Here is a 141186-nt window from a genome sequence, read left to right as displayed (position 1 = left end):
TTTCTTATTGTAATTTCTCCTTTGATTTTCATAATTTCTAATTTGGTATTTAATTGGGGATGTTTAATTTGTTCTTCTTTCTAGCTTTTTTAGTTGCATGCCCAATTCATTGATCTCCCCTTTCTCTATTTTATTTATATAGGCATTTAGAGATATAAAGTTTCCCCTCAAAACTGCCTTGGCTACATCCCATCATCCCATAAATTTTGGTATGATGTCTCATTAGTATCATTTTCTTGGATATAATTATTGATTATTTCTAGTATTTGCTGTTTGATCCATCCATTATCTAAAATTAAGTTATTTAGTTTCCAATTAGTTTATGGTATATCTTTCTATGACCTTTTATTACATCTAATTTTTATTGTATCATGGTCTGAGAAGTGTGTGGCTATTATTTCTGCCTTTCTGCATTTGATTATAAGGTTTTAATGCCCTAGTACATGATAAGTTTTGGTGAAGGTGCCATATACTGTAGAGAAAAAGATATATTCTTTTCTATGCCCATTAAGTTTTCTCCAGAGGTCTGTCTTATCTAAGTTTTTTTAAGATTTCATTCACCTTCTTAACTTCTTTCTTGTTTATTTTGTGATTAGATTTATCTAGTTCTGAGAGGGGGAGATTGAGTAATTCACTCAGTTTCTCCTCTAGGAATTTGTTTGATATACCACTATATGCATACATGCTTTTGGAATGATATAGTTTCATTAACAATTGTGACTTTTAAGAAGATGTAGTTTCCTTCCTTGTCCCTTTTAGATGAGATTGATTTTTGTTTTTCCTTTATCTGAGATCAGTATCACTACTCCTGATTTTTTACTTCATCTGAGGAATAATGTATTTTGCTCCAACCTTTTACCTTTATCCTGTGTGTATCTCTCTGTTTTAAATGTGTTTCTTGTAAACAACATATTGTAAGATTCATCACATTTACAGTTAAGATTTCTTTTCTTTTCTTTTTTTTATGTTTTTTTATTCTCATTTCCTACAAATGTTTTTTTTTTTACATTAATAAAATATACTTGTTTACAAGTAAACAAAATACCCTTCCCCCATGAATATAGATAGACTTGCTTGGGTGAAAAAGTAAAGGGGAGAGAAAAAAATTAAAATTTAAAAAAAAAAATTATAGTAATAATTGTAGGTATGGCCAGGTGGCGCAATGGACTAAGCACCAGGCCTGGAACCACGAGCACCCGAGTCCATATGCAGCCTCGTAACCCAATAATCACCCAGCCTTGTGACATGCAAGCCACCCAATCCCCACTGCCCTGCAAAAACCAAAAAGAAGAAAGAAAGAAAAAAGACCCAAAATAAAATAAAATAGTAATAATAGTAGGGGTGGCTGGGTGGCAGACAGAGCATTGGCCCTTGAGCCAGGAGCACCTGGGTCCAAATCTGGCCTCAGACACCCAAAGATCATTCTGCTATGTGGCTCCAGGCAGGCCACCCAGCCCCACTTGCCCTGCACCCTCTCCCAAATAATAATAACAAAAAATGTGCTTCAGTCTTTGTTCCAACACCATCAACTCTGTCGTGAGTGGATCACATTCTTTATGATAATTCCATCATAAAAGTTACTTCCATATTTTTCCAACATTGCCATGGCTGATTGCAACTCCCTCCTTTCTTATTTCTCCACTACCGTGTACTATATTTTCTCTCTCTTTTCACTCTGACTCTGCTGTAGGGTTGCTGAGTGGTGCAGCAGACAGATCCCTGGTCCTGGGGCCAAGAAGTCCTGAGCCCCCATACCACCCCTTAGGCCCAGAATCCACCCAGCCCTATGGTCCTGGGCAGGCCATCCAATCCCAGCCCCTTGCAAGAAGAAAAAAAGAAAATGTGTTATATCTGAACACTGTCGCCCCATGGTCCATCCTCTCCTCCTTTGTTCACATCCCCACCCCTTCCCCCTGCTCCCCCCTCCTTCTTACTCCAGATGTCTATACGCCATTGAGTATATTTGCTGTTTCCTCTCCTAGCCATCTCTGATGAGAGCAAAGGTTCCCTAATTCCCCCTTGCCTCCCCCCTTCCATATCATTGCAATAGCTCATTATAATAAAAAAATATCTTATTATGTGAAATATCTTGGACTATTCCCCCTCTCCATTTTCTTTCTCCCATTACATTTCCCTTTTTTTCCTATTGACTCCATTTTTACACCATATTTTATCTTCAAATTCAGCTTTCTCCTGTGCTTCAACTATAAAAGCTCCCTCTACCTGCTCTATTAACTGAGATGGTTCATATGAATATTATCAGTATCATTTTTCTATACATGCAGTTCATCCTCATTAAGTCCCTCATATTCCCCACCCCCTCCTCCAATCTCCATGCTTCACCTGAGTCCTGTATCTGAAGATCAAACCTTCTGTTCAGCTCTGGCAATTCCAAAAGGAACCTTTGAAATTCCCCTGCATCATTGAAAGTCCATCTTTTTCCCTGGAAGAGGACATTCAGCCTTGCTGGGTAGTTCATTCTTGGCTGCATTCTAAGCTCTTTTGCCTTCCAGTATATTGTATTCCAAGACCTACGAGCTTCCAATGTAGTTGCTGCTAAGTCCTGCGTGATCCTGACTGCAGCTCCACAATATTTGAACTGTGTCCTTCTGGCTGCGTATAATATTTTCTCTTTGACTTGGGAGTTCTGGAACTTGGCTATAATATTCCTAGGGGTTGTTTTTTTTGGATCTTTTTCTCGGGGGGATCGGTGGATTCTCTCCATTTCTATTTTGCCCTCTGCTTCTAGAATATCAGGGCAATTTTCCTGTAGTAATTCTTTGAAAATGATGTCAAGGCTCTTTTCCTGATCATGACTTTCAGGTATTCCAATAATTTTTAAATTATCTTTCCTAAGTCTGTTTTCCATATCAGTTGTTTTTTCAATGAGCTATTTCACATTTTCTTCTAATTTTTCATTTTTTTGGTTTTGAAGTATTGATTCCTGATTTCTGATAAATTCATCAATCTCCCTGAATTCTATTCTTTGTCTGAAGGATTTGTTCTCCTCAGAGAGTTTTCTTATCTCTTTTTCCATCTGGCCAATTTTGCTTTTTAAAGCATTCTTCTCCTCAATAACTTTTTGAACTGTTTTATCCATTTGACCTAAGCTATTTTTTAGCATGCTATTTTCTTCAGCATTTTTTTGGATTTCCTTGACTAAGCTGCTGACTTTATTTTCATGTTTTTCCTGCATCTATCTCCTTTCTTTTCCCAGTTTTCCTTGCAACTCCCTCATTTGATTTTCAAAGTCTTTTTTGAGCTCTGTCATAGCTTGAGCCCAATTTCTGTTTTTCTTGGAGTCTTCAGATGCAGAAGCTTGTGCTTCCTCATCTTCATACTGAGTATTTTGATCCTTCTTGGGCTCATTTGCAAAATATTTCTCAATGGTCTTCCTCTTGTTTCTATGCTTGCTCATTTTCCCAGCCTAAGCCTGTTTTTCTGGGGTGCTTCCTGAGCTTTGTGGACACTCCCTGGTCTGTGAATGAACATAAGCGCCCCCCTCTGCCACAGGCCGAGGTGGGGGGGCCCTGTTGTTCTATGGGGGGGCCTACACTGTGATCAGGATCTGAATGTGGTCAGAGCCCCAGAGTCCTGTTCCAGAGGCAGAGGACAGAGCTCTGCAGTCTCTCTCTCTCTTCACTCCCCTCCCTCAGCTCAAAGGGGTCATGCCCTGGGGGTTCCTGCTTACCGGCTCTGCCAGCTTCTGTTTCCTGGATTTGGGCTGCCGAAAGACCAAGCTGTTGGCTGTGTGCCCTGAGGCCTGCGCTCCACATGCTCGCTCTGGCAGAGGTCCCCTGCTGTTCCCCCACTTTGTGCAGGTGCTCCCCGGGGTGCAGCTCAGGAGACTCCCCCGCTGCTGTGAGCCTCGGCTCCCAGCGCCCTGGGGCTGCTTCTGGGAGGCTGAAGTTCTTTGGCTCTGGTGAGCCAGCCCTCTGGCGGGCCACCCCTCTGAGCCTGGGGAGCAGAGACTTTCTGCTCTTTTCCAGGTTACCTTGAGTAGGAGAACTGCCTCACTGGGTCCCTTTGTGGGTTCTGTCTCTTGAAAGTTTAGTTAGAGTCCTTAGTTTATGAGTTTTTATCAGAGAGCTCCTAAGACTCGATCCCTTCGTGTCGCCATCTTGGCTCTGCCCCCCATAGTTAAGATTACTAATTCTGTATTTCCCTCCATGCTATCTTTTCCCGTTAAATTTTTCTCTTTTCTTTCCTCTTATTCCTCCTCTCCAAAATTTTACTCCCTTTCTCCTTTGACTTTTAAAATTTAACTTTCAGTTTATTTTCACTTATAACTTTGCTTTCCCTTTATCGGTCCCTTTTCCCCTTTATCTTTTCCTTGTCCCAGTAGATTAGGATAGATTTTTAAACCCAATTGGGAATGTATCTTATTCCCTCTCTGGGTCAAATCTATTGAATAGAATTTACTCAGTGTTCACATTTGCTCTTCTTTCCCTCTAAAATTATAAATCTCTGTGCCACTTCCCCTGGTATTATTTATTGTTCTAGTACTATTAATCAGACATCATCAATCACAGTTTGACTATTTGCTTAAAAAGTTCATATTTTTATCAAGGTATCATCACAGATTGATTGCTTGATAAACAACATTGTCTCAACTTACATCAAATTTTAATTATAGGACTTCTGGGGCAGAGCCAAGATGGTGGGCCTGAAGCTAACATGCTCCTGCCTTTCCCTTATCAAAGATAAATGAAGTCTCTACTTTGACATTCACACTTCAGGCACAAAGAAAAAGAGAAGATTCAAAGAAGTTTTCAACTGCAGACATTGTGGAGCATCTTCAGTGAAGGTCTGTCTTTTGGGGGTGGGGAAGTAAAGTCCAGGAGGCAGGAGTTCCAGGAAAGCCAATAGGAGACCATTAGCCACAGTGCAATCCAGGTCCTGACAGCTTAACAATAGCAGAGGTCACAGCAGCTAGACAGCAAGCCAACAGGGAGGACTCCAGCCCCAAACAGTCTGAACCCTGAAAACACCCAGTAAAAGACAGGATAAACTTATGACCAAACAAGAATTAGAGTAGATTATAAATGCAAAATGAATGATTTTGACTATATTAAATTAAAATGTTTTTGCACTAATAAAATCAATGCTGCCAAAATTAAAAGGAAAGAGGAAATCTAGGAAACAATCTTCAAAGCAAAGAGTTCTAATAAAATCTCATTTCTTTTCTTTCTTTTTTTTTTTTTTTAGATTTTTGCAAGGCAAATGGGGTTAAGTGGCTTGCCCAAGGCCACACAGCTAGGTAATTATTAAGTGTCTGAGACTGGATTTGAACCCAGGTACTCCTGACTCCAAGGCTGGTGCTTTAGCCACCTAGCCGCCCCCTATTTCTAAAATATATCAAGAATTGCATCAAATTTATAAGGTTACAAGTCATTCCCCAATTAATAAGTGGTCAAAGGATATGAATAGACAGTTTACAAATGAAGAAATTAAAGCTATATATTATCATATGGAAAATGCTTCAAATCACTATTGATGAGCGAAACTCAAATTAAAGCAACAATGAGGTATCATCTCACACCTGTTAGATTAGTCAAGATGAGAAAAAGGGAAGATGACCAATGTTGGAGAGATTGTGGGAGGATTAGGACATTGATGCATTGCTGGTGAAGTCACGAACATATCCAGTCTTTCTGGTGAGCAATATGGAACTATGCCCAAAGAGCAATAAAATTGTTCATATGCTGTGACCCAGCAATTCTAAATTTAGTTCTTTACCCAGAAGAAATTATAAAAAATGGGAAAAGTCCTACATGTTCCAAAATATTCATAGCAGCTCTTTTTTAAAAATTTGTTTATTTTTATTTTGTACAAATAATGTTTTTTATACATTACTAAAATATTCATGTTTAAGAGTAAAAATAATAATCTCTCCACCCAAAATAATATAGACCCACATGAGCAATAATGTAAAGGAGAGAGAAAAAATTAAAACAAAAATAAAAAATAATAATAATAGTAGGTGTGGCCAGGTGGCGCAGTGGCCAGAACACTGGCCCTGGAGCCAAGAACACCTGAGTCCAAATCCAGCCCCAGATACCTAACAATCACCCAGCTGTGTGACCCTGGGCAAGCCACCCCAACCCCATTGCCCTGAAAAAATAAAAAAAGACCCAAAATAAAATAAAACAGTAATAATAATAATAATAATAATAATAATAATAATAATAATAATAATAATAATGATAGTAGTAGGGGCAGCAAGGTGGCAGACAGAGCACTGGCCCTGGAGCCAGGAACACCTGGGTCCAAATCTGGCCTCAGACACCCAACAATCACCCAGCTGTGCATCCCCAGGCAAGCCACTCAACCCCATTTGCCCTGCAATGCCCCCAAAATAATAATAATAAAAAATGTGCTTCAGTCTGTGTTCCAATACCTCCAGCTCTGTCACAGGTGGATCACATTCTTCATGATAAGTCCATCACAAGTTACTTCCATACTTTTCCACCCTTGCCAACTGCTGATTGCAACGCCCTCCATTCGCACTTCTTCACCACCATATGCTATATTTTCTCTCTCCTTTCACTCTGTCTCTGCTGTAGGGTAGCTGAGTGGCACAGCAGGCAGATTCCTGGCCCTGGGGCCAAGAGGCCCTGAGCCCACATACCACCCCTTATACCCAGCATCCACCCATCCTGGACAGGCCATCCAATCCCAGCCCCTTACAAGAAGTAAAAAAGAAAATGTGTTATATCTGACTACTCTCCTCCCATGGTCCATCCTCTCCTCCATCACTCACATCCCCTCTTCTTCCCCCTGCCCCTCTTCTCTCCTTAATCCAGATGTCTATTCCTCATTGAGTAAATATGCTGTTTCCTCTCCTAGACACCTCTGGTGAGAACAAAGATTCGCTCCTTCCCCCATTGCCTTCCCCCCTTCCATATCATTGCAATAGCTTTTAATAAAAAAATCTTATTATATGAAATATATTAGTCTATTCCACCTCTCCTTTTTCTTTCTCCCATTACATTTCCCTTTTATTGACTCCATTATTACACCACATTATATCTTCAAATTCAGCTCTCTTCTGTGCTTCTATAAAAGCTCCTTCTACCTGCTCTAACTAAATTATCAGTATCATTTTTCTATGCAGGAGTACATGTAGTTCATCATCATTGAGTCCCTCATATTTTCTCCTTTTCTTCCACTCTCTATGCTTCTCCTGAGTCCTGTATTTGAAGATCAAACCTTCTGTTCAGCTCTGACCATTCCAACAAGAACATTTGAAATTCCTTTGGTTCATTGAAAGTCCATCATTTTCCCCTGGAAGAGGATGTTCAGTTTTGTTGGGTAGTTGATTCTCGGTTGCATTCTGAGCTCTTTTGCCTTCCGGAATATTAAATTCCAAGCCCTATGAGCTTTGAATGTAGTTGCTGCTAAGTCCTGTATGATCCTGACCGCAGCTCCAACAATATTTGAATTGCGTCCTTCTGGCTGCTTGTAATATTTTCTCTTTGACTTGGGAGTTCTGGAACTTGGTTATAATATTCCTGGGAGTTGTTATTTTGGATCTCTTTCTCGGGGAGATTGGTGGACTCTCTCCATTTTTATTTTGCTCTCTGCTTTTAGGATATCAGGGCAATTCTTCTGTAATAATTCTTTGAAAATGATGTCAAGGCTCTTTTCCTGATCATGACTTTCAGTTATTCCAATAATTTTTAGATTATCTTTCCTAAATCTGTTTTCCAGATCAGTTGTTTTTTCAATGAGATGTTTCACATTTCTTTTAATTTTCATTCTTTTGGTTTTGAAGTATTGTGTCCTTATTTCTTTTAAAATCAGCAGCCTCCCTCGGTTCCATTCTACATCTGAAGGATTTGTTTTCCTCAGAGAGCATTCTTATCTCTTTTTCTATCTGGCCAGTTGTGCTTTTTAGAGCATTCTTCTCAATATCTTTTTGAACTGTTTTATCCATTTGACCTATGCTGGTTTTTAATAAGTTACTTTCTTCAGCATTTTTTTGGCTCTCCCTCACTAAGCTGCTGACTTCATTTTCATGTTTTTCCTGCATACTCTCTCATTTCTTTTCCCAGTTTTTCTTCTGTCTCCCTTACTTGATTTTCAGTCTTTTTTGAGCTCTGTCATAGCCTGAGCCCAATTTCTGTTTTTCTTGGAGTCTTTAGATGCAGGAGCTTGTGCTTCCTCATCTTCAGATTGAGTGTTTTGATCCTTCCTGGGATCATAGGCAAAGTATTTCTCAATGGTGTTCTCTTTTCTCTGTTTACTCATTTCTTTAGCCTGTGCCTGGGGTGCTTCCTGAGCTTTTGAGTATTATTGGGATGGCCCCACAAGGATTTCTGTGTGTGAGGCTCTGTTTTCCCTCCTGGTCTGTGAATGACCACAACCCCACCCCTCTACCATGGGGCTGAGGTGGGGGGGCCTGCTGTTCTGTGGGGGTCCTAGACTGCAATAAGGATCTGATTGTAGTCAGAGCCCCAGAGTCCTGTTCCAGGTACAGAGGACAGTCCTCAGCAGTCTCTCTCCACTCCCCTCCCTAGGCTCAGCACTCACACCCTGGAGCCTCCTGCTTACCAGCTTCTGCTTCTGCTCCCTGGATCTGGGCTATAGAAGCTCTTTGTGTAGTGGCAAAGAATTGGAACTTCTGGGGATGCCCATCAATTGGGGAATGGCTAAACAAGTTATGGTACACGAATACTATGGAATACTATTATTCCATAAGAAACATAAATGGTTGTATTCTAGAGAAGCATGGATTGACATGTAGGATTTGATGCTGAGCAAAGGGAATAGAACCAAGAGAACATACATCAACAACATCATGGGATGAACAACCTTGATGGAAGCAGCTCCTCTCAGAAATCCAGAGAGCTCAGGATAACTGTATTTCACTATTTATGGATTATATTATCCCCAACCAGAGGAAGAAAAACAGAACAAAACAAAACACACAGAAAGGGGGCGGAGCCAAGATGGCGACAAGAAAGGATAAAACTTGAAACTAAGGACTCTAACTAAATTTTTGAGAGACAGAACCCACAAAGGGACCCAGTGAGGCAGTTCTCCAACTCAAGGTAACCTGGAAAAGAGCAGAAAGGCTCTGCTCCCTGGGGTCAGAGGGGGGGCCCTCCAGGGGGTGGCCCACCAGAGTGAAAGAACTTCAGCCTCCCGGAGGCAACCCCAGGGTGCTGGGAGCCACGGCTCACAGCAGCAGGGGAGCCTCCTGAGCTGTACCCTGGGGAGCACCGGGCACAAAGTGGGGGAACAGCGGGGGACCTCTGCCAGAGTGAGCATGTGGAGCCCAGCCCTCAGGGCACACAGTGAACAGCCTGGTCTTTCTGCAGCCCAGATCCGAAAACAGAAGGAGGTGGAGCTGGTAAGCAGGAGCCTCCAGGGCATAAGCCCATTGAGCTGAGGGAGGGGAGTGAAGAGAAACTGCAGAGCTCTGTGCTCTGCCTCTGGAACAGGACTCTGGGGCTCTGACCACATTCAGATACTGATAGCAGTCTAGGCCCCCCCATAGAACAGCAGGGCCCTCCCACCACAGCCCGGTGGCAGAGGGGCGCGCTTATGGTCATTCACAGACCAGAAGGGAGGACAGAACCTCACACACTGAGACCCTTGTGGGAGTGTCCCAAAAGCTCAGGAAGCACCCCAAAACCAGGCCCAGGCTGGGAAAATGAGCAAGCAGAGAAACAAGAGGAAGACCATTGAGAAATATTTTGCATATGAGCCCAAGAAGGATCAAAATACTCAGTATGAAGATGAGGAAGCACAAGCTTCTGCATCTGAAGACTCCAAGAAAAACAGAAATTGGGCTCAGGCTATGACAGAGCTCAAAAAAGACTTTGAAAATCAAATGAGGGAGTTGGAAGAAAACTGGGAAAAGAAAGGAGATAGATGCAGGAAAAACATGAAACTGAAGTCAGCAGCTTAGTCAAGGAAAGCCAAAAAAGTGCTGAAGAAAATAGCATGCTAAAAACCAGCTTAGGTCAAATGGATAAAACAATTCAAAAAGTTATTGAGGGGAAGAATGCCTTAAAAAGCAAAATTGGCCAGATGGAAAAAGAGATAAGAAAACTCTCTGAGGAGAACAAATCCTTCAGACAAAGAATAGAATTCAGGGAGATTGATGAATTTAACAGAAATCAGGAATCAATACTTCAAAACCAAAAAAATGAAAAATTAGGAGAAAATGTGAAATATCTCACTGAAAAAACAACTGATATAGAAAACAGACTTAGTAAAGATAATTTAAAAATTATTGGAATACCTGAAAGTCATGATCAGGAAAAGAGCCTTGACATCATTTTCAAAGAATTACTACAGGAAAATTGCCCTGATATTCTAGAAGCAGAGGGCAAAATAGAAATGGAGAGAATCCACCAATCCCCCCGAGAAAGAGATTCCAAAAAACCAACCCCTAGGAATATTATAACCAAGTTCCAGAACTCCCAAGTCAAAGAGAAAATATTATACGCAGCCAGAAGGATATCAAATATCATGGAGCTGCAGTGAGGATCACGCAGGACTTAGCAGCAACTACATTGGAAGCTCGTAGGGCTTGGAATATAATATACTGGAAGGCAAAAGAGCTTAGAATGCAGCCAAGAATGAACTACCCAGCAAGGCTGAATGTCCTCTTCTTGGGAAAAAGATGGACTTTCAATGAAACAGAGGAATTTCAAATGTTCCTTTTGGAATGGCCAGAGCTGAACAGAAGGTTGGATCTCCAGATACAGGACTCAGGTGAAGCATGGAGATTGGAGGAGAGGGGGAAAATATGAGGGACTTAATGAGGATGAACTGCATGTATACCTGCATAGAAAAATGACACTGATAATACTCATATGAACCTTCTCAGTTAATAGAGCAGGTAGAGGGAGCTTTTATAGTTGAAGCATAGGAGAAAGCTGAATTTGAAGATAAAATATGGTGTACAAATGGAGTCAATAGAAAAAAAGGGAAATGTAATGGGAGAAAGAAAAAGGAGAGGGGGAATAGGCCAAGATATTTCATATAATAAGTTTTTTTCTTTATTACAATGAGCTATTGCAATGATATGGAAGGGGGGAGGCAAGGGGGAATGAGGGAAGCTTTGATCTCATCAGAGGTGACTAGGAGAGGAAACAGCATATATACTCAATGGGGTATAGGCATCTGGAGTAAGAAGGAGGGGGGAGCAGGGGGGAAGAGGTGGGGATGTGAATAAAGGAGGCTGGGATTGGAAGGAGTGACCAGTACCATAGGGCCAGGTGGATTTTGGGCCTAAGGGGTGGTATGGGGGCTCAGGGTTTCTTGGCCCCAGGACCAGGAATCTATCTGCTGCACCACTCAGCAATCCTACAGCAGAGTCAGAGTGAAAGTAGAGAGAAAATATAGTACATGGTAGTGGAGAAATAAGAAAGGAGGGAGCTGCGATCAGCAATGGCAACGTTGGAAAAATATGGAAGTACCTTTTGCGATGGACTTACCATAAAGAATGTGATCCACCTGCGACAGAGTTGTTGGTGTTGGAACAAAGACTCAAGCACATTTTTTATTATTATTATTATTTGGGGAGGGTGCAGGGCATATGAGGCTGGGTGGCCTGCCTGGGGCCACATTGCAGGGTGATCTTTGGGTGTCTGAGGCCAGATTTGGACCCGGGTGCTCCTGGCTCAAGGGCCAATGCTCTGTCTGCCACCCAGTCACCCCTACTATGATTACTATTTTATTTTATTTTGGGGTCTTTTTTTTTCTTCTTTTTGGTTTTTGCAGGGCAGTGGGGATCTGATGGCTTGCATGTCATACGACTGGGTGATTGTTGGGTCTACGGGGCTGATGTGGGCTTGGGTGCTCTTGGCTCTAGGGCTGGTGCTTCGTCCATTGCACCACCTGGCCATACCTACAATAAATACTATTATTTTTTTAATTTCAATTTTTTCTCTCCCCTTTACTTTTTCACCCAAGCAAGTCTATATTCATGGGGGAGGGGTATTTTGTTTACTCTTAAACAAGAATATTTTATTAATGTAAAAAAAATTTGTACAAAATAAGAATTAAAAAAATAAAATAAATAAATTAAAAAAAACAGAAAAAATCCTTCTGAATCTGATGAACACTTTATAAAAATTATCTCTTTTGTATCTCTTTCCCTTAATCCTAATTCCTTATGCCAAAAATTACTAATTTGTAAACATGTTTAACAAAATATGTATGTAAAATGATAACCTGACTGTTCCCTGCTAAGGGGAGGGAAGTGGGAAGGGAAGGTGGAGGAAAATTTTGTAATTTAGAAATATACATGTACATACGAATGAAAAGAAATTAATTTAAAAAATTATAATTATAATCATTTTATACCTTACTCCCTTTTCAAGTACCCTCCAAGTACGCATAAGCCCCCTTATTGGCCAGTATCACCCAAAGTCATATCATTTCTTCCAAAGCATATTTGCTCTCACACTTTACTCTCCCCCTCACTTAACTCCTTGTTAAGTGAAGCACAGTCTATTTTCTCCCACACTTTACCCCAGCCCCACACCCAGGTACTTAACCCCTTGTTAAGTGAAGCAAGGATTAAGTCAAACCCTGATCCAATTATCCTCAAGAATTTTAAAGATCTCCAAGTATTGGGAGGTTTTGAAGGTCTTACCAGAGAACTTTACAAAGGATTATAAGTTATGGGAGACACTGACTCAGGACCACCCAGTTTATGGTGTCCTCATTCGACAAGGTCCTCTTTAGACAAGGTGCTAAGCTTTTGTCAGCACAGCAGAATTAAAGTGGGATAATGTATAATGAGTCACTTTTGGTTGAAGTTAACAGCCCTGCTTTTTATTGGGGCTTGTTGCCTCAAACATAGTGATGTGATCTTAGACTTCAATACAGAGACCAACTATACCCATATCTTTTAAGTCCAATCTCTTCAATTATATTGGACCCTTTAATTATCCTAAGAGAAATAGTTATAGAGAAACAGAAATGTGCCATCTTCCCTTTTAGGGATGTATGCAATTTGATGGTCTTGAACATTTATTTTTTTTGTTTTGTTTTTTCTTCCCCTTTCATTTACCTTTTTATGCAACTCTTAAGTACTGTATTTGGCACTTGAATTTTCTATTCAGTTCTGGTCTTTGTGTCAGGAAATTCTGTAAGTCCTCTATTTCATTGAACATCCATCTTTTTCCCTGACTGTATATGTTGGATTTTGCAGGGTAGTACATTCTGGGTTGTAATCCCAGGTCCTTTTCTCTACAATAAATGGTATTCCAGATCTTCCAGTCCTTCAATGTTGAGGCTGATAAGTTCTGTGTGAGTCTGATTATGTTTTTTTTGTATTTGAATTGTTTTCTTTTTGCTGCTTGCAATATTCTCTCCTTTATTTGAGAGTTCTGGAATTTGGCTATAACAGCCCGTGGAGTTTTTATCCTGGGTTCTCTTTCTGGAGGGGTTCTGTGTATTCTTTCAATGGTTTTATTATTTTTCTTGTTCTAACAGATTTAGATAGTTTTCTCTTATGATTTCCTGCATGATATTTTCCAGGTTCTTTTTATGATCTAGGCTTTTTGGTTGTCCAATAGATTATCACTTCTGGATCAATTTTCCATGTCATTTTTTTCCCCTCTCAAAGGTTCTTTATAGTTTCTTCAATTTTTTTCACCCTTTTTTGTTTTGTTTGATGAAATCTTGTAGTCTTGTAGATTCATTCGTTTCTATTTGTTCAATTCTAGTTATTAGGGTTTTATTTTCTTCAATTACCTTTTGTGTTTTCTTTTTATGAGTATTGAATTCTCTGGTCAATTTTTCATAATTTTCCTGCATAACTTTCATTTCTTTTTCCCACTTTTTTCTTTCTCTCTTCTTTGTTTTATTCTTTTTTAAGCTCTTCAATAAGCTTTTGTATTTGAGTCCAATTTATAAACTGTTTTGATACTTGCCCTGTGATTTTTCACTAGTTTCTTCTTTAGACATGGCATTTTTATCTTTTCTGTCTGTAGTTTTCTATAGTGAGCACTCTTTTAGCTTTTTTTTCATCTTCATTGTTTTAGCTCTGCTCCCTGGATATAGGGAGTATAGATCCAAACGTTTTTTTCTTTTTGCTGGGGCTGGAGTCTGATCCCTTGCTTGTTGTTGGCCAAGATGTTGCCTATGCAGTCCAGGCATTGTCTTTGCAGTGGTTTATTTCCTCTTTTATGACCAGGTTTTGACTTAGCAGTGGTTTAATCCTGACCCAATTCTGTCTTTTGCCCTGGTATTGCCAAGGTTTAGACTTTATTTGGGGTTGGGATCCTCCCTGCTGGCTTGCTATCTAGATGCTGTATCCTCTGCTAGATTATTTTATGGCTAAGAGCTGGCTTTCACTCTCTCCTAACACCTGGACTTTATTTCCCCCTTTTCTCCTTAAGAGTCAGACCTTCACTGAAGATCCTCCACATTGTCTACTGTTGAAAATTTCTTTGAATTTTCTCTTTTTCTTGGTGGGTTCTATAGCTTGAATAACAGAATAGAGGCTTCATTTATCTTTGGTAGGGAAAAGCTTAGGGAGCATGTTAGCTTCATGCCGCCATCTTGGCTGCACCCCTGAGGACTTGCCAGTCTTGTTTCACTCAGTGCTGCTATTTGTATGTGATACCAGTTGAATTCTCTTCCAGAAGAGTTGTTCATCTTTCAGGCCTCCTGGATTTTCTGTTGTCTATTAATCTGCACACATTCCATGTACCAATAGTGAGTAAAATCATCTTTGCAGAAGCTTTTTGAACTTTGTGTTTTGACTGCAGGAGGTGGTCCCCAGCTGCTGTGGTAATCAGGTCAGGATTGGGTAAGCAGACAATTTTGTGGGCACCTTTTCTAGCCCCTTCCAATACCAGTAGATGAGCAGTCTGATCCTTAAAAAAGTGCTCAGATACCCAAGGGACTGCCAAATTTCACTGCTGTTTCCAGTGAGAAGATGCCTATGTGCTGGATTATGACCACATCTTCTAGTTTGTTTGCATCTGCTGTTCATCATTTAATTGTTGCCATGGGACTTTGAATAGGTACAAGTGATATGTTTTGAGTATCACACAAATTGGATGAAAGTGAGACAGAGTTGTACAGAAGCATTATCCTCTCTCTCTCTCTCTCTCTCTCTCTCTCTCTCTCTCTTTCAGAGTCATCAGAGTCCAGTAGCAGGATAAAGTCAAGATGATAAGCACCTGCTTCATGGCTTTTGGAACAAATTGTTTTCATCTGCCCATTCCACAAGGGGAAGTCTTCATATGCTTTGGGTAGAGTCCTCCCTAACTCACCAATGGGTATGAGACCCCTCAGTTACTTTCAACCTGGTTTACTCTTGTCTGCTGAAACAGATTATCTATAGCTTCTTGGAGTCACATGTGAGAATTAGGTAAATTGGGTGGACAGCAGAGGTAATAAGTAGCCCACACACCAGAGGTACTAGTCTTCCTGATCACATTCTACACCCCTATAAACCTAATAGTGGTATTGTTGGATCAAACAGTTTGGTTGCCCTTTGGACACAGTTCCAAACTGCTCTTCAGAGTGGTGGGATCAGATTACAATTCTATAACAATGCATTAATCTCCCAATTTTCACATTTATCATATTTCCTTTTTTGTCCTATTAGCCAATCTGATAGTTGTCATCAGAATTATTATAATTTGCATTTCTCTAATCAAAAGTAATTTGTAGCACTTCTTCAACATCTATAGGTAGGTATGATTTCTTCATCTGAAAACTGCTTATTCATATTATTTGGCCATTTATCAATTGGGGAAATGACTTGAATTCTTTTAAACTTGACTCAATTCTCTATATCTGAGGAAATGAGGCCTTTATTAGAGACACTTACTGCAAAGATTGTTTCCCAGTCTGCTTTTCTTCTTATTTTGGCTGCATTGATTAGCCTTTTATTTAACACTGTGCCTTTTTCTATTCCCAATGTGTTTTTTTTCTGTACAACCCATTGATGAATTCTACTTTCAAATCTATTTTGCTATTATCTTTCTGTTTTTATGGGTGGGTTTATCCCATTTCCATTTAGAGTCATGATTTTTAATTGTGTATTCCTTACATTCTATTCTCCTATGCTTTTCTTCTTTTTCAATTTTAAAATTTATTTTACTTAAGACTAACACCCCCTTTAATCTGTCATCTTTCTTATCTCCCCTTTCCCTCCCACTTCCCTATTAAGAGAAATATATTTCTGTATGCAACTGTGTGTGTGTATGTTTGTATATCATATCCTTTAATGAGTTCAGATTAAAATGATGTTCAAGAGTTGACAGTTTCCTTCTACCTTCCTCCTTGTGTGCATAGGTTTTTACTTGTACTTCAATCATATAATTTCCCCTCGTTTTCTTCTTTTCCCTTCTCCCTCCCTTTTCATTCTTCTTTTAAGATCATTTTCACGTAACAGAAGTACTCCCAGGCATTCTAATTACACTCCTTCCATGATTCTTAATGATTATAGAGGTCTGAGGGAACAAGTATCATTTTCTCAAATTAGAATGAAGTTTATTCTTGTTTAGTCCGATTGCTAGCTCATGTTTATCTTTTTAAAGAAATACTTGATTATTATATAATTTATCAAAGACCTATTTCCCTTATCCCCCCTCACCCTCTCACTTCCATGGTCTTATACAATTTTGCTAAGATGTTATTCTTGTATATAGGACTAGATCTTTTGGCTTCTGGAATACCTTATTTCAAATTATCTACATTTTTATAGTGGAGTTATAGTGTTAAATCTTGTAATATCCTGAAAATGGTTCCTCAAATACTTAAATACTTTCAGACTATTTTCAGTATTTTTTTTGAGTTGGGGTCTGGATTTTTGATTCCTTGGAGTTTTCATTTGGGGAGGGTCCCTAGGAGGTATTTGATAGTTTCTATTTCTACTTTGCTCTCTTGTAAAAGATGTATGAAGTTTTAAGATTTCATGAAATATATCTAGGCTCTTTTCTTTTTTATTGATTCTTTTTTATTAAAAAAATATTAATTTTCCCAATTATATATATGTATAGAGATTTCGATATTCATTTTTATAACATTTTCTTACTCCTACCCTTTGCTCCCCCTGCCTTAGATATCAAATGATCTGTTATAGTTTATACATGCACAATCATGTTACAAATATTTCCTTATTGGTCATGTTGTGAAAGAAGAATCAGAACAAAAAGGAAAAATCATGAAAAAGGAAAAGCAAAAAACAAATTTTAAAAAGTTACAATAATAAGTTGTGATCTGCCTTCAGACTCCATAGTTCTTTCTCTCTCTCTCTCTCTATATATATAGATGGCATTTTTTATCTCAGGTCTTTTAGAACTGTCCTTGCTGAAAGAAGCTAAATCCATTACAGTTGATCAGATTTAATGCTGCAGTTAAGATGTGTGATGTTCTCCTGGTTTTGCTCATTTCATTCAGCATCAGTTCAAGTTAGCCTTTGTAGGTTTTTTTTGAAATCTGTCACTTATTGACCTAAATCTGTTTCTTATTGAGCAATGGTATTCCATGGTATTCACATGCCACAGGCTGTTTGATCATTCCCTAGTTGATGGCCATTCTTTTAATTTCCAGCTATTTGCCATCACAAAAAAGAACATTCTTATTCCTCCCAGACCTCCATTTTGGGGAGGAGTCCAAGTTAGCCAAGCAACATTTCCCACCAGAAAGTGCTTTCAACTTTCTGAATTTCTTTCTTTTTTTTTTTTTTTTTTGCTTTTGCAAGGCAAATGGAGTTAAGTGGCTTGCCTAAGGCCACACAGCTAGGTAATTATGATTTGAATTCAGGTACTCCTGACTCCAGGGCCTGTGCCTTATCTACTGGGCCACCTAGCCACTCCCAACTTTCTGAATTTCAATGCCTTTCTCCTACCCCCATTTTCACCCACTCAATTTTTCTGCTTCCTTTTATGTATTTTCTTCCCCAATTAGAATGTGAGCTCCTTGAAGATGGAAATTCTTTTTTTGTTCATATTTGTATCTCTTCCTGGAAAACAGTACTTAATGTTTTTTATCTGCAAAAAAAAAATTCTTGAAATATTATCTCTAGATTCTCTTTTTTTTTTGTTCATGGCTTTCAGGCAGACCATTGATTCTTTTTATTAAAATATTTTTTCAAATTATATGTAGATTTCAACATTAATTTTTATAAGCTTTTCTAACTTTCACTTTGCCCCCCCATAGATAGCAAGTAATCATATAGGTTTACTTGCACAATCATGTTACACATATCTCCATAATGCTCATGTTGTAAAAGAAGAAGAATCAGAACAAAAGGGCAAAGCCATGAGAAAGGAAAAATAATAAAAAATTTTTTTTTTAGGTTTTTGGAAGGCAAATGGGGTTAAGTGGCTTGCCCAAGGCCACACAGCTAGGTAATTATTAAGTGTCCGAGACCGGATTTGAACCCAGGTACTACTGACTCTAGGGCCGGTGCTCTATCCACTGCACCACCTAGCTGCCTCTATAATAAATTTTTTAAAAAGAAAAAATAGTAGGCTGTGATCTACATTCAGACTCCATAATTCTCTAGATGACATTTTCCAACACAAATCTTTTAAAATTGTCTTTGATCACTATATATTGCTGAGAAGGGCTATCATATTGATCATCACAAAATGTTGCTGTTTATGTGTGCAATGTTTTCCTGCTTCTGTTCACTTCACTTAGCCTCAGTTCATGTAAATTTTTCCAGAAAACCATTGATTCTTAAATTATGGCTCTTTTAACAGTTTCCCAGGACAGCTATTTTTCCATAGGAAAGCATACATTTCCTTCTAATTTTTTTCCTCTGTTCTTTGAACTTTGCTTTTTAACATTTATCTCATGGAATCATTAGCTTCTATCTGGTTGATTCTATTTTTCAGGGAGTTTTTACTTGAATAAGTTTTTATACCTTTTGTATCAAAGTATTCTTTGTTTAAATCTTTCTTTTATAACTGTTTTTTTCTCTAAAACTCTCATTTGGCTTTAAAAAAATATATTTTTAGCTTAAAAAAACAAATTGTTTCTTCATCTCTTCTAGGAATTAGGGTTAGATTTGTGCCTAAGCTGTGTCTTCCTTTTGGAGACTTTGCTTTTATACATTTAGTAATTCTCTTCTAGGGTTGTGTCTCTGGCACTTTATGGTTGGGCTCTTTTTCGTTTGTTTGCTTATTCTTTCAGTTTACTTCTTGACTTTATAGTAAGGCACCCTTCAGGAGGGGTGGATGGCTCCAGGTGGTGGGGATGAGAGGGAAGATATCTAGCCCAAGTTTTTGTCCTACTGGATTCTTCTGTTTCTTTCTTGTGGGTATTGAATATTTGACTATTGTGTTATTTTGGTGTTTCATAAACAGTTCAAGCTAGGCATTGCAAGTTTCTAGTATTCCCAAAGTGGTCTGATCCAGGGCAAAGTCTCCTCATTGCTTTACTGGTCTGAGCTCTGCAAGTTACTGATCTAAGTTTGAGTCTGTGAAATACTTCTATTTAGTTGACCCTGCTTGGATATTTCAGTAGACTGATGTTGGATTCAGTACCATTAACCAGCTAGGAAGTTCTAAAGAATTAACATAATAAATTTGTTGTTTGCCCTTTGGTCCAGATTCCTACTCTTGATTATTCTATGTCAAGTTTCCAATTGGGCTGTTGAGTGGAGCAGAGATCCGTTTTACCTGCTGGTAGTAGAGTTCCTGATTATTTCTGAACTTCTTCCTAATTTAGTACATAGCTTAGGGTCTGCAACTGTTACTTACCCCAAATGCAACTCCTGAGCACCAATCCCATTCTAGTCTGCCTTGTATCTGTGACCTAGAAGAGGGTAGTAAGAGAACCACTAGTTGGCACCTGTTCCCTGGATGCTGCCTGAGGTCATGATGCCCTAACATTATCTTGGAACTTTCCCCCCCTGCTTTTGGCCTCAACCTGGGTCCTCTTTGCCTGGGTGGGACAATTCTCTGTTCCATAAACTCCTGGTCCCATAGCATACTTAATTTCCACAGAACTCTGATTCCCTATGCCAACCTAGATTAAAAAAATGACTTGTGACTTTTTTTTATGGATTTTCTGATCACAATTTCGTATGGTATGTTTTCTAGGTCTCTTCGGAAAAGATGTATTGGAGGATCTGGTCTGCATTTCATTCATATGTAGAAAGCTATTGTTTTCATAATGATTTTTAAAAGTGATGGTTTTCTCAATTTCTCATATACTTCCTTAATCTGAGTATTGGGTCTTCTTATCTATAGTAGCAAATCAGATTAATATATAGAACCCATGATTCTTTAAGAATAGTTTTGGTTCTTTTCCTGTAAGAAAAGTTTTGGTTTTTTACTTATAGGAAAAGCAACAGGATTCCTTCTGTCACTTTCAGCCCCTTTCAGGATTTTCTTGCAATTTTACCCTCATTTAGATTTGTCTCTCCAACATAACTATTGTTATCTGAATACTTGGAGAATCATTTTCATATTCTTTCTAAATCCTTTATATACATCTTAAATAAGACTGGTTATAAACCAGTGTTTTCATTTCTTTATTCAGATGTATATGTATTGATTACTACTTGTCTTTTCCTGTCTTTAAGACAGGAAACACTACTTCTAACCTTTCTGTAATACTTTTACTTTTGCCTGTTTCACATGTTTGTGTTTGGTCTTCCCAATCAGATTATAACTCCTTAAATTCAGGGACTATTAATCAATAGCTGGGAATCTTTAGGTAGATTTTTGAAAGAAGAAAAAAATGCCTTTCTTTTTGGAGAAATTTCATAGGTAGATTTTTTTTTTTTTTTGCAAGGCAAGTGGGGTTAAGTGGCTTGCCAAAGGCCACACAGCTAGGCAATTAAATGTCTGAGGCCAGATTTGAACCTCAGGTACTCCTGACTCCAGGGCTTGTGCTTTATCCACTGTGCCACCTAGCCACCCCTTATAGGTAGATTTTGAACTCATAAGTCTTCCTTGATCTCTTCATCTTGTTAGTGCTTTACTCAATTATCTTTGTATAAAAGAAAAAGCAAATTATTAAGGGTATTAAGCCAGTGTAGCTGAGTTCATGATCCTTCAGAAAGGACCAGCTTATGCCCTAGCCATGACTGGAAAAATCTTTTTTTTTTTAATTTACTTAAGGCAATGAATGGGGTTAAGTGATTTGTCCAAGGTCACACAGCTAGGCAATTATTAAGTGTCTGAGACCACATTTGAATTCAGGTACTCCTGACTCCAGGGGTCCATGCTCTATCTACTGTGCTACCTAGCTGCCCCTCATGCTTGGAAATCTTAATGGTTATATGTTCTCTCTTTTACTCAAGATGGAAGTTGAAAAAGCGGGTGTGTGTGTGTGTGTGTGTGTATAAGACAAAAGAAGAAAATGTGGGTAGCAAAGAAGCATAGAACCTTGCTCTGGTCCAAGGGATTGTAACTTATTCCCCCATTCAAAATGGGGAAAGGAGAGGACTTAGAAGTAAAAATTTAATACTTCTAACACCCAGAAAAGTAAGTTATTTTCCTGAAATAACCAGCTTGTTACTCATAACTAGACCTTGGATTATCACCATATTTCTCTGGATAGGACCTATCAGAAATTTGTCACTTTTTACCAAAGTTAGCCTTTTCGGTGTAAACTTTCAAATTATCTTACTGATATTTCAAGAAGATGAGTCAATAAATTTTATTAAATGGCTACTATGTGCTAAGTTCCATATTAAGTGCCAAGGATAAAAAGGCTAAAGATAGTCCCTTATCTCAAGGAACTCACATTCCAATGGGAGAGACAACGTGCAAATTGTATATAAACAAGATATATATATATATATATATATATATATATTACAGGATAAATTCAAGATAATCAGAGAGAGCCAGGAATAGAATTGAGAGATTAAAAAAGGTCTCTTGAAGAACATGGGATGTGTAAAGAAAGACACCAAGGAGAGATTTTCAAAAGAAAAAAAATATGAGATTAGAGAGTGGTGCAAGAGGCACACACTTATATGTTATATACACATACCCTACGTGTGTTTACATATTTCAAACAGTGTGTTCTCAGCTTCTGGTAGATATCAAGGACCTTCCTCAATTCTCTGGCTAACTGCATTCAATAGCCTCTCTCTCTCTCTGCAGTAGAGTTTATTTTCACAAGTTGATAGAACTCTTTAATATTTAGAATGGACAAAAAAAAAGTCATATGATGCCCACCTAGAAGACTGAAGAGATTATATACACTCTCAAGAGTGTATGAAAGGATCAAAGGACTATACATGAGTTGCCATGTTATACCAAAATTCCAGGTCTTTCAATACTGAGCCACTCCAGAGCTATGAGCAGCTGGGAAATTGATCATTCCCAAAGATCTCAAGTCCTGAGTCACCAAGTCCCTGGAAGTTTCGAGTAACTAACTAGTGCCTTGGGATGGCTCATAAATGCAGTCCAGTCTTCATTACATTTGTCCTACACTTGACTGGGTGTATGCTGTATCTTTATCCTTTCATTTCCCCAGTAGTTAGGAAACTCCTTAATATCTCCCTTAGTATACCCACCTAAAACAGTGACTGGTACATAGTAAGGAACTAAATGCTCACTGAATTAAGCTGAATTGAATTTGTTGAATTTGCATCTAAGACAACTGCTTCCCTACCCTCCCCCTTCAGTGTTTTCCAGGATTCCCAAAGAATAGTCAGCAGATATACCCCTTTGCCCTGTTCCTTGTTATTATTTTCCTTGATAAGCTTATATTTCCTCCCAATCTTGATTTCAAAGCTTTGGAATACAAGAAATAGCCCCTCTCCCCGCTACCCTCACCCCTCAAGATTAAGTTCATCTAGTAGGTGTTTGATGAAATTGACATGAAAAAGAAAGTTGGTCAAATATATAAAAATAGCTAATAAAGGGTCCCAGTATAGGGCTTTGCCTCCAAAGTTGGAGGAATCCTCTCCAAATTTATATTTGGCTCATTAAGAGTCCTGCCTCCATTTCTGGCTCAGCAGTTAGAAGGAAGACAATGTGAGAGTTGTAGAAGGTCTTCATCTATGAGAGCTCTTATAGCTCTAGGTCTTTCAGGGGCAAAGTCAGGGTCACCACTGAAACTCAGAGGTATAGTAAACAAACTTTGCACAGATCAATTTTTACTGTCAGATCTGTAAACAGGGCTCCTTTCAATAACACCCACCCCCACACAGAGATAGTAATCACCAGAGATAATAATCACTGTCATTTTAAAGTATGAATACAATGTCCACACAAGCTACAATACCTTTGACCTTAATCTTATCTCTTCTTCCAGGGGACCTCAGTGTCCTATGGATTTCTGTGCTTCCTCTGCAGGTTCTTAGTTCAGCATTAATTTTCACTAATTATATTCTAAGCTAGAAATATTAGTAAAGGTAATGCTGATGCTTATAGACGACAAAACAAAAATGAATGGATCACTGATTTAGGTTAAGTCAATCAACAAATATTTGTCAAGTGGTTCCTATGTGCCATTGGGCATAAACAGGGAAAACAGCCCAAGCTCTCAGGGAGCTCCCTTTGAATGGAGGGCACAATATGCACAGTACTATGTATGTACAAGATATACATAGGATAATTTGGAGGTAATCACAGAAAGAAAGCCTTAGCAGATAGAAGTGGAGGGAATGAGAAGAGAGATCCACCAACAAAACTGGGGAGACCAACAGGAAAGCCCTCTTGAAGGCAGAATTTGAACAATTAAAAGTCAGGGGAGAAAGCAAAAGCCTGGAGGTTGAAATCAGGAGGGAATATTCCAGGTGTATTCCAGGAACAGTCACTGAATAGACAAGGAGTTCACAGTCAGAAGTGTGTTCGAGGAATAGCAAGAAGGTTAGTACTGCAGCAGAGAGTTATAAAATAGATGAGCAACAGAAAGGTGATAAGGGTCTAAAAGTTGTGAAGAGATTTAAAAAATCCTTACTGGATTGTTCTTTCTTTGAGGGCAAAAAGTATGTCTTTTTAAGTAAGGTTTCTTGAATTATGATGTCTAGGTTCTTTTTTAAGTAAGATTTATTGAAATATGATGTCCAGGTTCTTTTTCTGTTCATGGTTCTCACACAGTCCAAGAAGTCTTAATTGTTTTTCTCCTAAATCTGTTTTCTAAGTCAGGTAATTTGGCTATGATTTTTTTTTTCAGTCTTTGTATTTTAATGTTTTCTATTATCTCATGGAGTCATTAAATTGGATGTGGTTAATTTTAATTCAGCAAGTTTTTTCCCCCCTTAGGCAAATTTTGTACCTTTTGTGCTAATCTCTTTCAAATTCTTTATTCCATAGCTCTTTTTCTTTCCAATTTTCTCATGTTCTCTTTTACTTACCAAAATATTTTGAACTTAAAAAAAATCTAGTTTTATTTCCCTCAAGAATTCTAGTTGAATTTGCACCCAAGCTCTGCTTTCCTTTGAAGTTTTTCTTGGAGATATTTTAGTCATTCTCTTTTTTTCTGGATTTTTGTTTTGAATGCCCCCTGCCATCATAATAGCTCTTTTTGTTGGATCTCTTTTTTTATTCTTTCAACCTACTTCCTCATTTAGGACTTGATATTAGGGTTAGATTTGCTTTACACTTCTGGAGAAAAATTTGGGCTGGTGATATTGTTGCTTTCTTGGGATACTGAGTATTATTATTCCAGGATCTTTGGGTTAGCTCAGGGGACCTCAAAACTTTCAGTGCTCCCAAAATTTTCTGATCTATTTCTAAGTTTGATTACTGCCTTCCTAGTCTGAGCTTTGAAGGTTTCTGACTTGGGTTTGGTAGTTGCTGGATTCAGCCACTGCAAAACAACTGGGAAGCTCTGTTGTTCAAGAGTGGCAGAACATCCTGGTTATTCTTCTGCAGACTAGGAGTTGGATCTTCTGGCATCTGAATCACTCTGTTGTTGCTTCTGATTTAATTCTTTCCATTGAAAGCCACCCTTGGCTCAGGTTTCCTAAATCAATTCAGGATCTGAACCTGGTAGTGAGTGAGCCAGATGGCATTTATCCCTGCAGTCTACACAAGGTTGATGCCCTTGAGTAGCTTTGTTGTTCATAGCACAGCCTGTCCCCTACTTAAGGTACCATAACATAGCACATTGTTCCTCAGACTTTTAGTGTTCACAGACTTCTCTGCTTGTCTCCCCATGCTAACCTGGGCTAGGAAAATGATTCACTGTGCTTTTTTTTTCTTTCAGATTTCCTTGATCCAGTTTCAGTCTGGTATATTTTTTCTAGATATTTTTGGAAAAGTTTTGAAGAGTGGAGATCACGGTATTCTTCCTGATACTCAGCCATCTTGGTTCTGCTTCTTAATGACAGTGTGAACAGGCGGCTTGCCGGAGCTCCTGTATAAAGACATACTGAAGCCACAATAATGGACTAATATGATGAATCTTGACTTGAATCTTTCTCAGGTAGAGTGAGAGGAGCATTGTAGATGTGAACTCACAAAGCTGGTAGGGCTCTGAAGACTCTGTTTTCCTTTACTTGTGGCCTCTTCTTGGTTGACCACTCTCTTGACAATATACCTCTGCTAGCGTTAAAGGCCTATTACAGGAACTGAGAATTCTGCAACAAAAATTCACTAATAATTAAAAGGAACTAGATCAAAGGAAAAAACACTTGGGAGGTCAGGCTGTAAATCTCAGTTCAGAATTTAGGCTGAACCAACCCTAAATCACCAAAGGTCTTCTTCTCCCCCCCCCCCCACATGCACCAAGTCTTAAACGTGCTCTTCAATCATCATTTATGCAGCAATCTCACTTGTCTCTCTAAAGAAGAAATAAATGTTTTCAAGGCCAAATGCACTTTAAAGCATGCAACATGTTACAGCCCTGCAAAGTTCCATGTTGATCCCTAACAAAGCATGACTGATAGCTTCACATCTTGCAGTTTGAAGAAAGCTCAGTGTCTTGAATAATTTTGGGAGCTCGGTGGAGAAGGCGCGGGAGGGTATGTTTGGGGAGAAGGCAAGGGGCGAGATGCAGGGGGTACGGGGCTGGAGTAGCAGACTTTGCAAGGCCCCGAGACCCAGGGGCAGCGAGGTCGGGGGAAGCACCTGGCCCACGCCGTCCGCGGCCCGGTGCCCGGCTCCGCTGCGCCCCGCCTCTCGGGACGCCACGTGGCTCCAACACTCAGTGGCCACACGTGCGGCTCGCGGACTGCCCCCCGGGGCCACGTCACCAGGGCAGCCGGCCGGGCTCGGCGAAGCCCCGGGGCTCCCGTCCTCCCCTCCCCGGGCGCCCCGAGGCGAACGGCCTCAGCGGCCGTAGAGCCTGCTGGGAACGGAACTAAACTGACCCACAGTCAACTTTGGCCTTTTCCCATTTCCCCACTTCCCGCCCCCTTTTCCTTTCCTCCAATCAAGCTTTTCCACAAATGAGGCGGCAGAGAGGACGCAGAGGGCGGGATTTTGCGTGGTCCGGTCTCCGCCGATTTGTCCTTCGGGGACGAGGAGGTCTGCGGCTGCAGGCGGGGCCGGCCGACGTCCGTTTGCGTGCTGACGTAGCACAGCCCGGGGCCGGCTGCGCCTGCGCCCCGGGGCCGGTGGCGCATGCGTGGGAGGGGAGTGGGGTCGGAGCGGGGTGGGGGGTGGGGGGTGGAGCTCGGAGCCTCCACATTCCCCGAGCTTCGGGCACTCACGTCGAGCCGGGGCTGGTGCCGGCTTCGCCCGCTCCTGAGGCAGCCGCGGCGGCCGTCGGTGCCGCTCCTCCTCCGCCCCGTCGTCATGGCCTTCAGTTACGAATACGTGACCGCCGAGCAGCTGGCCGGCTTCGACAAATACAAGGTAGCGGGGCTCCCGCCCTCCCTCCGCGCCGCCCCAGCTCGCCCCCTCCCCGCCACGGCGGACGCCTCCCTCCGTCTGTCAGAAGCGCGGGGCGCGCTCGGCCGGGCGCTTCCGCTCCGGGGCCTCAGTTTCCCCCGTCAGAGGAGAGACCCGGGACGGGGGGTCGCGAGAGGGGCCGTTCCTCCCCGGCTTGGGCCGGCGGAGGGGGCTGGGCTGGGGGGCGGTTGCTCCCTCCCTAACGAGCCCCCCGGGGCCGGCGGCTTCCGACGCGGCTCCGGGAACGCCCCAAGTCTTGCCCGCCGCTGCCGCCCCGCCGGGGCCGGGCTCGAGAGTCCCCGAGATTCCCCGAAAGGAGCGCAGCATCCGCGCCCGCAGCCTGCAGACAAAAAGGACCGGCGTGCGCTTGGCTTTGGCCGCACACCGCCCCCTTGCTCGGGAAATGGTTTTCTCTTCTATGAGGGGGCATTGAAAAACACAGACAGAGGCCGGGTTAGGATGGGAAGCACCGGGACACTTCTCCGTTTTAATCAGGCCTGAAATCCTGTGTTAGAAGCCTGAGAATCCGATCTGTTTTGAAGACACATCTGGGGAAACAAATTGCACAGTCTTTTTGGCAACTTGTGCCAATGTTTAAAAACTCTTATTGGCAGAAAATTCTTAATCCGGGTCTCTTGGTGTTTAGTTTAAAACTCTCCACTCTTCTTTGGCAGAAAATTCTTAATCCGGGTCTCTTGTGTTTAGCTTAATCTCCTTCTCTTGGCTGATCTCTGCCCTGGCACAAAATTTACATACCATGTGTATTGTTGATTGATAGGAAAATTCCTCCCTTCCCCCTCCTCATTTTTATTTTTTTAAATACAAATTTTAGCAAGATATACATACCCTTGCCATGGATGCAATATCTATTGAATATTTAAAAACTTCACTGGGTTTTTTGCATTCATCAGAAATTTAGATATCATTTTTCTGTTAACCTCCCCTTCTTTAGTTTTCTAATGGCTATCCAACCTGGCAAGCAAAGGTCAATTCAGCAGTAGGTCAATGTTCACCAAAGTGCATTTGATACAGTGAGTTCAATAAGGCAAAAGTATAAGAGTGTGTATAAAGTTGTTATAACCCTCAGATAGATTTCACATAGTAATTAATTTTGAGAAAAAATCAAACTTGCTATTTCAGTGATAAAGGGAACCACCTGATGAGGAAACTTTTTAACCATACTGATTTGCTAAGTATAGACTTCCTGAGAGTTGTTTGTGACTTTGAGAGATTAAGTGACTTTTCTTTTTTTAGGGTTTTTGCAAGGCAAATGGGGTTAAGTGGCTTGCCCAAGGCCTCATAGCTAGATAATTAAGTTATCTGAGTCAGAATTTGAACTCAGGCACTCCTAACTCCCGGGCCAGTGCTCTATCACCACCCAGCTGCATAAGATTAAGTGACTTCTTAAGAGTCACTTTGGCTTTGAGAGTGAAAATTCATTTAGTTAAGTGATAGAGAAGAGGAAAATAGCTGCAATTGTCTTAATTCTTAGAAATTATTCAGATAATGCTATATCAGAATATAGGGACCCTTATGGGGAATATATGTGCTATTAGAAATAGGAATTGTGTACTGGTTGCTGTGGTCTGACCTGTTACTAACTCACAAAAAAAGTTGAACTTCATAATTTTGATATTTTCTGTCAGGCACCAGCAATTGAAGCATAAACCATACAAAGTGACTAATAAAAAAAAGTTCACCTAAGAAATAGAGTCATGATTAGCTTTCTATTAGGAACTTTAACATAAATTAACTTTTCAAAACTAAAGGAATCATCTGGTAACTATACAAATATTTGTGCCTTTTATAAACTATAAATGAAAGTGGCCTTCACTAAAGTACTGACCCTAGTACTTTATCAGTGGTATTGGTCAAATGCTGGGTTCTCTAAGACTATTCCAGAGTGTTGAGAAGTACAGGCAGGGTGATGAACAGTATTGTTTACTGATTTATTCTTTGTAGCCAATATATGATCTTGACCATGGAACTCTGAAGCTTCACACCAAAGTCGCCCTCTAGGTGGTGAATGTTTTTCAGTCATAGCTATTCATGAAGACTGTTAATGTTAAAAAGAGTTGCTCTCAATGTTAGAGGATACTACTGTAATAATGTCATGAATCCTTGAAGTATTGAGGTACCAAAAAAATACAGAGAAAGAGAGGAGTTGAAGTTGTATATGAGATTTCAATGTAACTTCAAGGATTAGAATAGGAGATTCAGTTTTTCAAATCTTTTTTTTCTTCTGACTTTTTATGGTTAATTAGGCAGGTACAAGTTCAAAGACATTTTTTTTATCTGAATAGTTTAATAGCTTTCCTGCCTATTAAGAGCAACTTTTTTTTTGTTTATTCTTTAGCAGATTTAATTTAGGAATGACATAGTTTGAGTTTATGTGAACCATTTACACTTTGTATCATTCTGTTTTAAAGAGGAAGTATTCTATAGAGAGCAGTTGCATTTCTATAGTATGTTACTTTGTCTTCTGTAATTACTTAATACTTGATGATCAGCAATATTTTAACTCCCAAGATTATATATGACTTTCTAAGTATGTTTTTTTTGTGATTTTTGATTTTTGCAAGATAATGGAGTTAAGTGATTTGCCATGGTCACATAGCTAGGTAATTATTAAGTGTCTGAGGCCAGATTTGAACTCACGTACTCCTGACTCCAGGGCCAGTGCTCTATCCACTATCCATCTAGCTGCCCCAGGATGTTATTTAAAAGTCTAGCCAACATATTTGAATGCATCAAGAATCTATGATGCTGGATGCTCCCTCCCCTGATGCTGATCAGCATCAGTGCCTTTTTAACTTTGAAGACAGCCTTTGGATTGTATTGCAACCAGTTTCTCCTAAGTCTCTCAGAATTATTAGACTGGTCTTCATGTTAGAGAAGTAATTTGCAGTTTGGCAGGATTTTATGGAACTTCTATGCCATTGGTTAATGCTTTTGAGAATCAGGACCATCTTCACTTTGCCATGATGAGCCTTAGTAAAATAGGACTTAAGTAGATGGTAGGAGTTAAAAAGATGATGTCTTTCAACTGGTTAAGTTATCATTTCTTTGGTTTGTGTCTGGATAGAAGACTAGAAAATTAGTATCTTCAATTCTCAGTTGAATTCTGCAAATGAAGGAAGAAGACTAGATAATTCAGAATAGAAAATCAAAAGTCACTCCTTTGCCTTTGGAATATCTAAATTCATATCTTGATGACTCAACCTGCTCAGGGGTCTTGGACAATGAATTGGGAAGATAATACATTTATAGAAGATCTCAATATTCCCTAAGAAACAATATTCCCTCCTCAACTGATAGATTCCCTAGGACCAGGTGGAAGCAGGGAATAAATAAATGGTTGGAGTTATTAGCACTATTAATAAAGAGAAGGATGAGATAAACTTAGCATTGTGTGAGGGGAAAACTTCAAGCCTTTTGCCTACCCTTTAATAAGGAAACAGAGAAGATATATGATAGATTAAAGGAGTTCTTATGATCTTTTGCCAGTGGCACCACCTATAAACAATAGAATGGACAAGCTAGCATTTATTAATAACAATTTATTTGCCCCATTGGTAATCAGTAAATACTCATGGTTGTTGGGAGTACAGCCAAACAAAGGATAAAAGCTTTTGAATCAGGAGTAGCCTTATTGTATAGAATAGAGAAGATAGGGTCCATTGAATAAAGTGCTGGTTTTAGATCTAGGAAGAGTTTTGAATTCAAAGACTTGGCTCCCAAGATGAACATGGCTCAGATAATTCTTTAGGATAGGTGAATCCAATTTACAGCCTTCCCCTCAAAACCCATTCATGTGACCTACTTGGAATAATAGGAAAATGAAGGGGCCAGTTGAACAGGCTGCCTTTTTTACATAACTAATATTCACTAGAGTTTTCTTTTTATTTTACAAAAGATAGACATAAAGGATTTAGGAGCTTTATTTTAAAATGTTATATAAATCATTTTTTTTTTAGGTTTTTGTAAGACAATGAAGTGGCTTGCCCAAATATATAAATCACCTTAATTGCAACAGACAATTTTATTGTTTGCAGAATTAATTGTTATTTTTGTCACAGGACTTTGAGAATAGATTTCAAGATTTTAGAAAACATCAACTGCATTTCAGTAAATTTGCGGCTCCATTCTTAGTTGGCATCAGTATGTTGCCAGCAAATTTATAAATAAAACATAGCTATACTCAGATACGCAACTTAAAGAAAAATGTATTCAAGTGTTTTTATTGCACTTTTGTACCTGCCTAAAGAAATACATTCAGCATATCATGAACATATCCTGTTCATGACATCTCTTCTGGGGAGTATGAGTAACTTTTTCCCATATGAAGCACACAAAAAGTAAAAATAGAACAAAAATTTTAGATGAACATCATGAAAATATTCTTTACATTGCTATCAAAACTTCTATCAAACCAGATATAGATGCACTGGTATTGAAAAAGCAGGCTCAATGTTCACATTAAAAATGGCATGTTCTTATTTTTTGTTTGCAAAGTAGATGTTTTATTGTTGTACTCATTTTTATTATTGTACTTTATCATATTTTATTATGCCTTATATTATTATACATTGGTAATATGCATTACACTGTAGTCATAAACAAATAATTAAAATTCTACATATGACCCTTGACAAGTATTTTTGGGCAGTGTAGCCCAGGAAGAGCTAAAGGGTTGAACATCCCTGTTCTAAAAAAGTTTTTGTAACACTTACAGTGGTAACAAGGAAATAGAAACAAAGACTAATTTATGAAGTGCTAAACAAATTATAGTACATGAATATAAAAAAGTTATTGAACTGTAACTGTTCAAAGAGATAAGGGGTGGCTAGGTGGCGCAGTGTATAGAGCACCAGCCCTGGAGTCAGGAGTACCTGAGTTCAAATCTGGCCTTAGACACTTAATTGCCTAGCTGTGTGGCCTTGGGCAAGCCACTTAACCCCATTTGCCTTGCAAAACCTAAAAAAAAAAAGTCATTAACAAAGAGGTAACAAGCCAACAGGTATGTACAAATGAGATAGATAAAGGATACATTGGAGGTAATTTGGGAATGGGTTCTTCTGGGAACTAGTCAGATCTCAGTTCCTTCAGTTCCTGCTTTTCCTTCATTTTCATCTATAAATAATACATGCTATATAGAAGGATGATAAGATTAAGATAATTGTAAAAGCTTTAGGGGAGATACAGACCTCTCACTGGGGAGATAATGAACAGGGGTGAACTGAAACCCCAAGAATTGCTATCTATATGCTGCAGTTTTAGGGGATCTTTTTACCTATGTCTTGTTTTAAAGTGAAAGTTTCTATTCTTATGGAAAGGCAGGGAAATTAATCACATAGATAAGGTTTTATGGTTATAAAATGATTTCATAGACATAAGCCGTTCTCAGAATTGTGTCATGGAGTCTATAAGGTCTAAAGTTTTTTCATTACAACACTTAAGGCATTTTGACCCATATATAACTCATATAAAGAAGAACTTTTTTTGTGGGAGTCCTCAGTCATTTTTAAGTATGTAATAGTAACTCATGTTTATGTAATGTTTAAGATAGTATAAAATAGCATTTTATATTACTGTTCTTTGATTAAAAAAACTCGATCTGTGAAATAGGAAATATTTCTTCCTCTCTCATTTTATACATAGACTGAAAGTCACAGGGTTATATAGCTAATAAGTGACTGAGATAGGATTTGAAATCACATTTTTCTCTGTCCTCTGTGTCATATTGATATTTCCATTTTATAGATGAGAAAAATGTCTTAGAGAGACAAGTAACTGGATTCAAACCCACTTCTGACTTGTAATTTCATTATTCTATTATATCACAAAATTGTTTTCTAATATTCAGTGAGACTAGGATTATAATTTTACTAATTCTTTTGTTTTCTAGTCAGTAGTGTATTCTTTTTTTTTAAAGTTTTTGCAAGGCAATGGGGTTAAGCGGCTTGCCCAAGGCCACACAGCTAGGCAATTATTAAGTGTCTGAGGTCAGATTTGAACTCAGGTACTCCTGACTCCAGGGCCTGTGCTTTATCTACTGCACCACCTAGCCCCACCCCTCAAGTATCACATTCCAATTGTATATTGAACTCTTTGTTCCAACACCAACAACTTTTAATATTTAGCAGGACCCTTGAAAGCAGTGATGGTTTCTCTGTTATATATCTGTCTTATTTGACAATGTAAGTGGACTGGCTCTTTTTTGACTTGATGTACAGAAATTTTAAATGATGCCATTTCATGTACTGGAATATTAATGAAGAAATATTTATTGAATGCCTCTTAGAAAAGTATATGAATGGGGCTGCCAGATGGCGTAGTGGATAAAGCACCGGCCCTGGATGGGTTCAAATCCGGTCTTAATAATTACCTAGCTGTGTGGCCTTGGGCAAGCCGCTTAACCCGGTTTGTCTTGCAAAAACCTAAAAAAAAAAGTATATGAACATACACACATGCACGCATACGCACATGTGTGTACACAGAGCATTATGTGAGGTATAATGGGAAATATAAACAAAGTTAGATTTTAATGTATTTGCAACACCTTAAAATTTACATAACTACTTTATTATATTACATTTTTTTATATACAGTCAAGAGGGAGAAGGAAACAAACACTGCACAAATACTTATGTGTAGTTGTACATTTTGACAATCAATGGCAAGTATTTCCCAATGAATTTTTTTTTTAAAGAAAAGATCTGGTCACTTGAATGTTTAAATGACTTAAGAAAATCCTGAACTTTATAAACTTAAAGACATTCACAAACCTGCATAAAATGAAAAGCAGTTGACAAATGGAAAACCCCTCCACAAATTATTTAATATTTTTTCCTCAAAACTACACAAGATGTATTTTGTTTTTCTACTTATATTGTACCATTTTTTTAGAAAAATGAAAGCATTTCATTTACTTTCTATTTGTTAAGTATTTTTATTTATAATTATGGCTATTATGAAAATAGATTTCATATTTCATGTATGTTTTGTGACTAGTCATTCAGGTTTTTTTTTTTTTTTGCAAGGCAAATAGGGTTAAGCGGCTTGCCCAAGGCCACACAGCTAGGTAATTATTAAGTGTCTGAGACCGGATTTTAACCCAGGTACTCCTGACTCCAGGTGCTTTATCCACTACGCCACCTAGCTGCCCCAAGGTGCAGTCTTGATGAATAAAATAATGCTGTGATCAGTTAAAATCAGCTGATACATTTAACATTACAAATATAGACTGTACCTAAACAGTTTTAAATATATTCCTTTAATAAGTCTTAGGAAATAGTTGAGGAAAGCTATTGCATGAAAAAATGTTAAATTCTAAAGGCTAGTGGATATTTTAATTTTGAATAATTTTTGCATTTCATTTTAAGATAATGCAAAATAAAAAATAAAACTGGGGTGATGTCAAATGCATCATTATGTCACATCTTATTCTCAAAAGTTGAAAATGGCACATTCACTTAACAGACAATATTATGGTTCAGGGACTATAGTCACTTTAAAGTTTAAAGTGATTTTTTTTTTTTTTAGGTTTTTGCAAGGCAAACGGGGTTAAGTGGCTTGCCCAAGGCCACACAGCTAGGTAATTATTAAGTGTCTGAGGCCAGATTTGAACTCGGGTACTCCTGACTCCAGGGCTGGTGCTCTATCCACGGTGCCACCTAGCCGCCCCCTAAAGTGATCATCAAAAAAGTCAGTGATGTAACAATATTCAAGCTTTTAGGAAAAAAGTGAAACTACAAAGTAAATGCAATACTAAGATGAACTAGGGAACACTGGGCACAGAAGCTGTCACATATAGATTGCTTCTGGCTTCCAGGCTTCTATTATATAATGTTGACAAAATGGAAAAAATAAATGAAGCACGAAGGTAAAATATCTTTTTTTTATTAAATATTCTTCTCATGGCAAAGATCTATTACTGTCACTCCCCACTTCAAAACCTACAGATGCTTTCTATTGTTTTTAGGATAAAATTTTATATAATCTGAGTACAAGACTTTCTAGTCTTCTTTCATATTAGACATGTTACTTGTACCTTCTAGCCAAACTAGAAAATAAAGCCTCTCACTCCCTACTTGACAAAACAAAACAACAACCCCAAACCTGACCTTCCATAATAGACCATCTCTCAGTGCTTCCATGCATTTATTTATACTGGACTTTCCCCAGTGTTTGTAATGTACTCTTTCCTAAGCTGAACGTGTACTACTCTACTTTGAATTTTCCTAAAGCACTTTGGATTTCCTCTTGTGCTACCTTATTATACTTTTCCCTAGAAAGGTTTTTTGTTTTCTAACTGCTTAATATATGCTTAAGGAACCAAATAATTCTGTCCTAGTAGAAGCTTTTCCTAGTTGTTAGTGCTTTCTCCTTCTTCAAGAATATATTTTATTTATTTAAATGTTGTATTTCACATTATTGTCTTTGTGTCCCCAGAATCCATCACCAGTTTTTCAATATTTCCAAGACTGGTTTTTGTGGCAAAAGCCTGCATTGATTTTTTTCCCCCCACTAGATGGTTGGGGATGTGTCAGTATTGGAGAAATAGCTATTTTCTACTTGGACTTATTTGGCCCTTTGTAAAACCCCTGCAGTAGCAAAAGACCCAAGCAAAAAGTAACTGTTATTGAATGACATGTATTTTGAACGGAACTTCTGTGATTAGATTGAGATGTACTTTGATTTTAGCTAGGCCAGACTTTTCTCTGGGTATTGAATGAATGGTCCACTATTGAAAAGCAAATTAGTGAACATATGGGAGTAGTTACTTATAGAGAAGAAGTTGGTGAGTTTGTCTTCATAGGATAATATTTATTTCTAAACGTTGGGAAGGTGATATTCCAGGCAAGAAGAAACAATGTGAACAAAGTTTAAGGAGGTGAGCTTGAATAAGGCATATTCTTTGTTTCCTAAAATCCTCCTTATCTATCCTGATTTTGCCTTTTTTAAAATTTTAAAAAAATTTTCTTTTATTTGCACATTACTAGAGTAAACGTAATACTTCCTCCCCCACAAAAATATAAAACCTCATGAGAAATAAAGTAAAAGAAAGAGAAAAAAATGTCTTTCAGTCTGACCATCAGCTCTGATTGGGTGCATCATTTTTTAAGTCCATCATAGAAGTTATTTCCATATTTTTCCACAGTTGCTGTTGTTGATTGTAATTCCCTCTATTCGTTCCTCCTCACTACCATCTATTATATTTTCTCTGTCCTTTCACTCTGTCCCTCTTCAAAAATGGAACTGGGCAGTGGCACAGTGGACAGATTTGCCTTTTGTTTTAGTCAAGAACTTCGTTTTCCCATACAGTACACCCATTTCTTTCTTCAGGATGATGCTGTACAGTCATCTTACCTTCCCCTCTAGCTCTCCTCCTTTCACTTCTTTCCTTCTTTTCACTAGATGTGCGGGATTGACAGAAGAATCAGTTAAACTATTGCTTCTTTTTAATATTTATTGTCATTTTGTACAAATAATGTTTTTTTATACATTAATAAAATATTCTTGTTTAAGAGTAAACGAAATACCCAGTCCCCCATAAATATAGACTTGCTTGAGTGATAAAGTAAAGGGGAGAGAAAAAAATTTAATATTTAAAAAAATAATAGTAATAATTATAGGTATGGCCAGGTGGTGCAATGGATGGAGCACCAACCCTGGAGCCATGAGCACTGGAGCCCACATCCGGCCCTGTACACCCAACAATCACCCAGCCGTGTGACATGCAAGCCACCCAAACCCCAGTACCTTGCAAAAACCAAAATAAGAAAAAAAGAGACCCAAAATAAAATAAAATAGTAATAATAATAGGGGTGGCTGGGTGGCGGACAGAGCAATGGCTCTTGAGCCAGGAGCACCTGGGTCCAAATCTGGCCTCAAACACCCAACGATCACCCTGCTATGCGGCCCCAGGCAGGCCACGCAGCCCCATTTGCCCTGCACATAATAATAATAACAACAACAATAATAATATGCTTGAGTCTTAGTTCCAACATCAACAACTCTGTCGCGGGTGAATCACATTCTTTATGAAAAGTCCATCACAAAAGTTACTTTCATATTTTTCCACTGTTGCCATTGCTGATCGCAACTCCCTCCTTTCATATTTCTCCACTACCATGCACTATATTTTCTCTCTCTTTTTACTCTGACTCTGCTGTAGGGTAGCTGAGTGGCGCAGCAGACAGATCCCTGGCTCTAGGGCCAAGAAGCCCTGACCCCCCCATACCACCCCTTAGGCATAGCATCCACCTAGCCCTATGGTCCCAGCCAGGCCTTCCAATCCCAGCCCTTTGCAAGAAATAAAAAGAAAATGTGTTATATCTGACCACTCTCCCCCCATGGTCCATCCTCTCCTCCATCACTCACATCACCCCCCTTCCCCCTGTCCCCCCCTTCTTACTCCAGATGCCTATACCCCATTGAGTACATAAGGTGTTTCCTCTCCTAGCCACCTCTAATGAGAGCGAAGATTTCCCTCATTCCCCCTTGCCTTCCCCCCTTCCATATCATTATAATAGCTCATTGTAAGAAAGAAAAATCTTATTATATGAAATATCTTGGCCTATTTCCCCTCTCCTTTTTCTTTCTCCCATTACATCCCCTTTTTTTCTATTGACTCCATTATTACACCATATTTTATCCTCAAATTCAGCTTTTTCCTGTGCTTCAACTATAAAAGCTCCCTCTACCTGCTCTATTAATTGAGAAGGTTCATATGAGTATTATCAGTGTCATTTTTCTATGCAGGAATACATGCAGTTCATCATCAAGTCCCTCATATTTTCCCCCTCTCCTCCAATCTCTATGCTTCACCTGAGTACTGTATCTGAAGATCAAACCTTTTGTTCAGCTCTGGCCATTCCAACATGAACATTTGAAATTCCCCTGGTTCATTGAGAGTCCATCTTTTTCCCTGGAAGAGGACATTTAGCTTTGCTGGGTAGTTGATTCTCGGTTGCATTCCAAGCTCTTTTGCCTTCTGGCATATTATATTCCAAGCCCTACGAGCCTCCAATGTAGTTGCTGCTAAGTCCTGTGTGATCCTGACTGCAGCTCCATGATATTTGAATTGTGTCCTTCTGGCTGCTTGTAATATTTTCTCTTTGACTTAGGAGTAAACTATTGCTTCTTAACATAGTGGGGAAGGGTTATGTTTCTGAATTCAAGTAGTAACAATGGGTCTCAAAGAAATAAATTACTATTGCCTGACCCTGGGATGCATGTATATAAATAGGAAAAAAAAATCTGTTCCAATTTTTATTGAAATCCATCAAAAGGCCAGTTATCTCTCTAAAGCTGTCCAAATGTTTGTTCTAGCCCAGGGCTGTCCTCCCCCCCCCCCCCCCCCTTCAATGTGGAGGAACTCCCAATACAGAAACTCTTTTCTTTGGTACAGCTTTGTAGATTGGAGAGCTAACCTGGATAATTGGAAGTAGGAATTAAGCCCAGATCTTCCTGATTTTAAGACTGGGTCCTCTATCCTCTGTATTAGGGGTGTCATACTCAAATAAAAACTCTAAACATGAATTCCTGCTGACTTCAAGGTGGCTTAAGAGAGCCACTTATTATCATTATCTTGGTTTTATTTATATTTATTTTATTAAACATTTCCCAATTACATTTAAATCTGGTTCCTGCTGAATTCAGGTGTGCTGCTGCAGCCTTTGGATTGAATGTTTGGGACATCTTTACCATACCTTACTGCCTTTCATGTTCATGTAAACATGACTACATTAATAGACTAATAAATTGGGCTATTTTTCTAGTTGCATGTTGTCTGGACATTCACCTTTTCCATGTAACTGTTCTATCTTTTTTACATTACTATCATTTTCATTGAGGTGATTTAGAGTGCTCTTGAGTTTGATCAAACTAGTATACTGTCATTTATGACTAGGAGAATTTGGAGAAGACACTTAAGCCAATAAACATTTATTAACCAGCAGCTATGTGCTAGACTCTATGCTAAGCTCTGGGAATATAAAAGGCTAAAAGACTGAGCTCTTAAGATCAAAGTTTAATGGAAGAGATAAGATGCAAACTCTAGTCAATAGATTATATAAGGAAGGGTAATAAGCATTTATTTAGTGCCTTCTATTTGCTCTGCACTACAATATGTGCTTTTACAGATGTCTTGTTTGATCTTCACAATTCTATGAGATAGGTGCTATTATGAGAAAACTGAATCAATTAGAGGTTAAATGATTTGCCCAGGGTCACACATTGTCTGAGGCTGTAATTGAACTCAGGTCTTCCTGATTCTAGACCTTATAAGATAAATTGGAAATAATCAACAGGGTGAAGGAGAATTGGGAAAGGCTTCCTTATAGAAGATGGAATTTTAGGTGGGACTTGAAGGAATCAGGGAAGGTAGGATCCAGAGATGAGAAAGGAAAGCATTCTGGGAAACGAGTGAAAATATTCATATTTGGGAGATGGAATTTCTTGTTTGAGAAGCAGCAAGGAGACCCATGATGTCATTGGTAGTAATGTAAGAGATATTTAAGAGGACTGAAAAGGTATTGGAGATAGGCAGATTATGGATGACTTTGAAAGCCAAATAGATTTATATTTAAACCTCAAGGTGATAGAGAACCATTTGTTTGGAATAAAAATCCACGTAAAAAATTGTGAGATTCCTCTGAGCAAAAAAGAAAAAAAGTTTATTTACTTCTCGAGAGAAGGACACACTCCAAGTCTCACAAAAGTGGTAGTGAAGATCAAGGAGCTCCTCTGAATTGACAAGTCAAGCAATATTATATGGCCTAACTCAATCCCTCCTCCTCCCTATCCTCCCTCTTTGTTGATTCATTTGTTAGTCTTCAGAGATACATTCTACTTGTGCAAATCTATCCCAGCAACAAAGAAAAGAATGAAGGGTTTTCATTAAATATTACTTCACCATTCAGATGGTGAGAACATCAAAAATATTTTTAATGATCTTCTATGTCTATGTAAACAAAATAATGTCTGAGTATGTAAGGTCTTTTAAGAAAAGTCTGCTATCCTCCTAGTCAGTAAAAATAGTCTTATCAAACAAGAGGCTTATGAGCTTCTTTGGAATATAAGATTTTCTCATGGGAAAAGTCTACTCTCCTGTCAATAAAAGTAGTCTTATCAAATTAGGAAAATGAGAGTGTTTGGAATACAAGAGGCTTTTTTCTAGAAATAGTTTAAGAATAATAGTTTGTTCTTTAATATTTCTTAACCCTGAGAGGATTTCACTAGGAATATTAACTCTTAAATGGTTTTATTGGGAATATTCCACTTACACTGGTGTGTTATATATGTGTGTGTATATGTGATATGTGAGACAAGATGTGTGATGTGTGTGTGTGTGGGGGGGGTGTAAGACAAGGTTACACCTGCATGACAGGTGCAAGGTCAGATCAGTATGACAGTTTAGTGGAAAAATGAACTGGATTGGGGAAGAGGCTTGAGGTAGGAAGTCCAGTCAGCAGACTTTTGTAATAATTTATGCTTGAGAGAAGGGGTAGTATATAGGAGATGTTATGAAAGTAAACTTGATGGGACTTGGCAACAAATTAGATATAGGAGATGTGAGTGAAGTGTGGAGGATGACTAGGAAGTAGTGAGTAGGTGACTTGAGAGGGTGGTAGTACCTATTCCATAATAGGAAAATTAGGAAGAGGGTAAGGTTTTGGGAAAAAGATAATGAGTTCAATTTTGGGCATATTGACTCTAAGATATCTATGGGGGGGCAGCTAGGTGTCTCAGTGGATAGAACACCGACCTTGGAGTCAGGAGTGCCTGAGTTCAGATCCAGCTTCAGACACTTAATAATTACTTAGCTGTGTGAACTTGGGCAAGCCACTTAGCCCCATTTGCCTTGCAAAAACCTTAAAAAAAAGATATCTATGGGATATCAGTTTGGTCCAGTAGTCAGTTGGAGATGCAAAACTCAGGGTCAGAAGAGAGGTTAAGGTTGAATAAATAGAATTGATAATCATCAACATCAGGATAATTAAAGTCATAGGAGCTGGCGTAGGAATAAAGTTAGTAATAATCTCTTTAATTGCCAATTCCAAAATGCCTTTTCTCATTCTTCTTGATCTTTTCTTCTTTTGAGTTATTGAACTATTCTCTTGGTTGTTTTCCTGACTGCTTTTTCTTTCAGTTTTCTTTGCTAGGTCATCTTTATGGGACATCTGTTCCATAATACAGGTGTTTCTCAAGGCTCTGTCCTTTTACTACTACTACTACTACTACTATATTATTATTATTATTATTATTATTACTGTGCACAATGATCTCTCAGTTCTTCTCACTTTACTTTGCATTACTTCATATGTGTTTTGTCATGTTTTTCTGAAACCAACTCCCTCCATCATAATCATGCCGGAATGTGTTCAACTGTGCCCCAATTGATGAGCATCTCCTTGATTTCTACTTCTTTCCTACAAAAAGGACTGCAATTAGTATTTCTGTAAATATAGGTCATTTTCCCCTTTCTTTGATATTTTTGGGGGGATACAGACCTTGTAGTTGTATTGCTGGGTCAAAGTTTATAGCTCTTTGGGCACAGTTCCAATTGCTGGGTCAAAGTTTATAGCTCTTTGGGCACAGTTCCAAGTTTTTCTCCAGAATGTTTGGACCACTTCACTACCCTAACTAGTAGTTCATTAGTATACCTATTTTTCCCTCATCCCCTCCAGCATTTGTCATTTCTGATAGGTATGAAGTGGTACCTCATAGTTGTTTTAACTTGCATTCTCTAATCAATAGAGATTTAGAACATTTTGTCATGATTATATCATCTTTGAACTTTCCATCTCCCCCCTATCCAGGCAGTTGTCCAATCTTGTAGATTCTTTCATTCCAGCCTCTCTCATGTATGCTGCTTTTTTTCCCCTCTCTTACAGATACCATATTTTATCAACTCTCATCAAAATCATTGCACTAAATTTCCTACTACATTTCATTGTCTCAAGACTTTTCACTTTCTATGCACCCTTCACAAAGAGTGATGTGACTATGTCTCACTTCCTTGATCAGGAAGCTCTGCCTTCTTTTAGGCTATTTGCTCTTGACTGCCCTTCACTTAGTTCATCCTAGTTAAGTTGTACTGCTGCAATCCCTGTAACAGCATCTCCCACACCTTTGCATAGGGAGACCCTCCATGCTTGCTTGTACCTGACTTTCTTGTTCCTTTTAGAGCTCAGCTCAAGAGCCACTTCCTACTTGAGGCTTTCCCCTGATTCCTCCAATTATTTTATCCTTATATTTACTTAAATATGCATGTTTACTCTCAATAGACTAAAGTTAATGAGTGCAAGGGCCGTTACATTTTTATTTTTGAATTCCTTTATCCGCTTAATATATAATGTACTTTGAATACTGAACTGAAGAGGAAATTCATTTTAGGGGTGGAATCAAGGATAAGAAGTTAATTGGTTACAGGGGAAGAGAGAAAATTTCCTGTGTGGAGAATATTGTCTCCTGACTATGTTCGTCCTTTGACCCTGATATTCCTGGTTGGCAGAAGATTTGATTCAGTCTGTACTGATAAGAAATATTTTGTTCTCTGGCTCATGATTTCTTTGCTCTTCTTGGGTGCAGTCCATAAAGGTTTTTGATAAAAGATATTTTGAGGTCCAGTTCCTATTTCTAGTCTGTGATATGTCACCATTTTTCTGTACCTTTAGTTCAGAGACAGTGGATGGTTTTTGTTTTTGGTTTTATTTTGTGTTTTCAATTCACATAGCAGGTCTTCAAGGAATGTTGGTTGGAAACTCTTTTTACTTTTCCTCTCCACAGAAAATGAAAAACTAACTTGTAATCCTTCAAATAACACAACAAAGAGAATAGGTTAAATAATGATTATTTCATACATTTATTCTTTGTGTAAAAACCTGGAGCTTTTAAGACCTACAAAGAAAAATAAAATATATTTCCTGGTCTCAAGGAGCGTATAGTGTAGTAGGAGAGATGAAATCCACAAATCATAATAATACTTATTATTATGTAAAATGTGAGGTGTTGTGACTTTTTCAGAAGAGGGAGAGTTTTCTTTTGAGAGACTTACGGAAAGGTTTTATCATAGAGTCGACTTTTAAGATGGACTTTGAAGATAGAAATTGAGTAAGTAGAACTGGAACTGAAAGCATATTTTAGTTAGAAGTAATAATAATATGAATGAAGGTTAGAATGAGTGCTGAAAATAATCACGTTGAGTATTGGTTTGTAGGATTTGAAAACATAGTAGTGGGGAAGGGAGCACAATAAAAGGAAGGGAACAAGTATTTAAGCATGTTCTCTGGGCTAAGTGCATTTTATAAATATTATCTTACTTGATGCTCAACACCCCTGTGAGGTATTTTCTATTATTATCCCTATTTTACAATTGAGGATACTGAGTTAGATGGGAGTTAAGTGACTTACCGAATAAGTAATTGTCTGAGGTAGAATTGGAACTTATATCTTCCAGATTCCATTCTCAATACTCAATCCACTGAACTCCTTAGCTGTCTTTCAACTCACCTAATGAGCTTACATTCTTTGAGGACAGCAATATATGTCCCTAAAATCTTATTGCAGTTTTAGATTTTAATGACTTAAGATTTTGAGGATATATTTGTATATTTCATATGATAAAGATGTGATATGTACATTAAAACACATGACATATAGCATGAATATATCTTTAGATTATATATCAATGAATGAAAAAAGGATTTAATAAGTGCTCTTTCTATGCTAGACTTATTAAATGCCTATCATGTGAGAAGTGGCATAGTGAAGTGGTTAACCAGCTTTGAAAAAGGAAGGACTTCTATTTGAGTTTTTACTTTGTCTCTTCTTGATTGTGATCTTGGGCAAGCTATTTAACTTCATTGCTGAAGACAGCAGTTGTTAGGAGGAGTTTCCTCTTTTGGGAGTTCTTTTTACTAATGAAATCACAGACTTAGTTCTTTACCCTATCTCTACTAGAAGGTCAACCTGCAAGTAAAAATACTTAGAAAGAAGGTGTAACATTGTTTGAGGATAATAAAGAGGTCAGTGTCATTATATCACAGAGTATGTGGGGAAGAGTAAGATGTCAAAAAGTAGGAAGGAGACTAGGTGATGAATGACTTTGAATATCAAACAAAAGATTTTCTGTATTATCGTAGAGGGAAAGAAGGAGCCACTGGAACTGATGGAGGAAGGGGAGGGTAGGTGGGTATTAAGGTCCGATCTGTACTTTGGGAAGATCAGTTTAGCAGCTGAGTGCAAAGATGTACTAGAGTGGAGAGAGACTTGAGGCAGTGAGACTTTTGAAGCAATTCAACCATGAGTTGATTAGAGCCTGCCTGCACCAAGATGATTGTAGCATCAGAGGAGAGAGAAGTGGGAGTATGCAAGCAATTTAATGAAGCTACCATCAATAGGACTTGACCAGTGCCTGGATGTGAAGAATGAGAGTGAAGAATGGAGAATGATTGCCAGGTATGAGTGACCTTGTGTGACTTAAGAGGATTACATCTCTCTGGTAATAAGGAAGTTAGAAAAAGGAGAGAGTTTTGGGGGTACTGGATGGAGTTTTGAAGGACCCTGAAAGTTAGTAGATAAGAAGTGGATGAAGGTCAGCAAAGGAGACAGAGAAGGAGCAAACAGACAGATTTGAGAAGAACTAGGAGTAGTGTTAGAAAAAACGTCGAAGGGGAGGAAAAAAAAGATGATTGACAGAATTGGAGGCTGCAAAGAGGTAGAGGAGAATGGGGATTGAGGAAAAAGTCATTGGATTTGGTTGTTAATAGATCATTTAGTAACTTGGAAGAGAGCAGTGGGGATCCACTGAAGGTTTTTCTGTTTGTTTTAATTTTTATTTATTTAAGGCAATGGGGTTAAGTGACTTGCCCAAGGTCACAGAGCTAGGCAATTATTAAGTGTCTGAGATCACATTTGAACTCAGGTCCTCCTGATTCCAGGGCCAGTACTTTCTCCATGGGGCCACCTATCTGCCCCACCATTGAAAGTTTATGAAGAATAGAATAGCAGCTCTTTTTTTTCCTTTTTTAAAAATCTTAATAGTATTTTTTCAATTACATGTAGAGATAGTTTTCAGCATTCATTTTTGTAAAATTTTCTCCCTCCTTCCCTTCCTCCTCTTCCTGAGACTGTAAGCTTTCTAATATAGATTATACATACCATGTAATTATTTTCTTGACCAGTGTCACTGATACTGGATAAAATCTGACTTTGATAGGATTCAGAGGTTCTTCATACCTTTTATAAGCTGATGACATTTTGAACAGTGAGGTGGGAGTAGTAATGTTTTTATTGGAGGAAAAAAAGTTGACTTCAAGCAAGTTAATTAACAGCTTCGTTCCTTAGGCAGCTCACTAAGCTTTAAGTTGTGTAACAATTATAAGTTTTTAGGGGTAGTGAAAGTTTCCTTTTTTTGTGTCTTCACATAAAAAAAATGTTTAGACCAAATAATAATGATAATTATAATAATAATGAACACATATACACTCAAGATTATCTCAACTTCATGATGAATCATTAGAACTCATATCTTAAAGTAGTATTGCAGTTTCCCCTAAACTTATCAGATTTTCATTGGTAGTATGAGTATAGCTGAAAGACTGTCACATTTATAGAATGTGTGAACAATATCACACATATATCTAAAGCTTTGCAATTCAGTTCATTTCATTGTTCACTATTTCCTTTACTTTCTGTCTCTGATGAAGAGACCTGCCAACCGCTTTTTGTATTCTATGTGTCATTCTTGTCCTTAGAGATTGCCTTAACTTATTTCTATTTACTTTTGTTTTTAACCTATCTCTATGTAATGATTCCTTTCTTGTCTCCTATGTCTACCCCATCCTTTAAAAACAAAAACAAAACCCAGAAACTCACAACATCCTGCTCTGCCCTCTGGCTATTTTCTTAGACCAACCTTGCCTTTCCTTCTCAGAAAAACTTAAAAATGGTCTTTACTTGGTACCTCCATACACCCTACCTTTTTTTCCCCCTCTTCCTTTGCCCTCCCTTCCTCTCTATTCCTTCCCTCTCCTTTTCCTAAATTCTTGGTACTCTGGCTTCTAACCTTGTCATTCAATTGAAACTGCCCACTTCAAAGTTAGTAGCAATATCTTAATTGCTAGATCTAAGTTTCTCAATTTTTTCTCAACCTTCATCCTTCTTGACTTGTAGCATTTGACTCTTGATTACCTCCTTCTATGTACTTTTGGTTTTCATGACTGAGGAATGAAGGAGTGAATATGCTTGCCTTGATACTTCTTTAAAAGTGGAAGTTAAAAGAACCTTCCATTCAGAAGAAGGGGTCACAGGGACAGGCAAATGAATCTTCCAGGGTAAGAAGGCTTTTGGGGAATGGTGATGAAAGCATCGTCCAGATTGAGAATGTTTAAAAATGAATCATCATTTTAATACATTATATTAATGGCAGTATACCACTTCACTCAGCTTTCTAACTCATATACTCAATAAATTGCAGTGCCTTCCTATTATCTCTAGGATTGCTCATCCATCCATCCATCCATCCATCCATCCATCCATCCATCCATCCATCTCTTTAAGTGCCAAAATTCAGAGTCAGTGTGTAGTATTCTCTCTCTGTCCCCTCTCTTTGTTTTCTCTCCCTCCCTCCCTCCCTTTGCAAAGCAGTTTTACACATTATTTCCTTCTATATACTCAATCATACTGGTCTACTTCCCTATTTGTATGTCATTGTATAGACTGCTACCCACAACTAGAATGGTCTCCTTCCTCACCTCTGATTCTTAGAATCATGACTTTTAAAAACTTAGAAAAGGGCAAACTTTTGTGGTAGATCTTTTCCAATCCCCTTATCTGATACTGGACTTTGCTGCCATACTTTCAGTTAACTTCTCTCCAGCCTTGAGACTCCTGTCTTCCATTGCTTTGTTCCTCCAAAAGGCTAAGACTAGACCAGCCATGCTTCATTCTCCGTACTTTGATACCATGCTGCAACTGCCCTCTTCCTATACTTCTGTGTCCGCTTTCCCCCATTGCTGAGTTTCTTTTGGAACCTCTTCTGACTCTGGACTTTACCATGCTGTTAGGCATTTAAAGTACTTATTTTGACTTCGAACTACCACTCTAGATTTATTTCATAGAACTTACCTGCTCACTAGCTATTCAATGAAGTTCCCTCTGCTGTGCCTTTTAAAATCTCTTGCTTCCCACTCTCCTACATATGTGCCTACTTCTAAGCATTTTCTGATTAACTCAAATGGTTAGTGTTTTCTCCCTCTTCAAATTAGTTTTATATGTAAACGTATGCCTAATACCCTACACTTTTCCCATTTCCACCCCCCTTCCCCCATCCCTGCCCCTGAAACCTTTGTAATTTTGGTCATTGTATTCCTGGGGGTCTAGTACTAATGGCTTGCTCTTGGTGGACAGTTAATAAATATTTTTTATCACAATATTCCTGTAAGAGATGAATAGTTTGTTTTGTATATCTTCATTTTTTAGATAAGGAAACTTGGGTCTCCAAGAAGTTTAGTGATTTACTCCTGTTTATACTACTAGTAAGGAGAGGAAGAGAGAAAGAACCAATCTCTCCTGACTGAATCTTTCTCTACTATATTAGGCTATAATCCTCAGTTACTTTTCCCCCACATATTTGATTGATCTACTAGGGATTAGGTGACAAGGTGGAATAGTTTCATATACAAAATAGAAAAGAAAAAGGATACTATGTAAAAATAAATTTCTATTACATACCGATTACTTTTTGAAAAAGCATATAATGAATTTAATGTTACTTTTTGACCTCTTTGTTCTTTGATGTGCATTTAAAAAATGTTAGTGTCCTTGCTTTCTATTTTTTTCCTAATCCTGTTGCTAACTCCTCTTTTCCCTGGAAACTCGAGGAAATGGCTCATTTACTCGTAACCTCCTTAATTCCTCTTGAGTTATTGATTATATCGATCAGAGTTCTTAAGTCTTTCAAAGTTGTTTTTCTTTACAGTATTGCTGTTAGTATATATGTTGTTCTTCTGGTTTTACTTACTTAACTTGCATTGTACAAACCTGTCCAGATTTTTCTCAGATGGTTCTTTTCCACATTTCTTATAGCAGTACAGAAAGTTCTCACTTTACATAAATTTGCATTTTACAAATTTGACTATACATAAAGAATTATGAAAAAATCTGCATTCCAAAAACCCTCTAACTCTGATAACTTTACTATACAATATTGTGCTCTTTTTCTCTGCTTCTAATCCCTACCCTCAATCCTTATGTGTCACCTGTCCTCTCCATTCTTTGTCTGTGTCCATGTATCTGGGCTGTGTGTTCTTTGTTTTGGTTCTTGCCAAGGCCCCCTGGCCCTGGCCCCTGCATGTTACTCCTCCTGTTCTTTCTTCTCTTTCTCCAACCCCCACGTGTCCTTGAACTGTGTGCTAATTCCCTCTATGGATTAGTGGAAATAAATGGTTTTCTGCTTCTTTCTCCATCTGGTGTACCCTTCCTCCAATTCTAACCCAGGTTGAAATGGAGGATTATAAGCCAAGACTTATGGTTAAGGTCTGGGATGTCGTGGAAGATTATAGAAAGCAGAAGTATTGACCAGATGATTCTGGTAGAATTGTATTGCTCTATCCTGGTTGGACATTTTCCTTGTTGTAACCTTAATGCCTTTCTCTACCAGTCTTTTTCAGGTAGAGAATCATTTGAATTAAATATAAAGTCATTGTCTTGCTTATTTTGCTCTTTTTATTTTTAAAATGCTACTCAATTTTGGAGTGATATTAGAGTTGAATAATATTCAAGTCAATATTCAGAAGATATAGAGGGATAATTTGAAAATTTTAATCATTTTTTTTCTCACAGTACAGGGCTGTGGATACCAATCCGCTCTCTTTGTATGTTATGCACCCGTTTTGGAATACTATAGTAAAGGTAAGAGTCTTTTATTTCTAATCTATGCTATATCTTTTACTAAGTTATTTCTGTTAAAGCAAAAAAGATGATTTGGGAGATTTAAAAGTTTGATTACTTGCAAGATGATAGAAAATATATATATTGCTATATCTCAACTGCATTTATTTTTCTTATTAAATTTGTTATGAACTTTAATATTTAGTCTCTCTTTTTTAAACTGAGCATTGAGTTTCCTAGGGATCCTGGAAACAAACTACAAAATTCTGAGTTTATTGGCTCTTTTGAATGGATTATGGAATGAGTTGATCTCTACACCCTAATTTTTCTTGCTATATTCTCTTCTTTTGGGCTTCTAGGTAGTTCAGTGGATAGAGCACCCTCCTGGAGTTGGGAAGACTTGGGTGCAGATCTACCCTCAGATACTTACTAACTTTGTGATCCTGGGCAAGTCATTTAACTCTGTCTGAGTTTCTCATTTATAAAATGAACTGGAGAAGAACTAGTCTAATATCTTTGCCAAGAAAATCCCAAATGTAGTTAGGAAGAGTTGGACATGACTGAAAAATGACTTTAAAACATAAATTCTATCATAATCAGTTTTTTAAGAATTTCTGTAATGCTGCTTCAGGTGTCAGTGACTGCACAATGAATGACAGGGGGTTTGGGTATTAGGTTTTTTCCTTTTTTTGTCTGTTTTCTAAAATGGGATGATGAGTCTCATACTGTAAAAACTTAAAGGCTTCTGGAAGCTTATTTGCATATTCATTCCTAAATATTAAAGAAAGATTATCATTGATAGCATTTATATAATCAGTAATTTTAATGCTCATTATCAAGGACTAACATCATTTGCCAAGCTAGTTTGAAGTGACAGTGGGGAGCAAGGAGTTTTGTGACTCCTAATGTGATTAGTGATTCATGGGGTAGGAGTGAAAGTGTAACTGATGCTGGGAAATGGTGACTGAAAACAGTGTCATTCTTGTATACTTTACATGACTTTATTTTTCATTTATTTTACAAATTACATTGTCTTTCATTTCCACCATTTCAGTTTTCTCCTTATGAATAACATTGGTATTTCTGCCTTTAAAACCCCTTCTGCCTAACTTTAAGGGTCTTTAGATATCTCAGCTCTCTGAGGATACAGATAGTCTCATAAACTGTTATCAACCACTGCCATTCTTAACACCAATTTTAGAATCAAAGTATGACTAAAAATACTAGCCTTTGTGTAGATACACAAATTAGTTCTGTCCTTCCTTATGCCTACTTGATATTAATAGTGTGGATTCTTTGTTTCTTCACTTCAGAATTTCTTTTCAATATTAATTTGAATTATTAACTTCCATTTCTAATTGGAATCTTAACTGGAGTTAATTTTTTTTATAAGTAACAATCTTTAGAATTGTGCTTTGTTATATAATTTTTTGAGATTTGTACTTGAGGGGTGAGGTGACTTTGTAAGATTGTGTTTCCATAGAGAGAAATTTCATATGCAGTTAAGAAAACAAATATACTTTTCATAATTGTGGGTCATGTTTTTTGTGCTTCATTATAGAACTTGCAAATGTTTCTTCTATTGAAAGGAAAAATATTTTGTCTATCTCTGTAGGTATTCATTAGAAGAGTGGTCATCTTTATCAAAGTACTTTAAGTCCAATGGAAAGTTTTATATAAATGTTGCCCTTTTTTGTGCTCTACCTCTTAACCATACCTTTTGGAGTCATAATCTCATAAGTGAGTGAAAACTTACTGAGAAAAGAGTTAGGAAAGGAAGACTGAAATAATAGTATTATTAATAATTAAACTTAATTGTATTGAAGCATAGAAAGTAAACAAATTGAAGAAAATTCATAAATTACATTTTAAATTAGTAGTAATTATAATCTTAAATTAGCACATTATGTATATACAAAGCACAACTTTTATGATCACTTTTTTTTTAATTTAAATAGATTTTCCCTACCTGGCTGGCTCCGAATTTGATAACCCTATCAGGCTTTCTATTGATTATATTCAATTTCTTACTTATGGCCTACTTTGATCCTGACTTTTTAGCATCAGGTAAGACTGTCTTGGTGTCTTTAAAAAAGAAACTAGTAAGAATTCCTACCTAAAAAATCTTTCATATCCCCATTTATCTCCAAATCTAAGATGTAGCTTTTTATTTTTTATGATAAATTATGTGTCAGAATTTAATTAGACATTATGTTATTATGAGTTAATTCTGTAATAACTTCTTTAAGATGTAGAATCATGAGGCACAAGCACTAAATAGTTTAATTGACTTGCAGAGATTCAGAACTAAGAACATTTAAAATTTTTGGTTAATGTTTGGAACTCTACTAGTAATCACTTTTGTAGTTTGTAATAGAGTGAAAATTTATATCAGTAATATGACCTTGAGGTACTACTATTATATCTCAACCATGCCTAAATAATCAGAAAAAATAAGTGTTCAATATAGTTACAGTATTGATTGTATTTTATTCTCAATTCTTTGTAAAATTGATAATTCATTGCTATCTCTCTAGAAACCAGAATGTTTTAATAACTAGAATTATTCTTTAAACCATATTCTATGTAATTTATGTTTAAGAAAGAATTTTAGCTTTTTGTATTTCATAGAATCTCAAAGCTAAGAGGACCATTAGAGATCATTGAGGTAGGCCTCTTGACATAGTGGAATGATTGCTGGTTTTAGAATATAGTACCTAGAGTCTTATTCTGTGACCTTGGGCAGGTCATTAGCACTTTATGAAACAGTTTGCACATTAGTAAATTGGAGAAATTAATACTAGTCTTGAATAATTCATAGTAGTTGTGAAGTTGAAATATGATGATATATATATACTTTGAAAAAAGTTCAAACTTTTGTACAAATATAAGGTGGTATCATCAGGTCCCCAATGCCCTTATTGAATTTTTAAATTAAAATTTTTAAAATTAGTTCCTTTGGGTTTGTATTGCTTACATTTTGGGAAATTTCCATGCCTTCTTTTCATCAAGCTTTGAACTTTATTGTATCAAAAACCAGCTAAGCAAATAGTAATATTTGTAATAGAGACTGAATGTAGTAGTTGGTCACACTCTGCTTTTTTGTCAAGAGTATAGAGATGTACCTCATTTCTGAAATGCTTTGCTTGTATCAATGGGAAAATTGAGACCTAGTAGATTTAATTTATCTTCCACAAGTCACATAGTAAGAGATATAGTATTAGAACTAAATCCAGTGCTCTTTCCATTATACTTAAAAAAATATCAAGCATTTCTATTTGCATAAATTTGGGAAGGTTCTCTATGTGTTTATTTTTATTAGCAAAGTAGTGTGATTGAAAAGAGGATGGTCAGTAAAGATTTGCCATTTTCATGTAATGATAAGGCCCATTCCCAAAAAGAGTTGGATTTATGATGAACTTTTAAGAATTTTTATATTCTAAGAGGATATTGGGGTTTTTTTTAATCTCAAGATAAATAGTTTTTAGGGCAAAATGAAACTAGTGGTTTTATATATAATAAATTCATTGTGACAAGGAGAGTAGAAAATGGTCGAGTCATTTCAAATTCTGCCTTTGATATATTCTGCTTGGATAGGTTACTTAACCTTTCAGTACCTCAGAAGTTCTAAGTACAAATATTTTTTAGTATTTGTTTTGTTGGATCATTTTGGCATTTGCAATAGATAGATATTCATTATATGATCTTGACATTATTTTTACTTTAATTCATTAATGAAAGCAATTCTTATTGAAAGTGTTTGCTATGGAAAGAATTACTATGTCTTAAATAACATGTCTTTTGCTTTTCAGCACCAGGTCAGAAGCATGTACCTGGCTGGGTTTGGATTGTAGTGGGCATTCTTAACTTTGTTGCTTATACTCTAGGTAAGATTGTGGATCTTTTTATTTTAATCATACTCTCTTTCATTAAGGGAGGCCACATTTTTTTCTTACATTTTCTTTCCCACATTAATAATCATACTTAATTCGTCTTTTGTGCCCACCCTCTGACATTTTAATATTAGTAATAAGCAGGGCCCCAGATTTTGGCCAAATAACTTACTAACTAGAATGCAGATCATTAATGAATAAGGAAAATAACTGTGACTCAAACTCCCTGTAGTAATGACATTTATTTAATGCTAATTTAGGAATCTTGATGCCTCTTGAGATGTCTATCTATCTACCTGTTGATAGTCAATTGGATGTATCCAGAAAGTATAGAAAATTTTGTTAATGCTTGCCTCACTAGTTATGCATATTAATAATTTAGAAAAGGATTGGACTGAAAATAAATTACTAAACCAGTAAATGGGGGAAATGATTGACAAAAGATTTGTCATAGGAGAATAAAATACCTTTTTAATATTGTAAGAACATTCATTTACAGATTAAAAAAATGTTAAGGCACAGTTGTAACGTAGTCCTTCAAAATTCCCCTGCTATTTGGACTGGTACTTTGACAGGCCAATGAGAAATAAGTTTTCTCTCTTCATTAAAACTAAAATTCTGGTGGGCATTTATTAAGTGCCTTCTGTGTATCATCCAGTGGGGATCCAAAGAAAATAAAACAGTTCTTGTACCCAAGAAATTTATTGTTTAGGTGTGTTTATACAAAATGTGCTCAAGGTGATTTTTGGAGGCTAGAGGCCTTTAGCTTGTGCTGAACTTTGAAAGAAACTAGAGATTTTGAGATAAGGAGGAGAGAGTTCATTGTAAGCTGTAAGCATAGGAGATAACTCCTAGTGCATGGAGATGTGTCAAGGATGAGAAGCAGTAAGAAGGTCACACTTAGCCTAGCCACAAAGAAATAAAGTTAAAAATTGAAGACAAATTCATCATTTTCACATCTGCATGGAGGTCTAAATGATATATTCTACAGTTTAGTTCAATTTGGTGGTACAGTGGATAGAACACTGGCCTTCTAGTAAAGAGGACAGGAGTTTGAATCCAGCTTTGGACCCTTGACACCCACTAGTTTGTAACATTGGGCAAGTCATGTAACCTTAATTGCCTTGCATCCAGGACCATCTCTAGTAATCCTGATTTATATTTGGCCAGTGGACCGAGATAGTTGTGGAGGAGAAAATGAGACTAAAGACTTAGCTCAGCACCCAATCCAGTCAAATCCAATTCAAGTGCTTGTCATGGGATCACCTCCCTAATGTCATAGTCCTCTTTGAGAACTATGAGGACAAACTATGAGGACAAACATCATATGTACCTGTTACCTTTGTGAAAATTGCGGGTATCTGAGTACTAGGCAACATTTTTTTTGTGAAAGATTGTTTTTTTATTCAAATTTAGTTGTTAATGTTTGGGTAATTTTAGATTAAACTTTTTAATCATAGGAAAGAAATTTCATATTTGGGTTAATAAATGTTTTAATTCTAAACATTAGTGGATAGATTTTTATCCTAAATGGAAATATGCTCTAAATTATTAATCTTAGTAATGTGTGATTTTTTTTTTTAGTGACTCATAATGAAAAATTTCTGTTTATGAAAATTCTGATTTATTTCTGTTTCTGTTACAGATGGCGTTGATGGAAAGCAAGCTCGTAGAACCAACTCTAGCACCCCATTAGGAGAATTATTTGATCATGGACTAGATAGTTGGGCATGTGTTTACTTTGTAGTGACTGTATATTCTATCTTTGGACGGGGAACAACGGGTGTCAGTGTTGTTGTTTTATATATCCTATTATGGATAGTCTTGTTTTCTTTCATCCTGTCCCATTGGGAAAAGTATAATACAGGAATTCTCTTCTTGCCATGGGGATATGACATTAGTCAGGTGGTAAGTTGATGTTTTGCCTTAATTTCTTTAGTGTTGCTGCTAAGCAATTTTTAGAAATAACAATTTATTCCCTTACTAGTTACATGTAAATACAATTTTAATATTAATTTTTAAAGAATTTGAGTTTCAAATTTTTTCCCTCCCTCAACTTCCTAAGACAGTAAGCAATTTGAAATAGGTTGTACATGTTCAGTCATGCAAAATATATTTGCAGCTAAACATTTTTAAACCTTTTTCATTCTTTTTACTTTATGAATGATGTGATTCAGGTTTTTGCCTATCCTATTACAAATGTGTCTATCTTGTCTTTTTTATTCTATCCCTGACCCCTTCATTAAGCAGAAAGCTTTTTCCTCTTCCTTTCAATAAGCTTTCTTTGAATTCACTCTGCATTTTGAATTTTTGATCTATCACTGTCTGTCCCCACCTAAAATTTCATTAAGAAAGTAGGAGTATGTTTTAGGGGAGATTTGGTTGGAAATTCATGATTTTATAAAAATTTCATTTATAGCTGTCAGTTGTTGCATTCTTTGGAGATTAAAGACTTTATGCTAAATACTTTGTATTTAAGAATGGTTTCCATTTTTAAAAGAAAAAAATTGGAACATTTTAAGTTTTATAGTTTTATTAGATTTATAGTACTGAAAACAATACTGACTTCTATATAGTACTGAAAACAATACTGATTTGTAAGCTTCCTAGCTGTTAATTTTTCTCTCTTTTTTGTGTGCATTTCCTTTTAGACTATCTCTATTGTCTACATAGTGACTGCAGTTGTGGGAGTTGAGGCCTGGTATGAACCTTTCCTGTTTAATTTCTTATATAGAGACCTATTCACTGCAATGATTATTGGTAAGAAGCTCCATGTCTTAACCACCACCTCTTTGTCAAAAGCCAAATTTCCGTGTTATACAATTGTTGTTATTAATATCTTAGAAAAATGTATCATATAGATTTGAACACACAGTTTTCATGGAATCTTAACCTCATTATTTAAAACAATCATGAACAACACAAAAACAACAGAATCTTTGTATTTAAAGTACAAAAACTGATTATTCTAAATCCTTGACTAAAACTAGATTAGTTTGAAAGTAGTTAATCTCTTATTTTTTGTCCTAGTTTTTTAATTGTTGGAAGATTTAGGTAGAGGTTAGATTTGTACCACTGTTGAATTTCAAGGCCACACTTTGTATTACCAACTGTGAAGATATTTTAGAAATTTTTATTGTAGATCTCTTCCAAAATTCATTTACTTTTTTCGTAATTATCCCACCCATGTATTTTTAGTTTTTTCTTCTTTTCCCTCCAGAATCTTAAGTGTTTCTTGTGCTACCTAAGACTGTGCTTGGAAAACTTAAGAGGCAGAAAGACATACTTTTTGAGTATTTTCTTGGTTCCCATAACCAAAACACATTTTTAAAAAACTACTTTTTTTGTAAACTACGACTGACTACCCTGAAAGCATATGACTATTTCCATAATCTTCTCTTTGACAAAACATTTTTGGGTGCTTGTGATTGGATAATCCTGACTGGACACTGTTCCAATTGTTTGCCATTTTTTCCGTGAACTAAATTGGTATGAGATAAGCATGATTAAAATTTAAAGTATAGGTATAAACAGTATAAGAATCTTTATCCTGTAAACCACATTTCAGAATATTAGCCGTAGTTTAGGTATCATCTTAGGAGAGGCCTGTACTTTGCCTTTTAGGAGTGATTTTTTTTTTTTTTTTTTGCAAGGCAATAGGGCTAAGTGGTTCACCCAAGGCCACACAGCTAGGTAATTATTAAGTGTCTGAGGCCTGATTTGAACTCAGATACTCCTGAATCCAGGGCTGGTACTCTATCCACTGTGCAAACTAGCCACCCCAGTCATGTTAATTTTAAGCATTGCCTCCACTCTTAACCAACACATTCCTGAGAATGAGCATGTGCAATAGGGAAGGATATTGATTCAAAGATAGGTAAACTGACAAGTTGTAGAACTGTGACTTGATGGGTGGTCAGCATGCCCTAAAATAACATTTTTCCATTTGAATGGTGCATCTTGCCAACTTAAGTGTTATATAAGACTGGAAATGTTTGAAGAAGTATTGGAGGTAAGTGGGCAAACTCTATATACTTTTTTCAAGACAGGTGACATTCAGCACACTTAGAAGTAAGGAAGAATCCTATTTAGAAAACTTTTTCCATTTCTTAACTACTGTTGAGAAGTATTTTTTCATAATGTCATGGATAGGACTCTTGAGTTTTTGAGGATTATTGTTATAGAGTGCAAACTCTCACAGATCCTACCAAGGTGAAAAGACTGGGTGAAGGAATGATGTCCATGAAGGAGTCAGGCTACCCAAATTTAGAGGTTAATCACTGAGCAATGAATTTATTTTTGTCAAAGTAATTCATTAAGTAGTGTGCTAAGACCTAGAGATGGGTGCATCCTTTATCAGTGGATGGAACTCACAAATGAAATCAAAACTTCTTGAAGTTTACTTAACTGTAAACACGAATCATGTTCTATTTAACTTTTTATCTTTCTCAGTATCTGGCATAGTGCTTTGTACATAATAGTAATGTAAAAAGATTTGTTTATTTGAAATCATTGATGTAAAACTTGTTCAGCTACTGCCATTGTTAGACTTAAATGAAAATTTATCATTTAAAATATCTTTCCCTTTTAGGATGTGCAGCATGTGTGACTCTGCCAATGAGTTTATATAACTTTTTCAAGTAAGTTTTTAAAAATATATATAAATTGAGGGGAAAGAAATTTTAAGATTATTGGTATGGATCTAGTTAAATTCTTATTTATCATCCTTTTCTTTTTGAGAAGAGGAAGCTTGACCTTGGATTCAGAAAGATCTAGGTTCAAGTCTTGATTCTGATACCTACTTCCTGTAAGATCCAGAACAAGTCATTTAATCTCTCAAAGTCTCAACTCTTTTGATGTAGGAGATTAGTGTGATATTGTAAGATGTAGAGAGAAGGTGCAGATCTCTATTGGTAAAATAAGTTTTTCATTAGGAAAACCTTCTAACAGTTAAATCAGATTCAATTGTCCCAAAACCTTTTTTTCTTCATGGGACTTAATGACAGTTTTGAAAAGCATATGAGAACTTGATTGAAGCCCTAAAGATATCCTTAGAAAAAAGACCCCCACTCCTTTTTTTGCCTAACCATTATAAATCTTGCCCTAGTGCTTTTTAAGAGACCTAAGGCAGAGTGGCTAATTATTTCACAATATCCTACAACTGAAATGAACCTTAGAGATCATTTATTGAATCCCACTTTAGCATTTGATAGATGGAGAGTAGCACTGTGTCCTAGAGAGCTTATGTGACTTGCCTAGAGTCAATATTGAACTTTTTTAATTCTTTTGCGTTTTGTTCAAAATTGGTTTTTATTTGTCAGTATTCTCCTTTTTTAGCTTTTGATTAAAGTAAAACTTTAGAGAAGAATCATTTACGACACCACTCAGACCTGTTTTGATTTTTCTTGACAAATTTGGGCATCCTTGGAATTGGTGGTATGTTTAATAAAGCAAATTTGAGAAATATCTATTACCATGATAAATTGAAGATGGGTAACTGCCAGCCTTGGGGTACTCCAACAGAACTTTTTTTCTGTAGATAAAGGAGAGGCATGTGGAGCTTTGGAATATAATCTGGATCCAAATTTTCTCTGATTCTCACTATTTTTGTGACCTTGGCAAGTGATTTAATTTTTCTGGACTTTAAAGGGTGTCCTTATCTGTAAAATGAAGAAGTCTGGACTAGTTGATTTCTCCCAACCCTAAATCCTTTAATTCTGGGGGAAAGGTGATATAGAGGTAAGGAAAGGAAAAGTGGAAAAGAATAAAGGGTACCAAGTTTGTTTTGTCTCACCATTTAAGTTTTTGTGAGGCCTTGATTTCTTCCTACAGATTGGGAGATGTTGAGGGTATAGACCTCAAAGAAGATTCAAGACACAGATTACCTTATAATGCTTACTTTTTTAGTTTAGATAGTTTAGTGCCTCATAAACATCTTAGAGCTTGATGCAACTTTAGAAATCATTTAGTCCTGCTTTTCCAGATGAATTCCCAAGATCCAGAAGGATTTCAAGACATCCTCAAGGATGTTGCATTCCCCAAGATTGTTACCTAAGCTTGTTAGTGCTACAGGCACTAAGCAGATCTTCTGCTTCTCAATTCAGTGCTTTTTCTGCTCCATATTTGTATTATTATAACAAATTTTATAACTTTAAGACTAAGAGCTGAAGAAATATTCTCAAATTCCTTCGTATCAGATGTTGACACTTCTGTGGAACCAGTTCTCTTTGATGTAAGAAACAATTTTTTCCCCGCTATTTTTAACTTCACACAATGTTACCTCTGAATGTCTTTAGAGGGTCACTTATAAAAATGCATTACCATCTTTGGTAGCAGTCTATTTACCAACTTTGGAGATTTTTTTTCGCGTGGGGAGGGAGTTGAATATATCTCTGAATTGGGATGTTCATTATCTTTCCAGGCTTTTGAAGGATCTAACCTTGGAGGCATGGCTTTAAACAAAACTATCCATGCTAAATGTTTGCTGATACCATTAGTAGCTGTAGTTTAAGGAGAAACTTCTTTTTTTAAAAAAATTGAAAAGTAAGATAAGTGTTTAGTGCCATTAATAATTGAAAGGATAGTTTTTCTTTGTTGTGTTGTTTTAATTATTTGATAAGGGAGCATAGGATCATAGCTTTAGAACTGGAAGGGATTGGACCACCCATTCCAAATTACACTCACTACGTTTTGCTCTAAAGTGTCTTAGGTGATAAAGGGGCAGCTAGGTGGCGCAGTGAATAGAGCACTGATCTTGGAGTCAAGGAGGACAGGAGTTCAAATGTGGCCTCAGACACTTAACACTAACACTAACCTGCTTTGTGACCCTGGGCTAGTCACTTAACACTGATTGCCCCTCACATCCAGGGCCATCTCCAGTTGTCTTGATTTATATCTGACCACTGGATTCAGATGACTCTGGAGGAGAAAGTGAGGCTGGTGACTTAGTACCCCCCCCCCCCCCAATCCAGTTCATGTGCTTGTCATGGTGTCATGGTCTTCATTGAGAATGAAGAACAAAATCATCATTATCAATCTCATCATCATCAAAGAGCAGAGGGCAAAATTTGAACCCAGATCCTCAGATTTCAAATCTATTTCCATTCCTATTGTATTGTGACGCCCCTTGACCAAGAGTTTCTGATGAAAGGAATGCCCATTTAGTCTCTTTATTAGTTTGCTCTTTGGTGTATTTTTTCAACTCTTGGGTGAAAAGGGTACTCCTGATTTAAACAGTTGATTAGTTGGAAGAAAATTTGATCTTTAATTTGGCCATAAAGATCTTTGTTTCCTCTATGATTCAATAGATTTGTAGAATGGAATACTTTTTGAATTCCATTTCCTCAAATTTGGTTGACTATAACCATTATTTCTTATTTTTCATAAAATTGCCTATTTATAATACAATTTAAAGTTTGCAAAACTATACATATATATGCATACACACATGGACACATACACACACACATACACACTTATGATCCTTAGAGCAAATCTGTGAGATAGGTGTGCTATTTATTATACTACTTTTCCCATTTTATAAAAATAAAACAAAATAAAACTGAGGCTCTCAGAGAAGCTAAAAAAACTTGTCCAAAGTCTCATAGCAAATATTTCTCTAAGAGAGAACTTGGTCTTCCAGCACTGTAGCCACTATATATTGTGCCTTCTTTAAGTAGCATTTAGTATGTGTGAAATTAACATCTTCTAAAACTCCTTAAAGTTTTGAGAATTGTATTTCCTTTGCATCAATCAGTGGAATTATTAGCCATTGACTCATATCTATGTTTTTGAGTTGTATCCAATAAGTGATATCCTTTAGTGAAAATTCACAAGGAATTCGTGGACTTTTTTTTTCATAGCAGATATTTCTTCAAAGGGATAAAAGACTATAAAGGCCTGCTGTATTTATTTAATATTTTAAAATCATTTGGTCTAGTAGAACAAGATGAATACTTTATTTGAAAAAGTTGCTTCTCATGAAAACATTAAAATTACACAAGACTTTATGACAGTTTTGGCCAAGGGAAAAACTTTGCTCAAAATCTTTTGAATATTAACATCAAAGAAGTCTAAAATAGAGATACTTATTTACTAATTGGTATTTTCTAGTGTCTTAGAGGATGATCTTTGCAAAATCTAAAATAAAGATTCTCTACCAATAGTGAAAATTTTCTGTGTGTTCCTGATTGTCTCTTACCCTGGAATACTGTAGTTGTCTTAGTGAAATCTATAGCAGTATAAGAGTGATTAGTCTAATACATACATATTAGAAAAGTAATGAATAAAAACCACATTGCTTATACCAACAATTCTCATACTTTTTGATCTAATATCTATCCCTTTATACTCTTAAAATTTATTGAGGACCCCTTCCTCCCAAAAGAGATTTTGTTTGTGTGAGCCAAATCTATTGACATTTATCTTATTATAAACTAAAACATCTTAGTAGTATTATGAAACTAGTTTAACTTCACAGACTCTTAAAAGGGTCTCAGGAAATCCCTCAGAGATCTCACTTTGAGAACTGTTGGCCTAGACTATTCATGCAACTTAACAGGCAGTCTATTATGACTATATATTCACCTTTCGGATAAGTCCTACAGGTAGACAAAGGCCCAGAATTTGGAATATATTTGAGAAACTTCATAATGATCTTTAGTTATTCCAGGCAGCTTTATTGCAAAAATCCATCTTTTTAACATCAATATTTCCTCTGAAGTGTTATAATTGCAATTCATGGGACAATTCAATGTTAACCATCAAAAGATAAGTCATGAAAAGATGTTTAGAGGGTTGGAGTGATTTTAGTTTTACAGTTGCTGCCAGACATGATTTGTACAAGAAAAGTGGCATGAGACTTTATTGAACCATATATGTGACTGAAAAGGGAAGTAGACTAGGCAGAGAAAGCAATGACAGAAAACATATGGACAGGCCTGAATGTGATTATTGATGATATTATGAAAATTGGAGAAAGGCTTCCATTCCAGTGTCTTTAGTTTCTCTAGAGAAAAAATTAGGAAAAGACATGGACAAAAATTGCATAGGATGAGGTTATGGAGGAAATGCCTACTCTGATCTGTTAGAGATCTGCTGAAGTCAAACAAGTGCCCAGCTTATTCACCAGCTCTTACCTGACTGAGGGACTTTTCCAGGTATAGTAGAAATCTGGAGTTCTTAGGGGAGGCATATAAAGGTGGAGATTAATTTACTTGGAAGTTCAGATCTTCATGTTTTATGAATTCCTTAACCTGTACTGTTTGGTACAGCTTTATTCTTACTGAATGTTTGAATGAAAATAATTTAAAATTACTACTTAATTCAGGGTCATTTTTCTGTTTTTACATCACTGTTACCCTAACACTTTCATTCCCATGATTTTAGTTCTTATGTCTCTTAGATGATTTCAGAAGACCCTAGTGGCATGCTAACTGATCTGGTTTCCTTAGTTTCAGACTTCAGTCTAATCTTCCTCTCCCCAATTAGTCATCTTTCCAACTATAAGGTGACTAATCTTTCTAAAGTGGTTTTGACTATCCTGTTTTAAAAAACTTCTAGTAGTTCACTATTACCTGTCAAAATTCAGACTCTGTAATATGGCATTCAAAGTCCTCCCCAATATTGTCCAGATCTTTTCTTCTAACTTTATTTCTCAATATAGTCAAACTGATAGCTTATATCTCTATGTCATTCTCCCTCTGTGTCTCATATTTTTTGGTTCCCTTTGACTGAAAAGCTCTTGCCCTAACTTCCTTTCAAGATTCAGGATGATCATAAGAAATAGAACTGGAAGGGAATTTATAGATTGTCTGGTTCAAACTTCTACCTATTCCTTTAGCTCAAATTCTGCTACCTTCACCAAGTCATTCCTTATTATTTTAATTTATATTTCTTTCCTTTATGTCCTAGAAATATTTTATAGCTCTTTACTTAAAAAAAAAGCTGGACTATTTTCATCAGTGTAAGAAACTTATTTTAGAAACTTCTTTCACAGATACAAAGAAGCAACTTGCTTATAAATTCAATAGGCATGGAGAATTGCATGGGGAATCTGAGTTGCCCATAGTTACCCAGCTATTAGGTATCAAAGGCAAAACTTGAAACAATATTTTCATGATTGAGGGTCATTTCTCTGTTCTCTATACCATACTGCCATCTCTTTAACAGTACTTGTTCAATTTCTTTATATATGTCTCTTACTTTCTCTAATAAATTATAAGGTTAATTGAATTCAGAGATTACCTTTATCTTTGCATCTTCACATCTCCTGTAATAGGCATTTCATAGATTATTGAACTAGGAGTCAGAAGCCTTACATGTTTGTCCTGGGCCACTACTCTCTAGGCAAAGCACTTGAAACTTTCTGCCTCTCTTTTCATTTGATAAATTGGAAATAAGTGTTGTGAATGAAATAAGATGTTCATGAAAGCATTTGGAAAACTGTCAAGTGTTAAAACAGAAGGTAATGAGTGGTATTTGCTGAATAGATAAGTTAATTTATAATAATTTTTTTTTTTATTTCTAGGGCCTACAGAAATAACACCTTGAAGCATAGTTCTGTTTATGAAACAATGCTGCCTTTTGTTTCTCCATGTCTTCTTTTCATTCTGAGTACAAGTTGGGTCCTCTGCTCACCATCAGATGTTTTAGAGACACATCCTAGACTCTTCTACTATACAGTTGGAACAGCTTTCGCCAACATCACAGTGAGAATTTGTTTTTCATTTAAATCATGACAATCAGTAATATTAAGATTTGATATCTACTATAGAAAGTAGCTGGTACAAGAGTAAATAGATCTTTAAGGAAAAACTTTGGATTTTAGAATTTCTCTGTCAGCCAGAACAAAATGAGAATTTACCCATTTTACCAAATGGGAACTGGAACAAAAATTTGAGGTTTTTTCTTTTGATATATCTAACCATTTGTAGAAGAATATTTTAAGTCCTGCTTTCTAGGTTAACATTATTAATAACTGTGATTCAACATTCCATAGGCACCTAGGTGAAATAAAGGAAAGTGCTGACTTGGAGTCAGAAAGACCCTAATTAAAATTCTGTTCCAGACCCTTAGTGTTTGTGTGACTTGCCAGACAAATCACTATTTATGAAAAGGGGATAATAGCCCCCATCTTATAGGGGCATCAAATGAGATAATGCATAAAATATTTTTATAGACCTTGAGATGATAATAAATATTTGCTACTAGTTAATGCTATTGAATGTTAACTAACATGTTCATGCTTAATTATGAAAGTTTTGGTGTGAAAAAGGAAGTAGACTAGGCAGAGAAAGAATGTCAGAAAACATATGGACAGGCCTGAATGTGATTTTTGATGATACTATGAAAATTGGAGAAATCAATGATTGTTATAGTAGAATTCTCTTTGAATTCATGTTTATATCCTATTCTAGCTATAGGTTAAAAACTCACTTTAATATATATGATTGCAGACAAGTATTTCAGTTTATATATTAATTTATTGATCTAGTTGGAACAAATACTTTCTCTGTTTGCTCTGTATATTAACAGATAAGTCCTAAAATAAAGTACATGATGATATACTGTTTGAATGGTATTTGGTGAGGAAGAGAAAAGGGAAGTGAGTTTTGTTACTTATCTTCTTGAAGATATATTTCCCCTGGACTCACAGGTCTGTTTCCCCTTTCCTGCCAGAAACCCCCCCGACCCCAACTTAATGGAAAAGAACAGGGAACATTCATGTTGAACAGTCAGAAAAATTTAGCATGTACTTGGTTACAAAGAAACCTTGATAAAATTTTATAAGACATTTTATATTATTAGATAATAATGCAATATATTTATAAGCAATGAAATTTATTTGAAGTAATTAATTGTATGTAAACTAAAAATTATTTGTTCAGAAGAAATTATAAAAAAACCATTATTTAGTAGAGAGTAAAACATAACATAGTACTGCAAAAAGATTTGAGATGTAGCCAAAGTAGTTTTCATAGGTACATCTAGATCCCTAAATTTTATTAATGAGAGAAAAAAATCAGCATTTAAATTGATTAGAAAAGGAACAAAGTAGCATGCTGAAGAAAAAATGAAAAAAGGAAATAATCACAACCAAATCAGAAATTAACAAATTAAAAACAAAAATAATAAAGTGATAAATAAAAGGGGTCTGTTTTTTTTTTAAAGGACAATAAAACTGGTAAACCATTAACAAGTCAAACTCGTTTTTAAAGCTTCTGGGAAAATCAGTACTACAGTTAAGAATGAGAAAGGGCAGTTCACAATGAATGACAAAGAATTTAATAAGATTGCTATAAATGTGTTTGTTGAAATATAAAAATTAAAGTAAGTATCTACAGGAAAATTATTTTTTATTTGGAACTGAAATCTGTCTCCTTATAGATGCTACTTAGTTCACCTTCTAGAGCAACACAAACCAAGCCATAACATGTTAGAACTAGAAAGAAGTTAGAGATCATTTAAAAGACTCATTCATTTTTTTATCAGTAAGTTAACATAGGTTGAGTTTACTGGCCTGAGGTCATACAGCTATTAAGTGGCACTCTCTTCTGTAGTTCTTCCTCCATTGTCTTCTCTCTCATAGGAGAAACCTCCTTGTATTATATGATTACTTGTATTATATGATTACTAAATTTAATAAGTATATCAATATATCATTTTCTTCTTGGTCTTTTTTCAGTCACAATAGAGGAACTCAGTTTCTAGATTAGAGTTCTGGTATTTAGCAAAAAGAACTGCATGATCTGTGGAATTCTCTGCTTATAGTAATAGTGATATTTAGAATATAAAACAATGGCTCTTTGGGAATGTAATTCATGGTTATTTAAAACTTCTAAGTCCTGTATTAATAATAGTAGACTAGAATCTTCAGGCTATACAGTTAATTATATATCTTCATTAGTAATGATTTGAAGTATACCACATAACTGGATGTAAGAGAATGAAAGCAATTCTCTGCCATTTAACTTGTGTGTCCTTGAACAAATTATTTAACCCCTCTGGTCATTAGTTTCCTCTTCCCCAAAAACTGAAAGAATTAAACTAAATGATATCTGAGGTCCTCTCTAACTCACCCCATGGTCCTCTGGAAAAGGTTGGCTTGATATAATCTTCATTTCCCCAAACTATTTGGAATATGCATCACCTATAGAATTCATCCATTGTATCTCCTTCCTTTCAGGAGAGAAGTGAGAATTATGGATAGTAAATGAAATGATATTGTTGCTGTTGATACAGCAGGGAGTTGGTTTGGTGGTTTTCTTTGGTTTGTTTCAAGAAAAGTTTCAGTGGTGAAGGACTGTATAAGGAAATAACAAAATAAAGCAATCAAAAAACTAGTGAAAAATCAGGGCTATATTCTGGGGAAATACATTTTTCCTTTATAGATCCTAGATAAATAAGGAAGTGCATGTCTAATTGAATTTTCTCCTCTCTTATAAGTGTCGCCTTATTGTGTGTCAGATGAGCAACACAAGATGCCAAACTTTGAATTTGTTGCTTGTGCCACTGGCCCTCGTTGTTCTTTTGGTGTACTTAGAATTACCTCCTCATGTGGAACCCATTCTTCTGTATTTACTAAGCATTATTATTACTTTGGCACATGTCCATTATGGAATACAAGTGGTAAGTAATCTTTTGGAAAATTTGTTATTTATTATACTTTTTAAAAGTTATTTAGAAAAAGAGAAGACTAACATAGAGGTGATGAGTAATAGAGGTACAGTAATGCCTTTTCTGAAATAACTTTAAATGTCTTTAGGTCATTTAGTTCTATCTTCCATTAACACTCCACTTTGTCATATGGAAATAATTGTTGAAAGAGCCTGCCTTTAGTTCACATGCAACCTTGCCATCCTGAGTTAACTTTGAGAATGGTCTTGATGATATCAGAATATTTATCTGACATTGACTTTCTCAGCTCAGTGAAGGCTAGAGTGACTTATCATTGATGGCAGGATGATAGATGTTTAAGCCTAAGTCACTTTCAGAAGCCATCTGCTAAGTCATTAAAGAGTTAACATTTGCAGTTGTTGACCTGGACTCTGATACAGATAAAATATCAGTCCTTGACATATTTAGTTGTCATAGGAACTGGAATTGATTTTTTAGCTGGATCACAAATTCTTATGAGGAAATAGTACTTATGATTTTCAGTAAAAACATTGCTGGAAGGGGCAGCTGGGTGGCATAGTGGATAAAGCACTGGCCCTGGAGTCAGGAGTACCTGGGTTCAAATCCGGTCTCAGACACTTAATAATTACCTAGCTGTGTGGCCTTGGGCAAGCCACTTAACCCCATTTGCCTTGCAAAAACCTTAAAAAAAATATTGCTGGAAAATGTAGAGGCATTTCTCTTTTTTCCCTTAACTTTTTGTTTTTAAGCTGTATTATAAGCAAGCATTAGGGAAAAAAAATGTTACCTGCCTTTCTACGCCTTGAGGAGCAGCTAGTCTCTTCCCTCATGAATCTTCTCTCCTTATCAAATTTTCCCTTCCCCACAATTCAGGGACCCTGGCTCTTAAGGCTCTTTTTTGCCTTTATTTGGATGTGTAACATAGTCATGTGGATCTGATACCTAGACTGGCACCAGTTTATTTATTAAGTCGTCCAACATTCTTACTCTGATTTTATGCTTTCACTTTATAATTCAATCATCCCTTTTTCTGAGGAAGCAGTTTCCTCTGTTTATTGTGTCAAGTATCCCTTAGTTTTGAACAAGTCTAACTCTTTTCTGTAGCAACAGTTTCCTCTTTTACTGCTTTCTGTGTTCCCTGTGGAAATTAAAAACTAATCATTTCTTAACATTTTATAAGCATTAGCTATTATTATTATTACTGCACAAATAAAATCAGCAATGCTCGAGTTTTTTTATAAACAATATGTCATCAGGAATCATACATTCTCAATTTATTTTTAACATATCTTAATTTTCAAGTGCATTTTTTTTTTCTTTTTGCAAGGCAGTGGGGTTAAGCGGCTTGCCGAAGGCCACACAGCTAGGTAATTATTAAGTGTCTGAGGCTGGATTTGAACTCAGGTACTCCTGACTCCAAGGCCAGTGCTCTATCCACTGCTTCACCTAGCTGCACTGCCCCTCAAGTGCATTTTCACTGTTGCTTCTGCTACTACTAGTAATTTTAGCCATAAGAATCATTCTTCATTTAAAAACCTTTTGTTTTTTTTGTGGCCTTTGATTTTAGCTGTGTAGGTAAGATTCAGGATATATAATTATTTAAAGTTTCATTCCCGTTATTTAATGATTGGCTTAGAAATAGTTTGTTGACTACTTATCATTGGTTCCTAAAGTAATATGGTCTGTTTGTCTTAGAGCTAACTCCCGATCAAATTTTAAGGATCCAAGTATATTAACCTAGATGTATTATAAGAAAATAGAGTATTTTCTACTTAAATCAGCCTAGTCTTCTAATGTGGGTCAGAGGGCTTTAGTTATTGAAATTTAGCCTGAGATCTTTTCTGATCTTGTGGATTTTGGAGCAAACTAGATTACTAATTGTCCAAATTTAGAATACAGTGATGAGGTTGATAAGGTGTTTCTATGGAATTATAATAGTAAACACAGATACCCTTTATGGAGTCCTAGTATTTTTTCCTTAGAGATGCCTCAACAATCCCATCATTGTATTCCCACTTGGCCAATTGGTAAATTTTGCTCTTATCACCTAAAAACTCATTTCAAGTTTCTAATTGATAGACTAGGTTTCTTTCAAAAACTTTGATGATTAATGAAATTTTTTAGAAATAAAGGATTTATTTGTCACTCTCATTATCATGATGTTTGTTCACAGGTAAACCAGTTGAGCAACCACTTTAAGATTCTGCCCTTTTCATTAAGAAAACCAAGCTCAGATTGACTAGAAGTGGAAGAAGAGAAAATTGGCCTGCAGTCTACAGAAGTACTGTAAATAAGATGCTTGTAAATACTCCAACCATCACCATAGAACTAAACTTATCTACTTAACAGAAATGGGGGCTAAATGTATGTGGTACATGGATGACAGGGTTCTGAAGCATATATAATCTGGACTCCTATCCTGTCCATCTCACTCCCCTTCATCATTATATATATATATGTATGTATGTATATACATATACATGTATATGTATGTATTGTATTTTGTGGGAGAGGGAAAACCAGGTGATATTTTTGGTTAAACAGTGTACATTAGGCCAGCACATTATTCCTAGGGATTTCAACTTCATAAGTCCATGCTTTTTTGGTTCCTACAGGTTATGGTTTTGGTTTGATTTTAAAATAGAAAAGCTGGTTTAGGGACACTGACAACATTCCTAAGAACACAATGTGTTTTCATTTATGGTGATTTGTTAATAGGTCTTACCTATCTGTGGAAACTCTCAGTATCTAATTTTTACCTACCCAGGGAGAGATAAGCCACAAAAGCAATTCACCTTCAGCAGGAGATGCCAAATTACCACAGAAGAATTTAACCCATATATATCACTTTTGTAACTGCCAAATACTGGCTTCTTTTTCCATGGAAATGCCTTTATCTTCAAATGCTAAGAGATGTGACATGAATATGATTGCCTGATATCCCAGCACTCTATTCTGAAATAGATCTTGGCAAATGATTTTACTGTTTGTTTTATATTAAAGTATTCTGTGGGGTCTCAGAAGTAAATGGGGTTTTAGTTATAAATCATTAGTTTGGCTTATTTTGAATTCCTCCTCTCCTCCAATTATAAGTTGTTCAAATAGTTTTTTAGGATGAATTCTTGTCAGCCACAATGATAAGAACACATTTGACATTCTCAGTCTGGTGGCACAATTATTTTTTGTGAGGAATTTAGATAAAATATTTTTTAAGAAAAAATCCCTTCGAGATTGGGAAGTATCAATTTTGGGACGTGATTCTTCTGAGACTTGTTATGTAAATTTTAGGCCTTTTTTGAATTTTTCCCCCCTTTTTTTTAGGGTATGGGGTTGGGGAAGAGACCGGAATGGTTGACAGTGAATACAATTTTTTTGTTTTTCCCACTACCCCAAATTAGAAAAAAAAAATGACACATTTGCCTTATTGAAATTACATTTTCCTTGCAGTAAAGTTTTCTTTTAAAAATAAAAAAAAATCCTTCACCTTTCTCATAAATGTTTCATAAGTCACACCTTTTTCACAGGTGTGATTATTTTTTACTTTTTTATCCTTTAATTTTATCATATTTTAGTTTGGTGGTGGTGAGTTACATGCTAATTTTCTTTGATTTTTCTACTGAATGCAATTTGTGCTTGAATGAAGAGTGTATCTTAAACCCTTTTTATGGACAGGCTGCACTTGGAGAGAATAAGCACAACCATGTTCATATGTATTTAAACTTGAGAAACCATTATTTATCAGTGAATGTTTGACCATAAGCTTAGTTGCAGAGTCTTCCTTTTGAGGTTTAAAATCTGCTGCTTTGAAAAAATAACTGTAATATTTAATTTTTTAAACTTGTAAATTCTAATCATTGTCACACAGGTTATTAGAAATGTGAAGTCTCTAGGAACCAGCTGATGAGGTTCCTCTAAATTAAAAAAAAACGTGTTTGTGGGATTTATGTATTGTGTATTCTGTGACTTCCTCTGAGTCAAAAAGAAGTAAATGTACAATACAAAAAGAAAAATCGATGCAGGAAAATGTTGCTACTGAGTCTGTGGTTTTTAAAAGGCTATCATGGGAATTGAGGAAGTGCCAATTAAGTGAATGTAACTTCTAACATGTTTTGTTTTATTTTGTTCTGTGTTGTCTTTGAAATTTAACTGGATATGGTGTCAATTTGTAGGGAGGGAAAGAAGGAACACCATTCTTCATTTATTATTTTAGTAATTTTATTTTGTTGGAAATAGAAAATTTAAGCTTGTTAGTTTCATATATCAGCACTGTTGGGGGAAATGTTATTTGAAGTTAAAATAATACATTTACTACAAGAAGCAGAGCAGTGTATTTTTTCTTAAAAATGTGATAATTCGGACTAGAAGTCCTTTCCTTTTTTCATTTAAGGGTCGTGGGATGTTTTGAATGTGTTATACATTTCTCTTGTACTAAGTGTGAAAATTCTTTTGTGTATTTACTTTAATGTTTTCTCCCAAAGTGGTAAAGGAGTTATTTCACAAGTGGTTTCATTGGAATTTGTGAGGTGAAAGAAAGGTTACAAGATGAAAGAGAGACTGGGGTAATTTGACTTTTGGGGGAATAGAACGAATTTACAGGACGCTGATACCTTTCCTTTTATTTGTATGACTCAGATATTCCCTTTGGTAGGAATTGCATCTCAAAAGTCCTATTTATTAAGACAGAATTTAATTATAAATAGAATCTTGTCCTCATATTTCAGATCAACCATCTGAATACTCCCCATGTGTAAGAAACATTTTCAGGTTTGTGGGTGATATTGGGTAAGCTCAGACTTTCTTTTCCCAAATTTTAAACTGAGGTACCTTTTATGGAACCTAAGCTTTATTCATGTTTTTGGTCACTTCAGAATAGAGTGCCTTAGCTTAATCAGAAATTTTGAGTGAGACAGAATTTATTTCAATTCTGCTAACTAAGGTTATGTTGACCTTGGAAATTTCTTTTCAGACTTGTGGAAAACAATGTTATGGGAAAAAAACAGTTCCCTGTACTTGAAATTTTACTTATGTATATCAAGTGGAGTATAGAAGATGAGGAAAAAATTAGATTACTTTGATTCCATATCTGTTTTGCTCAGTATGTTACTCTGTGTGACTTTTTATTTATTTTCCCTTTACCGTAATATGAGGCATAATGTTTATAACACTTTTTTTTGTCTTCTTAAACTGTACTAAAAGAAATAGATGCTAGGACAAATGTGTTAGTGGATACAAAATATTAATGTATTAAGGATAATTGAATAGAAAGTTTCCAAATAAAAATATTTTTTTCATTGGCATAGAATTAAAATTATATTGTGCAATAGCCTATTTAAACCCACCATGTTTCTTTTCCTTTGCATTGTAAATTTCCTGCAATTTTGATTCTTTGGAAATTATAGTGTTCCATGATTTGCAGATATTTGGTATCACAGAGAGAAAGAATATTCTTGAAAAGTTTGGGATAAATTAAAATGCTGCAAAATATTGGATACAATCCATTTTATCTTCCTTTTTCTGTTCAACTCTAGAGTCAATAATGCATTGTTTCTTCTAAGAATTTTGTGATGGACTAACTCAACAAGCTAGCTGTTTTAACTGCATGTTATAATTTGGGCAAAATAGTTTTCTTCATTTAGTTTTTCCTATAAGGATTGGTGGGTTGATCTGTTTTGAATCATTGTGGATCTCATTAGAGGAGGACTTAATTTTCTTTTTTGTGGTTAGTTTAAATTATTTTTTTTGTGAACTATATTTTCTAGTTTCAATAAATAATGGAAATTTTCTTTCTTAACTGTCAATATTTGAGTTTGCCATATACAGAAAGCCCTATGTTATCATTTAATGAGGTGAAATGAAGAAGAAATAATAGTCATGTTACCTCTTAGAAAGTGAAGGTGAGATAGTACCATTTCATTGTCATCTACTTCTGAAAGTTCCTTTGGTTCCTTATGTAACATAAGGACCCCTATCTCTTGCTTTCAAAACAGACATAGAGTTAAATGTGTTGGAAGAAAGTCAGAAAAGCAGCTTAGGTTTTGTGAGCCAAAGACCCTTCTGAGTATTTTAATTAGAAGCATCATCATCATTACTTTTTCTGTTAACTAACCTGTGTTTTGTCTTACTGAGGCAACACCTATTAATATTAATGGCATTGCTTTGCCACCTATTGGACCAATTGGTGGCAGCAGGACTGTTTTTAGTCCTTTATGATGACTGACATAATAGTTATAGGGGCAATGGAGGAAGTCTTGATAAGCTGGAATTTGTCTGGGCTTTGGATATACAATTTAAAAAAACCCAAAAAACTTATGCAGAAGTCTTAAACCACTCTTGAGATAGGGCTGTAGAACAACTTTTAACTTGATTTTGGTTCTAGGCTCCAGCACTGTAAGGGGAAGCTGGGTGGTTTAGTGAAATCGTGCCTGAGGTGCTGACTAAACTATAGGATCTTAGGTAAGTCTCTTGACCTCTAAGTCTCAGTTTCCTCATCTGCAAAATGGGGGTAATAATAGCACCTACCTCATAATGTTGTGCAAGGATCAAATGTGATGACATATAAAGTGCTCTGCCTATCTTTAAGCATTATATAAATGCTACCTATTATTTTTGTTGTTGTTACTATCATTATGTGGGAAATTTCTAAATATGAGTAAGTAGGTTACTTCCATCATGTATTGCAGTTGACCTTTAACTAAACATCCTGCAAATTAATAGTTTCACTTTATTGATTAGTAGAGAAGACCGTGGAACCTATAGGATGAATTTTGATCTGGGTGCTGCATTTGAAACACTATCATATGCACTTAACAAAAAATGGACCCTTATAAAAATAAAAAGTGTTGATCAATGTGTCAAAATCAAATGCGAGTAATTCTCAATTTAAAAAAAAGTTTTTGATTTCTCCTTTTAAATGATATAAACCTATGTGATTTCTCCCTATTCTTTAGTATTCGACTTTGTTTAGCCTGCCAGTTAATAAGAGGGAGATAAAAGTAGGCTCACATTTAAGTCAAATTGAATACAAGTGAAAGATGTATTTCTAACTAGGGCTCCCATTCATGATTCTGTCACAGAATTGTTTTTAATGCAATATGATGAACAAGATTATTTTTCAGGCATAAATTTAATTATGTCTACATAGTTACAAAATGCTGAATTAAAATTAGGAAGTATTAAAGCCATTTCAGTGGTGTGACTAGCAGGCAAAGATGTCCTGTGTACCTGGGCTTTAGTTTTTGAATCCTGGTAGCTAATCTGAGTGGTGGTTGTTATATCAAGTTTTAGCTATCAGTTAAGGAAAAGAGCCGACTTTGCTCTAGGCCCATGATTATGTTTTCTAATTTTTTTTGCCAAGCACTTTTAAATAAATAATAATGCTTGACTTAGAACTGGTTTAATTGATACTTGATACCACTGAACAGTTTTTTATAGTATAAATCTGTTTCATTTGTTCTATCTAATCAATATAATAATCTATGACTTTTAATAATGTAATTTGACACACTGACGTTTTATGCTTATTTAAAGTTATTATTTGGGCAATATGCCCTTCAAAGGTGGCATTTCATGAGACAATGACTTTATTCATTTAGAAATGTGCCAAGAAATTGGGATTTGGTGGTAGATTCCCAGTTTCAAACCTGTATTTTAAACTTCGTGTATTCACTTGTTTAGCCAAAGACTTAAATGATTGCCAAGAAGTAAACTTTCCTTCAGTTTGCAGGAATAAAGAACAAATGTACTAGGCATCTATGTAAGGAATATTGGATATATTTTTAGTGAAGGTTTTGTGCTGTGGAAACAAAAATGGGCTGGAATGAGGGTCAAATAGATTAACCTTTTTGAAACTGATTCAGGTACCAGGGACTTTGTGAAGCAGTCCCAATTCATAAATTTTTCTGTCCATTTTTATTTTGTTTTGTTTTACTATGCCTGGAAAAATATATTCTGTAAAAAAAATCAATAGGTTTAAAATAACTGGAATTATACATGGAAATGAAATTTAAATAGATGAAAATGGATGTTTTCTCCCTCCAAAATAAAAATTTTTGGAAGCATGTTATATAATTGACCTTGAATAAGACCTATTATATCCTGAGTAAATATTGTAACATTTAAAAACATCTAGTTTTTGTGAATTGTGTGTATTTAACAAATATATGTATATGCAGACATTTAAATATATATATACACTGTACATATGTAATATACATACACATGTGTGTATATGTATATATGTATATGCACATAGAGTCAACTCTTGTTTGTAATAGCTTAAGCCCATATTAGAATTTTTCTCCTTTTTTTCATAATATGCTTGTAACACTAAGAAAACTTGTGATCTGGAGCCATAGTCTCAATCACCTTCAACTTAGTTCATCTCAATTGCTTTTTTTTAAAAAGAAGATAGAATTCTCTGTTCATTTTTATGTGTGTGGGTATGATAGCTAATCAAGAGATAGTTACTTTGTCAAGGCATAGCTTGGACCTGAATCAGAATGTTGATGGAATCCATTATGACATAAGGAATTAGTCAGAGAAAGGATGGATATAGCTTGCTCTGAGTCAGGGCTTCTCAGTTTAACTAATTATATAGTTTGAAATGGATTTTTAAAAATGCCTGACAATTATATTTGAAAATATGTCCTAAAACAAAACATAAAATAATTTTTGAATTATCTCTGTCACTGCTCTTAATTAGTTCAGATAATCAGGAATTGATTGTATCTATGCTCTCTGTCATTCGATTATGAGATTCCCGCCATTGCATCAGAATTCATGTTAATTTTTGTTGCTGTGTTGGATTTGATAGGTTTTAATTCAAAACCATTGAGTGCTATTTCTGGCAAATATTTATTGTAAAAAGAAGTGAAGAATAATAAATTTTTGAATCCTTTTAATTGGTTTCAGACTGTCTTTTTGGTTTGGGGGGGGGAGAAAAGGTTGATGGAGGAGAATAAGGCTAAAAACTCAGCTGTTTCATCAGAACAATTATTACCATTCAAGAGTAAAAGTTCATAATCCTATAGCTATTTAAAGAGGACATTCGGGGTGCTTAACAGAATTTTCAAGTCTCATCACTAGTTCTACCAATACTATATGTATTGTAGAAGAGGCCCTTATTTTACAAAAGAAACTAAAAAAAAAATCACAGTGAATAGAGCATTGGACCTGGTATCAGAAAGATCTGGTCAAATCACTTAACCTCTTCCTGTCTCAGTTCTCTAAACTGTAAAATGGAGATATCATTTACCTCCCCAGCAGTTGTAAGTATCAAATGAGATATTTATAATGTACTTAATACATTATCTGGCTTCTAGTAGGAACTTGAATGCTTATTTCCTGCTTTCCTATAAATGCTTCTTTAATCCATAATGTGGGTAAACTAACATACTATAAAAACTAACCAGTCTTTCAACACTTTATATGGTCAGTTGTGTTTAGAATTTCCACTTTGGATGCCAGTATATTTCCCCATCTTTTCTCACTTATTTCAGGGCATCAGTGGTCAGGAGTTGGAAGACATGGGGAAGTTCCAACATTGAAGAGCTAAGGGGCCCCAGCCTACATGCTGTGTAGAATATTTTAAACTCAACATGTCCAAAATTGAATTCATGAGCTTTCCTTCTGAATGCTCCCCTCTTTCTACCTTCCCCATTACTGTTTTTTTTTTTGTAGGTTTTGCAAGGCAATGGGATTAAGTGGCTTTCTCAAGGCCACACAGCTAGGTAATTATTAAGTGTCTGAGGCTGGATTTGAACTTGGGTACTCCTGACTTCAGGGCCGGCACTCTATCCACTGTACCACCTAGCTGCCCTGTTCCCCATTATTGTTGAGGGTCCCACCGACCTCCCACTCACTGAGGTTTGAAACCTAGGGACTCTCCACTCCTCGTACTCCCTTTATCTAATCTGTTACCAGGGTTTGCCCATTATACCATTATAACATTTCATTTACTCCCCCTTCTTGTTTCTGACTCTAGTATAGGCCCTCAACATTTCATGCCTGAACCATTGCCACAGAGTCTTAGCTAGTCTCCCTGCCTCAAGTCTTTCCTCATTCTAATTAATCCTTTGTTCATCTGCCCAAGATCTGACCATATTACCTACCTCCTTTCCTATTCTCTCTTAACTCTTATGCAGTAAACTCCATTGTCTCTTTATCCACTCAAGATGAAATATAAAATCCTCTGGTATTTTAAGCCCTTTATGACCTGGTCTCCCTACTTTTCTAGCCACCTAATATGCTATATATTCTGCACTTGAGTGATGACTTCTTTGCTGTCTGCCAGCTCTGGGCATTTTTTTGACTGGTCCCCCCCCCCCTTTTTTTAGATTTTTTAAGGCAATGGGGTTAAGTGGCTTGCCCAAGGCTACAGGGCTACGTAATTTTTAAGTGTCTGAGGTCAGATTTGAATCCAGGTACTCCTGACTCCAAGACTGGTGCTCTATCCACTGCACCACCTGGCGCCCCCCCCCCCCCCAAGGGATTCCCTTCTTTCTCAGCTCTGCCTCCTGGCTTCCCTGAAGTTTCCTGCAAGTCCATACTAAAATTCCACATTTCACAGGAAGTTTTTTCCTATTAATTCTAGTTCCTTCCCTTTGTTTTCTCTAATTTATCCTGTATGTAGTGTGCTTGTACAGAGTTGTTTGCTTTTTCCTGTACAAATAGTTTTTTTTTTTTTTTTTAAGGTTTTTGCAAGGTGAATGGGGTTAAGTGGCTTGCCCAAGGCCACACAGCTAGGTAATTATTATTATTAAGTGTCTGAGGTCAGATTTGAACCCAGGTACTCCTGACTCCAAGGCTGGTGCTCTATCCACTCACTGCACCATCTAGCTGACCCAATTGTTTGCTTTTTGTCTATGAAATCTTAGAGAACAGACACCATCCTTTGTCTGTTTTTGGATCCCCAGATTTTAACACAGGCACTGTGCTATCCCCATACAGTAAATGCTTACTAAATATTTATTGACAGAATAATGGCTGTGGGGTGAAAGGGGTTCAAGACACTGGGTAAAAATGGCAAGCTTTGCCCAACCATCAACAGGGCCTTCTAGCCATAGGTGGACTGGCAATAACAATTTTTAAATACAAGGTTATTCATAGGTTGGGTATTAATGTTAAGTAAACTGATACACTCATTCCCAGAATCTTGGAATTGTATCCTACAGATCATCTCGTATAGCCCATATTTGGATAAGACTCCTTTGCAACATATCTGACAAGTGATCTTAGACTTCCCCTTTTCAAGTAAAAGAGAACCCCCTATCTTGCATGGTAACCCATTTCACTTTTAGATAGGTATTAAGAAATTTTTCTTCATGTTAAGTCAAATTTACTTCTTGACCATTTTTACAGATTGCTTATTCTGTTCCTATTGTCAGTTAATAAATAGTCCTTTATAGGGGTTTAGGCAGCCCTCTGTTTAGTATGCTTTTCAATACTATACTCTTGGGGGCAGCTAGGTGGTGCAGTGGGTAGTGTACTGGCCTTGGAGTCAGGAGTGCCTGAGTTAAAATCCAGCCTCAGACACTTAATAATTAAGCCGTGTGGCCTTGGGCAAGCCACTTAAACTCCATTTGCCTTGCACAAAAAACCCAAAACAAACCTAAAAAAAGCTACTATACTCCTGAAGACTATTTTTCCTATCTCTTACTCCCTGGTCTTTCTATCTTTCCCTTTTTTTCCAAAGTCCAGAGGTGCTGATTAAGAGGTAAAATGGGTGCATTGCTTTGATTGCTTTGAATCATAAGACTGGAAGGAACCTTAAGGGTTCAACTGGGTCAACATCATTTTAAAATGAGGAAAACAGGCAATTAAAAAAACAAGTGTTAAGTATATAACCTATGTACTATTGTTTGGTGTACTGTGTGTACTATGATAGGTACTATCATTTGGTGTTGGTCATACAAGGGAAATAGTAGTTCCTGCCCTTAAGGAACTTCCAATCTAGCCAGGGGAAGCAACATTTATAGAATAGGTACTATATAGATGTATATGTGTGTATGTGGTTTATGAGCACATATGTCCACATGTATATGTTTGTATACTAATATATATATTTATTGTTCAGTCATGTTGTAACTGACCCCATTTGAAGTTTTCTTGGCTAAGTTCCTAGAGTGGTTTGCCCTTTCCTTCTCTAGCTTATTTGATGCATGAGGAACTGAAGCAAGCAGGGTGTATGACTCACCTACCCAGAAAGTGTCTGATGGGCAGCTAAGTGGCACAATGAATGGATGGAGCAGTGAACTTGGAATTAGGGAGACTTATCTTTATGAGTTCAAATCTGGCCTTAGAGATCTGTCTAATGCTAAATGGAGAAATATACATTTAATTCTGAAGGCAATGAGGATAGCTCAGAATTTATTCAGTAGGGGAGATACAAGTGTAAACTTGACACTTTAGGAAAATCAGTTTGCTGGCTGTGTGAATACTGGATTAGAGAGAGGTGAGGCAGGGAAAGTAATTGGGAGGAAAATATGACCTGGTGAGAGGTGCTGAGGACCTGAACTAGGGTGGTAGTTGTGTGAAGGGAGAAGCATGAGAGGTGTTAGGGAGGTAGAAATAAGATTTGTCAACTAAGAGCTTGTGTAAGGTGAATAAGACTGAGTTGGAAGATGACTTAGTTTGTGGACCTGGGTGATTGGAAAGATGGTGGTACTCTTGACAGAAAGGAAATTCAGAAGAGTGGTGAGTTTCTAGAGAAAGGGAACTGGTTGATATTTTGATAGTTTGAGATTGAGGTATCTACCGGACATCCAGTTGGAAATTAGCAGTATGCCTTTGGTGATTCAGGAAGAGTTTAGGAGAGGTTAGGTCTGGAATGTATTGATCTGAGGGTAATCAGCATAGCGATAATTATAGCCAGGTGAACTAATTCAATCAGAGGGAGACAGATAAAACAGACTAGAGAGAAGAGACTCCAGAATGGTTTTGGGATTCCCCTCTAGTAAAGGAAATGCTGTGGCTAATGATCCGGCAAGTGAGACTGAGAAGGAATAATCAGAAGAGAGAAAAAGATAGTCAAGAGTATAAAATGCTGTAGAAAGGTCGGAGGGTAAGAATTGCTATGCTTCATAAGGAACCTATTGAGACGTCTTGATCTCTACCCTGTCTCCCGTTTTTGAATCCTCACTTTGGAGAGGATGGCACAGCAAATCGGCCTATGCCTCCACAGTGGAAGCTCCCGACTTCCCAGCTTATTCTTTTCCCTGGCAGCCAGTCCACCGTGGCACGCCTGCCCCTTCGGGGAGCTCGACGGGGCAGTGACTGATCTGGTTCCGGAGCGCCCTGTCCTCGGTCCGGGGTGGCGTGACGCCCGGCCCTGGCCCGCGCGCCTGCGCGCCTGCGTCCGCGTCCCCCGTGGCTTCCCAAGCCTCCAAGCCCTGTCAGGCAGGCGGCGTGGGCGCGGAGCAGAGGGCCCTGGAGACCCGGAAGCTGATCAATTGTATCCTTCCTAGGATTCCCAGGCCCGGACTGGGGGCGGGCGCTCCGGCCGGCTGAGGGGGTGGGGCCTGGCCGCGAGCTGCGCGCGCAGCCGGGCCATCCCCCTGGAGACGCGTGCCTAGCAACGGGGCTAAGGAGGCCGGCGGGTGGGCGGCGGAGCCATGGAGCTGCTCACGGAGGAGGAGGAGGAGGAGGAGGAGAACCTGGCCCCTCCGGTGAACGTGCCCTCCGTGAACTCGGATGACCCCCAAGAGCGGATCCAGGCTCGGCGGCTGCGCATCGCCGCCCGGCAGGAGAAGCGGAGGCGGTGAGAGGGCGCGGACGCGGGGGGGGGGGCTCCCGCTGCCGCTCAGCCCCCGCCTGCAGAGGGAGCCCTCGAGCCCTGCCGGGTGGGGGGGCGCGGGGCCGCCTGGGAGGCCGCGTCCGGCCGCGCCCCTCCTGCGCCCGAGGCCGAGCCGGGCAGCGCCACGAAACCAGGGCGGCTCCCCGCACTCATGCCCCGAGGCCCTCCAGCAGTTGTATTTCCAGGCCTCTCCTCGGGCGCATTTCCTAATTTGTACTGCCCGTGTTTCCACGTGGGTCATTCTCTCCAGGGTCCAAGACTCCCCCTTTTATTTTTATTTCCCCTTTACAGCACACCGCAGCCCGCAGCGAGCACTTAGCAGCTGCGGACTGCAGAGGCGGCAGGATGCGCGCAGAGGCGGCAGGTGGCTTCCGGGCCCAAGCGCCTCCAGTCCGCCGCGAGGCCGCGCGTTCCGGTGCCCGCTGCGGTCCAGGCGGGCTCGTGCCTTCCCGCCGCTGCCTGGGGCGGCACCGAGGGCCCCAGGGCCTGGGCTTGCGGAGCGCTGGGCTCCCAGGGCTGCGGTCCAGATCGGGCCTGCACTCTGCCCCTTGCGCCTCGACGTATTGCTGATGGGGAGATTGCAGCGTGTGGGAGAATTCAAGAGGCGTGTGATGAGATGGTATAGTCAGTGGCACACACGATTGGGGGCAGGGGATTCTGGAATCGAATTCTACCTCATGCACTCAGGTAGCTACGTAAGCCTCTCAGTTTCAGGCGGGGAGAAGAATCAACCTTCACTACCAATTCACAACATGACTGTGAGGTTCGGCAAACAGAAACATAGAATCATCTGGCTGTTATGATGATTCACTTAACTTCTATTAAATGGGCTTACTTGTAGGGCAAGTTCACTATGACTTCCTTTTGTGTATTAGTAACTGAGAAAGTGAATTCTAATCCTTGGTTGCACTGGGAGAACATTAGGAGAGACTAGGATAATCCCCACGGTCCTTTGTCATGTCAACATCACATTTTGAGTATACTGTTTAGTTCAAGGAGATAATTTGAAAAAAGAAATTGATAAGATGCAGAGAATCCCCAGAGAAGCAACCTAGATACAGATCCTGAAGACAATGTAGGAACCAAGGATGCTTAAGCCTAGAGGAGAGATTGACTTTGGAGGAGGCGGGTACTTAATAGCTATCTTCAAGTATTTCCAAGTCTGTCTATCATGGAAAACAAATGGTCTCCTTATCTTTAAGCAGTACAGGACAATGCTAGGAGAAATGGATGGAAGAGGCAAAGAGTAGGATAGCTTTCCTCACATGGAATCCAAAACTAAGGGTGAAGCTGGCTATTGTAGAAAATAGCTGGTTTCAGCTCACTGGAGGCTTTCAGGGAAGACTGGATGACCAGGTTAGCCCCTGTGTATTCCAGTCCAATCTACTAACCAAGAATGACATCTATAAAAATATCTGATATTGGAGACTAACAGTTTCTTCTTGAAGACCATAAGTTCTTCCCAGAGCAACCTATGCCATTTTTTCACTGTTGCCCCTCAGTAGGCAATGGCTCAGATGTTGTGATCCTGCAAAATTCTGTACAACTTTATAAGAAAAAAATTTATGATATTCCTTGGAGGGGAATAAAACGTATATTCATTTTTAAGATGTTTTTGTCCTTCTTTGTCAAAGAAGACCAAAATGACATCATTATGTCCAACTGTGGCTGATTAGACCAATACAAGCTCAGAATGCTCTACCATAGGTTGGGCAGAGATAGTCCATATGAACACCTGGGGTGGGTATTCTAAATTTACAGGTGTCACGTTTCCTTCCAGGCTTAAAAATTAGTCATAAAACCCTCACAGTTGCTCTTCATCTTGAGAAGATGGAGAAGCTTTTTGCATTCTCTACTGAATCTAGAACCACTAAATTTCAGATGTAAGAGTCTTCAGAGATAGTCTAGGCCAACATCCTACTAAAGGAAATTGACTATTCAACAATATCAGAGAATTGCCTGGGGATGCTGAGAGGATAAGTAACTTGTTCATGATCACATAACTAATGTATATGTTAAAAATGGAATTTGAACCCCAATTTTTTGACTCTATAGCCAGCTCATTAATTATTATACCATATTACCTCTTGCTATCAAATTAGTTTTCCTAAAATACTACTTTTTAGGAAATCTCTACCACTCTCTTTAAAAGAATACTCACACAGAGCAAGCACTCATAAGGGGGCCAGAAGAAGTGATACTGAGGATGATGATATTCAGTTGTGTCCTACTCTTCGTGACTCCATTTGAATTTTTCTTGGCAAAGCTATTGGAATGGTTTGCCTTTTCTTTCCTCAGTTCATTTTTGTGAGGTCCAAAATTGTTCAATTTAGAAAAACTACTAAAGAGCTTTGATACTTTACCCATTTATTAAAGGGACCAGACCCCTTTCAATGAATGGTACTTCAGGTCTTCCTCATGAGCTATTTTCTTCCTCTTAGTTTTATAGTGCTTAATACCCACATAATTCAAATGAAGCAAACTAATAATACAGAATCTTATGGGTTTACCCTTCAAGATCTAAACAAAATCCCATTGGTTGATAAACAAGCCAAAAAGTAGATCTTGACAGACCTGTCTAAATCTTTCAGGAGGTCCTAGAAAGCTGATGAACAGATCCATGACTGGGCAGATAACCAGATGTCACAACACCTCCACATTTCGGCAAACAGTCTCTTGGTCAAGTGCTCATGGTCATCTCCCCATGTTGGGCAATAGAGGGATGACAGGGAGGGGTAACAAAAATAGCTGAGGGACTTGTCTGTCATTGAGTTACCTCCACTAAGCTGGGCTTGGTCACCATGACAAGACAAAAACAAGGGAAGCTTCCTATGATTAAGCAAGTGAATTTACAATTCTCAATTTATAGCTTTGAGGCCTAATATCAGTACTTATAATTACTGCCTGATCAGTACTGATTAGAATAGAACATGAGTCCAGTTCATCATCTGTCATATTTTACAGATGATGAAACTGAGTTTCACAAGGTTAAATAACTTGCTCAGGGTCACACAACTAAAAGTGCCTGAGGCTAGATTTGAACTTAAGAAAATTAATCTTTTTGATTTTAGACTCACTACTTTATCTTCTGGGTCATCTAACTGCTCAAAAGAAGTATGTAGGTTTTATTATTTTTTCTCTAGCACTTTCATTGATTTTTCTGTTACTCAGGGTTCAGCTATCTTGTATTGAGTTTTTCAAAACTGTTCTTTTTTATGCTGTTCTTTTTTATTTTTTAATTTTATTTATTTTGTTAAATATTTCTCAGTTACGTGTAAAATCTTTTTAAAATTTTGAATTCCAAATCCTCTCCCTTCTCCCACCACTTCCTCTATTTTGAGGAGGCAAGTAGTTTGATATCAATTTTTATACAGTTTTTATTTGATTTTTCTCCACAATCCTGGGAGATGGCTAATTCAAATTTTGTTTGCCAGGAAGAGCCCATTTACTCTTGGGTATTCTGTTGTCTATACTACTAATCTGTATAACAATGGATTTCTGTTCCATAGATGAGGAAACTAAGAGATTAACTCACTTGTTCCAAGCCACATTGCCAGGTCTATAGATTCTAAACCTAGTGCTGTTTTCACTATGTCATGATTGAGAAAATCTAAGTACACTGTGATATCCACCTTTGGGCAGAGCAGGAAAAGGACTGTGACTGGATGCTCACTGGGCTAGAATTATATCTCTTACACATCAGATAGTTAGCTGCAGTCTGAGATTATGATCTTTCTTTAGAAGTTCAGGATAAAAACCGATTTCCTTGATCACTTCAAAAGGTAGGGAGACAGCTTACTCTTAACCGGTTTAGCTTTCTCTCACACCCAAACCCTTGCTATAGAGAAGACAATCATGAATAATGAGAAAGCAGATTTAATCAAACAAGCAATAAAACAAACTGAGGAAAATTATATTTATTAGTATAGATAATAGATAACAGAAGAGTAAATAAATATACTTTTCAACCCGAGCAAAATGAAATCTCAGTTCGTCCAAGAAGAGAATTTCACCCAAGAAATCTTTTCTTAATTTCTGGGATCCAAAGGACTTGTTCTGGGTAGGGCAGCTTCTCTCACTTGGAGCTTCCAGAAAATTTCCTGTCCATCCCTCACAATTTACTCCATGCTGCTTCTATTCATTTCATCTTCAAATATGCCATACACCATGCATCAGAGGATCTTTATCAATAAGGAATCAAATTTCCTTTATGACTACTATTTACAATACCACTTCTTAAAGATCTGTCCTTTAATCAGTAATCATGTCTCAGAGTCCTGTGGCTATCCAGGGATCTGCCTGAACATTCTGGGTCAGGGTTCCTTATACTTTTTTTTCCTAGTAACTTGGGTATCTTTGCTATTTCTCTCAAGTGACATTTCAGATCTCAACTTCATACATTTTTTCCCAGAATGCTCAATTCTGTTCCTTTCCCCCCCCACTCCTCAATACCTTTAATGCTCTCCTTGCTCATCTCTGCCTTCTTGCTCCCTCGACTTTGTTCAAGTCTCAGCTAAAATCTCACTTTTTTTTCAAGAAACCTTTCTCAGTCCTCTTTAATGCTAATATTTTACCCCTGTGATTATTTCCAATGTATCCTGTGTATACCTAAGTGTATGTTGTTTCCTATGTGAGATTGTAAACTTCTTAGATCAGAAGCTGTTTTTGACCTTTTTTTGAATCCCTAGCACCTTACATAAAGTCTGATACAAAGTTAGTCTTTAATATATACTTACTGACTTGATGTTCACTGAGTTTACTCACTAAGTATAGGAAATCAAAAAATAAGATGATTCTAATTTAGCTCTTTAAGTGATATGTTGAATTAGATGATTTTGCCACTGAGAGAACTGAGTTAGGACATTGGAAGGAAAATCATTTGAGGTAAATGTAGTTTTAGACATGCTGGGTGGAACAGGACGTGTTCAAATGAAAATATTGCTGGAGGATTGGTGTCACCAATTAAGATTTTGAGGGTTCTTGGAAATGAAGGAATTTACATTTGAGCCCTGGAGTTGAAAGTTTAAGATTATTTTCACAAACCTGCAAAGATTACAGATTAAAACCTTTTCTCCTCCTGGAGCGTCAGTAAGCAGCTTGAGAACAGGTCAAATAGCAAAGGACCAGGCCAGGTGCCTGAAGGAAAAGAAAGTGAAATGGAAAATAGCCAGGAGATCTGGCTGAACTGAGTGTGAGAAGGAAAAGGAGAGCCAGCTTTAAGGGCTGGCTTAATCCTGCCACATGGCATAGAGGCCCATAGTTCTCCAGCAGGCCTAGGTTGGGAGCACATGGCACTAGCTTAGGAGGGGAAAGAGCGCTAGATCACCATCCTTGCAAGGTGAAGGTAGGGTGAAGAAGACTGGGACTTGATTCTTTTCTGTAATGGATTGGACAAGACTGGAGCTTAAGGAGTAGTTTAGCACCTGGCTTTCAGGTATTCTTTCTTCAATAGGCCAGTTACGTGCTGTTCTTTCCTGTTCCAAGGTGTGTGTCCAACGTGTCATTTCCTGTGGAAGATGATTGTCATGCCAGCGTAAGCTTGACCCATCAATGATCAAGCTCAGGTAGACTGGAAACCAGAAGCTGGAGGTGGGGAAATGAGCTGAGGCCGCTTCCATCTTGGGAATTCACATTTAATAATGGAGTCACTTTGAACAACATGAAATTTGCAGACAGGCACAGATAATATTTTTCACAAAATTTTTTTCTAATCACAACATCTCCTATGTCCATTAACTCCCTGCATCAAAAATGTCTAGTGCACAGTTAAATACTTGAGAGTGGAGTGATTTAAGTCATAGATTCAGAAGTGACAATTGAAGCCATGAGAATATTTTTAAGTTCTCCTTGGGTCAGAGTTCAGATAGAGAAGAAGAGAGAATGGGAATGCTCATAGTTGGGGAGGCAGAAGGAAGAGGAGGAAACTGAGGTAAAGCAACGAGAAAAAAAGATATTGGACTTGAAAATGATATCATTCAAGAGAGTAAATTTAGAAGTTCTGGAGATAGATGTACCTCCAGATATAATCTGGAGCCATATTATAGTGGATTAAGATTGCAAGAGAAGATCTGGAAATGGAAGCTAAAAGTTTGGAGCCACCCAGTAGTTGAAGAAAGAATAGGATGGTAGTTGCAGGGTGAATTGGGTGAGAAAAAGATTTTTCCATGGAGACTTGAGTTTATTTGTAAGGAGAAGAGAAAGAAAGAGTCAAGGAACAATGACATCCAAGTTCAATATGATGAATATATGGAGATCCAGTCTTTTTATTTCTCTGTTTTTGGTAAATCATGCACTTTACAGAGAGGGGGTTTAAGAATTTAAATAAACGTTAGTTAAGATTCAAAGGTTTAAAATAGTGACAGGAAAACTGACCCTAGAATGAAGATGAAATGTTCTCAAGTTCTGATGAAGAATAAAGTAGGGAATAGTATTTAAGGGACTGCTATAAATATATGGAAACTAATTTAGATGTTAAGAAAATTGATTTTAAAAAAGGCAAGTAATTTAGAATGAATAAATCCGGAATGAACTGAGACTGACAATAAACATGAAGGAAAATACAAGGGGCAATTTTATCTACAGTGGGGGCTAGAGAAAAATCAAAGATAGGGATAGGACCTCTGCTAGGGTGAATGGGGTAAGGGAAAATAGAAGACAGAATTTCCCCAGCTCTTATTTTGCTTTTTCTTTTGACATATTTAATGTTTTATTTTTCTAATTACATGCAAAGATAGCTTTTTTTCCAGACTGATTAAAAAGTTATTTTTTTAATTAAGGCACACCTTAATAAATGGCACACCTCTCTCAAGGGGAGAAGGACAAGGAATCCCAGAAATGTTAGGTCTTATATGCAGTTTGAAAGTCTGTTCCTGACCCTTTGTGCCAATTGTTGGCTGGGGTCACAATTTTTTTTTAAAGATTTTATTTGAGTTTTACAATTTTTCTCCTAATATTACTCCCCCCCCCCCCCCCCGGAAAGCAATCTGTCAGTCTTTATTTTGTTTCCATGTTGTACATTGATCCAAATTGAGTGTGATGAGAGAGAAATCATATCCTTAATGAAGAAACAAAAAATATAAGAGATAACAAGCTCAGACAATAAGATATCTTTTTTTTTTCTAAATTAAGGGAATAGTCCTTGAACTTTGTTCAAACTCCACAGCTCTTTATCTGGATACAGGTGGTATTCTCCATTGCAGACAGCCCAAAATTGTCCCTGGTTGTTGTACTGATGGAATGAGCAAGTCTATCAAGGTTGAACGTCACCCACATGTTGCTATTAGGGTGTACAGTGTTTTTCTAGTTCTGCTTATCTCACTCAGCACCAGTCCATGCAAATTCCTCCAGGCTTCCCTGAATTTCCGTCCCTCCTGGCTTCTAATAGAAAAAAAGTGTTCCATGACATATATAAACCACAGTTTGCTAAGCCATTGCCCAATTGAAGGACATTTACTTTTTTTCCAGTTCTTTGCCACCACAAACAGGGCTGCTATGAATATTTTTGTACAAGTGATGGTTTTACCCTTTTTCATCATCTCTTCAGGCTATAGACCCAGTAGTGGTATTGCGGGATCAAAGGGTATGCTCATTTTTGTTGCTCTTTGGGCGTGGTTCCAAATTGCTCTCCAGAAAGGCTGGATGAGTTCACAGCTCCACCAACAGTGTAATAGTGTCCCAGATTTCCCACAACCCTTCCAGCAATGATCATTATCCTTTCTGGTCATATTGGCCAGTCTGAGAGGTGCAAGGTGGTACCTCAGAGAAGCTTTAATTTGCATTTCTCTAATCAGTAATGATTTAGAGCAATTTTTCATATGGCTATGGATTGCTTTGATCTCCTCATCTGTAAATTGCCTTTGCATATCCTTTGACCATTTGTCAATTGGGGAATGGCTTTTTTTTTAAAAATAGGACTCAGTTCTCTATATTTTAGAAATGAGTCCTTTGTCAGAATCATTAGTTTACTACATCCAAGTTTACTACATTTCTTTTGATCCTGGTAACAGTGGTTTTTTTCTGTGCAAAAGTTTTTTAGTGTAATCGAAATCATCTAGTTTGTTTTCAGTGCTGTTCTCCATCTCTTCCTTAGTCATAACCTGCTTCCCTTTCCATAGATCTGATAGGTAAACTAGTCCTTGATCTTCTAATTTGCTTATAGTATTGTTTTTTATGTCTAAATCCTGTAACCATTTGGATCTTATCTTGGTAAAATGTGTGAGGTGTTGGTCTAATCTAAATTTCTTTTATACTAACTTCCAATTTTCCCATCAGTTTTTATCAAGGAGAGAGTTTTTATCCCAATAGCTGGACTCTTTGGGTTTATCAAACAGCAGATTACTATAATCCTTTCCTGCTGCTGCTCCTAGTCTATTCCACTGGTCCACCACTCTTATTTCTTAGCCAATATCAAATAGTTTTGATGACTGATGCTTTATAATATAATTTTAGATCAGGTAGGGCTAAGCCCCTTCTTTTGCACTTTTTTTTCATTAAATTACTGGAAATTCTTGACTTCTTATTTCTCCATATGAATTTACTTACCACTTTTTCTAATTCATTAAAGTAATTTTTTGGAATTTTGATTGGTAGGGTACTAAACAGGTAGTTTAGTTTTGGTAGAATTGTCATTTTTATATTAGCTCTACCTATCCACAAGCAGTTGATATTTGCCCAGTTATTTAAATCTGATTTAATTTATGTGAGAAGTGTTTTATAATTGTTTTCAAAAAGTTTCTGAGTCTGCCTTGGCAAATAGACTCCCAAGTATTTTATATTGTCTGAGGTTACTTTGAATGGGATTTCTCTTTCTAGCTCTTCCTGCTGTATCTTGCTAGACGTATATAGAAAAGCTGAGGATTTATGAGGGTTTATTTTATAACCTGCAACTTTGCTAAAATTGCTAATTGTTTCCAGTAGTTTTTTGGATGATTTCTTGGGATTCTCTAGGTAGACCATCATGTCATCTGCAAAGAGTGAGAGTTTTGTCTCTTCCTTCCCAATTCTAATTCCTTCAATTTCTTTTTCTTCTTTAATTGCCAATGCTAACATTTCTAATACAATATTGAATAATAGTGGTGATAATAGGCACCCTTGTTTCACCCCTGATCTTATTGGGAATGCCTCTAGCCTCTCCCCATTGAGTATAGTGCTTGTTGATGATTTCAGATAGATATTGCTAATTATTCTAAGGAACAGTCCATTTATTCCTACACACTCTAGTGTTTTTAGTAGGAATGGGTGCTGTATTTGGTCAAAAGCTTTTTCAGCATCTATTGGTATGATCATATAATTTCTGATATGTTTGTTGTTGATATAATTGAGTATACTAGCAGTTTTCCTAATATTGAACCAACCCTGAGATAAATCCTACTTGATCATAATGTATTCTCCCAGTGATAACTTGTTGTAATCGTTTTGCTAAGATTTTATTTAAGATTTTTGCATCTATATTCATTAGTGAGATAGGTCTATAATTTTCTTTCTCTGTTTTAACTCTTCCTGGTTTAGGTATCAGCACCATATTGGTTTCATAGAAAGAGTTAAGCAGAGTTCCATCTTCCCCTATTTTCCCAAAGAGTTTGTATAGAATTGGAACCAATTGTTCCTTAAATGTTTGGTAGAATTCACTTGTGAATCCATCAGGCCCTGGAGATATTTTCTTAGGGAGTTCAATGATGGCTTGTTGATTCTGAGCTAGGGTTGCTTAGGTATTTAATCTCTTCTTCATTTAACCTGGGCAACTTATATTTTTGTAAATATTCATCCATTTCACTTAGATTATCAAATTTATTGGCATAGAGTTGGGCAAAATAATTTCAAATTGTTACTTTAATTTCCTCCTCATTGGTGGTGAATTCACCTTTTTCATTTATGATACTAGCAATTTGGTTTGCTTTTTTCTTTTTTTTTAAATCAAATTGACCAGAGGTTTATCAATCTTATTGTTTTTTTCATAAAACCAACTTTTGGTTTTATTTATTAATTCAGTAGTTTTTTTGCTTTTGATTTTATTAACTTCTGCTTTAATTTTTAGAATTTCTAATTTGGTATTTAATTGGGGATTTTTGATTTGTTCTTTAATTTTTTTAGTTGCATGTTTAGTTCATTGATTTCCTCTTTCTCCAATTTATTCATGTAAGCATTTAGAGCTATAATATATCCCCTGAGAGTCACTTTGAATGAATCCCATAGGTTTTGTTATGTTGTTTCATTATTATCATTATCTAGGATAAAATGGTTCATTTTTTCTATAATTTGTTTTTTTGGTCCACTCATTTTTTAAAATGAGGTTATTCATTTTCCAATTTATTCTGGGTCTATATCTCCTTGGTCCAGTATTGCATATGACTTTTATTGCATTGTGATCTGAGAAAGATATGTTTATTATTTCTGCCTTTCTGCAGTTGATCATTAGGTTTTTATGTCCTAGTACATGGTCAGTTTTTGTATAAGTTCTATGTATTGCAGAGAAAAAGGTATATTCCTTTTCATCCCCATTCAGTTTCCTCCATCAGCCTACCATATTTAGTTTTTCTAACAATCTATTTATCTCCTTAACTTCTTTCTTGTTTTTTTTTATGATTCGATTTATCTAGAGTTTTGCTGTCTATGTCTTCCTGTAGTTCTTTGAGCTTCTCCTCTAAGAATTTGGATGCTGTTCCACTGGGTGCATACATATTCAGTATTGAAATAACTTTATTGTCTATGGTACCTTTGAGGAGGATAAAGTTTCCTTTATCTCTTTCCTTATCTCTTTTAATGCTGTCTATTTTTGCAGCTGCTTTGTCTGAGATAAGGATTGCTAGCCCCTGTTTTTTTTCACTTCAACTAAAGCAAAATATATTTTGCTCCAACCTTTTACCTTTACTCTATATATATCTCTCTGCTTCAAATGACTTTCTTGTAAGCAGCATATTGTAGGATTCTGGTTTTTAATCCACTCTGCTATTCTCTTATATTTTAAGGGAGAGTTCATCCCATTAACATTCAAAGTTACAATTATTAATTCTTTATTGCCCTCCTTGCTATCTTCCCTCTGTTTGTATTTTCCCCTTCCCCCCTTATCTGTATTCCCCAGTATTTTCTTTCTGAATACCACTCCCTTCAGTGTGTTTGCCCTCTTATATCACACCCTCCCCTTTCTTTCCCCTTCCCTTTTTTTCCCTTTTCCCTTCCATTCCTTTTGTAAGTTCCCCCTTTTCCCCTCCCTCTTCCTTACTCCATCCCCCCTTCCCTTTTCCCCTTTTACTTGAAAGGTTAGATGTTTTTTAAGTTAACTGAGTATGTGTAAGTTGACTTTAAGCCAAGTCTGATGAGAAGATGATTCAGGTATTTCTCATCTCCTCCTTCTTCCCCTCTATTACCATAGGCATTCTGTACCTCTTAGTGTAATGAGATTTACCCCCTTCAATCCCCTCCTTCCTCCCATCTCCTTCCTGTCCCCCTTTTTAAGGAGGTAGTGTTTTAAAAATCTTTCTATCTGAGTCATAGAATATTCTGAGTATCTATCACTTCTAGCTAAGTGTATTCCATCTAATAAGAGTTTAAATTCTTGAGAGTTATTAGAGTCTGGGTTTATATTGGGGTTATAGCCAGTTACATCCCATTGGATAGCAGTCTCATGGATAGGTCATGAATGTTCATCACTTCTGGCTAGGTATAATCTCTCTGTTAGAGGTACAAATCTCAAGATTTATGAGAATCTTTTCCTCCATGCTGGGATATAGTCAGTTTCAACTTATTTGATAGCAGTTTTTTTTTTCTTTTGCAGCCCCCCCCCCCCTTAACCTTTTCATGTGTCTCTTGAATCTCCTGTTTGATGTCCAGATTTTCTATTTAGCTCTGGTCTTTTCATCAGGAATTTTTGGAATTTTTCCATTTTGTTAAATGTTCAGCTTTTTCCCTGGAAGAGAAGGCTCAGCTTTGCAGGATAGTGGATTCTTGGCTGCATTCCAAGCTCCCTTGTTCTTTGAAATATCTCATTCCAGGCCCTTCGATCCCTTAATGTTGATGCAGCCAGGTCCTGTGTAATCCTTACTGTGGCTCCTTGATATTTAAATTGTTTCTTTCTGGCTGCTTGCAGGATTTTCTCTTTTATCTGATAGTTCTGGAATTTGATCACAACATTCCTTGGTGTTTTCATTTTAGGATCTTTTTCTGGAGAGGATCAATGTATTTTTTCAATAACTACTTTGCCCTCTGGTTCATGATATCAGGGCAATTTTCCATAACTAGATCTTGTAATATTAAGTCCAGGCTTTTTTTTCTCTTCAATGTTTTCAGGAAGTCCAATAATTCTCAGGTTGTCCCTCCTTGACCTTATTCTTGAGGTCACTGGTTTTGCTGATGAGGTATTTTACATTTTCTTTTCTTTTCTTTCTATCTTTTGATTTTGTTGAACAGGCTCTTGCTGTCCCATGAAGTCATTATTTTCTGCAGATTCCATTCTTTTTTTTTTTTTTAGGGAGGAGTTTTCTTCATTAACATTTTGCAACTCCTTTTCCAGTTGGTCAATTCTACTTTTGAAAGAGCTTTCAATTTGCCCAATTGAGGATCCAAGAGAATTATTCTCATTTTTTATTTGTCCAATTGAGGATCTGAGAGATTTAGTCTCATTTTGTATTTGACCAATTGTATTTTCTAAGGATTTGTTTTCTTGTTGCAAGGTATTAATTATCTCTCCCAAATTTTCCAGTTGATTTTAAACTCCTTCCTTATTTCTTCAAGGAAGTCTTTCTGTGCTGGAGACCAGATCATATTCTCTTAAGAGGTTCTAGGTCCTTTCTCCATTTTGCTAAGACCTTTGTTGGGGAGGGGCTGGCTCACAGGGAGTTTGGTGTTGGGATTGCTAGAGGCTTTACTCACTGAGTGAATTTCTCTGGCTGGCTAGTAGGAGGTGCTGGTTGCTTTCTCTGGAGTGTCTGTGACCTTGATTGAGGCCTTCTCCCTTAGCTTGAAGGGAGGGGTAGAAACTATTGAATCCTTTTGCCTTCAGTCAGTGGTGAGCTTTACCCTGGGGCGAGGTCATCCCTATCCCTATTGTCAGCTGGACTGGTTCTTCTGCTCACACACCTGTGCCTGAGGCAGAAGTAGTCTGTAATTGTTTGTTCTGGGAAGAGGCCTCAGCTGCAATGGAGGTGTGGACTCATAGTTCCTCAGACCGAGAAGCCCAAGGATGGTGTCCAAAGCTCTCCTGCACTTTAACTCTTCCCCCCAGCCCTGTTGGCAACCTCTAGAGGGTGAGCCCTGACACCAGTGCCTCTGCTCCCTAGTTGACTCAAGTCCCCATGGTCTAGCCCTGCCGCTGATTAAGCAGGTCCAGCCCTCGGGCCCTTAGTTTCCCTGGCTGCAATTCAGCTGCTAATCTGTCTGATCCAGGGCTGATCCGCCTTCTGTGTCCAGACTCACCAGCCTGGACTTGCACCCTGTGCAAGAAAAATCCCAAGGTAGATGTTCTTTCTCCTGGCTTTTATTTCTGGGTTTTGTGGGTCAGATTTCTCTTAAGAGGTTTGTTTCATATCATAGATGGGGAAAGATCAGGAGACTTTAGTACTGTGCCCGTCTTCTCTCTGCTATCTTGGGCAGAAGTCCCAAATATAGCTTTCAATTTTGATCTTTTTGTAAACTTTGTAGTTCCCTATTTTACTACCATCCTTTCTTCCCTCCCCTTAGTTGCTGTCTTTTTTTGCGTGTGTATGTGTGTGGGGTGCAAGCAATGTTAAATGACTTGCCCAGGATCACACAGTTAGTCAGTATCTTAGGTCAAACTTGAACTTAGGTCCTCCTGACTCTTAAGGTATGTGCTCTATCTACTATGCCATCTTTTGCCAGATTTTTGATTAAGGAGAATGACTTTTGGACTAGGAAACAAATAATAAAAGAATTAATAAGCATTTGAAATTCAAGGTTAATATTAAGATTTTGAGAGCATTTTCCTACTTTCATTGAGTTCAAGTGACCAGGATCAGATGAACCACATCCCCAGGAAGGTGTATGATTAAATAAAAAGAGTGACCAATTTAAGGTTAGATGACTTGGGCTCAAATCTCAACTTTTTCATTATTTACCTTTGCTTGTGGCCTTTGGGAATCAAGCAATCAACCAGCAAGCATTTGTTGAGAATTATGGGTCAGACACTGCTAGAACCTGGAGATAAATGAAGAGACAAAAGTGAAGTCATTCCTTACTTAAAGAGCTTGTATTATAATGCAGAAAAGAAAAAGGTGCTTAGGTGGATGATTATAACCTAGATAACAAGATGATTTGGTGGGGGCCACAGAGAAAGGGCTCATGTAGAAACTATGTTTGAACTAAATTTTGAAAGGAATATCTATTGATTTTTGGAGAGGAGAAGAATATTATGAAATGCAAAATGGATAATTTCTATTGTATTAAGTTAAAAAGTTTTCCATAAATAAAACCAATGCAGCTAAGATTAGAAGGAAAGCAGAAAACTGAGAGACAGTTGTTACAACCAGTGTTCCTGATAAAGGCTTCATTTCTAAAATATATAGAGAATTGATTCAAATTTATATGTGTACAAGTCATTTCCCAATTGTTAAATGGTCAAAGCTATGAACAGGTACTTTCCAGATGAAGACATTAAAGCTATATATCATCATGAAAAAATGCTCTGAATCACTATTAATTAGAGAAGTGCAAATCAAAACAACTCTGAGGTAGCACCTGACATCTCTCAGATTGGTCAATATAACAGAGAAGGGAAATGATAAATGTTGGAGGAGATATGGGGAAACTAGGACACTAATTTTGGTAGAGTAGTGAACTGATCCAATCTTTTAGGAGAACAATTTGGAACTACTAAAGGGCAATAAAACTATATATACCCTTTGATCTAGCAATACCACTCTTAGGTCTGTATCCCAAAGAAATCACAAAAAAGGGAAAAATACCAACGTGTAGAAGAATATTCATAACAGCTTTTTGTGGCAGCAAAGAATTTGACATTGAAGGAATGACCATCAATTGGGGATTGACTGAACAGCTGAACTATATGAATGTTATGGAATGTGGTTGTTCTATAAGAAATAATGAGCAGGTGGATTTCAGAAAAACCTGAAAAGACTTAAATGAACTGATGCTGAGTGATCAGAACCCCAGAAGAACATTGGACACAGTTACAGCAACATTGTGTTGATCAACTGTGATACACTTAGCTTTTCTTAGCAACACAGTGATCAAAGATAATTCTAAAAGACTTGTGATGGAAAATGCCATCCACATCTAGAGAAATAACTATGGAATCTGAATGTAGATCAAAGCATACTTTTTTCATTTTAAAAAAATTTAATTTACTTTTTTCATTTTTAATTATTATTTTTTTTAGGTATTTGTAAGGCAAATGGGGTTAAGTGGCTTGCCCAAGGCCACACAGCTAGATAATTATTAAGTGTCTGAGACCGGATTTGAACCCAGGTATGCCTGACTCCAGGGCCGGTGCTTTATCCACTGCGCCACCTAGCCTCCCCTTACTTTTTTTTCATTTTTTAAAATTTATTTTTACCTTCTTGTGTTTTTCCTCTTTTATTCTGATTCTTTTTTCACAGCATAACTAGTTTGGAAGTATGTATAACATGATTGTGCATTTATAACCTGTATCAGATTACTTGCCATTTTAGCAAGGGGAGAAAAAAAAGAATGCTGAAAATTGCCTTTACATAAAATTGGGAAAATTAATTAATTAATTGATTAGAAACAAACTAACCCCCTCCCCCCCAAAAAAAGAAAAGAAATTGGGGATTCCAAGAGGCAGAGGTAAGAAGAGAATACCTTTTTTAGAATATTTTTTCAAATATATGTAAAACTTTTTAACATTCAATTAACAAATTTTGAGTTCCAGATTCTCTTCTTCCTTCCCTCCCTTTGACATTCATGGAAAGGCAGCAATTTTATGTAAGATACTTGAGCAGTCATATAAAACATTTTCATAGTAATCTGACTTTAAAAGAAAACATAAAAGATTTAAAACTTAGATCTGCATTCAGTCCCATCAGTTTGTTCTCTGGAGGTGGATAGCATTTTTCAACACAAAGCATTTTAGAATTGTCTTTGACCATGATATTATTGTTGATCAGTGCACAATATTACTGTTACTGTGTATTGTTCTCCTGGTTCTGCTTATTTCATTTTGCATCAGTTCATGTTAAGTTTTTCTGAAATAATCCTACTTGTTATTTCTTATAGCACAGTAGTATTCCATCATAATCAAATGCCATAAATTGTTTAGTGGTTCTCTTAATTGATGACATGCCCTCAATTTGGAGAGAATGTATTCCTTGCATATAGGAGAGCAAATACAAAGATTTGTTGATGGGAAATAGGATGTGGACCAGATTGATGGGACCATAGAGTTCATGAAAGGAAAATGGCAGCTAAGAGGGCTGAAAAGATAATTGGGACCAGGCTGCAAAGGAATTTAAATGACATGATAGTTTATCTTTGATAGAGGGGTAATGGGTAGTCATTGAAGGTTATTGAGTAGGACAGTGACATTGGCAGACTTATGCTTTAGGAAATTCACTCTGACAGACATAATGGAGGATGAATTTGGGTGAAGAAAAACCTGAGGCAAGGAGCCCAGTTAGGAGGATGTTATTATAGTCCAAGTGAGAAGTGATGAGGGTCAGAACCAGAACAGTTGCTATGTGAGTAGAGAGAATGGGATAAATATGAGATATGTAGTAGGGATAGCTATGGTAAGATTTGGCAGCAGTTTGGCTATGTGGGATCTAGGAGAGTAAGAGGTTTAAGATGAAATGAATAATGAACCTGAATGACTGAAGGGGTAGTGGTGCCCTTGACAGTAAAAGGGAAGTTGGGTAAAAGGACGGATTTGGGGAGAAGATTTAGTTCTGTTTTCGACATGTTTAGTTTAGATGCTTTGGGGACAAGTGTCCGACAAAACTATCTCTTTTATCTATCTATCTATCTATCTATCTATCTATCTATCTATCTATCTATCTGCCTATCTATCTAATTTTTGTCTGCCATTGCAAAGAAAGAAAATTGGAAAATGGAGGTAGACAAGTGTAGCCAGTAGTAGAGGTGTAAAGTATAAGAAGACAATAAAGGTAAGGAGATTCCTTGCAAAAAGTAAAATGAAGTGGACTACCTCAGGAGACAGTCCCTTCCCATCCCTGTCTCTTCTTCCCCATCAGAAGTCCTTAATAAAATGTTTGTAAGGTTATTTGTCAGTGATGATGCAGGGGATTTATTAAGGTATGGACTGAACTAGAAGATCTCTGAGATTTCCCCCTCCCTTCCTCCATCCAACTCTGAAATTCAGCAATACATTTCACTTACAGAGTTTAAATGTGAATATTTGTGCAGTGAGATAGTTCAGTAGGTAGAATACTGAACATGGAGTCAGGAAGACTAGAGTTCAAATCCTAAATATATGTCCTGGGCAAATCATGTAATTTCTTTGAGCCTTAGTTTTCCTTATTATAAAATGGAAATTATGAGAATGTCTATCTCTAGGATCAAATAAGATATATATATATATATTATATAAAATAAAGCATAAATAAAGCACTGTATAAATGCTATCAATCATCATCATCATCATCATTAATGAAGTAGACCAACTAAAGATTATCTTTTGTCATCTTTTTTCCTTTATTGCTCACTTCTTTGAGATTTTTTTAGTCTTCTGGAATGTCATTCCTGAGATTAGCATTCCTGAGATACTTTTTTTAATTTGGTTACAGTTTGATAATGGCAATGGTAGCTAATTTACATACCTTATCATACTCCATCTTCACATCAATCCTGTAAAGTAGGTACTAGATATATTATTATCCTCATTTTACAGTTGAAGAAATAAAGTTATTATTCTCCCAGTAAGTGTCAGAGGGGAGACTTAAACCTAGTTCTTTTTCAAAGGAAGTAGAAAAGACTAGCATGTGAGATAAGTTCAATTTACCCCAAATTTAGAAGGCAAGTTCATTTCCTTGCATCTGTCAAGGATTGTAGAATATTCAGTTTCTCCTTTGAAATAAGAATCCTTTGTTATTGCAGAATAATGATTTTGTTTCTCCCTCTTCATTTTTTTCCACTCTAGGGAAGCACTTGGAGATGATCTAGATCGAAAGAAGGAAAGTGAGGAAGACCAGTCCAAGAGCTTCAAACAGAAAGAAGAAAGCAGACTGGTGAGGACTAGGTAGCAAAGCATATAATGTAGGATAGTTTTGTAAAGGTCACCAAGTCTTAATAGCTCTTTTTCTTTTAAATAAATCTATAAGACTGAAAAGGTCCTCTGTAGACAAACTAGTCCATTTCTGTGTCTTCTGACAGAACTACACTTAATACTAGACTAGAACTTTCCTAGTTTGAGGCCTCCTAAGTGAAAGAATTTCCTTCATCTCTCAATACAGTTCTTTATTATTCCTATGCTCAAAAAGATTTTTTTTAAAATTTTTTCTTGTCCCTCAAATAAGACCAAAATCTCTAACCTGATATTCAGGGTTCCTCATGATACTGCCTTCAATTTCTTGTCTTTCTTTGTTTTCTACCAGTTTCTCAAATATGGTCAGTTTCCATATATTTCTGAATCTTTGCTCATGTTTATCAAGCTTTCCTGGGATGTTCTTTTCCTTCTTCTTTGTCCTTCCAAATTCTGTCCATTATATTGGATCCTTTTTCAAACTTTAGCTTCCCATTCATTTTCCTTCCTCTGAACTTTACCACTTGTATCATTGATTTAGGATTACATAATGCTTTTCATCTCACTTTTTAATGGTAGGTATATCTTATCTCTCAATAAGAGTGTAAGACCTTTGAGAACATATTGTTGTCAGGTATTCAGGTGAGTAGGGGATTAAGTTCTATTTTGAGTATTTTGAGTGTGTGTTTGGATGTTGGTATGCAGAATTGGAGCTCAGACTGGTATTTGATATATAGATATGGATATATAGATCTCAAGAGTCACTAGTGCATAAATGATAATTAATCCCATAAGAACTGAAGGAAATGAGAAAGATTATAGAGAGAAAATAAAAGACCTAAGGAGAGTCTGAGAGGATACCTAGATTTAGGCGACTGAAATACAGATGAAAATCCAGCAGAGAAAATTGAGGAGTAGTTAAGTGCTTAAAGAGATCAAAAAGGATGAAGACTGAGAAAAACCTACATATTTGGCACTTAGAGAACACTGCAACTTCACCTTGGACAGTTTCTATTGAATGAGTTTGGAAGCTTCATTGTAGAGAGTTTAGAATACAGTGAAAGGAGAGAAAGTGAAGTCATCAAATGTAGATGACTTTGTCAAGGCAATTTAGCTACAAAAGGGAAGGGAGATACAAGGAGACAGATAATACAGATGGATGGATTGAGTGAGGGTTTAAGGATGGGAGAGACATAGGAGTGTTTGTAGGCAGCATGGAAAGAACCAGTAGATAGGGAGAGATTAAAAATTGGGAGTAGAGAAGACAATGTGGGTAATCTGCTAGAAAAACCTAATTTTTTTTTCCTTTTGAAGAAAACCACAACGTCAGGGAAGTGATGCCATGACAAGCTTATGAATTTGGTTTGAGTGAGGGGTGCTGTGCTAAGTCACCAGCCTCAATTCCTCCTCCAAAGCCATCTGGGTCCAGTAGCCAGATGTGGGTCAGGATGACTGGAGATGGTCCTGGATGTGAGGCAGTCAGGATTAAGTGACTTGCCCAGGGTCACACAGCTTGTAAGAGTCAAGGGTCTGAGACTGGATTCAAACTCCTGTCCTCCTGACTCCATGTCCAGTGGTCTATCAACTGCACCACCTAGCTGCTATAGAAAAGCCTCAGAAGATGTTGTCAAGAATACATGTAGATGAGTTGATTTCCCTTGACAACCTGTCATATCAAGAAGAGGACAGAGGTGGATGTAAAATATTCCAGTTGTAGTATGGGATAAAAGGTTTGTCAGAGAGGTGTAAAATAGAATTGAAAACAAATGCTGATATTACTAATTTATCTAAGACTGGTAATTGCCCCCTGCCTGAGTCTGTGGTCCATAGAATAGGGTCCTTTTCACTGGTAGCTCTTTTTCATTTAGTTCATAATTCTAATCATACAAAATTTTTAGCAATGTAGGGAAGTGTCCTAAGAATGCTTAATGGTGAGCTGTTGGTACCTAGAGGCTTTTTTTTTTTTTTAATTTTGCTTTGCATTTAACTTTGACCTGGTCCTTGTTTTAGGAACTGTGGGGTTGAAATCATTTTAGTGAGAGAGGACATTCACCAATAAAAAAAAAAGAAAAGAAAAACCATGGAATTTAACAAAGATTTAATAAATGACTACTATGTACATAAAAGGCTAGGTTACTTCTTTTTCATATCTGTGAAACTAGTTTGTCAGGAGGTAAAAAATCTTGTTATAGAATTCCTTGATTGAAGAGTTTAGAAGTATAATGTTGTTGCCTTTCCTTCTTTTTTCTATAGTGAAAACTATATTGGATTCAGAGTTAAGAGATGTGAGTTCAAGTCTTCCCTCTAACTCACCAGAGGGTATATGAACCTGGGCAAATCACTTAATAGCTTTGATTTTTATCTATAAAATAAGGAGTTTTCATTCAATGGGATCTCTGACACCACCCAACTCTAAATCTATGATCCTTTGGTCTCTTTCTAAAGCTTTTAAAATCTTTACACTAAGGGAATATGGACTAGATCTGTGATTTCTTTGGCACAAGGTCTCCTGGATAAGAAAATACCCTTTACCATGTCAGATCAGCACTTTTATGTAATCTTTTAATATCTTAGAGACAGTGGTGGGATTGAGCCAGTTAGCACCTGTTTGGCAGAACCAGTACCTAATTTTATGTTGAGTTTGGTGAACCAGTTGTTAAAATGGCACTTTTAATCTAAGGTAGGTGCCTGGGCAGCCACCCAATGTGGAAATGCCAAATTTATATTCCTTACTCTCTTTTAATGTTCATTTAGCATTTTCTAGGTACCTATAGTAATGTTCAATGAAAAAAAGTTTATGCTTGTTGTAGTATTTATTCATTTCTTAAAACTCATTATTCCTTTGATGAAATACTACATTTTAATCCCTTCTTTTTTGTTATTCCAATGAAAAAAGTGCCAAACAACTGGGGGTAAACAGGCTGTCATTTATTTCTGCTTTGTTTTATGGCCAACCCCCCCCCCCCCCCCCCCCGAGATTATAAACTGGTATTCCCTGGATGGTGAAACCAGCAGGAAGCTGAGGAACCAATAGAAATATAGATTTCAAGGGTTGTCTTATCATCCATTTTGGAAACCATGAAAATAGAAGGAAAAAAAAAGTAGGAATAGGTAGAATGAGTTTTAGTTCTGCATGTGTTCCAACATTAGTTGCTGTGGTCACATGGCTGCTTTTGCTTCATAAAGATACATTTGCTTACTGGGAGTAATATAACAATCTAGTTTTGTGTGCTTTTTTATTTTTCTTATTTTAGTATTAAATACATGAAATATTAAACTCCTTTTTGTTATATCTTTTTCTATACTTAAAACACTCATTAGGGCAGAGTTGTTAACTTATTTGAATCATACTACTGTTTAGAGAGTTGCCTAAAGCATTGACTTACCCAAGGTCACTTAGATAGTATGTGTCAATGGCAATTCTTGAACCTAGCTCTTCTGAGTTTTTAAGGATGGCTCTCTATCCACTATATCCTGCTGCTTCTACTAAGTAAAGATTAATCATAAAAGCCTGACAGTTGTCCTTCATCTTTTGAGGAAATGGAGAAGGAATTTTTCCCATTCTCATATGAATCTCGAACCACAAAATTGTCAGAGCTGAGAAAATCCTTGAAGATTTTCTAAGCCAGCTCCTACCAGAAGTATCCAGTCCTCCTCAGACAGCTGGCAGATATTCATTATAGAGATTGGAGGAAAGGGACTTTCTTACTTTTGAGAGTAGCTCATTCCATTTTGGGATAGCATCTTTTCTTAGTAATTCAAACTGAAATATGTCCTCTTGAAGCATCTGTGGCTTGCATGTAAATTGTATTGTGATTGTATCACTTCTATTTTCTATTTCCAGAGGTTGTCTAAGCTGTTGCTCTGTGGCACTGAGCTGGTGACCAATGTTCAAGTTGCTGCCGATATTAGAGAGACTCACAGGAGGGTAGATGAAGATGAAGCAAAGCGTCAGAGGTAAGGAACTCCACTGTCCTGGGACCTTGTGGGCACGATATATTTCTCTTTTTTCCAGGTCACTCAATTCTTTAAAATATATTAATCAGGGGCGGCTAGGTGGCGCAGTGGATAGAGCACTGGCCCTGGAGTCAGGAGTACCTGAGTTCAAATCCAGCCTCAGACACTTAATAATTACCTAGCTGTGTGGCCTTGGGCAAGCCACTTAACCCCATTGCCCTGCATAAACCTTTAAAAAAATAAAATAAAATATATTAATCTCCCAATTCCTGCCTGATGTTAATTTTTTAGGAATTATGAGTAGGTCTGGAAGTAACTTCATATTTTTAGAAGAAAACAAGTTTAAAAGGTATTTATTAGGTACATGTTATGTATTTTCCCAAGGGGTAGCATGGTATAGTGGATAGAGGACTGATATTGGAATTAGGAAGATTTTAGCTGTTCTTTACTGATTCAACAAGTTCAAACAATTCCAACTAGTCTCCCAATATATCTAGCCAGTGTCTTCAATGTATGGTTTGTGTTTGCAGAGTGGAGAAGCTGGAGAATGAAATCAAGACCAGTCAGGACAAGTTTTATGATATCACTTCAAAGTGGAAAGAGAGTAGGATGAAGAGGATTCCTCAAGAACTGTGGGACTTACTCAATGAGCAACAACAGCAGTGCGCCATGCTGATAGAGGAGAAGAATAAACTTATTAGTGATTTACAACAGGCAAGAAATTAACATTGTAAAACTGGGGTGGGATTAGAGTGGGACCTGGTGCTGACTTGGAAAGGGAAAATTATTACTCTTTTAAAAATATATTTCATTAAGCATTTTCCATTGACATATAAAATGATTTTTAACAATCATTAACTTTTTTTGAGTTTCAAATCCTTTACCACATTCCCTCTTTGAAAAGTCAAATTATTAGATATAGATTTTATATGAAAAGTCATACAAAATATAACCATAATAGCCATATTTGTTTTTTCTTTTTTAGTTATATATGCAATTCGATGATCCTCTTTCTCTCTTTTATGATATACATATTTTGGAGATATAAATCCCCCCTCCAATATTGTTTTGTCTACATCCCGCAAATTTTGAAATAGTTTCATTTTGTTACTCTTTAGTGAAGTTATTATTATTATCATTATTATTATTTTGGTTTTTGTAAGGCAATGGGGTTAAATGACTTGGCTGAGGTCACACAGCTAGGTAATAATTAAGTATTTTGAGGTCACTTTTGAACTCAGGTCCTCTTGACTCACGGGCTGGTGTTCTATCCACTGCGCCACCTAGCTGCCCCTAGTGAAATTGTTGATTATTTCTATTATTTGTACTTTGATCCACTCATTCTTTAGAATTATTTAATTTCATTTTTTTGTTTCCCAATTACTTGTAAAAACAATATTTTACATTTTAAAAAAAAATCTTGGTTTCAAAATTATCTCCCTCCTTCCTTCCCCTCTCTCTCATTAAGAAGAGCAATTTGATATGTTATACAGTCATGCAAAACATAATTTCATACTAGTCATATAGTGAAAGAAAACACAGATCACCCCAACCCCCAAGAAAAATAAAGCTATAAACTGCTAAACTTTGATATTCATTCAGACTCCATCAGTTCCTACCCTGGAGGTGGATAGCATATTTCATCATGATTCTTTTGGAATTGTCTTAGATCTTTGTATTTCTGAGAATAAGTTAGTCATTTACAGTTGATCATTGTGCAATATTATTGTCTTTGTGTATGCTGTTCTCCTAGTTCTGTTCACTTCATTTTACATGAGTTCATGTAATTCTTTCTAGGCCTTTCTGAAAGTATCCTGTTCATATTTCTTATAGTACATTAGTTATTCTATCACAATTGCATATTACAACTTGTTCAGCCATTCTATTTGTGTTTCATCCTTGCATAGGGGCTATGCTAATCTTCTCCATGTCATTCCAATTTTAATATATGTGCTAATGAAGTAAGCACCCAATTGACTTTTTTTTTTGCAAGGCAAACAGGGTTAAGTGGCTTGCCCAAGGCCACACAGCTAGGTAATTATTTAGTGTCTGAGACCGGATTTGAACCCAGGTACTCCTGACTCCAGGGCCAGTGCTTTATCCACTATGCCACCTAGCTGCCCCCAATTGACTTTTAATCCTATGCTTACTGTACCTTTTACTAAATATAATTTTTATTGCATTATGGTCTGAAAAGAATTTATTTAATATTTCTGCTTTTCTGCATTTGTTTGTAGAATTTTTATGCCCTAATAACATGCTCAATTTTGTGAAGTTGCCATGTGTAGCTAGGAAAAAGATGTATTTCCTTCTCTTTGCATTCACTTTTCTTCAGAAGTCTATCATATCTTACTTTTCTAAAATTCTGTCCTAAGACTTCCTTCTTATTTATTTTATGATTAGATTTATCTAATTCAGAAATGGGAAAGTTGAGGTCCTTAGTAGTATAATTTTACTATCTATTTCTTCCTATGATTCATTTAACTTTTCTGTTAAGAATTTGGATGCTTATATGATTTAGTGCATATATGTTTTGTAATTTTTTTCCTTCATTGTCTATGGTTCTATTCTGCAAGATGTAGTTTCCCTGCTTAACCTTTTTAAGTAGGTCTACTTTGGCTTTTGTGTTGTCTGAGATCATGATTACCACTCTTGTCCATTTTTATTTCAGATGAAGTATTATAGATTCTGCCTCAGCCTTTATTTCAAATATATGTGTAATTTTCTGTTTCAAATGTATTTCTTGAAAACAACATGTTGTTGGATTCTGGTTTATAATCTATTATGCTATTTGTTCCCATTTTATAGGTGAATTTATCCCATTCATAATCACAGTTGTCAGTCTTTCTAATTTTTTTTATATCATCCCAACATAAATTGACTCACTCTCATGCTGTCTTTCTTTTCTTTGTTTTTTTGGAAGGCACTGGGGTTAAGTGACTTGCCCAAGATCACCCAACTTAGTAAATATTAAGTATCTGAGGCTGAATTTGAATTCAGGTCCTCCTGACTCTAGGGTCAGTACTCTGTCCACTGCATCACCTAAGCTGCCCCCCTCACATCCTCTTTCTATGTAGAATCTTTCTGATTAACCTGATAATGACAAAGTTCTTAGGAGATTCATGTATTATCTTCTCTTATAGAGAAGTGAACAATTGAATTTTATTGAGTTCCTAATGTTTTTGCTTTTTTATGCTTCTCTTGAGTCATATTTAAAAGTCAAATTTTCTCTTCAGCTATGGTATTTTGCATTAGGAAGGCTTGCAAGTCCTCTATTTCATTAAATATCTATTTTTTCCTTTGAAAGATTATACTCTAGGGGTGGCTAGGTGGCATAGTGGATAAAGCACCGGCCTTGGAGTCAGGAGTACCTGGGTTCAAATCTGGTCTCAGACACTTAATAATTACCTAGCTGTGTGGCCTTGGGCAAGCCACTTAACTCCGTTTGCCTTGAAAAAAAACAACAAAAAAAAAACCTAAAAAAAAAAGAAAGATTGTACTCAGTTTTGCTAAGTAGATTATTCTTGGATGTTAATTTCAAATATTTTTCCTTCTGGAATATCATATTTCAAGCCCTCTGACAGTTTAATGTAGTAGCAGCTAAACTTTGTATCATCCTGGCTATGATTTTGTGATATTTAAATAATGTCTTTATGATTACTTGGAGTATTTTCTCTTTGGTCTAACAGTTCTGAAATTTGACTATAATATTCCTAGGAGTTTTCATTTTGGAATCTCCAAGTGGTTATCAATGGATTTTTTTTTTAGTTTTTATTTTACTCTCCCCACTGATGGCAATTTACCTCAATAATTTCTTGAAATATTATGTCTAGTTTTTTTATGACTTTCAGGTAATTTAATAATTCTATAATTATCTCTCTTTGATCTATTTTCTGGTCATTTATTTTTACTGAGATAGTTGACATTTTCTTCTTTTTATTTTCTTGACTTTGTTTTATTGTTTCTTAATATCTCATGGAATTATTAGCTGCCACTTGCTGAATTTTATTTTTTAAGGAATTATTTTCATCAGTGAATTTTTGTATTGCTTTTCCCCTTTTGACCAATTTTAATTTTAAAGTATTAATTTCTTCTGTAATTTTGTGCCTCTTTTATACTAAGCTATTGTCTTTTCATAATTTTCTTCCTTTGTTTTCATTTCTTTACCTAATTGTTTTTCTCTAATGCTCTTGATTTTTAAAAATAATTTTTTAGTTTTTCCAGGAATTTGTTGGATCTCTATCCAGTTTTTTCTTTGAGGGTTTGCTTGTAGCAGTTTTGGCTTCATCTTTGCCTTATGAGTGTGTGTTTTGCTCTTCCCTGTTAACCATAGTAGCTTTTTATGATTAGGTTCTTTTTTTTTGTCATTTTCCTTTTGTTCCCCCACTCTTTTTCCTTGATGGAATTTTATCTTATTTTGGGTTCTATTATTGGTGTGGGAGGGGGATGAGCCCCCCCTCAAGCTTCAGTTTTTGTTTGTTTTTTTTCCCTGCTGCTTTAAGAATTACCTTTGGGGATTTGGTAGTTTTCAGGGCTTCCAAGGTGACATGATTGGGGGAGAGGTGTGGTCATTGCTCACTTGATCAGTACTCTGATCCTTACCTCAAAAGGGCCCTTCCTTCTTTGAGACATGAAACAATATTTTTTTCTTCATGGTCATTGATCTTTTGGAATTGGAAGTGAATCTAGTACTCAGGGTTTCCACTTCTTGACTGAAAGGTCAAGGATTATGTCATATTACTGCCCTTGGACTATGTGACACAAATGAATATAGGCAACGGAGTTGCTTTCAAAGCCACTGCTGTTTCTGTCACCAATGCCTAGTCCTACCATTGGGGCTTCATCCCTATGGGCTCTAGGCAAGGCTCCCCCACCCCATGTCTTACATCTTTTTCCAACCTCTTATGTTGTCTTGGGCTAGGACAAGGTTTCACTTTGACCTTTTGTTGTTTCTGTCACTCCAGAATTCAATTTAAATCATTATCTTAACATGCCCCTCCAAACCTTGGCCCTTGCAACTGCTTATGCTTGTAATGCCTTTTTCCTCTATTTGCCCATTAAATCCCTATCCTTCCTCAAATCAAATGTTCTTCTTCTATGAAGATTTTCTTGAAACTCCCATTTGATAACACCCTCAAGCATTTTTTTTGTGTAATTGTATATAGTTAATAAAAAAAATCTTTTCTCTCTCCCAGATGGAAAATTTCATTAGGTCAGAGGCCATGTCTTTATATATAAACTTCTTGTATTTTCCAGTACTAATCACAATGATTTGTATTAAAATTATTGTTTCCTGTATTTATACATAAGGTTTTGTCCTAATCCAAGAAAGAACAATGTCAAAATTAGAGGGAAATAGTTATCTCCCTGTTATATTAGGTATTCAAGCAGAGATTAGATCTGTTAGGGAGACTAGAGTAGTGGGGTTCTTAACCATTTTTGTGTGAAAGCCCATAGCTTTTTGACAGATTAGTGACACCTAGACCCTTTCTGTAAATATTATTTTTAAATGTAGTAAATGAAATATATAGTATTACAAAGGAATTCAGTTATATTGAAATAATATTATAGGAATATTAAAAACACAAATTCATGAACCCCCAGGTTAAGAATCTTTGGACTACATGAAGTCTTATGTCTCTTCCTTAATTAAATAAGTTTTTTGATTTTATGAAAAAGATCATCTCAGCAGGCTACATGGTATGAGAAGATAAAGCCAGAACAAATGAATTTTAAACTAGGTTTATTCTCATATTAGTAATGTTTTATTATTATTTAATGTTTTAATGTTCTAACATTAAAAGTTCAGCAATAAATATATTATGCAGAAATATATATCTTTGTAGGAACATGAGGAATTTTCTCAATTTGAGAAATTATTGTTTTTTTTGGAGAGGTGGTGATGAACAGAATGTATTTATTTACATGGCTCCAGTCTATGGGCAGATAAAGCAAAATTTGACCAATAAATTACATTGCACATACTCTGATGATGGATGTTCTCTGACTGAAGCTTTTCCACAATTCTTGACTGACTCTTTTGAAATCTCATTATTATTCAAATGTTATAATATTTAGGTGTTTTTGAAGAGATGTGCTAGCTGGACTCTATTTAGTATTACCTCTCCTTGGGGCTGACACCATTCATCTTCTCTTTCAGGAGTTAAAAGGAAAAGATGATCAGTATGTGAAGGATCTGAAGAAACATGGTGATGACATTACTCTGCTGCTTGAGAGGATGGAAGAACAAGTCAAGAATTTAATAAAGACCTTCCGCCAGGAGCTCAATCAGATTGAGGTAGCAAAGACAGTGCAAGAGGATGCAGAGATCATTTCAAAGTCCCATTGTTGAGGGGTCACACTTTCTCCATTTGGGAGGCTCCTCTGAGGAAGATTATGTGACCTTTATGTGCTTGAGCAGCCTCCCAAACATCTTGGTGCCTTGATCTTTGCTCTTTTTATATAATTTGCTTTCCTTATATATCAGAGAAAAAGAGAAGGAAAGTGGCAGGAGGCTTTTAGTATTTCTATTGAATCTAATAATGATAATACTAATAGCAGCAACATTGGAAGGTAGGTATTATGATTATCCCCATCCTACAGATGAGAAACTGAGGCAGGCAGTGATTCAGTGACTTGCCCATGATCATGCAGCTAGCAATCTGACCAGAATGTGGAAGAACAAGAATAAGCCCAAGATCCTGGGTACACAGTTTACCTCCTATAGCCCTCACCCTGGGGAAGTATGCCTAGAAGCTGGTGAAATCTCACTACTAAGTTGTGTATTCCTAGGTTTCTCCTCTAGGTTTATCCATTGAGTTCTGCCTTTGCTTAATGGGCACCCCAACCAGGGATGGAGAGGTCCTTTTCCTCTGGTCTTTGTGGTTCATCTTGTCCTTAAGTGTAGATATGGTCCCTGGACTAAGTGGCTGGTTTCTCTTTAGTTCTCAGAGGTTGGGTTTTCTTGCTCCCTAAGTTAGCACCTTAAAGTTGCCAACTTAGAGCCAGGGGCCTTGTACTTTGTGTAGAGAGTGTTGGTCTTTGTTAGGAGTGATATAGATTATTTCCCAAATTATGGAGCTTATGCCCAACTCAAAGTAGGCTCAAGACCCTTTCCCTCTTTTGGTTACAGAAAGCATTTGAGCAGGAGAGACAAGAGCTATTGCTCAGCAATAAGAAGAAATGGGAGCGAGAGATGCACATTCACAATTCCAAAGAGGTAAAGGACTAAGGGTGAATGAACAGGGGTAGCTGGTGTCTCTTGAGCAGTATGATGCTCTTTATCAAGCCCAGAGTGTAATTCACTATACATTCTTCTCATGATATCTCAAGAGATTCAGAAGGGAGAACAGTCCAGCTAGGAAATCAGCCAATAGGATTTGAACCTGGCTGCCCTGATGGCACATCTGATACTATCTGCAGGATGCTGCTTCCTCTTTCTAAATTGCAGGATAGTGGAGAGGGGTCTTCTGATCCTTGTAACATTTCTTGCAAAAATTGTGTGAAATAATAAATCCTCTTTGGGTTTTTTTGAGGGTCACTTGTAGTGAATTATTGGAGAAGTTACAGTTGTTAAACTTTCATGTGGTCTCCTTTTGACTTCAGCTGGAGTATCTGATGACCCACATGAAGAGGGTGGAGGATTATGAGAAGCAGTTAAACCAGCAGAGGATTCAGGATTCAGAAGAATACAACTCCATCAAGATCAAGCTGGAGCTGGATGTGCAGGTTAGTCCAGAAGGGATGGAAAACATGGTCCATTCAGTCATTCTCCCTAGAGGAGCTCTGAGATGGAAGCCTAGTGACTGATTGCTGAACAGGCCAAGGCAGCAGGGAATGGGGGACAGTAGAAGTCCATTCATCAAGTCTTTTATTAACAACAGGTCCCCGTGCCCTCTTCTAAAGAGCTGAACCATTAAGGGCACACTTACCCACCCTCAGATGTCCCAAAGCTAGCTCAGGCCTAGGGTGACAGCAACTATCCTCAAAAACCTCTCCAGATGAAACATCTAAAGCCAGCAAGATGAAATTCAAAATGGATGGATGAGTCCTGAATTTGAGAAAAAGCAATTGCATGAGTATAGGAAGGAGGGGATACCTGGCTTGACATAAATTCATATGAAAGACTATGAACATAAAATACAACCCAGTAAAAAAAAAAATCTACAGATGGTCAAATGGCTAATGCAGACTTAGAAAATAAGTCAGTTAAAATTTTCTTTTTTTTTCTTTTTTTAGGTTTTTTTTCTTTGCAAGGCAAATGGGGTTAAGTGGCTTCCCCAAGGCCATAGAACTAGGTAATTATTGAGTGTCTGAGGCTGGATTTGAACTCAGGTACTCCTGACTCCAGGACTGGTGCTCCATCTACTGCACCACCCAGCCACCCCTAAAATTTTCTTAATAAAAACTCTTACCTAAATATCTTTTGTGACTTATTTGTACAGAAAGATCTTTTTCAAAAAATAGAAATATTTATTTTTCCCACTACTTGCAAAGATCATTTTTAATAGTTTTTTTGGTAAGATTTTGAGTTCCACATTTTTCTCCTTCCCTTCCCTCCCCACTCCCCTTGACAGTGAGTAATATGATATAGATTATACATGTATAACAATATTAAACCTATTTCCATATTAGTCATGTTGTGAAAGAAGAATCAGAAAAAAAGGAGAAAAAAGCCATTAAACATAAAACAAATTTTAAAAATGGAAAATAGTATGCTTTGTTCTATATAATTCTTTATCTGGGAGTGAATGGTATTTTACATCAAAAATCCTTTAGAATTGTCTTTGATTGTTGTACTATTGAGGAGAGCTAAATCTATCTTAGTTGATTGATCATCATATAATGTTGCTGTTAATGTATACAGTGTTCTTCTATTCTTCTCACCTCACTCAGCATCAGTTCATATAAGTCTTTCCAGACTTTTCTGAAGTCCAATAGGGAATCTTTTTTCTGATTAGACACTGAAGAACCACTTTATTTTATTTATTTTTTTTGAATTATAAAAATTTTATTTATTTTGAGTTTTACAATTTTTCCCCCAATCTTACTTCCCTCCCCCCACCCCCACAGAAGGCAATTTGCCAGTCTTTACATTGTTTCCAAGGTATACATTGATCCAAATTGAATGTGATGAGAGAGAAATCATATCCTTAAGGAAGAAACATAAAGTATGAGAGATAGCAAGATCAGACAATAAGTTATCAGGTTTTTTTTTTTAAATTAAAGGTAATAGTCCTTGGTCTTTGTTCAGACAATACAAACAATTCTTTCTCTGGATACAGATGGTATTCTCCATCACAGACAGCCCCAAATTGTCCCTGATTGTTGCTGTTAGGATGTACAATGTTTTTCTGGTTCTTCTCATCTTACTCAGCATCAGTGCATGCAAATCCCTCCAGGTTTCCCTGAATTTCCATCCAGTAGGGAATAATTCTTTTTTTTGGTTTTGTTTTTTCAAATGTAAAATGATTTTTTTAACATTTTATTTGTTTTCCAATTATATTCAATAGTAATATGTACCCATCATTTTTTGCAAGGCTCTGAATTGTTCAATTTTCCCCCCTCCTCCTCCAGAAGGCCGACAGTCTCTACATTGTTTCCATGCTATACATTAATGTAATTTGAATGTGTTATAAGAGTAAACATAAGAGTAAACATACCCCCCCCCCCAAGAAGATGAGAAACCTCAAGAATAGAGAGAGAGAAAAAAAATTGTACTTTAATCTGTGTTCAGATTCCAATGGCTCTGTCTCTGGGGTGAGTTCCTTTCTTTATCATAAGTCCACCAGAGAAGTAGCTTCAATATTTTTCCCTCAGTTGCTATTACTAGCTGTACCTCTACTCTATTTCTCCCCACTCTCATTTATTTTATTCTTTCTCTCTCCTTTCATCCTGGCCCTGTCCAAAAGTGTGTTGTATCTGAGTACCCTCTCCCTGGATCTTACCTCTCTTCTATCTTCTATTCTCCCCCTCCCCCCATCCCCCCCCCATCCTTCTCCAGGGCAAGACAGATTTCATTACCCTATTAAGTGTGTATGTCATTTCATCCCTGAGCCATTTCTGATGAGAATGAAGGCTCACTCATTCCCCCTTGCCTTCCCCTCCCCTCCATTGAAAAAGCTGTTTTTTTGACTCTTATGTGAAATCTCTCAGCTTCTTCATCTCTGTTTCCTTCCTCCCAGTACTTTCCCCCATTGCCCATTGACTCCATCCCTTTACCACACCATACCATTATTAGTAGGGAAAAATTCTTGATGAGACCAAACATAAATGGCAATTTAGGTTATTGAAACAGAAAGTCATGATTTTTATATTTTTAAACTAATATATGAGGCTTGGTACAGATAATGACCAGTGGCCAACAGAGGCCATATAAACACATAAATTAAATGCCCTGCCACTTTGGCTGCCATGGATTCACCCATGGTGATAACCCAATGTCTGATTCATTTTGTTGTACTTTTAGGACAAATGTTATCATTAGGGTAGACTCAGTATTGCTCATGTGAAGAAATCATGGGGATATGTGTTCTTAAGGGAAAGACTGCAGTCATTACTCAGGACAAGTAGCTGCTTAACTTGTTATAATTGTTTCCAGAATGTTCCAAGCCTAGCTTGGTCCCTGGATCTTAATAATAACTATATCTTCATCAGTCTCCTAGGTCAGTAGTGCCCTCTTCTCCATTCATCTACTCAAATTGGATTTATCCTTTGACTTCTCAAATCACCTGTGAGTCTGTAGCTTGTTTAGCCATATTCCTTTTTTTTTGAGGGGGTGGGGAGATCATAACTGTGAGTCCTCCTTGGGCACCCATTGTTCAGTTCTCTGTCTTGACTGACTCAGAAAAAAATGGAGATTCTTGAATTAGAATGTACATACATAGTCAATCTTCATCCATGGACAAGGATTATAATAATTAACTAGTAATATAAAGTCCATAGTCAGTCTTCATTTCTGAGCTAGTAATGTTACAACTATAATGAACATGGATCTGAGAAAATAAGGTACCTAATTTTATTGTTTCTATACACTTAATAAAATAAAAGTCTTAATAACAACTAGCATTTATATAACCCACTAAGATTTTAAAAATACTTTACATATATTAGTTCAGCAGATTCTCACAATAACCCTGGAAAGCAGGTGCTGCTGCTCTCTTCATTTTGCAGATAAGGGAAACTCAGGCTGTAAGTGACTTGCCTCAGGGTCACATAGTTAATGAGTAGATGGTATTAGGATTCAAATTCAGGTCTTCTTGAGTCCTATAAATCCAACCCTCTGTCCACTATATCATCTAGCTGCCACCTGTTTTCGTTAAGATGGTTTAATAGTTCTTCTCTATGAGACCTTTCCTGCTGTCTCCCCCCACAGTAAGTGCTTTTGTCTCTGACATTATCTTGTATTTGCTTTGTATTTTGTACATATTTGTGATATACTGGTGAATGCTTAACAACAGATTCTCTCAAAGGCACATCACACTTTTAAGTTTCATCTGCCTTATTAACATTTTTTCATCACTTTAAGTCATGACTCTAGACAATCAACAAAACAGCAAATCAAGCCCTGAGTTGTACCATTTACTGATTTCTGAGATATAAATGCTCACAAATAAAATTTAATAACATATTATTATAAATTATAATAACAATTATTTTATAGCTAACATTTACATGGTTCCTATTATTTTCTAGGAATTGTGCCAAGTGATTTCCAAATATTCTTTCATTTTATCTTCACAACAACTCATATTGGGGAGGGGTGGGGAGAGGATGAGGAAACAGGCAGGCAGAGGTAAAGTGACTTGCCCAGGATCACATAGTGAGGGTTTGAGATCACATTTGAACTCAGGTCTTCCTGTCTCCCAGTCAAGTTTAAGCTGGCTTAAAGCACACCTTTGGTTTATGAAAGCAGATTCTCTACCCCATTAGAATGCCAACTCCTTGAGGGAAGAGAGTGAGTTTATGTCATCAGTGCTTTTCTGGCACATAGCAAGAACTTAATGTTTGTTGCTTAACTGATTTCATGCCACTATATTTCCTAAGAATTCACTTAGGAATTCACTTAGAATTCACTTAGAATTCACTGAATAAGAATTTGACCCTGGCCAAGGAACTGAAATAAAAAGAGGGACTGGAGCCACACTAATGATCTGGCAGTACCCTAGATATTATCCTGTATACTGGTTAAAGAGCAGGTGCGAGCTCCATATTTGAGGGTGGAGTTTGAACTACTTCCCACATTACCAGATTTTTATCTTAGCAACAGAGAATTTATTCTTCACAGGCTTTATTTTTCTGACTTATTAATGTAGTTATCTCCAAACTTATTACAAGCTAGCAATTTATTAGGACTGGCCAGGCCATGAGTGTGACCTTGCTCTTAACCTTTGAGAAGTAGCTCATATCTTCATAGAAACAGGAAGAGAAAGAAGCTCAGGGCCCAAGGTTGGCTTCAGTGGTGGCAAACTGGGACTCTTAGGCTAAGTGCTCTTTTCCTTCATCAGTGTGTAGGTAGATGCCACCTCTGCATTTCCCATTACTTCATGATACCCCTGCTCTTCTTAACTCCTCTGAGAAAAGGTAAAGGAGTCAGCAAGGACAGGTGAGCCCTTGAAAAAATTGTAAAGGTTTGTGCCTTGATAAAGGTCATTATATTACAAAAAAGCTCAATATTCCTAAACCTCAATAGTCCCTTCTCCAAATGATCATGGGCATTTCTGACTGGGCTGGTAAAATCTCTGAGCATTCTACTATTGTGTTTTGTTATATATTAAAGAAAAATGTTAATGTTATATGAAACTTAGTGAGGTCATTGAGTTCTTACCTATAGTACTGCTTTTCAGATAACCTGGAAGAAGCAATTCATAGTGGAAAGTGTGTGTGTGTGTGTGTGTGTGTGTGTGTTCCATATTACAGCTTGCAGGGTACTTTTCCTTTCTCCCTTAACCTGCAAACTCTATAGCCTCCTAGAATATGTTCAATTTTTTTTTAACAGATACTAGAGCAACAGCTTCAGCAAATGAAAGCAACTTATCAACTAAACCAAGAAAAAGTAGAATACAATTTCCAAGTGCTGAAGAAAAGAGATGAAGAGAACACAATCATTAAGTCCCAGCAGAAGAGAAGGATCAATCGGTAAGACAGAGCAGCATGCTTTAATTAGGATATCTCTCCTCCTTTGCTTCTCTACCACATTTGACTCTTTGACCTCTTCCTCCCTTCTTTCCTTTTTTTCTTTCTTTCCTTTCTTTTCTTCTTCCTTCCATTCCTTCCTTCCTTTAGGTAATAGTTTGAGTATATGGCAAGGTCAAGTGAAGGTTTTAGAGAATAGAAGATCTGATCATGTCTATAGACAACAGCAAGACAGAGTATAGAAAAGAAATTGAAGATAAAAGTAGGATCAATGGAACAGGCTACAGGAAGGGGGTGAGGATGGGCATGAGTGGATAGGGAAGCCTTGACAAAGTGACTAGAGTAAAATTAAGGCAGGTGGAGGAGTATATAGAAAGATTTGAGATATGGGGGAGAGAAGGGAGTGAACTCATGGTTTGTGGCCTCTATTTTCTCAGTAAAATATAAACTTAAGGACATTTCTTAAGAGAGAAAATGTGGGTGAGATTTTCAGTACTGGGGAAGAAAAGATTTAGAGCTTCTACTGACAAGAATGAAATAGAGATTCAGTCAAAGAAAATCAAAAATTTTGTTGTTCCTAGTTGAGAATGAATTTACAGCGCTTGCTTCAGCAGCACATATACTAAAATTGGAATGATACAGAGAAGATTAGCATGGCCCTTGCGCAAGGATGACACTCAAATTCGTAAAGCATTCCATATTTTTATGAGACTGCTATCTAAAGAGATGTAACTGGCTTTAACCCCACTTGGGAGAAAGACTCTAATAACTCTCAGGAATTTTAACTCTATTAGATAGAATATACTGAACTACAAGGGACAGACACTCAGAATTTTCTATGACTTAGATAGAATGATCTGAAAAACACTACCTCCTTAAAAAGGGGGACAAGAAAGAGACTGGAGGAGGGAGGGGATTGAATGGGGGTAAATCTCATTACACTAAGAGGTACAAAAAACCTATAGTAATAGAGGGGAAGAAGGGAGCAGATGAGAAACACCTGAATCTTCTTCTCATCAGACTTGGCTTAAAGTCAACCTACACATACTCAGTTAACTTATAAAACATCTAACCTTTAAAGTATTAAAAGGGGAAAAGGGGAGGGGGGATGGAGAAAGGGAAGGGGAGTGGGGGAAAAAGGTGAAATAACAAAAGGAAGGGAAGGGAAAAGGGAAAAAGGGAAAGGGGAAAGAAAGGGGAGGGTGTGATATAGGAGGGCAAACAGACTGAAGGGGGTGGTATTCAGAAACAAAATACTGGGGAATATGGATAAAGGGAGGAGAAAGGGGGAAAATACAAACAGAGGGAAGATAGCATAGAGGGCAATAAAAAATTAGTAATCATAACCTTGAATGTGAATGGGATGAACTCTCCCTTAAAACGTAAGCAAATAGCAGAGTGGATTAAAAACCAGAATCATACAATATGCTGCTTACAAGAAACTCATTTGAAGCAGAGAGATACATATAGAGTAAAGGTAAAAAGTTGGAGCAAAATATATTTTGCTTCAGCTGAAGTAAAAAAAAGCAGGGGTGGCAATCCTTATCTCAGAAAAAGCAGCGGCAAAAATAGATAGCATTAAAAGAGATAAGGAAGGAAACTTTATCCTCCTAAAAGGTACCATAGACAATAAAGTCATTTGAATATTGAATATTATGCACCCAGTGGGACAGCACCCAAATTCTTAGAGGAGAAGCTGAAAGAACTGCAGGAAGACATAGACAGCAAAACTCTACTAGTGGGAGACTTCAACCTCCCACTCTCAGATCTAGATAAATCAAATCATAAAGTAAACAAGAAGGAAGTTAAGGAGGTAAATAGATTGTTAGAAAAATTAGATATGGTAGACTTATGGAGGAAACTGAACGGGGATAGAAAGGAATATACCTTTTTCTCTGCAGTACATGGAACATATACAAAAATTGACCATGTACTAGGACATAAAAACCTAATGATCAACTGCAGAAAGGCAGAAATAGTGGATACATCTTTCTCAGATCACAATGCAATAAAAGTCATATGCAATACTGGGCCAAGGAGATATAGACCCAGAACAAATTGGAAACTGAATAACCTCATTTTAAAAAATGAGTGGACCAAAAAAACAAATTATAGAAAAAATGAACCATTTTATCCTAGATAATGATAATAATGAAACAACATACCAAAACCTATGGGATTCATTCAAAACAACTCTCAGGGGATATATTATAGCTCTAAATGCTTACATGAATAAATTGGAGAAAGAGTAAATCAATGAACTAAACATGCAACTAAAAAATTAGAGAAAGAACAAATGAAAAATCCCCAATTAAATACCAAATTAGAAATTCTAAAAATTAAAGGAGAAATTAATAAAATTGAAAGCAAAAAAACTATTGAATTAATAAGTAAAACCAAAAGTTGGTATTATGAAAAAACCAATAAAATTGATAAACCTGTGGTCAATTTGATTAAAAAAAGAAAGAAGAAAACCAAATAGCTAGTATTATAAATGAAAAAGGTGAACTCTCCACCAATGAGGAGGAAATTAAAGTAATAATTTGAAATTATTTTGCCCAACTCTATGCCAATAAATTTGATAATCTAAGTGAAATGGATGAATATTTACAAAAATATAAGTTTCCCAGGTTAAATGAAGAAGAGATTAAATACCTAAACAACCCTATCTCAGAAAAAAAAATTCAATGAAGTGATTATTGAACTCCCTAAAAAAAAATCTCCAGGGCCTGATGGATTCACAAGTGAATTCTGCCAAACATTTAAGGAACAATTGGTTCCAATTCTATATAAACTCTTTGGAAAAATAGGGAAAGATTGAACTCTGCCTAACTCTTTCTATGAAACCAATATGGTGCTGTTACCTAAACCAGGAAGAGTTAAAACAGAGAAAGAAAATTATAGACCTATTTCCCTGATGAATATAGATGCAAAGATCCTAAATAAAATAGCAAAACGATTACAACAAGTTATCACTAGGATAATACATTATGATCAAGTAGGATTTATTCCAGGAATGCAGGGTTGGTTCAATATTAGGAAAAATGTTAGTGTACTCAATTATATCAACAAACCTATCAAATCATATGATCATACTAGTAGATGCTGAAAAAGCTTTTGACAAAATACAGCATCCATTCCTATTAAAAACACTAGAGAGTGTAGGAATAAATGGACTGTTCCTTAAAATAATTAACAGTATCTATCTGAAACCATCAACAAGCATTATATTCAATGGGGAGAGGCTAGAGGCATTCCCAGTAAGATCAGGGGTGAAACAAGGGTGCCCATTATCACCACTACTATTCAATATTGTATTAGAAATGTTAGCATTGGCAATTAGAGAAGAAAAAGAAATTGAAGGAATTAGAATTGGGAAGGAAGAGACAAAACTCTCACTCTTTGCAGATGACATGATGATCTACCTAGAGAATCCCAAGAAATCATCCAAAAAACTACTGGAAACAATTAGCAATTTTAGCAAAGTTGCAGGTTATAAAATAAACCCTCATAAATCCTCAGCTTTTCTATATATGTCTAGCAAGATACAGCAGGAAGAGCTAGAAAGAGAAATCCCATTCAAAGTAACCTCAGACAATATAAAATACTTGGGAGTCTATTTGCCAAAACAGACTCAGAATCTTTTTGAAAACAATTATAAAACACTTCTCACACAAATTAAATCAGATTTAAATAACTGGGCAAATATCAACTGCTCATGGATAGGTAGAGCTAATATAATAAAAATGACAATTCTACCAAAACTAAACTTTAGTTTAGTGCCCTACCAATCAAAATTCCAAAAAATTACTTTAATGAGTTAGAAAAAATTGTAAGTAAATTCATATGGAGAAGTAAAAAGTCAAGAATTGCCAGGAGCTTAATGAAAAAAAAATGCAAACGAAGGTGGCTTAGCACTACCAGATCTAAAATTATATTATAAAGCATCAGTCATCAAAACTGTTTGGTTTTGGCTAAGAAATAGAGTGGTGGACCAGTGGAATATACTAGGTGTAAAATCAGGAGAGGATTATAGTAATCTGCTGTTTGATAAACCCAAAGAGTCCAGCTATTGGGATAAAAACTCCCTCTTTGATAAAAACTGCTGGGATAATTGGAAGTTAGTATGGAAGAAACTTAGATTAGACCAACACCTCACACCCTTTACCAAGATAAGATTCAAATGGTTACAGGACTTAGACATAAAAAACAATACTATAAGCAAATTAGAAGATCAAGGACTACTTTACTTGTCAGATCTATGGAAAAGGGAGCAGTTTATGACTAAGGAAGTGTTGGAGAACATCACCAAAAACTAATTAGATGATTTCGATTACATTAAATGAAAAAGCTTTTACACAGATAAAACCACTGTAACCAAGATCAAAAGAAATGTAGTAAATTGGGAAACAATCTTTACAACTAATGAGTCTGACAAAGGATTTATTTCTAAAATATATAGAGAACTGAGTCATATTATTAAAACAAAAAGCCATTCCCCAATTGACAAGTGGTCAAAGGATATGCAAAGGTAATTTACAGATGAGGAGATCAAAGCAATCCATAGCCATATGAAAAAAATGCTCTAAATCATTAATTATTAGAGAAATGCAAATTAAAGCTTCTCTGAGGTACCCCTTCACACCTCTCAGATTGGCCAATATGACCAGGAAGGATAATGATCATTGTTGGAAGGGTTGTGGGAAATCTGGGACACTATTACACTGTTGGTGGAGCTCTGAGCTCATTGAACCCTTCTGGAGAGCTATTTGGAACTATGCCCAAAGGGCAACAAAAATATACATACCCTTTGACCCAGCAATACCACTAGTGGTAAAAAGGTGAAAACATTACTTATACAAAAATATTTATAGCAGCCCTGTTTGTGGTGGCAAAGAATTGGAAATCCAGTAAATGTCCTTCAATTGGGTAATGGCTTAGCAAACTGTGGTATATGTATGTCATGGAACACTATTGTTCTATTAGAAACCAGGAAGGATGGGATTTCAGGGAAGCCTGGAGGGATTTGCATGAACTGATGCTGAGTGAGATGAGCAGAACCAGAAAAACACTGTACAACCTAACAGCAACATGGGAGTGATGATCAACCTTGAAGGACTCGCTCATTCCATCAGTGCAACAATCGGGAGCAATTTTGGGCTGTCTGCAAGGGAGAGAGCCATCTGTATCCAGATAAGGAGCTGTGGAGTTTGAACAAAGTTCACGAACTATTCCCTTTAATTTAGAAAAAAACAGATCTTTTTGTCTGATGTTGTTACCTCTTAGACTTCTCTTCTCTTAAGGATATGATTTCTCTGTCATCACACCCAATTTGGATCAAGGTACGACATGGAAACAAAGTAAAGACTGACAGATTGCTTTCCGTGGGGGGTGGGGTTGGGGTTAGGGAAGTAAGATTGGGGGGAAAATTGTAAAACTCAATATCTTTAATAAAAATTAATTTAAAAAAAAGAGAATGAATTTACAGGGACCTAATTGGCATGGTGATGTAAACTGCTAACAGCATTCAACAACTCAGGTATGATTAGAGAAAGTAGATTGTGTGGGTGATCCAGAGTTGAAGATTGGCAAGGTATGAAAGACAAGGGGCAAGGGGATCAAGGGTGAAGGGTAGCACATTTGAACTAGTCATCCACAGACACAAAATATTAAGGAGAGTGGAGTCCAATCAGAGCAGAGGTAGTGAATTGGAAAAATGAACGATGGAGAGACTGAAGGTTTTGGTGAAGAATAAATGAATGAAAAGACATAATTTATAAGTGTTTACCCTGCACCAAGCACTGAGGATACAACATAAAAGTGAGACAACCCCTGCCCTCAAGAGCTATATTTAGGAGAAAACAGCAAAACTATGGAAGCTAGGATTGGAAAAAAGGAAGGGATTGTGCATATTGGAGATATGGCTTGGACATAGCTGGGAAGTGGCATGGTAACCTTTTTACTGTGAAGTGAAGATATAAAACTCACCTATCAGAGCTGGGCCAGAGCAGAATCCCGAGTTCAGGTAGAATGGGGCAGAGAAAGAAGTGAAAAGATGGGGATAGAGATAAGAGAAGGGAATGTTAACCCTCAGAATACTGGAATTGGCATAGTTCTGGAGGATTGTGAGATCTTGAGTATGACCTTTCCTGTGGAGAGTGAAATTAGGATTATTCTCTGGGTCACAGGAGTTAAAAGGGATGATGAATGGGGAGACTGGAATATCAAATATTTTGAAGTCTTTAAATATAAGCTCATAGTGGGAGACAGACACTAAACTCCTTGAAGAAGCCTTGGAGCCTTTCCAGCCTGATAAATTACAAAGATAAGAATCTGGACCAAAAGGACAGATGGAATGAAACAACAAGGAGGAGAGATGGTGGTTATTTCTGAATGACTGTGGCAGAGGAAGGGTTTGATCAAGGCAGTGTGGAGCAAGGAGGATGTCCCTTCTGGTTTAGGATTTAGTGTCTTCCAGGCAGGTTTTTTAGATAGAAAGAGATAATAAGTATTAAGTGCTTACTACTACTTTGCTTAGATAAAAAGATAAAGTGAATATCTCTGCCTTCAAGGAGTTTATAATCTAATTAAGCTTCCTTACATTCTCATTCTCTCCCTTCATCTCCCTACCCCCCCTCTTTTTTCCTCCTACTCTCATCAACCCAGCTACATATTGTTCTCATTAACTAACTTGAGATGAATGGAGGGGAGGAGAGAAAGCATGAGCAACTATGGGATGTGTATCAGGAAAGGCTTCATGATGTTTAAACTGAGTCTTGAAGGAAACTAAGGGAGTCCAAGGGACAGAGGTGTGGAGGAAATGAATTACAGTCAAGGAGGAAAGCCAATACAGTGGTGCAGAGAGAACTGGAGGATTGCATAGAAGAATAGCACGGACATTTTAACTGATGTGTAGTGTATGTGAAAGGGAATGTGTAATAAGATCAGATTATTGAATTGCCAAACAGGAGTTTGCTTATGATCCTTGAAGTAATTGGAAGCTACTGTAGTTCATTAAGTAGGGGAGTTAGACCTTTTAAGGAAATTATTTTGGCAACTGAATAGAAGATGGATTTGAATAGGGAAAGATTTGAAGTAGAGAAACTAATTAAGAGGCTCTTATACTAGTCAAATTAGTCAGGTAAGAAGTGATAAAAGGTATTTAGAGTAGTAGCTGTGTGAGTGGAGATAAGGGGGACATATATGGGTAGATCTGTGGAGATGAAAATAGCAAAATTTGGGAATGGATTGCATTTCTAAGGTTAGTGAGAGTGAGAAATAAAAAAAAAATTAGGATATCAGGGTTGGGTGCCTGGAAGGATAATGGTAGTATCAAGAGTAATAGGGAGGTTCAGAAGGAATATGAGTTTTATTTTAGACAAGTTGAGTTTGAGATGTCTCTGGGAGGAGACAGACAGCTGAGCTCTATTCTTCAACTCCTCTAGTTATAGTCATTACACAGTTATATGTCTAGAGAATATACCAGACCAAGTCCTGATGAACAAATTGAAGAAAAGAAAATCAGTCTTTTTTCTAGCCTAGTTCAGCACAGAGAGTCTGTGGACAATAGGATCAGGTCTAACCAGTAATGGCCATATAGATCATTCCACTGTAAAGAGAGGTTATGTCCTAGGGCAAAGAGAGGTCCTAGATCCTTGGGGAGACCTAAACTTGAGCAGGGTATGGGAAGAGGTGTCAACTGGTGGCTTTTTTTTTTTTTTTTAGTATTTGCAAGGCAAAAGGGGTTAAGTGGCTTGCCCAAGGCCACACAGCTGAGTAATTATTAAGTGTCTGAGGTCGGATTTGAACTCAGGTACTCCTGATTCCAAGGCCAATGCTCTATCCACTGCGCCACCTAGCCGCCCCTTTTGGTGGCTTTTATTCACTAGTTAGTTCTAGGTCACATTTAAAATTGACTGAGGAGGATACCTGCTTCTAGGGGTGTTCTTCCAGGGTTAGGAGGGATTGTGGGCCCTAGGTGCTGAACTTGAGCAAGGAACAAGTTCATAAGCAAGCAGCAGCAGCAGCAGCAGGAATGGCAGCAGTATGACTCTGACCCATTAGCTGGGTGGGATCACAGTAATAGCCTCAGATTAATCTAAAGCTTGGAGTGGAATAAAGTAGATAAGAACTTCAGAGAAACTAGCAGTTTTCCAACTGACTGATGATGGTAGTTGTTCCCAGCAGTGGTCCATTGGAGCAGTTAGGGCAGGGCCATGGTTATATTGCTTAGTCCCCAGCCCTGGTTAGAAATTTGTAGGACTTAGACTGGGAGGGCAACAACTGGATTTTGCCCTGGATGGAACTGTTGTGGGAGCACTGAAAGTTTGCCTAAGCTGTCCTAGAGGCCCTGAACTTAAGCAACACTCAAAAAAAAAAAAACAAAAAACCAAAACAGGAAGAATTTGGAGGATTAAAAAGTCAACCCAGAAGTACATAGAGCCCAAGTTAACATTAAGTTTGAAATCAGGAAGTAGATTGGAAAAAATGAGCATACAACAAAGAATCCCAACACAAAAAAGGTATTGTGGTGACAAGATCACACAAACCCAGAAGAAGAAAATGACTCCGAAACATTTTCGAGCAAAGTCTTAAGGAAAAACACTGTTTGGGAACAAGTTCAATGAGAATTCCCTGGAAGAAATGAAGAGTTTTTTAAAAGTAGTCAAAATGGTTTTACAAATGAAATAAGAACACTCAAGGAAAATAATTTTAAAAGTAGTTAAGAATTAATTGAAGAAAAAATTGGAAAGGGAATTTTAGCAGTTTGGCACAAAAAGGTACAAAACCTTGCTCATGCAATATTCTAAGTCTGAAAGGTAGAAAGGTACAAATAGAAAATAATGACTATATAAGAGAAGAAATATTAAAACAAAACCAAAAGAAAAGACCAGAAAAGAAAATGTAAGTATCTCATAGCAAAAGCAATTGATCTGGAAATCAGATTGAAGATAATTTATATAAGAATTATTGGACTATCTGAAAGCCAAGAACACGTTTAGACATATTTCATGAAATTGTAAAAGATCAAAAGGCAAAAAAGATTTGCCTAGATTTTAGAAGGCAAAATAGAAGCAGAAGGAATCTACCAATGCCAACATGAAAATCCCAAGAAACATTGTATCCAAAATTTAGAGTCTCCCGGTCAAATAAAATATACTGCAAGCTGTGGGAAAGAATTAAGTTCAAGTTCCAAGGAAAAGCAGTGATGATCACCCATGATTTAGCAGCCACTACTCTAAAAGTTGCTGAGAGCTTTGAATAGGATTTTCCAAAAGGCAAACTATATGGTCTTAGTAATAGAAATAATTTATACAGAAAACTGAATGAGTTCCTCCTGGGACAAGGTGAGTCTTTGATGAAGCAGAAGACTTCCAAGAATTCCTGATGAAAAAAACTAGAACTGTATAGAAACTTTATACTGCTTGCAGAAGAATCAAGGGAAACATAAGAAGGTAAATACATAACTTTTACACTCTAATGTGGGGAGATGATAAATGTTATGTCCTCTCAGAATGTTGTGCTCATCTAGGATCACAGAAGAAGTTGATTAGATAGATATCCTGTAAGAGGTTCGGTTTTGTTTTAATGGTCCTAAAAGAAGAATGGTATAACTGTGTTTTAAGATATGATAAATGTAAGGAAAACAGAAAAGGATAGGAAGTTCTCCATGAACTAATGCAAAGTGAAATAAGAAGAGCCAAGAAAACAATATCCGTAATGACTACCACAATGTGTATGGAAAGAATAAACACAAAAAAAGAATTCAATGAATATGGCAAAATTATAAAGACAATAAATATAAAAAGATAATTCAAAAAGAAAAGCTATGAAAAGACCAGAGGTGGGAAGTCTACAAGTATTGTACATTATATATATTTTCAGTCTTTTTTTTAATCTACTGTGCATATCCCCTTCTCTTTTCCTTTATTCTTTTTTGTCTTTAAAAATACTGTTTGTTGTATGGGATGGAGCTTTGGGAAGGGAGGGATGCTGGAAGGAACTACAGTGATGTTAAAAAAAGATATCAGTAAAAGCTTATTTTTTAAAAGAATGTCCTGTTGATGAATGGTCAAAGGTTATGAACAGTCAGGTTTTTGATGAAGAAATGAAACTAAATATAATTTTATGAAAAAATTCTCTAAATCATTATTGATTAGAAAAATGCAAATTAAAATAACTTTGAGATATCATCTTTTTTTTTTTTTAGGTTGTTTTTGCAAGGCAATGGGGTTAAGTGGCTTGCCCAAAGCCACACAGCTAGGTGATTATTAAGTGTCTGAGGTCGGATTTGAGCTCAGGCACTCCTGATTCCAGGGCCAATGCTCTATCCACTGTGCCACCTAGCCGCTCCGAGATATCATCATAACCTCTATCAGATTGGCTAAAATGATAGCTGCTTTTCAATTGGGGAATGGCTAAACAAGCTATAATATATGATTGTGTTGGAATACTGATATGATAAAAGAAATGATGGGGACATCCAGGTGGCACAGTGGATAGAGCACAGCCCTGGAGTCAGGAGCACCATTGTTCAAATCTGGTCTCAAACACTTAACTTGTGAGACCCTGAGCAAGTCATTTATCACTGATTGCCTGAAGAAAAAAAAAAGTAAATGATGAACTGGTTGATTTAGAAAAAAACAAACACTTGGACCTATGAAGGAAGATACTGTCTATTTCCTGAGAAATAATTGACAGAGAACTAGGCATAGTATGGTCTTTCATAAATATAAATGTATATGTGTGAAGATTGGGATGGGGGTTGGTTTCCTAAGCTTGGAGAAGAGAAGGTTTGGAATAGCCACTGTGGGGAGTGCCCACAGTTGGAAACATAGCAAATATCAAAGCCAGGATTCAAACCCAGGTGTTTGTGACTACAAATTCAGTGCTATTTCCACTGTACTCTACTGCCTCCCATCCCTCCAGTAAGATGAAGCTAGTTGAGGATAAGGATGCTTTCATTTTTATTAAAAACATTGGCTAGATCCTAGATTTAAATAATTTAGGTGGAAAAGAGACTTGATTTTTAAATCCCTAGGAGGTGCTTTCAGAGAGGATCTGGCTTCAAATCCTTCCTCTACCACTTCCTGCCCATTTTCTGCTTATGTAGAGCAGTCATTTGAATTGTGTCTCTGTGTATCTTCCAAATTCCTCTTTCTCTTTCTGGGCAGGATGCATGATGTAATGAACAACCTGAGAACTAAAATGTCAAAACAGATAAAGCAGTACCATGAGGACAACATGAACCTAACTGCAGACTACAAGCGAATTGTGACTCAGTTCAAGGAGTTGCAGAAAACGATGAGGTATGTACTTCAGGAATCTGGGCTCTGAGTTGCAAGCCTTTCAATCTTCAAATCAGCAGTCTTGATTACACTAGAATTTTAGGAGGTCATGCAAGATTCTGAGCCCTCTCTTTTGTCCTTCAGTGGAACCCTCCCCCTTCTTAGGGAGCAACTTAGCATTTAACAAGTGAGAAGATGACTGACTTAGGGGTTGCCATGGTTACCTGGCATCCATCCTGTTAGGAATGCACTAGAGTTAGCTCAGAGCAATGAGAGCCAATTGTTAAATTTTTTCAAGTGAGCCTTCGCACCTTAGAAATCAGCAAAATAGAAGCCAAGGGCTTGATTTATTGTTTTGTTATTGTGTAGACTTAAGAAAGTGATGGAGATGATATTAAGTAGATTAAACCTAACAGTGTTGTGTTTCATACATTTCCTGCCAGGGCCCATTGTTAAACATCTCTGCCCTTAAGTCAGCATGACATATTCCGTGGCTCTCCCTTCACAGGCATTTTTCAATTATCAATGACAAGCAGTTTCAGGAGGTTTGGATAATGAATGAGGAGGAAGCAAAGGTTTTAATGAACAAAGCCCTAGATGCTGACAAAATCATCCATGAACAGCAGCTGGGGCTTCCTTGGACCAGACCTAACTACTGGTTCATGAACAATGTGGGACCTATTTCTCAGGTCAAGAAGAAGTCAGCTACAGAGTTACTCCATGAGCTGCTATTAATGGCAGGTAAGTAAGAAACTATTAACCTCCATCAGCTTCTCTCACTGTGTGTGGCATAGCAGGAGGTTCAACTGTGTAACCCTGGGTGAGTCACTTCATTTTTGGGTTCCCTGGCCACTGCTTTAGGACTCCCAAGAAACAGCAAGTTCCTGTCTATATTGGCAGAGGGTGTTTCCTCTTATAGAATTGTCTACGTCACTGAAAATCATGTCTGACCAAAAAAAAAATGCCTTTCTCTGTAGTGTATTATTTTAAACAAGTATTTTTATTTTTTATATTCTGAATTTTACAAATCAAACACAAACAGTTCCACATACAAAGAAATAGAGGATAACATGTGAAACCATATAGCTTTTATTTTTTAAAAGTCCATAATAAATTCAACATTGTTTCAAAGCTATCCTAATTGTTTTTCCCACTGAATTTCTCCAGTATGTTCTGTGAATTAAAAAAAAAATTACTTCTATGACTTCTTTTCCTGTCTCTGTCTATCCTAGTCTTTGACTCTGTCTCTATCCAGTTGAAGTATTGATGTAGAGCAAGATAAGGATGCAGGGCCTAATTATATGCAATGGGGATAAGCTAGAGGCATTCCCAATAAGATCAGGAGTGAAACAAGGATGCCATTATTACTACTACTATTCAATATCATATTAGAAATGTTAGCTTCAGCAGTAAGAGAAGAAAAAGAAATTGAAGGAATTAGAATTGGGAAGGAAGAAGCAAAACTTTTACTCTTTGCAGATGGCATGATGGTATACCTAGAAAATCCTAAAAAATTATCTAAAATTATCTACTAGAAACAATTAGCAACTTTAGCAAAGTCACAGGATATAAAATAAACCCTCATAAATCCTCAACATTTCTAGATATTTAATAGCAAGATACAGCAACAAGAGCTGTATTTAAATTCCATTTAAAGTAACTTCAGACATTATAAAATACTTGGGTGTTTACCTGCCAAAGCAGACTCAGAAACTCTATGAAAATAACTTTAAAACACTCTTCACACAAATAAAATCAGATTTAAATAACTGGGCAAATATCAACTGCTCATGGATAAGCCGAGCTAATATAATAAAAAGGGCAATTCTACCTAAATTAATCTACTTATTTAGTGACTTATCAATCAGACTTCCAAAATATTACTTTAATGAGCTAGAAAAAATTATAACTGAATTCATGTGGAGAAACAAAAAGTCAAGAATGTCCAGGGATTTAATGAAAAAAGTGCAAAAGAAGGTGGCTTAGCCCTATCGATTCTAAAATTATACTATAAAGCATCAGTCATCAAAACTGTCTGGAAGAAATAGAGTGGTAGATCAGTGGAATAGATTAGGGGCAAAAGAGACAGCAAGAAACAGTTATAGTAATCTGCTGTTTTATAAACCCAAAGAGTCCAGGTTCTGGGATAAGAACTTTCTTGGGAAAATTGTAAGTTAGTATGGCAGAAACTTTGATTAGACTAACATCTCACACTATACCAAGATAAGATGAAAATGGGTGCAGGATTTATACATAAAAGACAAACATATAAGCAAACTAGGAGATCAAGGAATAGTTTACTTATCAGATCTATGGAAAGGGAAGCAGTTTATGACCAAGGAAGAGATGGAGAACATCATTAAAAACAAACTAGATAATTTTAATTACATTAAATTTAAAAACTTTTGCACAGACAAAACCACTGTAAGCAAGATAAAAAGAAATGTAGCAAATTGGGAAACAATTTTTGCAACTGGTATTTCTGAGAAAGGACTCGTTTCTAAAATATATAGAAAATGGAGTCAAATTTATATAAAAAAAGCCATTTCCCAACTGACAAATGATCAAAGGACTTGCAGAGGCAATTTACAGATGAGGAAATCAAAGCTATCCATAGACATATGAAAAATTGCTCTAAATCATTACTGATTAGAGAAATGCAAATTAAAGTAGCTCTGAGGTACCATCTCATTCTATCAGATTGGCCAATATGACCAGAAAGGACAATGTTCAGTGTTGGAAGGGATGTGGGAAATCTGGGATGCTAATGCATTATTGGTGGATCTGTGAACTGATCCAATCTTTCTGGAGAACAATTTGGAATTATACCTGAAGGGCAATTAAAATGTGCATTCTCTTTCATCCAGCAATACCACTACTGAGTCTATACCCTGAAGAGTTTGTGAAAAAGGGTAAGAACATCACTTGTACAAAAATATTCATAGCGGCCCTGTTTGTGGTGGCAAAGAATTGGAAATTGAGTGAATGTCCATTAATTGGGGAAGGGCTGAACATTTGTGGTATATGTACGTTATGGAACACTATTGTTCTATTAAAACCAAGAGGAATGGGAATTCAGAGAAGACTGGAAAGACTTTCATGAACTGATGCTGAGCGAGGTGAGTAGAATCAGAAGAACATTGTGCCCTAACAGCAGCATGGGGGTGATGATCAACCTTAATGAACTTGCTCATTCCATCAATGCAATAATCAGGGACAATTTTAGAACATCTGTGATGGAGAATACCATCTGTACCCAGAGAAAGAACTGTGGAGGGGTGGCTAGGTGGTGTAGTGGACAAAGCACCTGCCTTGGAGTCAGGTGTACCTGGGTTCAAATCCGGTCTCAGACACTTAATAATTACCTAGCTGTGTGGCCTTGGGCAAGCCACTTAACCCCATTTGCCTTGAAAAAACCTAAAGAAAAAAAAAAGGAAAGAAAGAACTGTGGAGTTTAAACAAAGACCAAAGTCTATTATCTTCAATTTTTTAAAAAAATGTCTTATATACTACATAATTTTGCTATCTCTAATATTTTATTTTCTCCTCAAGGTTATGATTTGTCTCCCAACACATTCAATTTTGATCAATGTATAGCATGGAAACAATGTAAAGATTATAAGACTGCCTTCTGTGGGGGGATAGGGGAGGGAAGGAGGATGAGGGGAAAATTGTAAAATTCAAAACCTTACAGAAAATGATAGGTAGAAACTACTATTGTATATAATTGGAAAACAAAATATTAATAAAAAAAAGAATTCTGGGCCTAGAGTCAGAAACATTCAAGTTTAAATTTGGCTTGCATAACCATGGTTCACAGAATCATACATTTAGACCCAGAAGCGACTTCATAGGTCATGCAGTTAAACCCTCTCATTTTACAGGTATGGATGCTGAAGCTCAACAAGGTTAAATAACTAGCCCAGGTTACATATGTATTAAGTACACCTAACTCTTAAACATAATGTTTATTAAGTGACTGATATATTAGTGAAGGGATTTGAACTCCCAAGTCCTCCGACTCCAGAACCAGTCACTTAGTCTTCAAAGCCTTACGTTGTCATGGGCTTCAAATAAGATAATGTGTATAAAATGATATGGTGTAATAAATTAGCTCTCTGGAAAAAATATATTCCTGACCTATTTTAAAGTTCAATCTGCATTATTAGTATTTTCTCTATGCTTTCTTTAGTCCTTGCAATCAACAAAACAATAAATCTAGCCCTAATTTGTAGCATTTGCTGATTTCTAAGGTATAAATACTTACTATGAACATTTAATAATTGACTCCATAATAGGGCACAGCACTAGTCTGGGGTGTAGAGCATTTTACAAAATTCTACATGTCATCATCATCATCATCATCACTGTTATCATCATTGTCACAATCACTAGCACCATCATCGACTTTTGACTAAGAAGATGAAGATCTTTCTCAGTTTCCAAATGTCAATTTGCAAATTAAAAAAAATTCACTTTCTCCCCTCTTTTTCTGTTTTTTTTTTTTGCTTTTAACTCTCTTTTGCTGATGAAGAGGAGGAAGGAGATGAAACTGAAAAACCAAGCTTGAAAGACCACAAGTCCAGACTGTCCCTGCCAAAGCATTTATCTGCAAAGACCGTCAAACAAATATTAGAGATTATGTGTGATGAGTCGGTAAGCCTTGGGGAACTTGTCCTGAGGGTATGATAAACCTGCATAGAAAGGAGTAGGATTTTTGTTTTTCTCTCTGTATTTGTGACTTTAGACCAGAATGATCTAGAAGGGGCATCTGGAGTACCCAGTCAAGCCCAATGACATACAAAACAAGATATGGAAAGGCTTGGGTGATCTATAGGCAAGTTGGCAAATACTGCCTTGCTTAGTGACTTATAGAGGTACAGTCCAAGACTGAAGCCAATTCCCCAGAAGTTACAACCATTTCTGAAAGGGCAGCAACATGAACTACCATGACTCTTAACTGCCTCAAAACTATATGTGCCTCTGTTGGACGTTTCTGAGCAGGCAGCTTTGTAGGTTGCATTGGTTGGGTTGTACCTGACTTCATGGAGTCAGTGAATCAGCAAGCATTTTTTAAGCATCCACTTTGCCCTAGGTTGTGCTAGGTACTAAGGATACAAAGATTAAAAAAAATATGAAACAGATCCTGCCTTCAAGTAGCTAAAAGGGGCAGCTAGGTGTTCAGTGAATAGAGAACTAGTTCTGAAGGAGAACCTGAGTTCAAATGTGGCATCAGACACTTGATACTTAAGTCCCTTAACTCCATTGTCTTGCGAAAACAAAGCAAAACAAAAAAAGTGTAGAAGGTACATCTTGAAGAAGGGAGGGAATGAAAACAATGCATAAAAGTAAGTTGGAAAAGGGATGAGTGGAAATCAAGAGGCAACCCTGTGTATAGGCATTATAGAAAAAGTCTGAGAGGAGAGAGAGTCAGGAGTGCAGCCTGGAGAGGAATGAAGTAGAGGCAGGGAGTCATTCTAGATGTGGGGGAATGGTGTAAAAGGGTAAACTGTGTATGGTGTAAAAACAGTGTAAAGTCAGGGGCAGCTAGGTGGCACAGTGGATAGAGCACTAGCCCTGGAGTCAGAAGTACCTGAGTTCAAATCCGGTCTCAGACACTTAATAATTACCTAGCTGTGTGGCCTTGGGCAAGCCACTTAACGCCATTGCCTTGCCAAAAAAAAAAAAAACAAACCTAAAAAAAATAGTGTAAAGTCAAAGAGATGGGAAATGGAGTCATGTGTGGAGAGAGAAGACCTGTTTAGCTTGAGTGTGGAATGAGTGAAGGAGAGTAATGTATAAAAAGGATGAAAAGGGAGATTGAGGCCAGACTGGGAAAGATTTTAAAAAGTCAAACAGAAAAAATTTCTATTTGATCCTAGAGGCAATGGGGAACCATTGGAGTTTATTGACCGAATGCTACTTTGGTATGTGTTTGAAGGATGGATTGGTAGGGAGACCAGTCAGAATGCCATTGCAATAGGAAAAACAAGAACAGATGAGGAGAGAACCAGGACTAAGGTGGTGGCAGTCTGAATAGATAGAAAGGATAGGATGGAGAGGAGTTGTGGTCAAAACAACATGATTTGCTTGAGAATTGATTGGCAGTGTGGAAGTTGGAAGTAAGGAATCAAGGATGACATTGAGGTTAATATTAATTGTGGATATTAATGATATCAACAGAACTAGGGAAGTTTGGAAGAAGAATAGATTTGGGGGCAACAATAATGAATTCCATTTTGGACTTATTGAGTTGGAGATGCAGTATAAAATAGGTTTGAAATGTCCAGTGGGAAATTGGTGATGAGTTATTGAATAACAAGAGAGTCAGACAACCAGCATTTTTGTGTCATGAATGAAGATCCAACAAAGGAGAAAAAGAGGGAGTGGTTAGGAGGAGGAGGAGGAGGAGGAAAGAGGGGTCACAAAAACCTAGAGAGAAAAGAATATCAAGAAGACAGCAATCAATAGTGCTTAAGGTTTCAGAGAGCAATTTGAGTTGAAAGATGAAATCAGAAACCAGTCTGTACAGAATTAAGATGAGACTGAAGAGTTAAGAATAGAATTGAGAGAAAATGAAATGGAGGCTTCTTTTATTAAAAAAAACCTCAAGGAGTTTAACCACAAAAGGGAGGAGAGATATGTATCAATAGCTAATAGGGATGGACAGATCAAGTGAAACTTTAGGGGGAGATGGAGAGACATGAGAATGATTAGAGTGAATAGTGAAGCACCAGCAGAAAAGAAATGATTGAAAATTAGAGAGTAGGGATGATGGAGGGGATAATCTTTTGGAGAAGAAGGGATGGAATGGGATAAAGGGGGCCTATAGATGGATTTGCCTTGATAAGGACAAGGGTTACCTCTTTTTTTTTTAAGGTTTTTTTGCAAGGCAAACGTAGTTAAGTAGCTTGCCCAAGGCCACACAGCTAGGTAATTATTAAGTGTCTGAGACTGGATTTGAATCCAGGTACTCCTGATTCTAGGGCCAGTGCTTTATCCACTATGCCACCTAGCCGCCCAAGGGTTACCTCTTTATGTGAAATGGGTGAAGGAAAAGATAGTGGCAGAAGGCATATTATGAATATGTGAGATGAAGAATGGAGAGAAAAGGGAACTCTTTGCTAATGTCCTCAATTTTATTAGTGAAATATGAGGTGATGTTCTCAGCTGAGGAAGTAAAGGGAGGGTGTCTGTGGGAAATTAGAGAAGAGATAAAAAGGTTTGGAAAAAGCCACTGTAAATTGATTAGGAAGGTGTCAAAGGATTGCTTTGCTGCAATTGTGATTATGTGCCTTTAATTTGTAGTAGACCTAATCAGACTGCTTTTGTGATTTGCTCTGGCTTCTTTTAGCAGCAAATGAGTAGAAGCAAAGTCTAGAGATTGGCACAGAGGCATCTTCAATAGATAAAATGGACAAAGAAATGAAGAAGTGGAATTTCAGAGTTCATGAATATGGATTTGGAACACTTGTGAATAATGGAAAAAATCAAGGATATATGACCATTTCTCTATGTGGAGTTGCAGTGGAGTGGAGGAATAGGTCACAGAAAATGATTAAGTTGAGAAACTGGGCAGGTAGAGTGTTTGGGGGAGAATCATGAGTACATTTGTTGAAGTTCCCAAGTATGAGGGCAGGAGTTGGACAGGAAAGATGGTGAGCCAGGCACAACATTCATTAAGTATGGAAGGAGTGTCCTGGAGGTCAGTAGATCACAATTACTGAAATCTTGGTTAGATAAATGGATTGAATGAACCTCAAAGGAGGAAAGGTTACTAAATGATAGTAGTAGAGGGAGAGCCTAGAAACAGAAATTGGAAGAGATTGAAGATTTGGATATAAAGATTGGGGAATCATCTCTATAGAGGTAATAACCAAGCCAACATATGGGAGTTGATGAGATCACTAAGAGAGAGAATATAGAGAGAAAAGAGGAGACAGCCCTGGACAAAGCCTTGGGGACACTCATTAGGAGCTTTGATATGGAACTTGAGTGAGCAAAGGAGTGTTGGGGGTGGTTATGCCACAGAGTAGAGTAAACAAGTGATAGAGTAAAGCATGTACTGAGTTTAATCAGCTCGGGTGTTCAGCAGCATCACTACATAAGATGAAGTTTTTCTTGCTTGGTCCACATGACTTAACTCTTCAAAGATTACAAAGTTGGCTTCAGGAATTTGAGCAAGGGACAAGTGCCTTTAGTTCCCCAACCCAGAAAAGCATGTAAATTGTTTTTGAATTGATTGAAGGCCAGCTGCCATCATTTTTAACCCTTCTCACTGCCAGGACAAGCAGCCATTGAGAGTGAGGGGCTGGCACAGGATCTCCTTATCCCTAAGTCACCTTCCCAATCCTGGGAAACTGACTGTGTGGCCTTGGATTGTGCTGTTTAGTGTTGGGCATCCATGTACCCTGATAGAGGAAAGAGGGTTGCCCCCAATATACCACTCTGTAGACAGTCCAAGGGCACTGGACCTCTCCCTTCCCGAAGTCCTTTCCAAAGGGGTTCTACTTCTTGAAATCTTGCCTTACCTGTTAGGTGGAGATGACTGGAGCCTGATTTTTGTCAACAAAACTGGCTTCAAATGTTCAGATCTTCCCTCCCCCCTCTCCACAGGGTTTTCTGATAGAGAGTAAATTGCTGGGCCTTCTTCATCCCCTCGAGAGGAATGAAAGCTGTCTGCTCAAGCTAGACAACATCTTTGCTGTGAGTTCTGAGACCCTTTTGGGACTTTAATGAAAATAAAGACTAAATCAGAGGGGGGAAAAACATAATTCTTTGCCCTTTTTTGATACTCCTATTAGCCGCTGTAGTGAGTTAGGGAAGACTTAGGGGAGCTCTCCATTGTATCCTTCTCCTTTATTTTCTTACACTCAACTAAATGACCCAAGAAACCCTAAAAGTCCCCAAATCTCTAAAAATCTGACCATAGTTGCTTCTCCCTGCCCTAATTAACATTCCTTTGGGCTTCCTGCTATCTCAAAGTTACATATTGTTTCCTCTGTTGTTCTTGGTCATTTTAGTTCCTGCTGGTCCAGTCCAGGTAGCTAGCTGTCTTTGTCCTTTAGGTTGATGCAAGGAATATTTAAATTTTACATTGAGGCAGTAGACCAAGTAATCAGGACACTAGAACAACTCTTTGATTTTATTTCCCTTTAGGCCCTTAGCATCGAAAATGAAGATGATGTTTATGCACTGGTACAATTCTTCCTTGACTTTCGAGCCATGATGGCTTTCCTTTCCCAGGTAAGATGAAACAGAGAATAAAGGGAATGGTTTTTAGTCTATGCTGAGAGGATGTGGATTTGGTCAGGACTGTATTCCACGAATAGATTGCTAGGCTAAGTAGAAAAATATAGTCATTTTTTCTCACTTTTTATGAAGGAGTTAGCTTATCTTTAGTGATTAATGTCACCAATATTTTCAACCAGATATTTTCATTCTACAGAAGCATAAATCCAAACTCTGTCTGCTAAATACATCTAAGACACAGTGCTAGCAGTGAGTGGTGGAACTTGTTTAAAATTAGTTTTGTCTTACAAGTTCCTTGTGCATTTCTAGTTTTCAGTATTATTTGTGCTATAGTTATTCTTTTGAGTGGGGGAAGTGTGTAAATGCTAAAAGACCTCTTCACAGGCAAGTAATAGCTGGAAAAGGTAGAGGAGGTTGAGCTGCTTCTTAGCCCTGAGTAGAACCTATTAGCTATTACTCTCCTTGGTTTAAAAAAAAAATTCCATTAGTGTCATTAGGGGATTGGAGTCAAGATCATTTAACCTTTTTTCACTCAACCAACAAGACTGATGGAATGTCTTTTGCTTTTCTGAAAATGGATTTAGTTCAGGATCCATTGTTCTGGTGCTCGAATTTTTCTGACTGGATAAATGCCATATATGTATATGTGAAAGACCAGGGTTTGAACTAGTTCTCCATGAATATCCTTTGTGTGGAGGTGTGGTCAAATGGCCACCTTTACTGATACTGTAAAAATAACTGATACTTAAGGGTGGCTTTACACAGTTTATCTAGTTGACTTTTCACAGGCACATCCTTCCCTCCCTCCAGTCTCCTCTTCCCTCTCTACAGTCTCCAAAATACAATTTTCTTTGACTCTTTGCTATTTCTTCCTTTTCACATAGTCCTTCTTTCTCAAAGATCTGTGCCTTCAGTTGTGTTACCATCCCACCTTCCCTTTGGTATTTTGTGTCTCTTTCTACAGAACCAAGAGGATACAACTCTAGGCTCAAAGTCTGAAGGCATTCAAAAGGAAAATGTTGTTCCAAGTGACTACCAAGACCCACAGCACCTTCTTCATTCAGAGTTCATTCACCCTAATGATGTACTCAAGGCCTTGGAGGCTTATGTTATTAGTCAGCAAAAACTCAGGTGGGCTCAGGTACCTTGAAATAGGTGGTAAATAGGTCACCTAATGGGTTATGGGTGGAAATTTAATCAGGGATAAAATCTGACTTACAGTCAGTTCTTGCTAAGTGTGAATAATGAATCCTGTCAAGTGGTTGCATTATTCAAATCTTTATATTTGAACTTCAATTATTCAAAGTTATAAAGAAAATGTAGTAATTGGTTCCATTCTAATGGGAATATGTAATGAAAATTAAAGAATGAAGTTACTTCATGGGATTCATTGTTTGCATTAAATCAGAACATAGCTATAACTGTGGAATGGGGGGGGGGGAAGGATTCAAGGATAGGACCAGAGCAATTCTCATAAATCTTTTTTTGTTTAAAGGGCATAGGGTGTAATGGTGGTTTTAATGCATGGAAGCATGTTTTGTGACAGAGAAAGAATATATTGTTTCAGGAGTCAGAATATGAATAGCATTTTAAAAGAAAGGGAAATGAAGGGTGAAAGGGAATGTCTATTGGAAATGTCTTTTGGAATGTCTCAGAATGTCTAGATCTTCATTTCTGCCTGTGGCTAACAGAGGCCTGAGCTTATCTCTTCAAGGAAGTGAGGAATTATCTACTGCTGTGGAGAGTTTGTAGTAACCCAACAATCTGTTCTTGCCTTTTTCTTTCGCAAGCTATGAACCTTTGACTGGACCAGTCAACCCCTAAGGAAGCTTCAGGAGGATTATTAGTCCATAGGTCTTAAGTTGCTCTGGTAATCACTTCAACCACCTTGGCTACGAACAGCAAAATTTTAAATAAAATATCAGATTTTTGAACTGGATGCTGGTGATATATTTGTTTGTAGAAAGAAAATGTATATTGACCCACAGGAAAAATTAGAAGCCATATTCTCCAAAAAACACCCAATGTCTCCCACCATTTCTTTCTTATTTAGTAATGTTCTTGAATGAGAAGGCATGGGTTGCAAGAAGTAAAAAGCTCTTACTTCCTGTTCTGTAGGGCTAGGGGTTTGGTTCTACTTAGAACCTACTCCTGTGAAGTGGTCATATTTAGGAACCAGTTCTCTTTATCCTTCAGGGATTCTCCAATGCCATTAAAACCAGTGACACACAAAGAGATACGGGATGAGTCAAAGGATTCAGAATATTGGGATGCCCTTTGTTCTGTTATCCCTCCCAATAAAGAGAAGTTATGGGATGCATTGCTGGACAACTTACAGAAATACCAGTGAGTACATGTATCTGTGGAAATGATGTGAAAAGGCAGGAAGGAATCTCCTTCCTCCTTAGCACTGCACAACTTAGAAGAAAATGAAATTAAGACCTGGAAATGGATAGTCTGGTCATCCCATTTGCTTACTGGCTCTTCAGTTTTGACATGGTTTTGGATGAAAATGCTATATTTAAATGGGAAGGGGAGCCTCTGGTGGTACAATGGAAGATGGCACTTGTTCAGTCATTGGATCTTGTTCAATTCTCTTTTTTCTTCTGAGATTCCTTGCAAGTGACATGTAACCCAGTCACTTGCATTTGAATTTTGCTGGCTTAGGAAAGCCAGAATGGGGTGGTTTTCAGGAGCAAGGGAGGCCTAAAAACATTGTCCTATGTACCTGTTAGATGGAATTCCACCTCTAGGTAGAACCCTCCCCCTCTAATGGTCTGAAAGCCATTTGAATAAAGCCCATCAGACTTCACGTGGGAAGAGAGAGGAGTTTGAGAATAACAACAATCACAAAAATAATAATTGCACAATAATAATGATGGTGTTTATATAGTTACTTTGAATTTTGCAAAGTTCTTTACAGATAGTATCACTTTTGGTCCTCCAACAATTCTGAGGTGCTATTATTGTAATCTCCATTTTACAGTTGGGGAAACCAAGACAGGCAGAGGTTAATTAACTGACCCTAGGATGCATATTTAATAAGTGTTTGAAGTTGAATTTGGAGCCAGGGCATCCTGAACACAAGTTCAGTGCTCTATCCATTGCATCATTTAGTTGCCAAACAGATTATTAACTGTTTTTCCTTTTTGTTGAGAAAGTAATATCCTTACCCATCGGGCCAAGCTGCTGAATGAAAATGAGATGCTTGAGCAACAGAACGCCGATCTGGAGATGCTCCTGCAGCAGTACCTCAATTCCAGGGTGAGCTGGAGGGTGGGGATGGAATAAAGGGAGATGACTGGTTCAAGGCTGCCTAAGGAGGATGTGGGTGGCAGTGTGACCTGAGGAAGAAGAAGGGAGCCACATATCTTTCTCTTGGGGAGCAGTGGAATGAACATTGCTTGACTCCTTCCTCATGGGGCCTCTTGGGCCTCTTTGGACCCCTTGGACCCTCAGAGCAAGCACTGCCTCCCACTGGGTGGGGAGAGGAGGAGGGCTTTTCTGATCTACTACTCCTTGCCTCTTTTGGTGGCACTGCTTCCCTCCCACCATGTAGATTGTATTTATTTTGTATATACTTTTCTATCCAAAAGTATAGTTTCCTCAGATAGAATGAAAACTCCCTGAGGGCAGAGACTTTTTTTTTCCCTAGGTGTTTGCCAGCATTTAGAGGTCCAACTCTTGATGACTTCATTTGGGTCTTGACAAGAGTACTGGAATAATTTACCATTTCCTTCTCCAGCTCATTTTACAGATGAGGGGTTAGTGACTTGCCCAGAGTCACACAGCTAGCCTCTGTGACTATGTAAACCAGTGAAATGCCAAACTGGCAGGATTTGAACTTAGGTCTTCCTGACTTCAGGGCCTTTGCTCTATCCACCATGCCACTTAGCTGCCCTTTGAAGATCTGTAGTGAGGGGGATCTCTCAGTCTCTGAAGGCAGCACATTCCCAGGCAGCTCTCTTTGCCTAGGCAGAGCTTGAACAAGAGGCAGCAGAAATCTCTTTCTGAACCCTGAACACCTCAAAGGGAAACCTTTCTTATTCACAATAGACTTTTACCCCATTCATCTTTCCTCTTTCACCTGTGACAGTGGCATTGCTGGCTTGGTTGTGTCATAATAGTTTTGAGTTAATCCAGCCACACTTGGTTAATCATTTGAGAGTCTCTGTGAATTGTTTTTCTACCAACATGTCCAGTAAGGAGTAGAAGCAAGAGAGGAAGGGGAATAAGCACCTTAGAAAGAAAGGTTCACACCTTTGTTGGAGGTTGGAATCTATAAATGAATGTAGCTAAAGCTAAAGGGGGAGTGTGATCTTTCAAAGAAAAAGCCCTGGCAGGGTGAATGATTGTGACCTTCTAAATATGGCATCTAATGTCTAAACCACAGAAATGGAGGTTAAAGGAACTACATGTCCTAGAAATGGGCAGCTCAAACTATGCCAGACCTACTATCTGGTCCCAAGATGACAAAGGTTAGAAAATTTGAGAGGAGATTCTTAAGAATAAACAGCCTTTATCTCTCTCTCTCTCTCTCATTTCCAGATAAACCTTGAATTACAAGTCCCTCCCACCCAGATTTTTCAAATACCCATGAATTAGGAAATCTAGGACCTCAGGTGGGTATGGTTGATGAATCCTGGGCTGGTGCTGGGGCCCTGCTTCTCTGGGTACTGTCACAGAACTTGTACTTTTAAAACTTGTAGTTTTCTACTGTTCTTCCTTACATACTGTTGCAAGTCACTGTGTGTAGTGAATTAATAGGTTGCAGTTGCAATAAAAGTCTTTGAAAACTATGACTGCCTCTCTCTAAAGAAGCAAAGTCCAGTTTCATGAATCGATCCCTATTCTGTACTTTAAACTTCTCCTGTATCTATGTAGGAGAATCAAATCCTGGAATCTTGAGCTGTGGGGAATCAATCAAAAATCAGTTGCCCCTGACAAAAGTTTCCTTGACCTTGGCATTTTCCCCCACTTTTGGAGACCAATCCAGTTCTAACATAGACCCATAGATACATTTGTGGCAGAACTCAATATTTGGTACAGAGCACTCAGGGGATTTGGGCAATTCATATGATTTAGAGGTTCTGGAGTAGTTTTATAGGTCTTGCCTTAAGATCTTGTTCAGATTAACTCTGAAAACTTAAAATCCTTTATTAAATCCAAATTAAGATTAATTTGGAACTCATTTATCCCTCCCTACTTCCAAATATTTCTACCCTCATATCAGAATCCACATTGTCACCCATCCCAAGGTTGATAATTTCTGCCTTATATATATAGATGTATCTTTTGTGTTGCATCCACTTGGCTCTTAGTTCTGACACTCCCAGGGGTGACTAGCCCTGAGTTTAGGGCTCTTAGTTGCTTTGGTGCCATTTTGGTGTTTTAC

The 141186-nt window shown here is 37.1% G+C and overlaps 2 protein-coding genes and 2 non-coding genes across 6 annotated transcripts; 3 read left to right on the top strand and 1 right to left on the bottom strand.

The window, feature by feature from the left end:
• The first annotated feature begins 26576 nt into the window (after positions 1-26576).
• On the top strand, positions 26577-75084 carry SELENOI (selenoprotein I). Its single transcript, XM_074209924.1, has 10 exons — positions 26577-26714; positions 48606-48674; positions 50612-50720; positions 52466-52540; positions 54192-54454; positions 55198-55306; positions 57138-57186; positions 63075-63255; positions 65993-66175; positions 68358-75084. Exons 1-10 carry the CDS (start codon positions 26655-26657, stop codon positions 68421-68423), a joined length of 1164 nt encoding a protein of 387 aa, XP_074066025.1. The 5' UTR covers positions 26577-26654; the 3' UTR covers positions 68424-75084.
• A 4635-nt stretch (positions 75085-79719) lies between these two features.
• On the top strand, positions 79720-140590 carry DRC1 (dynein regulatory complex subunit 1). Of its 3 annotated transcripts, XM_074209921.1 has the most exons (17): positions 79720-79940; positions 98059-98146; positions 102005-102117; positions 102648-102831; positions 108278-108415; positions 109250-109336; positions 109723-109845; positions 115115-115254; positions 126426-126560; positions 127048-127280; positions 131074-131195; positions 135156-135245; positions 135699-135785; positions 136756-136922; positions 137988-138137; positions 138953-139055; positions 140340-140590. In XM_074209921.1, the coding sequence occupies exons 1-17, from the start codon at positions 79795-79797 to the stop codon at positions 140394-140396; spliced, it is 2163 nt and encodes a 720-aa protein (XP_074066022.1). In that variant the 5' UTR covers positions 79720-79794; the 3' UTR covers positions 140397-140590. The 3 variants fall into 3 exon arrangements, with proteins under 3 accessions (XP_074066022.1, XP_074066023.1, XP_074066024.1); XM_074209922.1 differs by lacking the exon at positions 140340-140590 and having other exon boundaries at positions 138949-139037; XM_074209923.1 differs by lacking the exons at positions 137988-138137; positions 138953-139055; positions 140340-140590 and adding an exon at positions 137582-137730.
• LOC141510528 (U6 spliceosomal RNA) lies at positions 103981-104086 on the bottom strand. Its single transcript, XR_012474999.1, has one exon. It is a non-coding gene; the product is annotated as a U6 spliceosomal RNA (small nuclear RNA).
• Positions 115850-115956, top strand: LOC141510359 (U6 spliceosomal RNA). The gene has a single exon (XR_012474856.1). It is a non-coding gene; the product is annotated as a U6 spliceosomal RNA (small nuclear RNA).
• Positions 140591-141186: the final 596 nt, after the last annotated feature.

Source organism: Macrotis lagotis, chromosome 1 (assembly GCF_037893015.1).
Source record: "Macrotis lagotis isolate mMagLag1 chromosome 1, bilby.v1.9.chrom.fasta, whole genome shotgun sequence".
Lineage (NCBI taxonomy): Eukaryota > Metazoa > Chordata > Mammalia > Peramelemorphia > Peramelidae > Macrotis > Macrotis lagotis.
The sequence above is the reverse complement of the archived record's forward strand: the minus strand, read 5'-3'. Positions and strand labels throughout refer to the sequence as shown.

Coding starts and splice junctions, on each gene's coding strand:
- DRC1 (XM_074209921.1), top strand. CDS start 79,795: ATGGAGCTGCTCACGGAGGAGGAGGAGGAGGAGGAGGAGAACCTGGCC. Junction 136,923..137,987: donor ATTAGTCAGCAAAAACTCAG/GTGGGCTCAGGT, acceptor TTTATCCTTCAG/GGATTCTCCAATGCCATTAA. Junction 138,138..138,952: donor GACAACTTACAGAAATACCA/GTGAGTACATGT, acceptor TTGTTGAGAAAG/TAATATCCTTACCCATCGGG.
- SELENOI (XM_074209924.1), top strand. CDS start 26,655: ATGGCCTTCAGTTACGAATACGTGACCGCCGAGCAGCTGGCCGGCTTC. Junction 50,721..52,465: donor TCCTGACTTTTTAGCATCAG/GTAAGACTGTCT, acceptor TTTGCTTTTCAG/CACCAGGTCAGAAGCATGTA. Junction 63,256..65,992: donor CAGCTTTCGCCAACATCACA/GTGAGAATTTGT, acceptor CTCTCTTATAAG/TGTCGCCTTATTGTGTGTCA.